Raw genomic sequence first — 120,024 nt, 5'->3', positions numbered from 1 at the left:
ATACACATTTACTGGGATTCAAGCGGAGTTGATACTTTCGGATTCGCTCGAAGAACTTTCTTAAGGCAATTGTATGCTCTGGCCGAGTCTTGCCCTTGACAATCATGTCATCTACATATACCTCGACCTCCTTATGAATCATGTCATGAAGAAGAATAGTCGCAGCTCTCTAATAAGTGGCACCAGCATTCTTAAGACCAAACGGCATCACTCTGTAGCAATGTCTCCCACTGAGTAATGAACGCTGTCTTCATCATATCCTCAGGCGCCATTTTAATTTGGTTGTACCCTGAGAATCCATCCATGAAAGATAAGAGTGCATGTCCAGCTGTATTGTCAACCATGAGCTCAATGTTCGGAAGCGGAAAATCGTCTTTCGGACTCGCCTTGTTCAGATCTCTGAAATCGACACACATCCTGACTTTCCCGTCCTTCTTGGGCACCGGTACAATATTTGCAAGGCATTCAAGGTACTCAACTACTTCGATGAATTTCACTTCCATTAGTTTCTTAACCTCATCATGAACTTTCAACTCCCATTCTGTTTTAAGTTTCTGGAGTTTTTGCTTCTTCGGCTTGATGCCAAGGATTAGAGGTAATTTGTGTTGGACAATGTCCTCACTCAATCCCGGCATATCATCGTAAGACCAAGCAAAAATCTCCTTAAACTCTTTTAGCAAGGTGATTAATTCTTCGCGCTCCTCAGGAGATAAAATTTTGCCAATCCGTATCTCTCGAATTAAGGATTCGTCACCGATATTTACGGTTTCAATTTCCTCTTCGAGTGGTTTTGCTCGGCGACTCTCCTCTTGTTGAATCATATGTTTGATTTCAAGGGGAGTTTCGTCGGCTTCCTCATTAGAGGGGGAGTCTTGATTATCATTATTAGTTACTTGATCAGGTTTAGAAGCAGAATCAGTAGAAGAGACAAGTACAGGAATATACACAAAAGAGTCTTTTATTTCATCGGAATCAATGATTACATCAGATGACTCGCCCACATCAGGCTTTACAGACTCTGAAACTGAATGAAAAGACAAGTCGACATCAGTATCGACACAATTAGAAATATGTACAGGCATAGATCAATGAGAACGTCCTTAGACTTGGACTCGACGCCACCAGAGACAGACTCGTCACCCACTCCAGAAGTAAACCCAACCTCTACAGTACCTGCATCAAAAGAAAAGTTAGAAATGACAGACTCTGGGACGGACGAGGAAACTGACACAAATTTTGAAATGACTGACTCTTTTGAAGGGACTGGACTATGCTGAAAGACTACTTGGGGTATAACATGTGAGGTCCAGTTATCCAAAGGTCCCTCGGCTGGGGTGATACAGTTCTTTGGGTTTACGAAGTGTGTATCTCCTCCAATCATCGCAATGACTGCTGCCTCAACTTAGAACAAGGAGTCTAGGAGTTCTGATTCGAAGTTCTCAACACAATCTGTCTCTGGCTCAACTGTCTCTGCAATCTGCTCAAAGAAAAAGTCCTCTGGCATCTCATCAGCGAAGAATATCTCAAGACCTGGCAATTTTGTCCCCTTCTCATCATACCATGGCTCAGGGAAACAGTAATAAGGGCAATCAGCTCCCTCTTTTCGGAATCTGCCATTCATGACCATACTGTATGGTCCCATTGGAAACTCTAAGCCTCTGAGGCGGCGTTCGGCCCATTTTAGCATGTAAGCTCTCATTTCTTGCACCTCCTTGCGAGTTGACTTGTATCCCAACCCAAACAATCCATCAACTGCTTTTAACTCTGGCCGCTCAGTCGGACCTTGCATATTCTTTCCCAGACCAGCTCCTGAGATATACCCATACCGTCTCATCATCTTGATCACTTGAGTGTTGGTGCTTGACAAAAACATAATATGCTCATTCATAGCCTCCTCTAAAGTGATAGAAGAGACCTCTAGTGAAAACCCTGTCAAGCTGACATCTCTAGAATTTCCAGTTACCGGCTCGGAGGTAATTTGTCCAATTTCAGGTTCAGGATCCCCTCGAACTGTGATGACTCTGTTGTTTCGAATGAATTTTAGTTTTTTGTGAAGTGTGGAAGGAATAACTCCAACCTTATGCAGCCAAGGTCGGCCAAGCAAAAGACAGAAGGAAGTTTTAATGTCCAACACCTGAAATTCGATGTGAAAGGTCTCTCCTCCAGTCACAATCTCAGTAGCCAATGTTCCGATTACATCCCTCCTGGTACCATCATATGCCAATATGCCTTGCTCAGACGGTATGAAGTTTTCAGGCCCAAACCCTAAAGTAGTGGCAGTGTTCAAAGGACATACGTTCAGGGCTGACCCATTGTCTACCAACACTTTGGAAACTTTTTTTTTGTTGCACAGTAGGGTAATTTTGAGCGAACGAGTATGGTCCTTTCCTTCTGGAGGCAAATCCTCGTCTGAGAAAGATAAAGATTTTGAAGCCCTAGCCATGGCCACCACGTTGACCAATTCGCCTGGAGTGATTTCAACTTATACCTGAGACTCATTCAGCTCACGAAGTACAACTTGTTTGTGTTTCGGCGACGCCATTAATAACCCCTAGATAGAAACATTAGCTTGTGTCTTTCTGAGCTGATTCAACAGGTTATCTTCCTCTTCATCAAATCTCTGCTTTTGTTTCTGATGGTCAACTGCTCTTACAACCTCAGCGGGATTCTCGACTCTGAGCTCGGCCAATTTGAAAACTCCCCCACCACGTGTGATGTGGCGGAGTTCATCGCACTGATCATTCAAGAGCAGCAGATCTTCATCTTCTATCTTAAGGATGTATAGGGTTTTTATCTCTTCTTCCTCATCATCACTCACCCTTAAGAACATGGAGTTCATCGTACAAAGCTTCAGTTTCTTTCTTCTCATCCTCACACTGGAGAACATATGATCGGCTTGATGACCCAGCTACATCAGGGTTATTCCATGATAAGACATATGGCTCTTCCGTTTCTGTCCATTCATCTTCTTCCTCAAATTTCCAAACATAGGTTCCTTCAGATTCAATAGCGCATATGAAAGAAGAAGGATCAATAACAGACGCTTCAGTGCAAATGACATTGACCGATGGTGGAGGTGGCATTGCATGTGTCGGAAGGGGGTTTCTGGTTACATTTGGTAATTCGATTGCAAGCTCCTTCCTATCGGTCATGTTCTGTATTTGGTGTTTCAAAGCTAAACACCTATCAGTAATATGACCTGTATTGCGATGATAATCAGAGAACTGATCCTCTCTCCAGGACCTTGGCAATGGATTGGGCAGAGGCTTAATGTCAGGCAGTTTGATCTTCCTGTCCTTTAACAACTTCTTCAAAGCCACGGACAAAGAATATGGGAGGGGATCAAAGTGACGAGGAGGCTTCTGCTCCATCGGCGGCCTTCTCACTTCAGTGATTGCCCTGGGTGGTGGTCTGACATAATTGACATTATGTACTTCTTTTGGTGTCATCACAGGTCGCTTCCCCTCTCTGACATCAGATGAAATTCTTGATCTTAGGCCTTTAGCCAATGCATCTTCTATCTGGGTTCTCGTCTTGATAAGATGATTAAAATAATGATCGAGGGAAAAGGAGAGCAACCTGCTCTGGAGATAAGCCGTGCTGTTGCAAAAGTGGAAGAACTGACATCAAATGGCTTCTAGGACATCCTGTCCCATCATATTTATCCATGTCTGGTACTTCAAATCTTGGAGGCAGTGTGACTCCCGGATAAATCATGAAATCAGCCAGGTTCAACTTTTTCGGGCCTTGGAATTTTATGTTTTCCATCTCCTCGGTCAGCCTGTCCAGTCTGTCTGTTATCACTTTGCCCTTATCAGATTTCTCCAGATGAGGGAGACAATTTTCTTCTGCATACTAATCTTCAAAGTCATCCTCAACAGTGAACACTGCCGGTCTAGTCATCATAGGAGGTGGAGGAGGTATGACCGGGGGTTGCCGAGGTGCATGCTCTTTGGAAGTAGACTCTCTGTCATTTTTCAGCCTGACTATCTCTTCATTCATATTATACATTTGCTGGAGCATAGCTTTTATCATTCGCTCATTTCAGCCAGAGCGGTTCCAGCCTCAGCCATTTGTTCAGGTGTGGGTTGAACTGGTGAAAGTATTTCCTGGAAGTTCGAAATAGGTAACAAAGGAGAGGTAAAAGAAGTAGGTGAGGAAGAATATCAACTCAGCCTTGAATCAGTAGACTGACGGGACCAGGTTGGTTTTGAAATGAGGGTTTTCTTAGGAGCAATGGCTGCTCAATCAAGAATCCTATAATGGAAATATAAACACTAGATTAAAAATTTGATAATCAAGATAAAATATTCTGATCAAATAGTGACAAGAGAAACATAAACACACTTTCATTTAATGAAATTCAAATTGTGATTACAACGGATGAAAATACTAATCTCTTATCACAACTGGATAAGCAGACTGACAATAATGGGAAATGCAGAAATCAAGATAACAAAACATAATATAGATCATCAAGGCTCCTCAATCTGAGCTCTCCTGCTTGCAGGCTCTTCCGATATTTCTCCACGTCGAATTTTAGATACTAAAGAAAATCTCCTCTCCATATTTTTGTTTCCCCAAGCAGCCACAATGGATCTGATAAGATCAGGAGTGAGATCTCACAAAGAGGAGGGACTATGGCTCCGGGAGGACATGGAATTCCCGTAACCTGATGGAGAAATCGCATGGGTGCATAAAAAGAAGATTTCTCGGTACCCATGAGGTAAACGAATGGATGTGGGTAGGTGCTAGTGAAAACTTGGAAGCATGAATGACTCACCCAACGAAACTGGCTCTCCTCTACATGATGCAACCAAAAGGTTGATTAGCCATTGGTTGCCATGCACGAAAATTCTTCAGGGTATACGGATTTTGGTTTTGTCGCTGAAGAACCTGAAGTTTTTCACCAAGCCAGACATACAGCAATTTTACACATCCACAGAAATTGTCTTTGATCTCTTGGGAAGCAATAAGATCTAATCCCAAGAAGGTCTCTGCTAACATGGTGGGGATTGGATTCCTCCCTTCATTAATTTGGTCCACCACGGCTAACAAGGTTAACGGGGCAACACGAGGGTTTTTTCGAATGACATATCGGGCAAAGACACCAAAAATCAAAGCATTACGTCAACAACTTTGAAAATGGGAGTTAGTAGGATCGACGTTTTCGGAAAAAAGTGTAATGAGATTTTGAATTTGCACACACGTATCCGTTAAGCATGGAAGAGCATCAACGGTTTGATTTTTGAATAGCTTGCAAAAAAGAGAATGAGAGGAATCTATATTCGAAGATCGTATCCAAAGTCCCTCTATTGGGGGCTCTAATAAAGCACACCAATCTTCGAATATAGGACAAAGCTCGAAGGATCTAAATCGAAAAATATGAACATTAGGATCCCAGAATCCAGCGGCTGCTAGGAGAAACTTCCAATTTATATCAGATACACTCAAATGATTGAAGGCACAGATGAACTGATCAGTCATACTCCTTTCTGAAGACTCCCGTGGAAGGGCCCTAATAGTCTCACTTATCCAGCCTTTCAACACTTTTTTTGCCATGATTTAACCTAAACACAAAGATAGGATGGGATAATCAAGGAATGAAGATAATCTGGAATAAACAAAGAATAAGGATAAACTTAGCAATTAATCACAAGAAGGATATAATTGGCGACACCGAATGTTCCATTGATGATCAAAGATAATCAGAAACTCAGAAGAGAGACCACAGTCACAAGATGACGAAAGTAGATCATAGACCGGAAGTAAACGAAAATAAAATAGAAATGAGGGGGAGAGAGGTTGATTCGAGGCAACCGGACCTCCTAATGGCTCGATTCGAGAGGAACCATGACTCTCGTAGAACAAAGTCTCCTTTGTGCTGTAAAATTCTTCTCTTTCATTTTCATTAACATAAACTTCCTAAATACAAGAATGAAGGTAGTGCCACATAACTGCCCCATTAACCCACTTACATAACACATAACAAGTAACCAACACCCACTAACAAGACACATCTACAACAACTAACTCCCTCTATCCTAAACCCATACACCATAGCTAACACCCATAGCTCTAAAACACATCCCCATAACTAGACAACAATCAGATAATAACTACCCATATGCACATTAGTTATATGCACATAACAACACACAAGGACATATTATCAGTTAAAATAAATTACCTCGTAAGATCCTTTAACTCCATTTGGTGCAACGATTGTAAGAGATTGAAATCTAACTTTGCAATCTCTAGAAGCACATCATTTTGTTTATTCTCTGGTTGGTATATTGAGATGTAATGCCTATGCTCTAGCCTTGGTAAACTCTTCCATAAGGGCATCTCTAAGGCATGCTCTATTTGTGTTGCAAATTTAGAATCGTGATCGCTTATACCAGATTTAAGGTGTTTCCGTGTAAATGTAATGGCCTCATCTAATACATCCTCTCCTTGTGTACTGAGATATGCCACTTCATACAAGCTTAATAGGCCCCTCTTACCACTAATTAAGGTTAAGTTGAAGTTTCCCTGCTCATCTTTGAACTTTTTAAATACATCTATTTCAAAATCCAGCAATGTCATGTTATAAAGGATGTGAATGACAAAACTAGTGAAAGTAGCACAAGTTGTGCAATGAAAAATAGAAACAAAAAAAGGATTTACCAGAAGAAACATTAAACACATGCTGTCTTAGTAGTCGAAATCGGAGAGCAACAACATATAGATCATCGTCAGCAGCATAGGTATGGGATTCGTATAGTTGATGTAGTGCCTCGTTAATCTCCATTTCAAAATGATATGCCACTCAAGACGTTTTAGCACATCGATCAAATCTATTTCTTGTTGTGACCCCTTGGCACTGCTTAGCATTCTCTTCACTTCTTCCTTCAACTCTTCAATCTGCTTAGTCCATCCATGTAATTTCTGCATTGTACCATTCAGAAACAAATGTACATTAGCTACTATTACAACGAAACGTTGTAATTCAAAATAAATAAACGCTATAATTCAAAATAAAAGAGCGCTCTCTCTCTCTCATGTAGTTCTCTATTGAATACATAAATCCACAATTTTGTTTTCTTCTAAATTTCATACAATCATCCTTTTTCTCCGTTTTTAATCCTAACTACATAAATAGATATAAGAGAAGACAAAAGAGATCATATCTAAAAACCCAGATCCGGGTCAAAATGCAGCCAAGAAAAATCCTTGTCGACTCCGCACAGACGTGGCAAAAAATGCAGTTGACGAGGTCATAGCTCAAGAGAGTGAAAGGAGTTTTTATTAACTCTATAGGGCAAAATGCGAAACGTGGCCAAGGGGAAAGAGAGTTTACTCAGGGGAGTCCTCAATGACCCGGGGAAGTTTTAGATGCTTCAGATGACCTAAAAATAAACCGTTGAAGAGAGCATCCCCTAACATCACGAATGAGATCCCACATCGGAAAGGGTGGAAAAGTTGTTGGGCTATATATGTAGATCTCCCCTCTCCCCCTGTAGATGAGTTTTCACCATCTCTAAGGGGCAGGCCCCGCGGAGTGGGTCGGGCACGGTTAGTAATGCTGGAAAACAAAATCGGGGAGGGCGGAAGACCCAGAACCAGACAATATTTACACAGTCAGGCTGGGGCGTGACATAACGTTGTCAGATCGGGACCTCCAATCCAGTACGGTGTGCCAGGGAGGACGTTGGGCTTCAATGGGGTGGATTGTGAGACCCCACATCGGAAATGGAGGAAAATTTGTTGGGCTATATATGTGGATCTCCCCTGTAGACGCATTTTCAGCATCTCCAAGGGGTGGGTGCCCTGCGGATTGGGTCGGTCACGGTTAGTACTGTTGGAAAACATAACCGGGGAGGGTGGATCTTTCACAAGATTTGGACACCAATTTGGGGAATTAAAAAATACTCACTGTTGGAACTCCAAGGCATGTGATAACAACAACAAGGAGAAATCATGAACCTCCAGATGCAATCTTGTTCCACCACCAACTTTCAATGGTATCAGTGCTGATAGTTACTTAGATTGGTCAATTTCCAATCAATGATACAGCATGGTTTTTACCGGTGCGCTCGGAGCCCATTCTCGGCTATCGGAGATTGAATATTGTTTATGTTTCCTATTTTAAATTGAAATTGTGCTCAAAGAATTTTGGTTTTTGGCGACAAAATTTCAAGCGATCCATTGGGAATATTGGATTCCTTGCGTTGATTGAAATCAAACGAGTAAAAATCCAATAGTTGGATCAAAGGTTACGGTGAAAACAAGAAAAAACCGAAAAAGAAACAAAACTAAGTTTTTTGGACTCGGTCGACCGAGGGGACCTTCGACTGACCTAAGATGGATTCGGTCGACCGAAGCCCAGGCTCTGGGTTTTTTTAATATTTTGTCTGAAAAGGACTGCACTCTCATAACCTCCTTTTCTTTTCATGGACCCCTTTTCGAACGTCTTGTTGAAGATTTATGTAGATCTTTCTTTTCTTCACACTCCATTCCTTGAAGGATTGAATACACCCCAACTATAATTTTGCTTCTCTCTTTCGTTCCTTATTTCCGCTCTTTCTAAATAGGCAGTAGCAAAAACTAACCCACATGGCTCTTTTTTATGGTTTGGATCAGTGTGTGATTTGTTTTGCCACTAAATGTAGGGGTGTTGCAAGTTGGGAAAGAAAAGGAACTGGAAGTTCAGCAAGAGTGATGGGCTGTTGCATGTATCATTTCTCTCTCTATCTCTCTTTGGAATGTATGCTCTAGTTCGGCAAAGCTATTGCATCCTTGATCGGTTATTTTCTAGTTGGAAAATCGCATGAGCAGAGGCCACTTCTGCTAGGATGTTAATCATACGTTTTTATCAGCCAAGTAGTGTTGACGGGGATTCTAGCCAATGCCAGCCGGAATCCTTTCTCGGCGAAGTCACCGTCATTGCCGTATTGATATTTTTTTGCCATTAGCAGCTCGTCGGAAAGCCAAAGCCGATCGGTGCAAACTTGCCGCTGCAATCGGCTGTAGCTGAACATGAACATGGGCTGTTTTTTTAGTTGCCAGAAGAGAGAGGGCACTTTTGGGGAGAAAATGTGAACCATTTGTTTTTGCCGGCAATATTGGTTATAATTTTTTTTATCGCGGAAAAACATACTTAATTTTTTTTTGAAAAATAATAAATATTAAGGAAGAATTTTTTTCCATGGCTAAAAATTAAATGTTTTTTTTTAATTTTTTTTAATTTTATAAGAGCAGGTTGGTTGAAGTGGACGCTTGCCTAAGGAGTTCTGTGTGACCGTAAAATCCCTACCAAGTTGAAGGGAAAGTTTTATAAGATAGCTGTGAGGCCAGCCATGCTGTACGGCTCAGAATGTTGGGCCACCAAAAAGCAGCATGTGCATAAGATGAATGTAGCGGAGATGCGAATGCTTAGATGGATGTGAAGCCACACAAGGTTAGATAGAATTAAAAATGAAGACATTCGTAAAAATGTGGGGGTGGCTCCAATCGAGGAGAAGATGAGAGAGCACCGCTTAAGATGCTTTGGACATATCCAACGTAGGCCTTTGGATGCTCAGGTGAGAAGAGGTGACTCGTGCCAAATTGAGGGAGTAAAAAGAGGTAGGGGTAGACCGAAAATAACATGGGTAGAAAGAGTGAGGAAAGACTTGATAGCTAGGAACTTAACAGAGAACATAACCTTGGATAGGATAGAATGGAAGAAAATGATCCAGGTAGAATAACCCAACTAGAACCAGGATTAGAGCCGGGTAGATCCCTTTTACCTTCTTCATGAATTTTGTTTTTCTAAAGGATTGATTTAGCTGACCCCAACTAGCTTGGGACAAAGGCTTTGTTGAGTTGAGTTGAGTTATTAAAAAATACTTATTAGTGACTTTTTTTTTCCATTTCCATTTCCTTGAATTTCCATTGCAATTTATGGGACAGATTTTGTGCGCCACCAAAAAAGGGGTTTTCTTGTACTAAGAGTATTTTTGCTAGTGTGACCTATTAGAATAATTGTGATTTTATACTTAATATCTCTATTAGTGTAAAGATAATCTATGATAACCCAAATCAAGTATGTTATCACAGTACTCATTTGTTCTCTTCACAGTGAACTTTGCTTTAGACATGTTTCGTAGGTCACTCTGTATTCAGTTTGGGACAAAACATACAATACATACTGTCATTCAGAGGAGATATTAAACACGTACAAAATATTAGTACGCCTATTACATAATATATATCCAACAATTTAGACAACATAGTAAACACAAAGTACTATTAACGCTCGAGGAATGATAGATGCAAGGTGCCTCTTTATGCAAGGGCTAGAGAAGAGCCCTAGACTACATCCACGTCATTAAGAGCAACCGAATTCAGTTTCTCAACCGAATTTAAAAATGATGTGGATCTATTCAAGGGCCCTTCTCCAGCCCTTGCATAAAGAAGGCCCTTGCATCTATCATTCCTCTTAACGCTATTACATGTTACATACAACAGTAATAAGATAATCAATATTGCTTTATTCAAGTACATCTAAACCATAAAAATAAGTAAACCGCATCTATTCTTAAAGGGCAATCGGATCAACAAACAGCAAGGTGATACGCTCTTTGGTCTTGCCGTTTGAGAAGGTGTATCCATCTTCATCTTTGTATAGTACTTCCATAACACGTGCGAGATTGACGATTCGCATAAGAAGAGTAAGGGAGACAGGGCGGTCGAGGCATGCTTTATTTATGTCTTTCCATGCAATCACTATCAATTCTCGAAGCTTAGCGCACGCCTCCTGCTCTGAGATGCCATGCTCCTTGACATAACATTGGATTGATGATGCAACATGCCCTCGTTCTTGTTTAAACTTCAAATATCAATAAAACATAAAAATAATGTTAAAATCAATCAAAAAGTAATTGCATATTTTATCATCCTATCTCATGTAACTTCATTAGTTGATGCTTGTATTATGATTTTTCCTTCTTTTTTTTGGGTAAAAAGGCTGTCTTTAAATGATAACCTAATGGCTGGACATAAAACACCTTCTGACTAAGACAACAAACTAAGTTTTTTTATTAGTTGGATTAGTTTTTTAACTTTAGTAGGTTTAGCAATCTCTTAAGAAATGAGTGGTAGTTAGTTGGTTAGGAACTTAGAATAAGTAAGTTATTTTATTGAGAAAGTTGTTAGTTATTAAAATCGTCATGATACATGACATGAATATGAAAGTCATTCTAAGGTTTTATCATATCATTACGTCCACTTAGCATCCTACCTTATTTTCTCAATATTATTATTTTTCATCTCTATGTTTTCACGTAAATCAGCATCCAACCTTGTTTCCCACGATGTCATCTTGCAGTCGGTTAACTAGTGATGCATCCATAACAACCTTAGGTCTTTTGCTTGCCCAATCAAATGCCTCCTTTGTTTCAATTTCACCCATCCCGACAAAAGTAAGGATAGTAAGCATTGGGTAACCACAACTGATCAATGAGATGCTTAAATGCTCATTGAATAGAGGTACATATCCCGTGTTAAACCATTCAGCTTCAGTAAAGTATGCTCTTGTTAAACCTCTAATCTGCGATAATAACAAGCCATTCAACCATAATATTAGAAAATAGCAATTATCATTGAAATGGAAAGACATGGTTATCTTCCTGTAACAAATCTAGGATGCTGATATTGGCACTTCCATGTTTTAATAATTGCATAAGGGTAATGATAAATTCACACACCATGTAGGATAATTCACTCCCCTGTAACGTGAATTGATGTTAAAAACGTTGAAGTCTGCCACGTACCCTCCTTTAAAGGGGTGCGAACTATCCTATAGGGGGTGTGAATGTATCATCACCCTTGCATAAAAATCAGGTTGTCTTTTCTTTTTTAATTGCTTTTGAGAAATTTTGAGAAACATTTAAATAATAAAAGACAAGATGAGTTTGTGCAATTATCAAAACATGGTATTGCCAATATCAGTAGCCCAATTCATATGTTCATAATATGTGTCAAACTTTATGTATACTCAGATGTCATACTCCTTCTATTAAGTATGGTACACGATAGGACTTTCCTTCAGCTGCAAGTTCCTCTTCTATTTCCTTGACATTATCCAAGAGAGCAAGATAACACACTTTCATATATTTTGGAAGCTGATCTATGGACTCAATAGCCCACCTGAAATTAATTAACCATTCACATTATCAGTACTTGACTAGTTAATGATTCTCACATTAAAAGAATGTGAAGCGTCGTTGATTAAAGCATCAATTTCGTGAGTTAAAAATAAGATTACCTCTAGATATGGTGAGTGATATTTTTCCATCACCATTCTAGCAGAGTATCAGCAGTATAATACCTTTGGTAATATTCTGCTCTTCTAAAGAAGAGAGAGAGAGAGAGAGAGAGAGAGAGAGAGAGCATCGGGAGGTTATAGGATCCTATTATTATATGAGATGAGAATTCAAAGGATGACTAAGGGCATGATTGGAACCCACAAAAATATATTTCATGGATATTTTTTTGTGAGGAGGTTGTGAGTGAGGAGAGCACGATTTGGTAACGAAAAACGGATGAAAAAAAATATTATTTAAAACAGGAAACTTTTTTCCCTATCTTTTCATGCATCATCGCACCCTTTCATCATTCACCACCTTATCAAGTCTCTCTCTCACCGTCCTCTTTACTGTTCTTTTACGTTGGTTAAAGAAATATTCCATGAATGTTATTTTCATGGTTTCCAAAGATACCCCAATTTTAAGTGTGGTGGCAACATTTAGCGTTGTATTGTAATTTGGGACGAGTGTCTCAAATAAGTTACGATGTAGCCTCAGTTCTTTCTTTGATGTGTCATTCATCATAGTAGTCCTTTGACATATTAACTAAAGGGATATGATATCAACACCACCACGTTTTGATATACGAGCTCACCAATCTTGTCTTCTAAAGGTCATTACGGTTCCCAAAAAACTAAAAACAAAAATACAAAAAGTTGGTGTGCTGATATCATTTCCCTAACTAAAATGATATAATATAGTAGTTTCTAATCAAAGCAATATAAATAAAAGATAAATGTAAATCGAGTACCTATCGAGTGCATCTGTGAATAGTTTTAGTTCCTCGAATTTACCATACACATCATAAATGTCATCAATCACTGATATTATGGATAATATTTTGGCAGTCATTATTCTAGCTCGAGAGTATTGTGGTTCAAAATACACTCCATTCGCCCAAAAAAAGTATAATTCCACGATTCGGTCCCTTGGAAAAGGCATGTTTCCTGTAAGATCCATCTCTTTCCACCACCTGTAAGAGATATCAATATATATAGTCCATTATAATCGTAGGGAATCAAATGTGGCATGTTTGATTTCATGTAATACAAAGAAAACCCTATAATCCCCTCAAAGACTCTAGAGTTCCTCTCCTTCCATATAGACCACCATGTAGCAAGTAAACAAAAATTCCACAAGGTTTTTCCTTTTTCCTTCCAAGGAACCCCTCCCCATTGGTGCAATAGTGACGGAATAGATTTTGGAAAAACCCAACAAATCCCAAATCTCATGAAGATGAATTGCCATATGAACCTAGTGAACGAACAATGCATAAACAAGTGATCCACAGATTCCCCATCATGCAGACATAGTGGGCAATGATCAATAAGCCACATACCACGGTTTCTCAGAAAATTAATAGTTTGTATTCTATCACGACAAACCGCCCAACCAAAGATACAAACTCTAGGTGGGCAATGAAATTTCCATACCTTTGCCGAACATGAAGGGTTAGAAATGGGCATAATACTTTTATAGAAAGATTTAACCGAGAAAGTCCCAGAAGGTTCCTCAATCCAAAGCCTTTTATCCTCCTCATTCCTTTTAATGTAACAACCCTCAAGAAGAGCCCACAGGCTAGAGATCAATTCCACCTCCCACTCAAAAAATGATCTTCTAAACCCAGGGTTCCACACAAGAACACCATCATTCCACTCAAAGCAATCGCTAACAAAAGCCTCCCTATTTGAAGCCATATTGAATAATCTCGGAAAACGACACTTAAAGGACACATCACCACACCACACATCCTGCCAGAAAGATATTCTATCACCCCTATACACTCTAAATCTAACCTTTGACTTGAAAAGAGAAGAGATTTTTAGAATGTCTCTCCAAACCGACAACCCTTTTTTTTCAAACAAGTCCAAGGATTCCCATCTCCCCATATCACATCCATACTTACTTCTAATGACCTTGACCCACCAACGATCATGCTCATCCCCAAATCTCCATAACCATTTACCCAAGAGTGCATGATTAAAATCTTTAATTCTCCTGATACCCAAACCACCCAACTTAATGGGGACACAAACCTCCTCCCATTTGACCAAAGCAATTCCTCTCTTATCCTCATTCCCACCCCACAAAAATCTCCTCTGGATCTGTTCAATCCTAAGGGAGACACTAACAGGGCATTTAAATAAAGACATGAAGTATATAGGTATATTGGACAATACCGCCTTAACCAGCACAAGCCTACCACCACGAGAAACAAGATTCCTTTTCCATGAACCTAATCTTCTCTCGATCCTCTCAACTATAGGAACCCACAGATCTTTATTCGGTCTACCAACCCCTAACGGAAGGCCCAAATATGAGGAAGGAAACGCGTCCAGCTGACATCCCAGAATCACAGCAAATTCCAGAGCCCTCTCCTCAGGAATATTCAAAGCAAAAATTTTAGACTTGTGAGGTGGTGATAGGGGTGATAGACTTGGAGGGGAGAGCTCGTACAAATCAACAGCGGAGATTGATCGGGAAGAGGAGGATGATGTTCAGAGTGAATTCAAAGGTGGTTTGGTTTCTATGGGATCATTGGAAGAATCTCTTCCCATCAAGTGGGTTCTCTTTTTTTCTCTTATATTTTGAAAAAAAATCACTTTTGTAGGAATATGAATTTGGTTGGATTTGTTTCAAATATTTTGTTTTTGGGTTTTTTGGTAAATGGACTAAAACCAAAAAATAAAAATTATATCGCAGCCAATGGGGGAGCCCTTTCACCTCTTTTTTGCAAGGGCTCCCTTCAGTTCAGACTTCCTCCTGATTTTAAGGCACTGTTTTGCTAAAAGAGCAAAAATTATAATATGGCAATACTTGAAACATGAGGAATTCTAGACTGAAGGGAGCCCTTGCAAAAAAGAGATGAAAGGGCTCTCCTATTGGCTACACATAACCATCATGCATTAATAACCGCTGAAAAGTCAAACATGATGGTGATGTGCAGCCAATGGGGGAGCCCTTTCACCTTTTTTCTGCAAGGGCTAACTTCAGTTTAGACTTCCTCTTGAAACATATAGGTTTTTACTAGGAACATTTAAATCATCTTGGAAACATCAATTTACACATGTTTTCAGATTTGTGCACTATTATTTAATTTTAACTTGTGAGGTTTTGACAATTATTAGTTTCTAATTATTTTGTTTGAGTTAATGTGAGTTCTCACATGATCAAATTAGTATGTTTTTTTTCTCTTCCTTATATTCTTTTGTTGAAATCTTAACTAAGTTGCATTGTATATTTCTCCAAATTCAAATTGATTATTGAATCCATCTTTTATTTATTTTTCAGAAGTGGTTTGTTGAATTTCTTTGCTGGGAAATCAAAATCTTTTGCTAACCTAGCAGAAGTGACTTGTGTGAAAGATCTTGTAAAGGCAGAGAATCCCTTCAACAAGAGAAGAAGAATACTCATGGCTATTAAGTCCTCAAGAACAACTCCTTACAATACTCTCAATACTTCTCTTCCTCTCATAGGCCCTGACTCTTTGGAAGAAACACAAGAAGAAGAAGAAGAAGAAAAGAAGAAGAGCACTAAGAGTCCCCATTGGCACCTTTGCCACTCCATGAAAAGAAATTCCAGTCCTTCAAATCACCAAGGTCTTCCTCCCTCTATGAATTGAGAGATCCTTAATTATCCTAAACAAATAACTAATTTTAAATTTCCTTTTATCTCTGTTAACAGACCCAATATCAGTTTCTTTTGAATTATATTGATTTCTTGTTCTTGTTTTCTCTCTTATCTATTTTATTTTTATTTTTTTGGGTTACTATATTTGGTTTAATGTCTGTTGGGAAAGAGACAAGGCTTTTCTCCTTTCCCTATTTAAATAATTGGGATAGAAACAAATTTGGAGATTTATTTATTAAGTAATTGATTACCTTGTTTGTGTAACGCCAAAATGGTAATTGGGAGTTTGGGACATGAAATCTTCTACTGAATATGGACAATGAAATTGTTTTCTTGGAAGCTAAGCAAAAAAAGGGTTGTGCTAAATACACTATAGGGGGGTGGCCCAGGGAAGAAAAGGGGTGATATATATCACTTCCCATTATAGAAACTAGAAAGGTTGCATTCTTTAACCATTTTCAATAATAACTTCTTCTATATTAAGGCCATGTTCGTTGTGATCTGTTTTTCTAAGTTGATTTCTTCCTCAATCTCATGAGGTGAGTTATTTGTTGTCTAACCCGATAAAAGTATTGACGCGTGCTTAAATATGCAAATGATGATTCACAAACGCCGTGGACTGCCAAAAATTACCTTGTAAAAGGACCAAAATAGCCATGACATTCAATGATAAGTTCCCATTTAAGGATTTGGGAATATCATTTCTATTTACTAGTAAGTAAGGAACAATTTTCAAAGATTTTAGAAAATCGTTTTGGAGAAGATGCCAAAAAGGACACCCCCTCCCATTGCTCTCAAATATATCCATTACATCTATATTTGAGATGCACATTAAGAACCTCTATAGATCGGAGGGCTAGGATCATCCTATAGAAATGTATTTTTTTTTTGGCACAACCTATTTACGTTGTAGCCCATCACATGGACGGTTTGTACTGGAGCGCTTTTTCTATTATTTGTTTCTGTCATATCCTTAATAGCGGGTTGGCTACACCTAGGATCATCCTATAGTATGATCTGTACAATACTTTTGGAAAAATAAGGAACTATAAGGGCTTACACCATATAAAAACTCCGCGCGAGAAACTTGAAAAAGTGCATGGAAAAATTTCCTTTTCACCTTTTGACAACCTCGGATTTGTTGCATGAGAGTACACTACAATCATTCTCTCTGGAGCCTCGCTTTCCAATAGTTTACTATTTCTTATTATTTCTTTCCGCTTGTATTTAATACATTTCGCGTCCCACATAAATGCATGAGACTCTTGTTGTTTGCAAACAACAATCTTGCCTTTGAATGCTTTTCTTTTAAAGCCAAAAATAAATGAAATGACACTGTCGTTTATAAATAGATGTCACCATTATTTAAGAACGACAATATTATTTAAAAACGACAGTGTTATTTAAGATAGTCGATTGGTTCCGTAGTATTCCAGTAGTTTAAGAGTAGCAATGTTATTTACAATACCGGCATTGCGACCTAGGTTGAATAGGTGATTCGGTTCCTTCAAATAGGCCCATTAATGGAAACCCTAGCAAGATCCAAAATGACAAAATTTCCTAATCTAGCCGTTATTACTCCTGATCGATCCGTTTGTTGATTAAGGTAGTCGACCCGTTCCTTAAAATAATTAAAAAGTACATTTTCCGCTTTAAGTGGGGCGTATTTTGCGTATTTACACCTTGCTTCTCTCTCAGCCCTAATGTGGAACAAGAGAAGAGGAGGTGTCCTTATATAATAATCCTAAGGGTAGTGATATCTACACCCTTTTTTTTCATTTTCACGATTTCTGCTTATTGGGTGGAGGTATAATATTGAGCTTTTGCAAAAAAGTCATATACTTTGCTTTATTTGGAAGTGGTTGCAGTTACGAGATCCATAGGAATGGAAAGGGTGGGAAAGGAAGACAAGGGTGGTATTGTATTTTGTGGTGGAGGAGTCACATGAATCGTTATTTATAGGCATCAAAAGGAGGCCTGCTATATTTAAACATAAAAATGGTAGAGAAATAAGATAATGACATCGAATATACACATGAACTAATAAAATAAGAGAAGAAGGTGAGAGGGTGAGAAAGAGTAACGTGACCAGCAAATAAATGTTTTCTACTTGTTTTAGTGCCTTAGATTTTTATTTTTTTTAAAGTATTCCACCCACATTTTCCCCATACAACCGAATAAGTACAAATCAAATATAAATATTGAAAAACGTGTTTGTTGTCCATAATACACAGGACACAGGACAATTACCATTCATTTTTGTTGTCCACATTATACATAGGCAGTAGGAGAAAAAATGTGGATCATATGAGTATCTAACCCTCTAAGTCAAAGACGTGTGCTTACATATGTATTAATGCTGATAAATTAACAACCCCCCTCTTACTCTCTCCAACTTGAACACTTGGCGGGGCCAACAATTGATTTGTTTAAATCTTTGGGCAAGGTAGGCCCTTTGATGGACTGTGTACCACCCACACCATGGGATGATCCAAACCGTCCATTTGATGGGCTGCAATGTAAATAGGTTGTGCCCCAAAAAAATCATTCCCATAGCATGATACAAGCCCTCGATCTATAGAGAAACTGCATAATATGGAAACCACTATAGATCGGAGAATTGTGATCATCCTATGGAAATGATTTTTGGGGCATAACCAATTTACATTGTGGCCCATCAAATGGACGTTTTGGATCATCCTATGGTGTGGGACGTAAAGCCCATTTTGAAAACACATGACTATACGGGCTAACACAATATAAAAACTTGATTGTCACAACCATAGTTAGCAAAATGACGTTTTAAACTGCATTTTTCATAAAAACATGTTTTAATGGTTTACCATTTCTTACTCTGTTTAAAACTTTTACTGTCCGGCTTTTTAGGAAAACACCATAAACACGTTGAAAATGTATGTTGTTGTGTTTCCATTTTGTTTACCACTTTTTTCTTTTTCTTTTTTTTGAACCAATACTACATTAAAATCAAACCTTCACCATCCTTTTTTTTGGCCGAATCGTCTTTTTGCTAATTACTCTCTCTCTCTCTCTCTCTCTCTCTCTCTCTCTCTCTCTCTCTCTCTCTCTCTCTCAACATGAAACCTTAGTGGGGCCCAACAATGAATGGTTTAGATCATATCTTTGAAGAAGTTTGACGCCATAAACATGTATTTCTACTAAAAAAAACCACTTGGGCTTACTTTGTTCGAAGATCCAAACCATTCATTTGTTCCGACCCAATGTCAATAGGCCATATCCCAAAAAAATCTCCCTAGGATGATCCTAAAACTTCAATCCAAGGAGATACATACATACGTATGGTGTCGTCGTATTAGATTGGAGGGCTATGATCATCGAGATGAGTTTTGGGGCACATGCTATTTACATTGAAGCACAACAAATGAATGGTTCGGAACTTCGAACAAAGTTGCTCAATGAATTTTCTAAAAAAATAGCGAGGTGGGCCCAGTGTCTACTGCGTCTGTTTGTAGGTGAGGATATATTTCAAAAAATACAATGAAGCCTACCTTATTCGAAGATCAAAAACATTGTTGTTGTGCCTTAATGTTTCTAGAATGTACCTCAAAAATCAGCTCGATCATGATCCTACCCCTTTTAATATTTACATAAACAACACCATATAGAAAAATCTATACATCGAAGAGCTTGGATCATCCAAAGGAGATGATTTTCATGGTACGGTGCATTTAATTTGGGGCCTACCAACTAAATGGTTTAGATCTTTGTACAAGGTGGAGCCCACTTTATTTTAAAAAAATAAAATAATTGTGTGCACCTCCGTATATACCCCATACAATGCATACTTATTAGAAAATTCATTAATACCCTTGTTCCAATATCCAAACTCTACATTTGATGGGGCCCAACGTAAATAGGACTTTCCCTGAAGGGATATTTACATTTACACCCCCTCAACTATGGCCAAATTCCACTTCTGACCCCGTGGTATCGACTTCACCAAAGACACCCCCTCATCTTTCAATAATACTTGTTACATGACGGGGTGGACGGGAACGAAGAAATTGTCAGGGGGTGTTTTTGATGAATTTGGAACTGTAGGGTGTAAAGTCAGGGGTCTACTTAAAAATGTTAGAAAGTTGATCGAGGGGTGTCTTTGGTACCTTCGATACCACGGGGTTAGAAGTGGACTTTGGCCATAGTTGAGGGGGTGTATCTGTATTTTTCCCTTCCCTGAAAATCATTTCCATATGATGATTCTAACTCAAAGTTATGTAGAGGCTGATCGAAGGGTTTTGCTCATCCTATGGAGTTGATTTTATGGGCAAGACCTATTGGGGCCCAACAAATGAATGGTTTCGATCTTTGAATAAGCTGGCCCCACGCGAATGTAAGGATTGTGTCTGTGTGGCCAAATGGACCACATTAATCGATAATCTACTGCTAGCATTAGGCTACATTAATAAATTAGGAGAGATCAACAAAGCGTTTGGAATGATCCAGTACTCCTTAGGTAGTTTTCAGCTTTCTACAACCTGATTGCATACATTTTTCTATCATCACTAGCGGTTATAGGGTGTGGAATATCCCAGCTCCTCCTAGTGTTTGTACTTTTTCTTGGTCGGCAGCTCCGGATGAAATCCTCACAATGGACCCCCCTCCACGATAGAAATATGTGGAACATTAATGACTACCCATTATGTGTGGTGGCAGCTGAATCAATTGACCACATTCATAGAGTTGCATACTTGTTAGATATGGTATTTATTTTGTTTTTTCTACAGAATTTTCTTAAGAGAAGAGTACGGAATGCCGGCACATGTTTCGAGGAATTACGGATCTCAGGTACCTTTTAAAACAAGAATGAAACACGGGCAATTCTTCAAAATCGGGTGGTAAAAAGACCTGATACCTTTCTGACATTGACAGAGTCCTCCTTTTTCATTACTCCCTATTAAATTGGCACACTTCACGAGGCTTCTATTGGTTCGTTTGACTGTGTATTTGAACTGACAGAACCTTGGGTTCGTTCCTATCTTGGCCGTCGGAAATAACTAGAGATTGATGGATGCTTGACACGTGTTGGAAAACTTTTCGGAATGCTGACAATCCATATTTAATCATTATCTTTGCTCACTTCTCTTTTGGCATAGAACGGTAACGTTATTGAATACGTCTCTTTCGGCTTAGAATTTTTTCACTTCTCTTTTGGTCCTCACTCTTTTGCCTTATAACGGTAATGTTATTGAATATGTCTCTTTTGGCTGAGAATGCCACCGGATTACGCCGGCGTACCCATTTACGCCGGCATACCCATTATTTACGCCGGCATACCCCTGAATTCCGCCAGCGTAAACCCTGTTTCCGCTTACACCCTATTTACGCCGGCATACCTCTTAATATTCTGGCGGCGTACTCTAAAATCGACGGCGTACTCGATACGTTTGAAACACACGTTTGAACCCAGAAAATCTGGCAGCGTACTTGAAATTCCGACGGCGTACTGTAGAATCCGGCGGCGTTCTCAGCCAAAAGAGACGAGAAATAATAAAGTATTCCATAACGTCGCCGTTTTAAGCCAAAAGAGACGTTTTCAATAACGTTACTGTTATAAGCCAAAAGAGAAGTGAGAACCAAAAGAGAAGTGAAAAGATTCTAAGCCAAAAGAAACATATTCAATAATGTTACCATTCTAAGCCAAAAGAGAAGTTATAAAAGATAATGATTGACTTTGGGTTGTCAACGTTCCAAAAAGTTTTCCATCAAGTGTCAAGCATATCCATCTGTCTCTAGTTACTTCTGACGGCCAAGATAGAAATGAACCCAAGGTTCTGTCGGTTCAAATATGCATTCAAATGAACCAAAAGAAGCCTCGTGAAGCGCGCCAATGTAATAGGCAGTAATGAAAAAGGACTATGTTGATGTCACAAGGGTATCAGGGTCTTTTTACCACCCGATTTTGAAGAATCACCCGTCTTTGATTCTTGTTTTAAAAGGTACCCGAAATCCATAATTTCTCGAGACTTGTGTCCACATTCCGTACTTTTTCTAAAATTTCAGCAGGGGTTCGGTGTATATAAGAAAAGCGGAGTGAAATAACCACAAAAGGGGAGAGAGAAAGAGAGAAAAGATCAACAAAAAAACTCTCTTTCAAAGCCTTACCCCCCCCTCCTCTATTTATAGTTTCGCCGGGGGGGGGGGGGGGGTATGCCTGGTCATACCCCAGCAGATTTGGTCATTCGGCATCGCAACGGATTGCGTTCTCATTGTCGGCTCTGCCCTTGTGCTCGGCACCCGACGCCCCTTATCTCGATTCATCCGAAGAAGGTATTTTCTTGCAGCCTCTCATGTTTCCATTTATGAGAGTCCTTACGTTCGGTTCCTCACCCGAGGTTGTCTCAATTTATGGCCCAGTAGCTAGAATTGCCTTTTCCTGTGTCTGTGTGGATTTTAATTTTAGCATGGTCTTTCGAATGGTGTTGTAGATGGGGTATTGGATCTGCAGGTTTTAATTTTTCTTTGTTTGTTGTCTTTTATTGTCATAGTTTTGAAAATTTTGAGGGAGGATTTGTTTTGATTTCAATATCCATTTTAATTTTGGGGTTTGAATTCGATATCCTCGGGGAGCAGTGACTGAAACTGGATCTGTTAATTTTGAGGTCTCCTTTATAATTTGTCTATTGATTAATTTCTCTAATTTCGAAAACCCATGATTTCATTTCTTTCTACTCTATGTTGATTCCCAATTTTAAAGCAAAACTGGAAATAACTTGTTCAAGTGTTTTAGCATTTCCCTGACCTGATGTATTAGAGATAGCATGTTGAAAGGCTTACTTCATTTGTCATCTTGTTATGCTTTGTATTTGGATAATTCTCAAAAGGTGAATTATGTGCCTACTTATTTGTCCTTCGTTTAATACGGTTTTCGTGATACCAAAGACTCAGATCTTCTTTTGGGAATAGCCAATTCATCTTTTCCATTTTGAATTTATGTGAAATCATCCTTGAATGTGAATGGATTTTGATGTCAATTTATAAGTAACGATTTCTATTAATTCCATATCTCCTTATCATCAATGAATTTCGGTCGAAGCCCACCTTGGTGCCCTGAGTTAATCCAGATGATTTATTGCAAAGCATAAGGATAACAAGTTAGGGCATCTGCTTATACTTTCATTTCACTCATGGGCTCTCATTTTGGTATTTGGAATTCTCGAGGTTATGGATTTGTTCTTCATCTCGTTTAGACCATAAACTAGATCTGTTTCTTTGGTTCTTCCAATGATTGGTCATGGTTATTGTAGTTTCGTTGAGTTGTTTAGGATAGAGATTTCTCAGACCTTTGTAATGGCGACAATGGAACATTTTCTTGAGCCAGCCTCTTCCGTTCCTGCCTTAGAGTTTTCGCAGGTTAAGGGGTTCTCTCCTCTTAGAGTGTTTAGCCAGTTAGGACCATTTCTAAGTGACTGATCGTTTAATAGTTTTTCTTATAGAGTTTTTGTCGGTCCATTTTTGTTTAGGAAGCTTTTCATCTATCGTTTGTTTAGGGTTTTCCCTCGCGGGTTAGATATCGTTTCCTTTGGATATTGATTAGGACTCGTTAGTTTTGTTTTTGTCTCTTTGAGATTGTTCTTTTCTTTGGGGATTTTAGTCCCCTCTGTTTTGATTTCTTTCCCCGTAGGCTTTAGGGATCCCGTTTCCTTCTAAAATTACTCTACCGCGATATGGTGGGTAAGGAGGCTCTTCTATCGGATCCCCTTTAGCTGAAGGGTGTTAACACACCTTTTTAAACGTCAAAAATATAAAAGCACTTCAAAAACATTTGAAAACATCAAAAACCTTTAAAAAAATCTAAAGTGTTGAGTTTCGCGTATTAGGAGAGTTCGATTTTCGAACTACGTTGGCTTGATCCTCTTCCACGAGGTACGTAGTGCAGCTTGGGATTCTTATCCCAGGTCCAGCCAAACCTTTGTAAATAAATGCTTTAACCATTTTTCTTCAAAACCTTGTTTTCAACAAGATCTTCCTCTAGAGTTAGGAGTTTGTCCTAGATAGAGAGTTTTAGAGTTAGGAGTTTATCTTTTGTTGTGTGCTTGTTGTGTGTTTGTGTTAGAGTTAGGAGTTTGTCCTAGCTAGGAGCGCCTCCGTCCGGTCAGTTGGCGATTTACATCGCCGACTGATGACTAGGTCTAAGATGCGTTAGTCAACCATTTGTTTTCCTTAGGAAATACAGCCTAGTTACACATAGGTTGTAGGAACCACCTGCATTAGCTTAGGGCTAACCTGCATTTAGTTAGGGCATATAGGGTGTCCTAAAATCTACAATTCACTGGAATCTAAATAATCGTTCAAGAAGCTTTAATAATTAGTCCAGTCTTTTAGATCGAGTCTAAGATAGAGGTCTAGGTGTCTTAGGCATCCTAGCTTAGAATAGGTGCGAAGAACTACGTTGCCTTGATTCTCTTGGAGGCGGGGATACGTAGGCTCCTTTGGATGAATACCAGACCATCCGAGGACTCGGGCTAAATCGTTTAGAGTCTTAGGATTTGTTGTTTTGTTATGTTGTGTGTTTTGCTATGTTTTCTTACTTTCATGCGCAGACCTTATACCTGTAGCTGTAGCATGCATGTGTTTGTCCACTAGAACTTAGACACCTATTAGTATGTCACTCATAACCTAGTCATCATTAGGTGACATTTATTTCGGGTCTTATGTGTGTGCTTATTTTCATCTCCGAGACATGCATGATTAGATAGACGTTTTCTCGGAGATGCGTGTTCCCATTTCATATGATTTTCGCTTGAAACTCTTCAAGGTTAATAATAAATGGCATTAGAGACCAAGTGTTCGCACTCTTGCGAATTGGGGGCGCTCTTCGGACCTTCTCCATTCGTCATCAGGCACGGACCTTTAGTATCTCTAGTTATCCATTGCAAACAGAGCATTTGTTTTGGTTCCATGACGTGTCCATGGATGGCGACTCTGAGTTATTTTTAGATATATCTTGGTTTCGAGCCCTGGCTCCGGATCAGGATGTATCTCTTTCTTTTTATATCGCCACTCATGCTATGCTGTGATGGTGGCATCCATTTTGAGAGTTCCTTGGTAGAGTTCTCCTTCACGTTGTGGATGATCCAGAGGATGATGTCAGGGACCCGTTCCCTCGCCGTCCTCGGATCGGGGTCCACAACCGCCCTTGCGGGTTTTCAGTCTAGCGGGTCTAAGACTCCATCATTTTTTTTTCTTTATGTTTCTCTACAAACCTGGGCCTAAATACACCAGAAGGACTTTAGGTAGGCTTGGGTTCAAACAGGTTTTGACTTTGGAAAGCTTTCTTGTATTTTGACCGAATCTGGCCCTCCAGATTGCCTACGTATCCCCAAAGAAATGGGAATTAGGTCTCCGTAGTTCGCCCAGATTGCCTACGTATCCCCAAAAAGAAGATGCCATTCTGTGTGTTGTGTGAACTGATTTGGGAAATATTTACAAAACAGCAATTTTAGAAAGTGGTCACGTTAGAATTTTGAGAAATCATGTTAGGTGTTGAAATAAGAGGAAAGAAAGTGACGTGTGGAATTTTTGGGATTCTCTTTCCATGCCAAATTCCCATTCCTAAATTGCTAATAATTATATTCTATTAAGTGGGTGAGTGTCTTTATCAGAAATACAGGTCCTTAAAAACAGCAACTTCTTAATTTCCACAACATGGCAGGAGCTACCGTATATATATATATATATATATATATATATATATAGCAATTGTAATTGTTGCCATCCAACGATTAAAAAAGAAAACAAGCAAGAGGGATGATGCTGTTGGAAATTTTCTATGTTCAATTTGCCACAAGGAAGGAAATTGTATGGGTGATTGTTGGCTGGGAATACAAATTATGGAAGGTTGGGATGTCACGAAGGTATTCTTTTTCTTTTGCTCCAATATTGGATGAGAATGGCAATCCGTTTGGGAATCTTACCTATCTTGCACGATCTTGTGGTGGTGGTTCAATTTAGCCCATCACTTTCTTGCTCTTTACCTTAAAAAGCTCTCTTGGCTCTCATTCCTTTCTCTCTAACATACTCTCTTTCTACTCTCTTTTCATTCTCTCTTTTCTCTCTACCACTCTCAAGCTCTCTCACTCTTTCATATTTTTTTGGTTCTGTAGTTTGTAATACTTGGAATTTTCATCAACAAAGATCTCTCCCACTTGGAAATTTGGTTCAACACTATTCTTCTTCAAGTTTATGTTTCGGCACCGTCATATCTCTCGGCCAAGGATTCAATCATTGCGAAAAGACTAAGTGTTCTTTTTGTTTTGTTCTTTCTTCCAAGAATTAGTTCAATGTATTTTTGTTTCAAATTCAATTAAAGTAGAGCTTTCTTTGTTTATTTAATGGCAATTCCAATTCCCCTCTCTATTTTCTGTGTTTCTTTTTTCTTCTCCATGAGTAGCTAAACCCACTATACTTAGGGTTTAGATGAAGCCATGGGGAAGGAGAAAGAGAAGTAATTAAAACAAATAGATTATATAACAAATTATGTAGGGTTTTGTTTTTGTACAAATCCCAATCATCCATGCCATTGGCTTTCCCCTTTCGTATGGATGATTGATGAGTAACGAAGATTAAATTTTATATAATTAATATAAATTAGAGGGTTAATTCGATTAAATACTCATAAATAATGACAACTTTTAGATCTTATTATTTATTTACTGTTTAGTTAGATTTTCAACCTAATTCAAAGGATTGTTTTAATTAATCAATTTTATCAAAACCCATGGTGGATTCTAACCCTAAGTACTCTTTTATATTGAATGAAGGATTTTACACTATTCCAAATTACTTTTGCAATTTTTCAATTCACTTAAGCCCTTAAAATTTGGTTTTTTAATTAAAGTAGATAAGTAGTTAATAGAGATCATTAAAATTTGGTACACTTTGCCTAAATTAGGATTTTAAATAAAAAAAAGATCTTAGTTGAATTTGATTCTTAGATTGAATAGAATATACGCTTATATATAGTGTTGGCTCCGAGGTCTAAGTCCACGAAAATCCTGAGTCCATTCCAGGCAACATTATATCATAGTTAGTATTCTAATCGGTAAAAGAATAGAATTGACAACTAGATTTCTCTTCCCTGAGTTCGACCCGTATTTACACGATCCGTGCACTTGCCGTTATTTAATTTCTCAATCAGATATCCTTGGATGTGATACAAGGCTCTCAGCCTCTTTTCATCTATCATATGTAATTCCTGATGTCTGGCTCTGGCCCACTCAGACTCTGGCAGATTTGCTTCCATCATTACTCTTAACGAAGGGATTCTCAGTTCAACAGGCAAGACTGCTTCCATTCCATACACCAGAGAGTACGGAGTTACCCATGTAGATGACCTGATCGATGTCCTGTAAGCCCATAAAGCAAAAGGAAGTTTGTTCGACCAGTCCTTATAAGTCTCGGTCATCTTACTGATTATGACCTTGATGTTCTTATTTGCTGCCTCTACAGCATCATTGGTCTGAGGCCTGTAAGGAGATGACTTGTGATGCTTTATCTTGAACTCTTCACACAGGTGCACTACCTCTTTCTTGAAATGAGATCCATTGTCAGAAATCAGTTCATGAGGTACTCCATATCTGCAAATGATATTCGCACGAATGAACTTCGCAACTGTATTGGAAGTTATGGAAGCATATGAAACAGCTTATATCCATTTCGTGAAATAGTCAATGGCCACCAAGATGTACTCGTGTCCACTTGACAATTTGGGATAGACTTTGCCAATGATATCAATCCCCCATACTGAGAATGGCCATGGTGAGGTCATAGAGTGTAACTCTGACGGAGGCACATGAATAAGATTCGCATAGACTTGGTATTTATGACACTTCTTCACGAATGCGAAGCAGTCTGCTTCCATTGTAGGCCAATAGAATCCAAGTCTTAGGATTTTCCTTGACAGCATCTTACCATTCATGTAAGGGCCACAAACACCTTCATGTGTTTGCTTTATGAGCTCTGCAGCCTGATCTTCATCAACACACAGAAGCTATATCCCGTCAAATGACATTCTGTACAATTCTTCACCACAAATGATGAAATTGGCAGCGAACCTATGAAGAGTTTTTCTCTCTTTGCTGGAAGCCTCAGGCGGATGCCCCTTGCCTGAAATGAGATTTCTAATGTCTGCGTACCACGACTTTCCGTCTGGACATGTAGCAGATATCTCTATCGCATTCACATGTGCTGGAGCCCATTGCAATCTGACAGCTAAAGGTTGAACCTCCATTGTCGCAGAAATGTCTAACATTGAAGCCAGAGTAGCCAGAGCGTCGGCAAAGTGATTCCTTGTCCTCGACAGATGAGTGAAGGTGACACTCTTGAACTTCTTGACCAGAGATTCGAGATAAGTGTGATATGAGATAAACCTCACCTCTTTTATTTTCCAATCTCCATTTATTTGACAAATGATCAAGATTGAATCCCCGAACACATTTATATCTTGAATTCGCAAAGCCAAAGATGCCTCAAGTCCTGCGATGCATGCTTCATATTCTGCCATATTATTGGTGCATTCAAACTGCAACTTGATGGATATAGGGATATACTCCTTCTTCGGAGATACCAAAACTGCCCCTATTCCTTGACCATGATTATTGACGGCTCCGTCAAAGTACATTAACCACCTGGTACTCAAATTCTCTTCTTCAATGTTCATGATCTCTTCATCAGGAAAGTCTGCCTTCAGAAAAGCATTCTCCTCAACAGGAGCATCAGCCAACTGCTCAGCGATGACCCGTCCCTTAATTGACTTATGAGTGACATAAGTGATGTCAAACTCAGACAACAATAACAGCCATCTAGCTGTTCTTCCTGTAAGAGCGGGTTTCTCGAACAAATACTTCAACGGATCCATCCGTGAGAGCAAAAGTATCTTATTCGACAGCAAGTAATGTCTTAGCCTTTGAGTCACCCAAACTAATGCTAGACACGTCTTTTCTAAGATAGTGTACTTGATTTCATACTCGAGCATTTTCTTGCTGATATAGTAGATAGGCTTTTCTTTCTTACATCCTGCATCCTGCTGAGCAAGCATACAACCCATTGCCGTATCCGTGATGAATAAGTATAACAGCAGCGATTGACCAAGAATAACTGGGATAGGACAGGAGGCAAAGATAAGCACTGCTTGACCTTTTCAAATGCTTCCTGACATTCTTCATTCCACTTCTTAGGAGAATTCTTCTTTAATAATTTGAAGATGGGTTCACACGTCATAGTTAAATGAGATATGAATCTCCTCAAGTACTGCACTTTGCCAAGGAATCCGCGAATTTGCTTTTCCGTCTCTGGTGGTTGCATTTCTTGGATAGCCTTGATCTTCTGAGGGTCCACTTCAATTCCTCTCTCACTGACCATGAATCCAAGCAATTTTCCTGATGTGACCCCAAATACACATTTACTGGGATTCAAGCGGAGTTGATACTTTCGGATTCGCTCGAAGAACTTTCTTAAGGCAATTGTATGCTCTGGCCGAGTCTTGCCCTTGACAATCATGTCATCTACATATACCTCGACCTCCTTATGAATCATGTCATGAAGAATAATAGTCGCAGCTCTCTAATAAGTGGCACCAGCATTCTTAAGACCAAACGGCATCACTCTGTAGCAATGTCTCCCACTGAGTAATGAACGCTGTCTTCATCATATCCTCAGGCACCATTTTAATTTGGTTGTACCCTGAGAATCCATCCATGAAAGATAAGAGTGCATGTCCAGCTGTATTGTCAACCATGAGCTCAATGTTCGGAAGCGGAAAATCGTCTTTCGGACTCGCCTTGTTCAGATCTCTGAAATCGACACACATCCTGACTTTCCCGTCCTTCTTGGGCACCGGTACAATATTTGCAAGGCATTCAAGGTACTCAACTACTTCGATGAATTTCACTTCCATTAGTTTCTTAACCTCATCATGAACTTTCAACTCCCATTCTGTTTTAAGTTTCTGGAGTTTTTGCTTCTTCGGCTTGATGCCAAGGATTAGAGGTAATTTGTGTTGGACAATGTCCTCACTCAATCTCGGCATATCATCGTAAGACCAAGCAAAAATCTCCTTAAACTCTTTTAGCAAGGTGATTAATTCTTCGCGCTCCTCAGGAGATAAAATTTTGCCAATCCGTATCTCTCGAATTAAGGATTCGTCACCGATATTTACGGTTTCAATTTCCTCTTCGAGTGGTTTTGCTAGGCGACTCTCCTCTTGTTGAATCATATGTTTGATTTCAAGGGGAGTTTCGTCGGCTTCCTCATTAGAGGGGGAGTCTTGATTATCATTATTAGTTACTTGATCAGGTTTAGAAGCAGAATCAGTAGAAGAGACAAGTACAGGAATATACACAAAAGAGTCTTTTATTTCATCGGAATCAATGATTACATCAGATGACTCGCCCACATCAGGCTTTACAGACTCTGAAACTGAATGAAAAGACAAGTCGACATCAGTATCGACACAATTAGAAATATGTACAGGCATAGATCAATGAGAACGTCCTTAGACTTGGACTCGACGCCACCAGAGACAGACTCGTCACCCACTCCAGAAGTAAACCCAACCTCTACAGTACCTGCATCAAAAGAAAAGTTAGAAATGACAGACTCTGGGACGGACGAGGAAACTGACACAAATTTTGAAATGACTGACTCTTTTGAAGGGACTGGACTATGCTGAAAGACTACTTGGGGTATAACATGTGAGGTCCAGTTATCCAAAGGTCCCTCGGCTGGGGTGATACAGTTCTTTGGGTTTACGAAGTGTGTATCTCCTCCAATCATCGCAATGACTGCTGCCTCAACTTAGAACAAGGAGTCTAGGAGTTCTGATTCGAAGTTCTCAACACAATCTGTCTCTGGCTCAACTGTCTCTGCAATCTGCTCAAAGAAAAAGTCCTCTGGCATCTCATCAGCGAAGAATATCTCAAGACCTGGCAATTTTGTCCCCTTCTCATCATACCATGGCTCAGGGAAACAGTAATAAGGGCAATCAGCTCCCTCTTTTCGGAATCTGCCATTCATGACCATACTGTATGGTCCCATTGGAAACTCTAAGCCTCTGCGGCGGCGTTCGGCCCATTTTAGCATGTAAGCTCTCATTTCTTGCACCTCCTTGCGAGTTGACTTGTATCCCAACCCAAACAATCCATCAACTGCTTTTAACTCTGGCCGCTCAGTCGGACCTTGCATATTCTTTCCCAGACCAGCTCCTGAGATATACCCATACCGTCTCATCATCTTGATCACTTGAGTGTTGGTGCTTGACAAAACAATAATATGCTCATTCATAGCCTCCTCTAAAGTGATAGAAGAGACCTCTAGTGAAAACCCTGTCAAGCTGACATCTCTAGAATTTCCAGTTACCGGCTCGGAGGTAATTTGTCCAATTTCAGGTTCAGGATCCCCTCGAACTGTGATGACTCTGTTGTTTCGAATGAATTTTAGTTTTTTGTGAAGTGTGGAAGGAATAACTCCAACCTTATGCAGCCAAGGTCGGCCAAGCAAAAGACAGAAGGAAGTTTTAATGTCCAACACCTGAAATTCGATGTCAAAGGTCTCTCCTCCAGTCACAATCTCAGTAGCCAATGTTCCGATTACATCCCTCCTGGTACCATCATATGCCAATATGCCTTGCTCAGACGGTATGAAGTTTTCAGGCCCAAACCCTAAAGTAGTGGCAGTGTTCAAAGGACATACGTTCAGGGCTGACCCATTGTCTACCAACACTTTGGAAACTCTTTTTTTGTTGCACAGTAGGGTAATTTTGAGCGAACGAGTATGGTCCTTTCCTTCTGGAGGCAAATCCTCGTCTGAGAAAGATAAAGATTTTGAAGCCCTAGCCATGGCCACCACGTTGACCAATTCGCCTGGAGTGATTTCAACTTATACCTGAGACGCATTCAGCTCACGAAGTACAACTTGTTTGTGTTTCGGCGACGCCATTAATAACCCCTAGATAGAAACATTAGCTTGTGTCTTTCTGAGCTGATTCAACAGGTTATCTTCCTCTTCATCAAATCTCTGCTTTTGTTTCTGATGGTCAACTGCTCTTACAACCTCAGCGGGATTCTCGACTCTGAGCTCGGCCGATTTGAAAACTCCCCCACCACGTGTGATGTGGCGGAGTTCATCGCACTGATCATTCAAGAGCAGCAGATCTTCATCTTCTATCTTAAGGATGTATGGGGTTTTTATCTCTTCTTCCTCATCATCACTCACCCTTAAGAACATGGAGTTCATCGTACAAAGCTTCGGTTTCTTTCTTCTCATCCTCACACTGGAGAACATATGATCGGCTTGATGACCCAGCTACATCAGGGTTATTCCATGATAAGACATATGGCTCTTCCGTTTCTGTCCATTCATCTTCTTCCTCAAATTTCCAAACATAGGTTCCTTCAGATTCAATAGCGCATATGAAAGAAGAAGGATCAATAACAGACGCTTCAGTGCAAATGACATTGACCGATGGTGGAGGTGGCATTGCATGTGTCGGAAGGGGGTTTCTGGTTACATTTGGTAATTCGATTGCAAGCTCCTTCCTATCGATCATGTTCTGTATTTGGTGTTTCAAAGCTAAACACCTATCAGTAATATGACCTGTATTGCGATGATAATCACAGAACTGATCCTCTCTCCAGGACCTTGGCAATGGATTGGGCAGAGGCTTAATGTCAGGCAGTTTGATCTTCCTGTCCTTTAACAACTTCTTCAAAGCCACGGACAAAGAATATGGGAGGGGATCAAAGTGACGAGGAGGCTTCTGCTCCATCGGCGGCCTTCTCACTTCAGTGATTGCCCTGGGTGGTGGTCTGACATAATTGACATTATGTACTTCTTTTGGTGTCATCACAGGTCGCTTCCCCTCTCTGACATCAGATGAAATTCTTGATCTTAGGCCTTTAGCCAATGCATCTTCTATCTGGGTTCTCGTCTTGATAAGATGATTAAAATAATGATCGAGGGAAAAGGAGAGCAACCTGCTCTGGAGATAAGCCGTGCTGTTGCAAAAGTGGAAGAACTGACATCAAATGGCTTCTAGGACATCCTGTCCCATCATATTTATCCATGTCTGGTACTTCAAATCTTGGAGGCAGTGTGACTCCCGGATAAATCATGAAATCAGCCAGGTTCAACTTTTTCGGGCCTTGGAATTTTATGTTTTCCATCTCCTCGGTCAGCCTGTCCAGTCTGTCTGTTATCACTTTGCCCTTATCAGATTTCTCCAGATGAGGGAGACAATTATCTTCTGCATACTAATCTTCAAAGTCATCCTCAACAGTGAACACTGCCGGTCTAGTCATCATAGGAGGTGGAGGAGGTATGACCGGGGGTTGCCGAGGTGCATGCTCTTTGGAAGTAGACTCTCTGTCATTTTTCAGCCTGACTATCTCTTCATTCATATTATACATTTGCTGGAGCATAGCTTTTATCATTTCGCTCATTTCAGCCAGAGCGGTTCCAGCCTCAGCCATTTGTTCAGGTGTGGGTTGAACTGGTGAAAGTATTTCCTGGAAGTTCGAAATAGGTAACAAAGGAGAGGTAAAAGAAGTAGGTGAGGAAGAATATCAACTCAGCCTTGAATCAGTAGACTGACGGGACCAGGTTGGTTTTGAAATGAGGGTTTTCTTAGGAGCAATGGCTGCTCAATCAAGAATCCTATAATGGAAATATAAACACTAGATTAAAAATTTGATAATCAAGATAAAATATTCTGATCAAATAGTGACAAGAGAAACATAAACACACTTTCATTTAATGAAATTCAAATTGTGATTACAACGGATGAAAATACTAATCTCTTATCACAAGTGGATAAGCAGACTGACAATAATGGGAAATGCAGAAATCAAGATAACAAAACATAATATAGATCATCAAGGCTCCTCAATCTGAGCTCTCCTGCTTGCAGGCTCTTCCGATATTTCTCCACGTCGAATTTTAGATACTAAAGAAAATCTCCTCTCCATATTTTTGTTTCCCCAAGCAGCCACAATGGATCTGATAAGATCAGGAGTGAGATCTCACAAAGAGGAGGGACTATGGCTCCGGGAGGACATGGAATTCCCGTAACCTGATGGAGAAATCGCATGGGTGCATAAAAAGAAGATTTCTCGGTACCCATGAGGTAAACGAATGGATGTGGGTAGGTGCTAGTGAAAACTTGGAAGCATGAATGACTCACCCAACGAAACTGGCTCTCCTCAACATGATGCAACCAATTGCGCCATTCATCAATGGACTGAGGTTGATTAGCCATTGGTTGCCATGCACGAAAATTCTTCAGGGTATACGGATTTTGGTTTTGTCGCTGAAGAACCTGAAGTTTTTCACCAAGCCAGACATACAGCAATTTTACACATCCACAGAAATTGTCTTTGATCTCTTGGGAAGCAATAAGATCTAATCCCAAGAAGGTCTCTGCTAACATGGTGGGGATTGGATTCCTCCCTTCATTAATTTGGTCCACCACGGCTAACAAGGTTAACGGGGCAACACGAGGGTTTTTTCGAATGACATATCGGGCAAAGACACCAAAAATCAAAGCATTACGTCAACAACTTTGAAAACGGGAGTTAGTAGGATCGACGTTTTCGGAAAAAAGTGTAATGAGATTTTGAATTTGCACACACGTATCCGTTAAGCATGGAAGAGCATCAACGGTTTGATTTTTGAATAGCTTGCAAAAAAGAGAATGAGAGGAATCTATATTCGAAGATCGTATCCAAAGTTCCTCTATTGGGGGCTCTAATAAAGCACACCAATCTTCGAATATAGGACAAAGCTCGAAGGATCTAAATCGAAAAATATGAACATTAGGATCCCAGAATCCAGCGGCTGCTAGGAGAAACTTCCAATTTATATCAGATACACTCAAATGATTGAAGGCACAGATGAACTGATCAGTCATACTCCTTTCTGAAGACTCCCGTGGAAGGGCCCTAATAGTCTCACTTATCCAGCCTTTCAACACTTTTTTTGCCATGATTTAACCTAAACACAAAGATAGGATGGGATAATCAAGGAATGAAGATAATCTGGAATAAACAAAGAATAAGGATAAACTTAGCAATTAATCACAAGAAGGATATAATTGGCGACACCGAATGTTCCATTGATGATCAAAGATAATCAGAAACTCAGAAGAGAGACCACAGTCACAAGATGACGAAAGTAGATCATAGACCGGAAGTAAACGAAAATAAAATAGAAATGAGGGGGAGAGAGGTTGATTCGAGGCAACCGGACCTCCTAATGGCTCGATTCGAGAGGAACCATGACTCTCGTAGAACAAAGTCTCATTTGTGCTGTAAAATTCTTCTCTTTCATTTTCATTAACATAAACTTCCTAAATACAAGAATGAAGGTAGTGCCACATAACTGCCCCATTAACCCACTTACATAACACATAACAAGTAACCAACACCCACTAACAAGACACATCTACAACAACTAACTCCCTCTATCCTAAACCCATACACCATAGCTAACACCCATAGCTCTAAAACACATCCCCATAACTAGACAACAATCAGATAATAACTACCCATATGCACATTAGTTATATGCACATAACAACACACAAGGACATATTATCAGTTAAAATAAATTACCTCGTAAGATCCTTTAACTCCATTTGGTGCAACGATTGTAAGAGATTGAAATCTAACTTTGCAATCTCTAGAAGCACATCATTTTGTTTATTCTCTGGTTGGTATATTGAGATGTAATGCCTATGCTCTAGCCTTGGTAAACTCTTCCATAAGGGCATCTCTAAGGCATGCTCTATTTGTGTTGCAAATTTAGAATCGTGATCGCTTATACCAGATTTAAGGTGTTTCCGTGTAAATGTAATGGCCTCATCTAATACATCCTCTCCTTGTGTACTGAGATATGCCACTTCATACAAGCTTAATAGGCCCCTCTTACCACTAATTAAGGTTAAGTTGAAGTTTCCCTGCTCATCTTTGAACTTTTTAAATACATCTATTTCAAAATCCAGCAATGTCATGTTATAAAGGATGTGAATGACAAAACTAGTGAAAGTAGCACAAGTTGTGCAATGAAAAATAGAAACAAAAAAAGGATTTACCAGAAGAAACATTAAACACATGCTGTCTTAGTAGTCGAAATCGGAGAGCAACAACATATAGATCATCGTCAGCAGCATAGGTATGGGATTCGTATAGTTGATGTAGTGCCTCGTTAATCTCCATTTCAAAATGATATGCCACTCAAGACGTTTTAGCACATCGATCAAATCTATTTCTTGTTGTGACCCCTTGGCACTGCTTAGCATTCTCTTCACTTCTTCCTTCAACTCTTCAATCTGCTTAGTCCATCCATGTAATTTCTGCATTGTACCATTCAGAAACAAATGTACATTAGCTACTATTACAACGAAACGTTGTAATTCAAAATAAATAAACGCTATAATTCAAAATAAAAGAGCGCTCTCTCTCTCTCATGTAGTTCTCTATTGAATACATAAATCCACAATTTTGTTTTCTTCTAAATTTCATACAATCATCCTTTTTCTCCGTTTTTAATCCTAACTACATAAATAGATATAAGAGAAGACAAAAGAGATCATATCTAAAAACCCAGATCCGGGTCAAAATGCAGCCAAGAAAAATCCTTGTCGACTCCGCACAGACGTGGCAAAAAATGCAGTTGACGAGGTCATAACTCAAGAGAGTGAAAGGAGTTTTTATTAACTCTATAGGGCAAAATGCGAAACGTGGCCAAGGGGAAAGAGAGTTTACTCAGGGGAGTCCTCAATGACCCGGGGAAGTTTTAGATGCTTCAGATGACCTAAAAATAAACCGTTGAAGAGAGCATCCCCTAACATCACGAATGAGATCCCACATCGGAAAGGGTGGAAAAGTTGTTGGGCTATATATGTAGATCTCCCCTCTCCCCCTGTAGATGAGTTTTCACCATCTCTAAGGGGCAGGCCCCGCGGAGTGGGTCGGGCACGGTTAGTAATGCTGGAAAACAAAATCGGGGAGGGCGGAAGACCCAGAACCAGACAATATTTACACAGTCAGGCTGGGGCGTGACATAACGTTGTCAGATCGGGACCTCCAATCCAGTACGGTGTGCCAGGGAGGACGTTGGGCTTCAATGGGGTGGATTGTGAGACCCCACATCGGAAATGGAGGAAAATTTGTTGGGCTATATATGTGGATCTCCCCTGTAGACGCATTTTCAGCATCTCCAAGGGGTGGGTGCCCTGCGGATTGGGTCGGTCACGGTTAGTACTGTTGGAAAACATAACCGGGGAGGGTGGATCTTTCACAAGATTTGGACACCAATTTGGGGAATTAAAAAATACTCACTGTTGGAACTCCAAGGCATGTGATAACAACAACAAGGAGAAATCATGAACCTCCAGATGCAATCTTGTTCCACCACCAACTTTCAATGGTATCAGTGCTGATAGTTACTTAGATTGGTCAATTTCCAATCAATGATACAGCATGGTTTTTACCGGTGCGCTCGGAGCCCATTCTCGGCTATCGGAGATTGAATATTGTTTATGTTTCCTATTTTAAATTGAAATTGTGCTCAAAGAATTTTGGTTTTTGGCGACAAAATTTCAAGCGATCCATTGGGAATATTGGATTCCTTGCGTTGATTGAAATCAAACGAGTAAAAATCCAATAGTTGGATCAAAGGTTACGGTGAAAACAAGAAAAAACCGAAAAAGAAACAAAACTAAGTTTTTTGGACTCGGTCGACCGAGGGGACCTTCGACTGACCTAAGATGGATTCGGTCGACCGAAGCCCAGGCTCTGGGTTTTTTTAATATTTTGTCTGAAAAGGACTGCACTCTCATAACCTCCTTTTCTTTTCATGGACCCCTTTTCGAACGTCTTGTTGAAGATTTATGTAGATCTTTCTTTTCTTCACACTCCATTCCTTGAAGGATTGAATACACCCCAACTATAATTTTGCTTCTCTCTTTCGTTCCTTATTTCCGCTCTTTCTAAATAGGCAGTAGCAAAAACTAACCCACATGGCTCTTTTTTATGGTTTGGATCAGTGTGTGATTTGTTTTGCCACTAAATGTAGGGGTGTTGCAAGTTGGGAAAGAAAAGGAACTGGAAGTTCAGCAAGAGTGATGGGCTGTTGCATGTATCATTTCTCTCTCTATCTCTCTTTGGAATGTATGCTCTAGTTCGGCAAAGCTATTGCATCCTTGATCGGTTATTTTCTAGTTGGAAAATCGCATGAGCAGAGGCCACTTCTGCTAGGATGTTAATCATACGTTTTTATCAGCCAAGTAGTGTTGACGGGGATTCTAGCCAATGCCAGCCGGAATCCTTTCTCGGCGAAGTCACCGTCATTGCCGTATTGATATTTTTTTGCCATTAGCAGCTCGTCGGAAAGCCAAAGCCGATCGGTGCAAACTTGCCGCTGCAATCGGCTGTAGCTGAACATGAACATGGGCTGTTTTTTTAGTTGCCAGAAGAGAGAGGGCACTTTTGGGGAGAAAATGTGAACCATTTGTTTTTGCCGGCAATATTGGTTATAATTTTTTTTATCGCGGAAAAACATACTTAATTTTTTTTTGAAAAATAATAAATATTAAGGAAGAATTTTTTTCCATGGCTAAAAATTAAATGTTTTTTTTTAATTTTTTTTAATTTTATAAGAGCAGGTTGGTTGAAGTGGACGCTTGCCTAAGGAGTTCTGTGTGACCGTAAAATCCCTACCAAGTTGAAGGGAAAGTTTTATAAGATAGCTGTGAGGCCAGCCATGCTGTACGGCTCAGAATGTTGGGCCACCAAAAAGCAGCATGTGCATAAGATGAATGTAGCGGAGATGCGAATGCTTAGATGGATGTGAAGCCACACAAGGTTAGATAGAATTAAAAATGAAGACATTCGTAAAAATGTGGGGGTGGCTCCAATCGAGGAGAAGATGAGAGAGCACCGCTTAAGATGCTTTGGACATATCCAACGTAGGCCTTTGGATGCTCAGGTGAGAAGAGGTGACTCGTGCCAAATTGAGGGAGTAAAAAGAGGTAGGGGTAGACCGAAAATAACATGGGTAGAAAGAGTGAGGAAAGACTTGATAGCTAGGAACTTAACAGAGAACATAACCTTGGATAGGATAGAATGGAAGAAAATGATCCAGGTAGAATAACCCAACTAGAACCAGGATTAGAGCCGGGTAGATCCCTTTTACCTTCTTCATGAATTTTGTTTTTCTAAAGGATTCATTTAGCTGACCCCAACTAGCTTGGGACAAAGGCTTTGTTGAGTTGAGTTGAGTTATTAAAAAATACTTATTAGTGACTTTTTTTTTCCATTTCCATTTCCTTGAATTTCCATTGCAATTTATGGGACAGATTTTGTGCGCCACCAAAAAAGGGGTTTTCTTGTACTAAGAGTATTTTTGCTAGTGTGACCTATTAGAATAATTGTGATTTTATACTTAATATCTCTATTAGTGTAAAGATAATCTATGATAACCCAAATCAAGTATGTTATCACAGTACTCATTTGTTCTCTTCACAGTGAACTTTGCTTTAGACATGTTTCGTAGGTCACTCTGTATTCAGTTTGGGACAAAACATACAATACATACTGTCATTCAGAGGAGATATTAAACACGTACAAAATATTAGTACGCCTATTACATAATATATATCCAACAATTTAGACAACATAGTAAACACAAAGTACTATTAACGCTCGAGGAATGATAGATGCAAGGTGCCTCTTTATGCAAGGGCTAGAGAAGAGCCCTAGACTACATCCACGTCATTAAGAGCAACCGAATTCAGTTTCTCAACCGAATTTAAAAATGATGTGGATCTATTCAAGGGCCCTTCTCCAGCCCTTGCATAAAGAAGGCCCTTGCATCTATCATTCCTCTTAACGCTATTACATGTTACATACAACAGTAATAAGATAATCAATATTGCTTTATTCAAGTACATCTAAACCATAAAAATAAGTAAACCGCATCTATTCTTAAAGGGCAATCGGATCAACAAACAGCAAGGTGATACGCTCTTTGGTCTTGCCGTTTGAGAAGGTGTATCCATCTTCATCTTTGTATAGTACTTCCATAACACGTGCGAGATTGACGATTCGCATAAGAAGAGTAAGGGAGACAGGGCGGTCGAGGCATGCTTTATTTATGTCTTTCCATGCAATCACTATCAATTCTCGAAGCTTAGCGCACGCCTCCTGCTCTGAGATGCCATGCTCCTTGACATAACATTGGATTGATGATGCAACATGCCCTCGTTCTTGTTCAAACTTCAAATATCAATAAAACATAAAAATAATGTTAAAATCAATCAAAAAGTAATTGCATATTTTATCATCCTATCTCATGTAACTTCATTAGTTGATGCTTGTATTATGATTTTTCCTTCTTTTTTTTGGGTAAAAAGGCTGTCTTTAAATGATAACCTAATGGCTGGACATAAAACACCTTCTGACTAAGACAACAAACTAAGTTTTTTTATTAGTTGGATTAGTTTTTTAACTTTAGTAGGTTTAGCAATCTCTTAAGAAATGAGTGGTAGTTAGTTGGTTAGGAACTTAGAATAAGTAAGTTATTTTATTGAGAAAGTTGTTAGTTATTAAAATCGTCATGATACATGACATGAATATGAAAGTCATTTTAAGGTTTTATCATATCATTACGTCCACTTAGCATCCTACCTTATTTTCTCAATATTATTATTTTTCATCTCTATGTTTTCACGTAAATCAGCATCCAACCTTGTTTCCCACGATGTCATCTTGCAGTCGGTTAACTAGTGATGCATCCATAACAACCTTAGGTCTTTTGCTTGCCCAATCAAATGCCTCCTTTGTTTCAATTTCACCCATCCCGACAAAAGTAAGGATAGTAAGCATTGGGTAACCACAACTGATCAATGAGATGCTTAAATGCTCATTGAATAGAGGTACATATCCCGTGTTAAACCATTCAGCTTCAGTAAAGTATGCTCTTGTTAAACCTCTAATCTGCGATAATAACAAGCCATTCAACCATAATATTAGAAAATAGCAATTATCATTGAAATGGAAAGACATGGTTATCTTCCTGTAACAAATCTAGGATGCTGATATTGGCACTTCCATGTTTTAATAATTGCATAAGGGTAATGATAAATTCACACACCATGTAGGATAATTCACTCCCCTGTAACGTGAATTGATGTTAAAAACGTTGAAGTCTGCCACGTACCCTCCTTTAAAGGGGTGCGAACTATCCTATAGGGGGTGTGAATGTATCATCACCCTTGCATAAAAATCAGGTTGTCTTTTCTTTTTTAATTGCTTTTGAGAAATTTTGAGAAACATTTAAATAATAAAAGACAAGATGAGTTTGTGCAATTATCAAAACATGGTATTGCCAATATCAGTAGCCCAATTCATATGTTCATAATATGTGTCAAACTTTATGTATACTCAGATGTCATACTCCTTCTATTAAGTATGGTACACGATAGGACTTTCCTTCAGCTGCAAGTTCCTCTTCTATTTCCTTGACATTATCCAAGAGAGCAAGATAACACACTTTCATATATTTTGGAAGCTGATCTATGGACTCAATAGCCCACCTGAAATTAATTAACCATTCACATTATCAGTACTTGACTAGTTAATGATTCTCACATTAAAAGAATGTGAAGCGTCGTTGATTAAAGCATCAATTTCGTGAGTTAAAAATAAGATTACCTCTAGATATGGTGAGTGATATTTTTCCATCACCATTCTAGCAGAGTATCAGCAGTATAATACCTTTGGTAATATTCTGCTCTTCTAAAGAAGAGAGAGAGAGAGAGAGAGAGAGAGAGAGAGAGAGAGAGCATCGGGAGGTTATAGGATCCTATTATTATATGAGATGAGAATTCAAAGGATGACTAAGGGCATGATTGGAACCCACAAAAATATATTTCATGGATATTTTTTTGTGAGGAGGTTGTGAGTGAGGAGAGCACGATTTGGTAACGAAAAACGGATGAAAAAAAATATTATTTAAAACAGGAAACTTTTTTCCCTATCTTTTCATGCATCATCGCACCCTTTCATCATTCACCACCTTATCAAGTCTCTCTCTCACCGTCCTCTTTACTGTTCTTTTACGTTGGTTAAAGAAATATTCCATGAATGTTATTTTCATGGTTTCCAAAGATACCCCAATTTTAAGTGTGGTGGCAACATTTAGCGTTGTATTGTAATTTGGGACGAGTGTCTCAAATAAGTTACGATGTAGCCTCAGTTCTTTCTTTGATGTGTCATTCATCATAGTAGTCCTTTGACATATTAACTAAAGGGATATGATATCAACACCACCACGTTTTGATATACGAGCTCACCAATCTTGTCTTCTAAAGGTCATTACGGTTCCCAAAAAACTAAAAACAAAAATACAAAAAGTTGGTGTGCTGATATCATTTCCCTAACTAAAATGATATAATATAGTAGTTTCTAATCAAAGCAATATAAATAAAAGATAAATGTAAATCGAGTACCTATCGAGTGCATCTGTGAATAGTTTTAGTTCCTCGAATTTACCATACACATCATAAATGTCATCAATCACTGATATTATGGATAATATTTTGGCAGTCATTATTCTAGCTCGAGAGTATTGTGGTTCAAAATACACTCCATTCGCCCAAAAAAAGTATAATTCCACGATTCGGTCCCTTGGAAAAGGCATGTTTCCTGTAAGATCCATCTCTTTCCACCACCTGTAAGAGATATCAATATATATAGTCCATTATAATCGTAGGGAATCAAATGTGGCATGTTTGATTTCATGTAATACAAAGAAAACCCTATAATCCCCTCAAAGACTCTAGAGTTCCTCTCCTTCCATATAGACCACCATGTAGCAAGTAAACAAAAATTCCACAAGGTTTTTCCTTTTTCCTTCCAAGGAACCCCTCCCCATTGGTGCAATAGTGACGGAATAGATTTTGGAAAAACCCAACAAATCCCAAATCTCATGAAGATGAATTGCCATATGAACCTAGTGAACGAACAATGCATAAACAAGTGATCCACAGATTCCCCATCATGCAGACATAGTGGGCAATGATCAATAAGCCACATACCACGGTTTCTCAGAAAATTAATAGTTTGTATTCTATCACGACAAACCGCCCAACCAAAGATACAAACTCTAGGTGGGCAATGAAATTTCCATACCTTTGCCGAACATGAAGGGTTAGAAATGGGCATAATACTTTTATAGAAAGATTTAACCGAGAAAGTCCCAGAAGGTTCCTCAATCCAAAGCCTTTTATCCTCCTCATTCCTTTTAATGTAACAACCCTCAAGAAGAGCCCACAGGCTAGAGATCAATTCCACCTCCCACTCAAAAAATGATCTTCTAAACCCAGGGTTCCACACAAGAACACCATCATTCCACTCAAAGCAATCGCTAACAAAAGCCTCCCTATTTGAAGCCATATTGAATAATCTCGGAAAACGACACTTAAAGGACACATCACCACACCACACATCCTGCCAGAAAGATATTCTATCACCCCTATACACTCTAAATCTAACCTTTGACTTGAAAAGAGAAGAGATTTTTAGAATGTCTCTCCAAACCGACAACCCTTTTTTTTCAAACAAGTCCAAGGATTCCCATCTCCCCATATCACATCCATACTTACTTCTAATGACCTTGACCCACCAACGATCATGCTCATCCCCAAATCTCCATAACCATTTACCCAAGAGTGCATGATTAAAATCTTTAATTCTCCTGATACCCAAACCACCCAACTTAATGGGGACACAAACCTCCTCCCATTTGACCAAAGCAATTCCTCTCTTATCCTCATTCCCACCCCACAAAAATCTCCTCTGGATCTGTTCAATCCTAAGGGAGACACTAACAGGGCATTTAAATAAAGACATGAAGTATATAGGTATATTGGACAATACCGCCTTAACCAGCACAAGCCTACCACCACGAGAAACAAGATTCCTTTTCCATGAACCTAATCTTCTCTCGATCCTCTCAACTATAGGAACCCACAGATCTTTATTCGGTCTACCAACCCCTAACGGAAGGCCCAAATATGAGGAAGGAAACGCGTCCAGCTGACATCCCAGAATCACAGCAAATTCCAGAGCCCTCTCCTCAGGAATATTCAAAGCAAAAATTTTAGACTTGTGAGGTGGTGATAGGGGTGATAGACTTGGAGGGGAGAGCTCGTGCAAATCAACAGCGGAGATTGATCGGGAAGAGGAGGATGATGTTCAGAGTGAATTCAAAGGTGGTTTGGTTTCTATGGGATCATTGGAAGAATCTCTTCCCATCAAGTGGGTTCTCTTTTTTTCTCTTATATTTTGAAAAAAAATCACTTTTGTAGGAATATGAATTTGGTTGGATTTGTTTCAAATATTTTGTTTTTGGGTTTTTTGGTAAATGGACTAAAACCAAAAAATAAAAATTATATCGCAGCCAATGGGGGAGCCCTTTCACCTCTTTTTTGCAAGGGCTCCCTTCAGTTCAGACTTCCTCCTGATTTTAAGGCACTGTTTTGCTAAAAGAGCAAAAATTATAATATGGCAATACTTGAAACATGAGGAATTCTAGACTGAAGGGAGCCCTTGCAAAAAAGAGATGAAAGGGCTCTCCTATTGGCTACACATAACCATCATGCATTAATAACCGCTGAAAAGTCAAACATGATGGTGATGTGCACCCAATGGGGGAGCCCTTTCACCTTTTTTCTGCAAGGGCTAACTTCAGTTTAGACTTCCTCTTGAAACATATAGGTTTTTACTAGGAACATTTAAATCATCTTGGAAACATCAATTTACACATGTTTTCAGATTTGTGCACTATTATTTAATTTTAACTTGTGAGGTTTTGACAATTATTAGTTTCTAATTATTTTGTTTGAGTTAATGTGAGTTCTCACATGATCAAATTAGTATGTTTTTTTTCTCTTCCTTATATTCTTTTGTTGAAATCTTAACTAAGTTGCATTGTATATTTCTCCAAATTCAAATTGATTATTGAATCCATCTTTTATTTATTTTTCAGAAGTGGTTTGTTGAATTTCTTTGCTGGGAAATCAAAATCTTTTGCTAACCTAGCAGAAGTGACTTGTGTGAAAGATCTTGTAAAGGCAGAGAATCCCTTCAACAAGAGAAGAAGAATACTCATGGCTATTAAGTCCTCAAGAACAACTCCTTACAATACTCTCAATACTTCTCTTCCTCTCATAGGCCCTGACTCTTTGGAAGAAACACAAGAAGAAGAAGAAGAAGAAAAGAAGAAGAGCACTAAGAGTCCCCATTGGCACCTTTGCCACTCCATGAAAAGAAATTCCAGTCCTTCAAATCACCAAGGTCTTCCTCCCTCTATGAATTGAGAGATCCTTAATTATCCTAAACAAATAACTAATTTTAAATTTCCTTTTATCTCTGTTAACAGACCCAATATCAGTTTCTTTTGAATTATATTGATTTCTTGTTCTTGTTTTCTCTCTTATCTATTTTATTTTTATTTTTTTGGGTTACTATATTTGGTTTAATGTCTGTTGGGAAAGAGACAAGGCTTTTCTCCTTTCCCTATTTAAATAATTGGGATAGAAACAAATTTGGAGATTTATTTATTAAGTAATTGATTACCTTGTTTGTGTAACGCCAAAATGGTAATTGGGAGTTTGGGACATGAAATCTTCTACTGAATATGGACAATGAAATTGTTTTCTTGGAAGCTAAGCAAAAAAAGGGTTGTGCTAAATACACTATAGGGGGGTGGCCCAGGGAAGAAAAGGGGTGATATATATCACTTCCCATTATAGAAACTAGAAAGGTTGCATTCTTTAACCATTTTCAATAATAACTTCTTCTATATTAAGGCCATGTTCGTTGTGATCTGTTTTTCTAAGTTGATTTCTTCCTCAATCTCATGAGGTGAGTTATTTGTTGTCTAACCCGATAAAAGTATTGACGCGTGCTTAAATATGCAAATGATGATTCACAAACGCCGTGGACTGCCAAAAATTACCTTGTAAAAGGACCAAAATAGCCATGACATTCAATGATAAGTTCCCATTTAAGGATTTGGGAATATCATTTCTATTTACTAGTAAGTAAGGAACAATTTTCAAAGATTTTAGAAAATCGTTTTGGAGAAGATGCCAAAAAGGACACCCCCTCCCATTGCTCTCAAATATATCCATTACATCTATATTTGAGATGCACATTAAGAACCTCTATAGATCGGAGGGCTAGGATCATCCTATAGAAATGTATTTTTTTTTTGGCACAACCTATTTACGTTGTAGCCCATCACATGGACGGTTTGTACTGGAGCGCTTTTTCTATTATTTGTTTCTGTCATATCCTTAATAGCGGGTTGGCTACACCTAGGATCATCCTATAGTATGATCTGTACAATACTTTTGGAAAAATAAGGAACTATAAGGGCTTACACCATATAAAAACTCCGCGCGAGAAACTTGAAAAAGTGCATGGAAAAATTTCCTTTTCACCTTTTGACAACCTCGGATTTGTTGCATGAGAGTACACTACAATCATTCTCTCTGGAGCCTCGCTTTCCAATAGTTTACTATTTCTTATTATTTCTTTCCGCTTGTATTTAATACATTTCGCGTCCCACATAAATGCATGAGACTCTTGTTGTTTGCAAACAACAATCTTGCCTTTGAATGCTTTTCTTTTAAAGCCAAAAATAAATGAAATGACACTGTCGTTTATAAATAGATGTCACCATTATTTAAGAACGACAATATTATTTAAAAACGACAGTGTTATTTAAGATAGTCGATTGGTTCCGTAGTATTCCAGTAGTTTAAGAGTAGCAATGTTATTTACAATACCGGCATTGCGACCTAGGTTGAATAGGTGATTCGGTTCCTTCAAATAGGCCCATTAATGGAAACCCTAGCAAGATCCAAAATGACAAAATTTCCTAATCTAGCCGTTATTACTCCTGATCGATCCGTTTGTTGATTAAGGTAGTCGACCCGTTCCTTAAAATAATTAAAAAGTACATTTTCCGCTTTAAGTGGGGCGTATTTTGCGTATTTACACCTTGCTTCTCTCTCAGCCCTAATGTGGAACAAGAGAAGAGGAGGTGTCCTTATATAATAATCCTAAGGGTAGTGATATCTACACCCTTTTTTTTCATTTTCACGATTTCTGCTTATTGGGTGGAGGTATAATATTGAGCTTTTGCAAAAAAGTCATATACTTTGCTTTATTTGGAAGTGGTTGCAGTTACGAGATCCATAGGAATGGAAAGGGTGGGAAAGGAAGACAAGGGTGGTATTGTATTTTGTGGTGGAGGAGTCACATGAATCGTTATTTATAGGCATCAAAAGGAGGCCTACTATATTTAAACATAAAAATGGTAGAGAAATAAGATAATGACATCGAATATACACATGAACTAATAAAATAAGAGAAGAAGGTGAGAGGGTGAGAAAGAGTAACGTGACCAGCAAATAAATGTTTTCTACTTGTTTTAGTGCCTTAGATTTTTATTTTTTTTAAAGTATTCCACCCACATTTTCCCCATACAACCGAATAAGTACAAATCAAATATAAATATTGAAAAACGTGTTTGTTGTCCATAATACACAGGACACAGGACAATTACCATTCATTTTTGTTGTCCACATTATACATAGGCAGTAGGAGAAAAAATGTGGATCATATGAGTATCTAACCCTCTAAGTCAAAGACGTGTGCTTACATATGTATTAATGCTGATAAATTAACAACCCCCCTCTTACTCTCTCCAACTTGAACACTTGGCGGGGCCAACAATTGATTTGTTTAAATCTTTGGGCAAGGTAGGCCCTTTGATGGACTGTGTACCACCCACACCATGGGATGATCCAAACCGTCCATTTGATGGGCTGCAATGTAAATAGGTTGTGCCCCAAAAAAATCATTCCCATAGCATGATACAAGCCCTCGATCTATAGAGAAACTGCATAATATGGAAACCACTATAGATCGGAGAATTGTGATCATCCTATGGAAATGATTTTTGGGGCATAACCAATTTACATTGTGGCCCATCAAATGGACGTTTTGGATCATCCTATGGTGTGGGACGTAAAGCCCATTTTGAAAACACATGACTATACGGGCTAACACAATATAAAAACTTGATTGTCACAACCATAGTTAGCAAAATGACGTTTTAAACTGCATTTTTCATAAAAACATGTTTTAATGGTTTACCATTTCTTACTCTGTTTAAAACTTTTACTGTCCGGCTTTTTAGGAAAACACCATAAACACGTTGAAAATGTATGTTGTTGTGTTTCCATTTTGTTTACCACTTTTTTCTTTTTCTTTTTTTTGAACCAATACTACATTAAAATCAAACCTTCACCATCCTTTTTTTTGGCCGAATCGTCTTTTTGCTAATTACTCTCTCTCTCTCTCTCTCTCTCTCTCTCTCTCTCTCTCTCTCTCTCTCTCTCAACATGAAACCTTAGTGGGGCCCAACAATGAATGGTTTAGATCATATCTTTGAAGAAGTTTGACGCCATAAACATGTATTTCTACTAAAAAAAACCACTTGGGCTTACTTTGTTCGAAGATCCAAACCATTCATTTGTTCCGACCCAATGTCAATAGGCCATATCCCAAAAAAATCTCCCTAGGATGATCCTAAAACTTCAATCCAAGGAGATACATACATACGTATGGTGTCGTCGTATTAGATTGGAGGGCTATGATCATCGAGATGAGTTTTGGGGCACATGCTATTTACATTGAAGCACAACAAATGAATGGTTCGGAACTTCGAACAAAGTTGCTCAATGAATTTTCTAAAAAAATAGCGAGGTGGGCCCAGTGTCTACTGCGTCTGTTTGTAGGTGAGGATATATTTCAAAAAATACAATGAAGCCTACCTTATTCGAAGATCAAAAACATTGTTGTTGTGCCTTAATGTTTCTAGAATGTACCTCAAAAATCAGCTCGATCATGATCCTACCCCTTTTAATATTTACATAAACAACACCATATAGAAAAATCTATACATCGAAGAGCTTGGATCATCCAAAGGAGATGATTTTCATGGTACGGTGCATTTAATTTGGGGCCTACCAACTAAATGGTTTAGATCTTTGTACAAGGTGGAGCCCACTTTATTTTAAAAAAATAAAATAATTGTGTGCACCTCCGTATATACCCCATACAATGCATACTTATTAGAAAATTCATTAATACCCTTGTTCCAATATCCAAACTCTACATTTGATGGGGCCCAACGTAAATAGGACTTTCCCTGAAGGGATATTTACATTTACACCCCCTCAACTATGGCCAAATTCCACTTCTGACCCCGTGGTATCGACTTCACCAAAGACACCCCCTCATCTTTCAATAATACTTGTTACATGACGGGGTGGACGGGAACGAAGAAATTGTCAGGGGGTGTTTTTGATGAATTTGGAACTGTAGGGTGTAAAGTCAGGGGTCTACTTAAAAATGTTAGAAAGTTGATCGAGGGGTGTCTTTGGTACCTTCGATACCACGGGGTTAGAAGTGGACTTTGGCCATAGTTGAGGGGGTGTATCTGTATTTTTCCCTTCCCTGAAAATCATTTCCATATGATGATTCTAACTCAAAGTTATGTAGAGGCTGATCGAAGGGTTTTGCTCATCCTATGGAGTTGATTTTATGGGCAAGACCTATTGGGGCCCAACAAATGAATGGTTTCGATCTTTGAATAAGCTGGCCCCACGCGAATGTAAGGATTGTGTCTGTGTGGCCAAATGGACCACATTAATCGATAATCTACTGCTAGCATTAGGCTACATTAATAAATTAGGAGAGATCAACAAAGCGTTTGGAATGATCCAGTACTCCTTAGGTAGTTTTCAGCTTTCTACAACCTGATTGCATACATTTTTCTATCATCACTAGCGGTTATAGGGTGTGGAATATCCCAGCTCCTCCTAGTGTTTGTACTTTTTCTTGGTCGGCAGCTCCGGATGAAATCCTCACAATGGACCCCCCTCCACGATAGAAATATGTGGAACATTAATGACTACCCATTATGTGTGGTGGCAGCTGAATCAATTGACCACATTCATAGAGTTGCATACTTGTTAGATATGGTATTTATTTTGTTTTTTCTACAGAATTTTCTTAAGAGAAGAGTACGGAATGCCGGCACATGTTTCGAGGAATTACGGATCTCAGGTACCTTTTAAAACAAGAATGAAACACGGGCAATTCTTCAAAATCGGGTGGTAAAAAGACCTGATACCTTTCTGACATTGACAGAGTCCTCCTTTTTCATTACTCCCTATTAAATTGGCACACTTCACGAGGCTTCTATTGGTTCGTTTGACTGTGTATTTGAACTGACAGAACCTTGGGTTCGTTCCTATCTTGGCCGTCGGAAATAACTAGAGATTGATGGATGCTTGACACGTGTTGGAAAACTTTTCGGAATGCTGACAATCCATATTTAATCATTATCTTTGCTCACTTCTCTTTTGGCATAGAACGGTAACGTTATTGAATACGTCTCTTTCGGCTTAGAATTTTTTCACTTCTCTTTTGGTCCTCACTCTTTTGCCTTATAACGGTAATGTTATTGAATATGTCTCTTTTGGCTGAGAATGCCACCGGATTACGCCGGCGTACCCATTTACGCCGGCATACCCATTATTTACGCCGGCATACCCCTGAATTCCGCCAGCGTAAACCCTGTTTCCGCTTACACCCTATTTACGCCGGCATACCTCTTAATATTCTGGCGGCGTACTCTAAAATCGACGGCGTACTCGATACGTTTGAAACACACGTTTGAACCCAGAAAATCTGGCAGCGTACTTGAAATTCCGACGGCGTACTGTAGAATCCGGCGGCGTTCTCAGCCAAAAGAGACGAGAAATAATAAAGTATTCCATAACGTCGCCGTTTTAAGCCAAAAGAGACGTTTTCAATAACGTTACTGTTATAAGCCAAAAGAGAAGTGAGAACCAAAAGAGAAGTGAAAAGATTCTAAGCCAAAAGAAACATATTCAATAATGTTACCATTCTAAGCCAAAAGAGAAGTTATAAAAGATAATGATTGACTTTGGGTTGTCAACGTTCCAAAAAGTTTTCCATCAAGTGTCAAGCATATCCATCTGTCTCTAGTTACTTCCGACGGCCAAGATAGAAATGAACCCAAGGTTCTGTCGGTTCAAATATGCATTCAAATGAACCAAAAGAAGCCTCGTGAAGCGCGCCAATGTAATAGGCAGTAATGAAAAAGGACTATGTTGATGTCACAAGGGTATCAGGGTCTTTTTACCACCCGATTTTGAAGAATCACCCGTCTTTGATTCTTGTTTTAAAAGGTACCCGAAATCCATAATTTCTCGAGACTTGTGTCCACATTCCGTACTTTTTCTAAAATTTCAGCAGGGGTTCGGTGTATATAAGAAAAGCGGAGTGAAATAACCACAAAAGGGGAGAGAGAAAGAGAGAAAAGATCAACAAAAAAACTCTCTTTCAAAGCCTTACCCCCCCCTCCTCTATTTATAGTTTCGCCGGGGGGGGGGGGGGTATGCCTGGTCATACCCCAGCAGATTTGGTCATTCGGCATCGCAACGGATTGCGTTCTCATTGTCGGCTCTGCCCTTGTGCTCGGCACCCGACGCCCCTTATCTCGATTCATCCGAAGAAGGTATTTTCTTGCAGCCTCTCATGTTTCCATTTATGAGAGTCCTTACGTTCGGTTCCTCACCCGAGGTTGTCTCAATTTATGGCCCAGTAGCTAGAATTGCCTTTTCCTGTGTCTGTGTGGATTTTAATTTTAGCATGGTCTTTCGAATGGTGTTGTAGATGGGGTATTGGATCTGCAGGTTTTAATTTTTCTTTGTTTGTTGTCTTTTATTGTCATAGTTTTGAAAATTTTGAGGGAGGATTTGTTTTGATTTCAATATCCATTTTAATTTTGGGGTTTGAATTCGATATCCTCGGGGAGCAGTGACTGAAACTGGATCTGTTAATTTTGAGGTCTCCTTTATAATTTGTCTATTGATTAATTTCTCTAATTTCGAAAACCCATGATTTCATTTCTTTCTACTCTATGTTGATTCCCAATTTTAAAGCAAAACTGGAAATAACTTGTTCAAGTGTTTTAGCATTTCCCTGACCTGATGTATTAGAGATAGCATGTTGAAAGGCTTACTTCATTTGTCATCTTGTTATGCTTTGTATTTGGATAATTCTCAAAAGGTGAATTATGTGCCTACTTATTTGTCCTTCGTTTAATACGGTTTTCGTGATACCAAAGACTCAGATCTTCTTTTGGGAATAGCCAATTCATCTTTTCCATTTTGAATTTATGTGAAATCATCCTTGAATGTGAATGGATTTTGATGTCAATTTATAAGTAACGATTTCTATTAATTCCATATCTCCTTATCATCAATGAATTTCGGTCGAAGCCCACCTTGGTGCCCTGAGTTAATCCAGATGATTTATTGCAAAGCATAAGGATAACAAGTTAGGGCATCTGCTTATACTTTCATTTCACTCATGGGCTCTCATTTTGGTATTTGGAATTCTCGAGGTTATGGATTTGTTCTTCATCTCGTTTAGACCATAAACTAGATCTGTTTCTTTGGTTCTTCCAATGATTGGTCATGGTTATTGTAGTTTCGTTGAGTTGTTTAGGATAGAGATTTCTCAGACCTTTGTAATGGCGACAATGGAACATTTTCTTGAGCCAGCCTCTTCCGTTCCTGCCTTAGAGTTTTCGCAGGTTAAGGGGTTCTCTCCTCTTAGAGTGTTTAGCCAGTTAGGACCATTTCTAAGTGACTGATCGTTTAATAGTTTTTCTTATAGAGTTTTTGTCGGTCCATTTTTGTTTAGGAAGCTTTTCATCTATCGTTTGTTTAGGGTTTTCCCTCGCGGGTTAGATATCGTTTCCTTTGGATATTGATTAGGACTCGTTAGTTTTGTTTTTGTCTCTTTGAGATTGTTCTTTTCTTTGGGGATTTTAGTCCCCTCTGTTTTGATTTCTTTCCCCGTAGGCTTTAGGGATCCCGTTTCCTTCTAAAATTACTCTACCGCGATATGGTGGGTAAGGAGGCTCTTCTATCGGATCCCCTTTAGCTGAAGGGTGTTAACACACCTTTTTAAACGTCAAAAATATAAAAGCACTTCAAAAACATTTGAAAACATCAAAAACCTTTAAAAAAATCTAAAGTGTTGAGTTTCGCGTATTAGGAGAGTTCGATTTTCGAACTACGTTGGCTTGATCCTCTTCCACGAGGTACGTAGTGCAGCTTGGGATTCTTATCCCAGGTCCAGCCAAACCTTTGTAAATAAATGCTTTAACCATTTTTCTTCAAAACCTTGTTTTCAACAAGATCTTCCTCTAGAGTTAGGAGTTTGTCCTAGATAGAGAGTTTTAGAGTTAGGAGTTTATCTTTTGTTGTGTGCTTGTTGTGTGTTTGTGTTAGAGTTAGGAGTTTGTCCTAGCTAGGAGCGCCTCCGTCCGGTCAGTTGGCGATTTACATCGCCGACTGATGACTAGGTCTAAGATGCGTTAGTCAACCATTTGTTTTCCTTAGGAAATACAGCCTAGTTACACATAGGTTGTAGGAACCACCTGCATTAGCTTAGGGCTAACCTGCATTTAGTTAGGGCATATAGGGTGTCCTAAAATCTACAATTCACTGGAATCTAAATAATCGTTCAAGAAGCTTTAATAATTAGTCCAGTCTTTTAGATCGAGTCTAAGATAGAGGTCTAGGTGTCTTAGGCATCCTAGCTTAGAATAGGTGCGAAGAACTACGTTGCCTTGATTCTCTTGGAGGCGGGGATACGTAGGCTCCTTTGGATGAATACCAGACCATCCGAGGACTCGGGCTAAATCGTTTAGAGTCTTAGGATTTGTTGTTTTGTTATGTTGTGTGTTTTGCTATGTTTTCTTACTTTCATGCGCAGACCTTATACCTGTAGCTGTAGCATGCATGTGTTTGTCCACTAGAACTTAGACACCTATTAGTATGTCACTCATAACCTAGTCATCATTAGGTGACATTTATTTCGGGTCTTATGTGTGTGCTTATTTTCATCTCCGAGACATGCATGATTAGATAGACGTTTTCTCGGAGATGCGTGTTCCCATTTCATATGATTTTCGCTTGAAACTCTTCAAGGTTAATAATAAATGGCATTAGAGACCAAGTGTTCGCACTCTTGCGAATTGGGGGCGCTCTTCGGACCTTCTCCATTCGTCATCAGGCACGGACCTTTAGTATCTCTAGTTATCCATTGCAAACAGAGCATTTGTTTTGGTTCCATGACGTGTCCATGGATGGCGACTCTGAGTTATTTTTAGATATATCTTGGTTTCGAGCCCTGGCTCCGGATCAAGATGTATCTCTTTCTTTTTATATCGCCACTCATGCTATGCTGTGATGGTGGCATCCATTTTGAGAGTTCCTTGGTAGAGTTCTCCTTCACGTTGTGGATGATCCAGAGGATGATGTCAGGGACCCGTTCCCTCGCCGTCCTCGGATCGGGGTCCACAACCGCCCTTGCGGGTTTTCAGTCTAGCGGGTCTAAGACTCCATCATTTTTTTTTCTTTATGTTTCTCTACAAACCTGGGCCTAAATACACCAGAAGGACTTTAGGTAGGCTTGGGTTCAAACAGGTTTTGACTTTGGAAAGCTTTCTTGTATTTTGACCGAATCTGGCCCTCCAGATTGCCTACGTATCCCCAAAGAAATGGGAATTAGGTCTCCGTAGTTCGCCCAGATTGCCTACGTATCCCCAAAAAGAAGATGCCATTCTGTGTGTTGTGTGAACTGATTTGGGAAATATTTACAAAACGGCAATTTTAGAAAGTGGTCACGTTAGAATTTTGAGAAATCATGTTAGGTGTTGAAATAAGAGGAAAGAAAGTGACGTGTGGAATTTTTGGGATTCTCTTTCCATGCCAAATTCCCATTCCTAAATTGCTAATAATTATATTCTATTAAGTGGGTGAGTGTCTTTATCAGAAATACAGGTCCTTAAAAACAGCAACTTCTTAATTTCCACAACATGGCAGGAGCTACCGTATATATATATATATATATATATATATATATAGCAATTGTAATTGTTGCCATCCAACGATTAAAAAAGAAAACAAGCAAGAGGGATGATGCTGTTGGAAATTTTCTATGTTCAATTTGCCACAAGGAAGGAAATTGTATGGGTGATTGTTGGCTGGGAATACAAATTATGGAAGGTTGGGATGTCACGAAGGTATTCTTTTTCTTTTGCTCCAATATTGGATGAGAATGGCAATCCGTTTGGGAATCTTACCTATCTTGCACGATCTTGTGGTGGTGGTTCAATTTAGCCCATCACTTTCTTGCTCTTTACCTTAAAAAGCTCTCTTGGCTCTCATTCCTTTCTCTCTAACATACTCTCTTTCTACTCTCTTTTCATTCTCTCTTTTCTCTCTACCACTCTCAAGCTCTCTCACTCTTTCATATTTTTTTGGTTCTGTAGTTTGTAATACTTGGAATTTTCATCAACAAAGATCTCTCCCACTTGGAAATTTGGTTCAACACTATTCTTCTTCAAGTTTATGTTTCGGCACCGTCATATCTCTCGGCCAAGGATTCAATCATTGCGAAAAGACTAAGTGTTCTTTTTGTTTTGTTCTTTCTTCCAAGAATTAGTTCAATGTATTTTTGTTTCAAATTCAATTAAAGTAGAGCTTTCTTTGTTTATTTAATGGCAATTCCAATTCCCCTCTCTATTTTCTGTGTTTCTTTTTTCTTCTCCATGAGTAGCTAAACCCACTATACTTAGGGTTTAGATGAAGCCATGGGGAAGGAGAAAGAGAAGTAATTAAAACAAATAGATTATATAACAAATTATGTAGGGTTTTGTTTTTGTACAAATCCCAATCATCCATGCCATTGGCTTTCCCCTTTCGTATGGATGATTGATGAGTAACGAAGATTAAATTTTATATAATTAATATAAATTAGAGGGTTAATTCGATTAAATACTCATAAATAATGACAACTTTTAGATCTTATTATTTATTTACTGTTTAGTTAGATTTTCAACCTAATTCAAAGGATTGTTTTAATTAATCAATTTTATCAAAACCCATGGTGGATTCTAACCCTAAGTACTCTTTTATATTGAATGAAGGATTTTACACTATTCCAAATTACTTTTGCAATTTTTCAATTCACTTAAGCCCTTAAAATTTGGTTTTTTAATTAAAGTAGATAAGTAGTTAATAGAGATCATTAAAATTTGGTACACTTTGCCTAAATTAGGATTTTAAATAAAAAAAAGATCTTAGTTGAATTTGATTCTTAGATTGAATAGAATATACGCTTATATATAGTGTTGGCTCCGAGGTCTAAGTCCACGAAAATCCTGAGTCCATTCCAGGCAACATTATATCATAGTTAGTATTCTAATCGGTAAAAGAATAGAATTGACAACTAGATTTCTCTTCCCTGAGTTCGACCCGTATTTACACGATCCGTGCACTTGCCGTTATTTAATTTCTCAATCAGATATCCTTGGATGTGATACAAGGCTCTCAGCCTCTTTTCATCTATCATATGTAATTCCTGATGTCTGGCTCTGGCCCACTCAGACTCTGGCAGATTTGCTTCCATCATTACTCTTAACGAAGGGATTCTCAGTTCAACAGGCAAGACTGCTTCCATTCCATACACCAGAGAGTACGGAGTTACCCATGTAGATGACCTGATCGATGTCCTGTAAGCCCATAAAGCAAAAGGAAGTTTGTTCGACCAGTCCTTATAAGTCTCGGTCATCTTACTGATTATGACCTTGATGTTCTTATTTGCTGCCTCTACAGCATCATTGGTCTGAGGCCTGTAAGGAGATGACTTGTGATGCTTTATCTTGAACTCTTCACACAGGTGCACTACCTCTTTCTTGAAATGAGATCCATTGTCAGAAATCAGTTCATGAGGTACTCCATATCTGCAAATGATATTCGCACGAATGAACTTCGCAACTGTATTGGAAGTTATGGAAGCATATGAAACAGCTTATATCCATTTCGTGAAATAGTCAATGGCCACCAAGATGTACTCGTGTCCACTTGACAATTTGGGATAGACTTTGCCAATGATATCAATCCCCCATACTGAGAATGGCCATGGTGAGGTCATAGAGTGTAACTCTGACGGAGGCACATGAATAAGATTCGCATAGACTTGGTATTTATGACACTTCTTCACGAATGCGAAGCAGTCTGCTTCCATTGTAGGCCAATAGAATCCAAGTCTTAGGATTTTCCTTGACAGCATCTTACCATTCATGTAAGGGCCACAAACACCTTCATGTGTTTGCTTTATGAGCTCTGCAGCCTGATCTTCATCAACACACAGAAGCTGTATCCCGTCAAATGACATTCTGTACAATTCTTCACCACAAATGATGAAATTGGCAGCGAACCTATGAAGAGTTTTTCTCTCTTTGCTGGAAGCCTCAGGCGGATGCCCCTTGCCTGAAATGAGATTTCTAATGTCTGCGTACCACGACTTTCCGTCTGGACATGTAGCAGATATCTCTATCGCATTCACATGTGCTGGAGCCCATTGCAATCTGACAGCTAAAGGTTGAACCTCCATTGTCGCAGAAATGTCTAACATTGAAGCCAGAGTAGCCAGAGCGTCGGCAAAGTGATTCCTTGTCCTCGACAGATGAGTGAAGGTGACACTCTTGAACTTCTTGACCAGAGATTCGAGATAAGTGTGATATGAGATAAACCTCACCTCTTTTATTTTCGAATCTCCATTTATTTGACAAATGATCAAGATTGAATCCCCGAACACATCTATATCTTGAATTCGCAAAGCCAAAGATGCCTCAAGTCCTGCGATGCATGCTTCATATTCTGCCATATTATTGGTGCATTCAAACTGCAACTTGATGGATATAGGGATATACTCCTTCTTCGGAGATACCAAAACTGCCCCTATTCCTTGACCATGATTATTGACGGCTCCGTCAAAGTACATTAACCACCTGGTACTCAAATTCTCTTCTTCAATGTTCATGATCTCTTCATCAGGAAAGTCTGCCTTCAGAAAAGCATTCTCCTCAACAGGAGCATCAGCCAATTGCTCAGCGATGACCCGTCCCTTAATTGACTTCTAAGTGACATAAGTGATGTCAAACTCAGACAACAATAACAGCCATCTAGCTGTTCTTCCTGTAAGAGCGGGTTTCTCGAACAAAAACTTCAACGGATCCATCCGTGAGAGCAAAAGTATCTTATTCGACAGCAAGTAATGTCTTAGCCTTTGAGTCACCCAAACTAATGCTAGACACGTCTTTTCTAAGATAGTGTACTTGATTTCATACTCGAGCATTTTCTTGCTGATATAGTAGATAGGCTTTTCTTTCTTACATCCTGCATCCTGCTGAGCAAGCATACAACCCATTGCCGTATCCGTGATGAATAAGTATAACAGCAGCGATTGACCAAGAATAACTGGGATAGGACAGGAGGCAAAGATAAGCACTGCTTGACCTTTTCAAATGCTTCCTGACATTCTTCATTCCACTTCTTAGGAGAATTCTTCTTTAATAATTTGAAGATGGGTTCACACGTCATAGTTAAATGAGATATGAATCTCCTCAAGTACTGCACTTTGCCAAGGAATCCGCGAATTTGCTTTTCCGTCTCTGGTGGTTGCATTTCTTGGATAGCCTTGATCTTCTGAGGGTCCACTTCAATTCCTCTCTCACTGACCATGAATCCAAGCAATTTTCCTGATGTGACCCCAAATACACATTTACTGGGATTCAAGCGGAGTTGATACTTTCGGATTCGCTCGAAGAACTTTCTTAAGGCAATTGTATGCTCTGGCCGAGTCTTGCCCTTGACAATCATGTCATCTACATATACCTCGACCTCCTTATGAATCATGTCATGAAGAATAATAGTCGCAGCTCTCTAATAAGTGGCACCAGCATTCTTAAGACCAAACGGCATCACTCTGTAGCAATGTCTCCCACTGAGTAATGAACGCTGTCTTCATCATATCCTCAGGCACCATTTTAATTTGGTTGTACCCTGAGAATCCATCCATGAAAGATAAGAGTGCATGTCCAGCTGTATTGTCAACCATGAGCTCAATGTTCGGAAGCGGAAAATCGTCTTTCGGACTCGCCTTGTTCAGATCTCTGAAATCGACACACATCCTGACTTTCCCGTCCTTCTTGGGCACCGGTACAATATTTGCAAGGCATTCAAGGTACTCAACTACTTCGATGAATTTCACTTCCATTAGTTTCTTAACCTCATCATGAACTTTCAACTCCCATTCTGTTTTAAGTTTCTGGAGTTTTTGCTTCTTCGGCTTGATGCCAAGGATTAGAGGTAATTTGTGTTGGACAATGTCCTCACTCAATCTCGGCATATCATCGTAAGACCAAGCAAAAATCTCCTTAAACTCTTTTAGCAAGGTGATTAATTCTTCGCGCTCCTCAGGAGATAAAATTTTGCCAATCCGTATCTCTCGAATTAAGGATTCGTCACCGATATTTACGGTTTCAATTTCCTCTTCGAGTGGTTTTGCTAGGCGACTCTCCTCTTGTTGAATCATATGTTTGATTTCAAGGGGAGTTTCGTCGGCTTCCTCATTAGAGGGGGAGTCTTGATTATCATTATTAGTTACTTGATCAGGTTTAGAAGCAGAATCAGTAGAAGAGACAAGTACAGGAATATACACAAAAGAGTCTTTTATTTCATCGGAATCAATGATTACATCAGATGACTCGCCCACATCAGGCTTTACAGACTCTGAAACTGAATGAAAAGACAAGTCGACATCAGTATCGACACAATTAGAAATATGTACAGGCATAGATCAATGAGAACGTCCTTAGACTTGGACTCGACGCCACCAGAGACAGACTCGTCACCCACTCCAGAAGTAAACCCAACCTCTACAGTACCTGCATCAAAAGAAAAGTTAGAAATGACAGACTCTGGGACGGACGAGGAAACTGACACAAATTTTGAAATGACTGACTCTTTTGAAGGGACTGGACTATGCTGAAAGACTACTTGGGGTATAACATGTGAGGTCCAGTTATCCAAAGGTCCCTCGGCTGGGGTGATACAGTTCTTTGGGTTTACGAAGTGTGTATCTCCTCCAATCATCGCAATGACTGCTGCCTCAACTTAGAACAAGGAGTCTAGGAGTTCTGATTCGAAGTTCTCAACACAATCTGTCTCTGGCTCAACTGTCTCTGCAATCTGCTCAAAGAAAAAGTCCTCTGGCATCTCATCAGCGAAGAATATCTCAAGACCTGGCAATTTTGTCCCCTTCTCATCATACCATGGCTCAGGGAAACAGTAATAAGGGCAATCAGTTCCCTCTTTTCGGAATCTGCCATTCATGACCATACTGTATGGTCCCATTGGAAACTCTAAGCCTCTGCGGCGGCGTTCGGCCCATTTTAGCATGTAAGCTCTCATTTCTTGCACCTCCTTGCGAGTTGACTTGTATCCCAACCCAAACAATCCATCAACTGCTTTTAACTCTGGCCGCTCAGTCGGACCTTGCATATTCTTTCCCAGACCAGCTCCTGAGATATACCCATACCGTCTCATCATCTTGATCACTTGAGTGTTGGTGCTTGACAAAAACATAATATGCTCATTCATAGCCTCCTCTAAAGTGATAGAAGAGACCTCTAGTGAAAACCCTGTCAAGCTGACATCTCTAGAATTTCCAGTTACCGGCTCGGAGGTAATTTGTCCAATTTCAGGTTCAGGATCCCCTCGAACTGTGATGACTCTATTGTTTCGAATGAATTTTAGTTTTTTGTGAAGTGTGGAAGGAATAACTCCAACCTTATGCAGCCAAGGTCGGCCAAGCAAAAGACAGAAGGAAGTTTTAATGTCCAACACCTGAAATTCGATGTCAAAGGTCTCTCCTCCAGTCACAATCTCAGTAGCCAATGTTCCGATTACATCCCTCCTGGTACCATCATATGCCAATATGCCTTGCTCAGACGGTATGAAGTTTTCAGGCCCAAACCCTAAAGTAGTGGCAGTGTTCAAAGGACATACGTTCAGGGCTGACCCATTGTCTACCAACACTTTGGAAACTCTTTTTTTGTTGCACAGTAGGGTAATTTTGAGCGAACGAGTATGGTCCTTTCCTTCTGGAGGCAAATCCTCGTCTGAGAAAGATAAAGATTTTGAAGCCCTAGCCATGGCCACCACGTTGACCAATTCGCCTGGAGTGATTTCAACTTATACCTGAGACGCATTCAGCTCACGAAGTACAACTTGTTTGTGTTTCGGCGACGCCATTAATAACCCCTAGATAGAAACATTAGCTTGTGTCTTTCTGAGCTGATTCAACAGGTTATCTTCCTCTTCATCAAATCTCTGCTTTTGTTTCTGATGGTCAACTGCTCTTACAACCTCAGCGGGATTCTCGACTCTGAGCTCGGCCGATTTGAAAACTCCCCCACCACGTGTGATGTGGCGGAGTTCATCGCACTGATCATTCAAGAGCAGCAGATCTTCATCTTCTATCTTAAGGATGTATGGGGTTTTTATCTCTTCTTCCTCATCATCACTCACCCTTAAGAACATGGAGTTCATCGTACAAAGCTTCGGTTTCTTTCTTCTCATCCTCACACTGGAGAACATATGATCGGCTTGATGACCCAGCTACATCAGGGTTATTCCATGATAAGACATATGGCTCTTCCGTTTCTGTCCATTCATCTTCTTCCTCAAATTTCCAAACATAGGTTCCTTCAGATTCAATAGCGCATATGAAAGAAGAAGGATCAATAACAGACGCTTCAGTGCAAATGACATTGACCGATGGTGGAGGTGGCATTGCATGTGTCGGAAGGGGGTTTCTGGTTACATTTGGTAATTCGATTGCAAGCTCCTTCCTATCGATCATGTTCTGTATTTGGTGTTTCAAAGCTAAACACCTATCAGTAATATGACCTGTATTGCGATGATAATCACAGAACTGATCCTCTCTCCAGGACCTTGGCAATGGATTGGGCAGAGGCTTAATGTCAGGCAGTTTGATCTTCCTGTCCTTTAACAACTTCTTCAAAGCCACGGACAAAGAATATGGGAGGGGATCAAAGTGACGAGGAGGCTTCTGCTCCATCGGCGGCCTTCTCACTTCAGTGATTGCCCTGGGTGGTGGTCTGACATAATTGACATTATGTACTTCTTTTGGTGTCATCACAGGTCGCTTCCCCTCTCTGACATCAGATGAAATTCTTGATCTTAGGCCTTTAGCCAATGCATCTTCTATCTGGGTTCTCGTCTTGATAAGATGATTAAAATAATGATCGAGGGAAAAGGAGAGCAACCTGCTCTGGAGATAAGCCGTGCTGTTGCAAAAGTGGAAGAACTGACATCAAATGGCTTCTAGGACATCCTGTCCCATCATATTTATCCATGTCTGGTACTTCAAATCTTGGAGGCAGTGTGACTCCCGGATAAATCATGAAATCAGCCAGGTTCAACTTTTTCGGGCCTTGGAATTTTATGTTTTCCATCTCCTCGGTCAGCCTGTCCAGTCTGTCTGTTATCACTTTGCCCTTATCAGATTTCTCCAGATGAGGGAGACAATTATCTTCTGCATACTAATCTTCAAAGTCATCCTCAACAGTGAACACTGCCGGTCTAGTCATCATAGGAGGTGGAGGAGGTATGACCGGGGGTTGCCGAGGTGCATGCTCTTTGGAAGTAGACTCTCTGTCATTTTTCAGCCTGACTATCTCTTCATTCATATTATACATTTGCTGGAGCATAGCTTTTATCATTTCGCTCATTTCAGCCAGAGCGGTTCCAGCCTCAGCCATTTGTTCAGGTGTGGGTTGAACTGGTGAAAGTATTTCCTGGAAGTTCGAAATAGGTAACAAAGGAGAGGTAAAAGAAGTAGGTGAGGAAGAATATCAACTCAGCCTTGAATCAGTAGACTGACGGGACCAGGTTGGTTTTGAAATGAGGGTTTTCTTAGGAGCAATGGCTGCTCAATCAAGAATCCTATAATGGAAATATAAACACTAGATTAAAAATTTGATAATCAAGATAAAATATTCTGATCAAATAGTGACAAGAGAAACATAAACACACTTTCATTTAATGAAATTCAAATTGTGATTACAACGGATGAAAATACTAATCTCTTATCACAAGTGGATAAGCAGACTGACAATAATGGGAAATGCAGAAATCAAGATAACAAAACATAATATAGATCATCAAGGCTCCTCAATCTGAGCTCTCCTGCTTGCAGGCTCTTCCGATATTTCTCCACGTCGAATTTTAGATACTAAAGAAAATCTCCTCTCCATATTTTTGTTTCCCCAAGCAGCCACAATGGATCTGATAAGATCAGGAGTGAGATCTCACAAAGAGGAGGGACTATGGCTCCGGGAGGACATGGAATTCCCGTAACCTGATGGAGAAATCGCATGGGTGCATAAAAAGAAGATTTCTCGGTACCCATGAGGTAAACGAATGGATGTGGGTAGGTGCTAGTGAAAACTTGGAAGCATGAATGACTCACCCAACGAAACTGGCTCTCCTCAACATGATGCAACCAATTGCGCCATTCATCAATGGACTGAGGTTGATTAGCCATTGGTTGCCATGCACGAAAATTCTTCAGGGTATACGGATTTTGGTTTTGTCGCTGAAGAACCTGAAGTTTTTCACCAAGCCAGACATACAGCAATTTTACACATCCACAGAAATTGTCTTTGATCTCTTGGGAAGCAATAAGATCTAATCCCAAGAAGGTCTCTGCTAACATGGTGGGGATTGGATTCCTCCCTTCATTAATTTGGTCCACCACGGCTAACAAGGTTAACGGGGCAACACGAGGGTTTTTTCGAATGACATATCGGGCAAAGACACCAAAAATCAAAGCATTACGTCAACAACTTTGAAAACGGGAGTTAGTAGGATCGACGTTTTCGGAAAAAAGTGTAATGAGATTTTGAATTTGCACACACGTATCCGTTAAGCATGGAAGAGCATCAACGGTTTGATTTTTGAATAGCTTGCAAAAAAGAGAATGAGAGGAATCTATATTCGAAGATCGTATCCAAAGTTCCTCTATTGGGGGCTCTAATAAAGCACACCAATCTTCGAATATAGGACAAAGCTCGAAGGATCTAAATCGAAAAATATGAACATTAGGATCCCAGAATCCAGCGGCTGCTAGGAGAAACTTCCAATTTATATCAGATACACTCAAATGATTGAAGGCACAGATGAACTGATCAGTCATACTCCTTTCTGAAGACTCCCGTGGAAGGGCCCTAATAGTCTCACTTATCCAGCCTTTCAACACTTTTTTTGCCATGATTTAACCTAAACACAAAGATAGGATGGGATAATCAAGGAATGAAGATAATCTGGAATAAACAAAGAATAAGGATAAACTTAGCAATTAATCACAAGAAGGATATAATTGGCGACACCGAATGTTCCATTGATGATCAAAGATAATCAGAAACTCAGAAGAGAGACCACAGTCACAAGATGACGAAAGTAGATCATAGACCGGAAGTAAACGAAAATAAAATAGAAATGAGGGGGAGAGAGGTTGATTCGAGGCAACCGGACCTCCTAATGGCTCGATTCGAGAGGAACCATGACTCTCGTAGAACAAAGTCTCATTTGTGCTGTAAAATTCTTCTCTTTCATTTTCATTAACATAAACTTCCTAAATACAAGAATGAAGGTAGTGCCACATAACTGCCCCATTAACCCACTTACATAACACATAACAAGTAACCAACACCCACTAACAAGACACATCTACAACAACTGACTCCCTCTATCCTAAACCCATACACCATAGCTAACACCCATAGCTCTAAAACACATCCCCATAACTAGACAACAATCAGATAATAACTACCCATATGCACATTAGTTATATGCACATAACAACACACAAGGACATATTATCAGTTAAAATAAATTACCTCGTAAGATCCTTTAACTCCATTTGGTGCAACGATTGTAAGAGATTGAAATCTAACTTTGCAATCTCTAGAAGCACATCATTTTGTTTATTCTCTGGTTGGTATATTGAGATGTAATGCCTATGCTCTAGCCTTGGTAAACTCTTCCATAAGGGCATCTCTAAGGCATGCTCTATTTGTGTTGCAAATTTAGAATCGTGATCGCTTATACCAGATTTAAGGTGTTTCCGTGTAAATGTAATGGCCTCATCTAATACATCCTCTCCTTGTGTACTGAGATATGCCACTTCATACAAGCTTAATAGGCCCCTCTTACCACTAATTAAGGTTAAGTTGAAGTTTCCCTGCTCATCTTTGAACTTTTTAAATACATCTATTTCAAAATCCAGCAATGTCATGTTATAAAGGATGTGAATGACAAAACTAGTGAAAGTAGCACAAGTTGTGCAATGAAAAATAGAAACAAAAAAAGGATTTACCAGAAGAAACATTAAACACATGCTGTCTTAGTAGTCGAAATCAGAGAGCAACAACATATAGATCATCGTCAGCAGCATAGGTATGGGATTCGTATAGTTGATGTAGTGCCTCGTTAATCTCCATTTCAAAATGATATGCCACTCAAGACGTTTTAGCACATCGATCAAATCTATTTCTTGTTGTGACCCCTTGGCACTGCTTAGCATTCTCTTCACTTCTTCCTTCAACTCTTCAATCCGCTTAGTCCATCCATGTAATTTCTGCATTGTACCATTCAGAAACAAATGTACATTAGCTACTATTACAACGAAACGTTGTAATTCAAAATAAATAAACGCTATAATTCAAAATAAAAGAGCGCTCTCTCTCTCTCATGTAGTTCTCTATTGAATACATAAATCCACAATTTTGTTTTCTTCTAAATTTCATACAATCATCCTTTTTCTCTGTTTTTAATCCTAACTACATAAATAGATATAATAGAAGACAAAAGAGATCATATCTAAAAACCCAGATCCGGGTCAAAATGCAGCCAAGAAAAATCCTTGTCGACTCCGCACAGACGTGGCAAAAAATGCAGTTGACGAGGTCATAACTCAAGAGAGTGAAAGGAGTTTTTATTAACTCTATAGGGCAAAATGCGAAACGTGGCCAAGGGGAAAGAGAGTTTACTCAGGGGAGTCCTCAATGACCCGGGGAAGTTTTAGATGCTTCAGATGACCTAAAAATAAACCGTTGAAGAGAGCATCCCCTAACATCACGAATGAGATCCCACATCGGAAAGGGTGGAAAAGTTGTTGGGCTATATATGTAGATCTCCCCTCTCCCCCTGTAGATGCGTTTTCACCATCTCTAAGGGGCAGGCCCCGCGGAGTGGGTCGGGCACGGTTAGTAATGCTGGAAAACAAAATCGGGGAGGGCGGAAGACCCAGAACCAGACAATATTTACACAGTCAGGCTGGGGCGTGACATAACGTTGTCAGATCGGGACCTCCAATCCAGTACGGTGTGCCAGGGAGGACGTTGGGCTTCAATGGGGTGGATTGTGAGACCCCACATCGGAAATGGAGGAAAATTTGTTGGGCTATATATGTGGATCTCCCCTGTAGACGCATTTTCAGCATCTTCAAGGGGTGGGTGCCCTGCGGATTGGGTCGGTCACGGTTAGTACTGTTGGAAAACATAACCGGGGAGGGTGGATCTTTCACAAGATTTGGACACCAATTTGGGGAATTAAAAAATACTCACTGTTGGAACTCCAAGGCATGTGATAACAACAACAAGGAGAAATCATGAACCTCCAGATGCAATCTTGTTCCACCACCAACTTTCAATGGTATCAGTGCTGATAGTTACTTAGATTGGTCAATTTCCAATCAATGATACAGCATGGTTTTTACCGGTGCGCTCGGAGCCCATTCTCGGCTATCGGAGATTGAATATTGTTTATGTTTCCTATTTTAAATTGAAATTGTGCTCAAAGAATTTTGGTTTTTGGCGACAAAATTTCAAGCGATCCATTGGGAATATTGGATTCCTTGCGTTGATTGAAATCAAACGAGTAAAAATCCAATAGTTGGATCAAAGGTTACGGTGAAAACAAGAAAAAACCGAAAAAGAAACAAAACTAAGTTTTTTGGACTCGGTCGACCGAGGGGACCTTCGACTGACCTAAGATGGATTCGGTCGACCGAAGCCCAGGCTCTGGGTTTTTTTAATATTTTGTCTGAAAAGGACTGCACTCTCATAACCTCCTTTTCTTTTCATGGACCCCTTTTCGAACGTCTTGTTGAAGATTTATGTAGATCTTTCTTTTCTTCACACTCCATTCCTTGAAGGATTGAATACACCCCAACTATAATTTTGCTTCTCTCTTTCGTTCCTTATTTCCGCTCTTTCTAAATAGGCAGTAGCAAAAACTAACCCACATGGCTCTTTTTTATGGTTTGGATCAGTGTGTGATTTGTTTTGCCACTAAATGTAGGGGTGTTGCAAGTTGGGAAAGAAAAGGAACTGGAAGTTCAGCAAGAGTGATGGGCTGTTGCATGTATCATTTCTCTCTCTATCTCTCTTTGGAATGTATGCTCTAGTTCGGCAAAGCTATTGCATCCTTGATCGGTTATTTTCTAGTTGGAAAATCGCATGAGCAGAGGCCACTTCTGCTAGGATGTTAATCATACGTTTTTATCAGCCAAGTAGTGTTGACGGGGATTCTAGCCAATGCCAGCCGGAATCCTTTCTCGGCGTAGTCACCGTCATTGCCGTATTGATATTTTTTTGCCATTAGCAGCTCGTCGGAAAGCCAAAGCCGATCGGTGCAAACTTGCCGCTGCAATCGGCTGTAGCTGAACATGAACATGGGCTGTTTTTTTAGTTGCCAGAAGAGAGAGGGCACTTTTGGGGAGAAAATGTGAACCATTTGTTTTTGCCGGCAATATTGGTTATAATTTTTTTTATCGCGGAAAAACATACTTAATTTTTTTTTGAAAAATAATAAATATTAAGGAAGAATTTTTTTCCATGGCTAAAAATTAAATGTTTTTTTTAAATTTTTTTAAATTTTATAAGAGCAGGTTGGTTGAAGTGGACGCTTGCCTAAGGAGTTCTGTGTGACCGTAAAATCCCTACCAAGTTGAAGGGAAAGTTTTATAAGATAGCTGTGAGGCCAGCCATGCTGTACGGCTCAGAATGTTGGGCCACCAAAAAGCAGCATGTGCATAAGATGAATGTAGCGGAGATGCGAATGCTTAGATGGATGTGAAGCCACACAAGGTTAGATAGAATTAAAAATGAAGACATTCGTAAAAAGGTGGGGGTGGCTCCAATAAAGGAGAAGATGAGAGAGCACCGCTTAAGATGGTTTGGACATATCCAACGTAGGCCTTTGGATGCTCAGGTGAGAAGAGGTGACTCGTGCCAAATTGAGGGAGTAAAAAGAGGTAGGGGTAGACCGAAAATAACATGGGTAGAAAGAGTGAGGAAAGACTTGATAGCTAGGAACTTAACAGAGAACATAACCTTGGATAGGATAGAATGGAAGAAAATGATCCAGGTAGAATAACCCAACTAGAACCAGGATTAGAGCCGGGTAGATCCCTTTTACCTTCTTCATGAATTTTGTTTTTCTAAAGGATTGATTTAGCTGACCCCAACTAGCTTGGGACAAAGGCTTTGTTGAGTTGAGTTGAGTTATTAAAAAATACTTATTAGTGACTTTTTTTTTCCATTTCCATTTCCTTGAATTTCCATTGCAATTTATGGGACAGATTTTGTGCGCCACCAAAAAAGGGGTTTTCTTGTAATAAGAGTATTTGTGCTAGTGTGACCTATTAGAATAATTGTGATTTTATACTTAATATCTCTATTAGTGTAAAGATAATCTATGATAACCCAAATCAAGTATGTTATCACAGTACTCATTTGTTCTCCTCACAGTGAACTTTGCTTTAGACATGTTTCGTAGGTCACTCTGTATTCAGTTTGGGACAAAACATACAATACATACTGTCATTCAGAGGAGATATTAAACACGTACAAAATATTAGTACGCCTATTACATAATATATATCCAACAATTTAGACAACATAGTAAACACAAAGTACTATTAACGCTCGAGGAATGATAGATGCAAGGTGCCTCTTTATGCAAGGGCTAGAGAAGAGCCCTAGACTACATCCACGTCATTAAGAGCAACCGAATTCAGTTTCTCAACCGAATTTAAAAATGATGTGGATCTATTCAAGGGCCCTTCTCCAGCCCTTGCATAAAGAAGGCCCTTGCATCTATCATTCCTCTTAACGCTATTACATGTTACATACAACAGTAATAAGATAATCAATATTGCTTTATTCAAGTACATCTAAACCATAAAAATAAGTAAACCGCATCTATTCTTAAAGGGCAATCGGATCAACAAACAGCAAGGTGATACGCTCTTTGGTCTTGCCGTTTGAGAAGGTGTATCCATCTTCATCTTTGTATAGTACTTCCATAACACGTGCGAGATTGACGATTCGCATAAGAAGAGTAAGGGAGACAGGGCGGTCGAGGCATGCTTTATTTATGTCTTTCCATGCAATCACTATCAATTCTCGAAGCTTAGCGCACGCCTCCTGCTCTGAGATGCCATGCTCCTTGACATAACATTGGATTGATGATGCAACATGCCCTCGTTCTTGTTCAAACTTCAAATATCAATAAAACATAAAAATAATGTTAAAATCAATCAAAAAGTAATTGCATATTTTATCATCCTATCTCATGTAACTTCATTAGTTGATGCTTGTATTATGATTTTTCCTTCTTTTTTTTGGGTAAAAAGGCTGTCTTTAAATGATAACCTAATGGCTGGACATAAAACACCTTCTGACTAAGACAACAAACTAAGTTTTTTTATTAGTTGGATTAGTTTTTTAACTTTAGTAGGTTTAGCAATCTCTTAAGAAATGAGTGGTAGTTAGTTGGTTAGGAACTTAGAATAAGTAAGTTATTTTATTGAGAAAGTTGTTAGTTATTAAAATCGTCATGATACATGACATGAATATGAAAGTCATTTTAAGGTTTTATCATATCATTACGTCCACTTAGCATCCTACCTTATTTTCTCAATATTATTATTTTTCATCTCTATGTTTTCACGTAAATCAGCATCCAACCTTGTTTCCCACGATGTCATCTTGCAGTCGGTTAACTAGTGATGCATCCATAACAACCTTAGGTCTTTTGCTTGCCCAATCAAATGCCTCCTTTGTTTCAATTTCACCCATCCCGACAAAAGTAAGGATAGTAAGCATTGGGTAACCACAACTGATCAATGAGATGCTTAAATGCTCATTGAATAGAGGTACATATCCCGTGTTAAACCATTCAGCTTCAGTAAAGTATGCTCTTGTTAAACCTCTAATCTGCGATAATAACAAGCCATTCAACCATAATATTAGAAAATAGCAATTATCATTGAAATGGAAAGACATGGTTATCTTCCTGTAACAAATCTAGGATGCTGATATTGGCACTTCCATGTTTTAATAATTGCATAAGGGTAATGATAAATTCACACACCATGTAGGATAATTCACTCCCCTGTAACGTGAATTGATGTTAAAAACGTTGAAGTCTGCCACGTACCCTCCTTTAAAGGGGTGCGAACTATCCTATAGGGGGTGTGAATGTATCATCACCCTTGCATAAAAATCAGGTTGTCTTTTCTTTTTTAATTGCTTTTGAGAAATTTTGAGAAACATTTAAATAATAAAAGACAAGATGAGTTTGTGCAATTATCAAAACATGGTATTGCCAATATCAGTAGCCCAATTCATATGTTCATAATATGTGTCAAACTTTATGTATACTCAGATGTCATACTCCTTCTATTAAGTATGGTACACGATAGGACTTTCCTTCAGCTGCAAGTTCCTCTTCTATTTCCTTGACATTATCCAAGAGAGCAAGATAACACACTTTCATATATTTTGGAAGCTGATCTATGGACTCAATAGCCCACCTGAAATTAATTAACCATTCACATTATCAGTACTTGACTAGTTAATGATTCTCACATTAAAAGAATGTGAAGCGTCGTTGATTAAAGCATCAATTTCGTGAGTTAAAAATAAGATTACCTCTAGATATGGTGAGTGATATTTTTCCATCACCATTCTAGCAGAGTATCAGCAGTATAATACCTTTGGTAATATTCTGCTCTTCTAAAGAAGAGAGAGAGAGAGAGAGAGAGAGAGAGAGAGAGAGAGAGAGAGCATCGGGAGGTTATAGGATCCTATTATTATATGAGATGAGAATTCAAAGGATGACTAAGGGCATGATTGGAACCCACAAAAATATATTTCATGGATATTTTTTTGTGAGGAGGTTGTGAGTGAGGAGAGCACGATTTGGTAACGAAAAACGGATGAAAAAAAATATTATTTAAAACAGGAAACTTTTTTCCCTATCTTTTCATGCATCATCGCACCCTTTCATCATTCACCACCTTATCAAGTCTCTCTCTCACCGTCCTCTTTACTGTTCTTTTACGTTGGTTAAAGAAATATTCCATGAATGTTATTTTCATGGTTTCCAAAGATACCCCAATTTTAAGTGTGGTGGCAACATTTAGCGTTGTATTGTAATTTGGGACGAGTGTCTCAAATAAGTTACGATGTAGCCTCAGTTCTTTCTTTGATGTGTCATTCATCATAGTAGTCCTTTGACATATTAACTAAAGGGATATGATATCAACACCACCACGTTTTGATATACGAGCTCACCAATCTTGTCTTCTAAAGGTCATTACGGTTCCCAAAAAACTAAAAACAAAAATACAAAAAGTTGGTGTGCTGATATCATTTCCCTAACTAAAATGATATAATATAGTAGTTTCTAATCAAAGCAATATAAATAAAAGATAAATGTAAATCGAGTACCTATCGAGTGCATCTGTGAATAGTTTTAGTTCCTCGAATTTACCATACACATCATAAATGTCATCAATCACTGATATTATGGATAATATTTTGGCAGTCATTATTCTAGCTCGAGAGTATTGTGGTTCAAAATACACTCCATTCGCCCAAAAAAAGTATAATTCCACGATTCGGTCCCTTGGAAAAGGCATGTTTCCTGTAAGATCCATCTCTTTCCACCACCTGTAAGAGATATCAATATATATAGTCCATTATAATCGTAGGGAATCAAATGTGGCATGTTTGATTTCATGTAATACAAAGAAAACCCTATAGTTTTGAAATTATATGATGAGTGGATAATATGATTATGATGAAAGAGACCGAAATCAAGAGCGCTACCCGCCTTGATGGTTTCTCTATAGCTCGATAGTGGAAATATTATCAGTTAAAATAAATTACCTCGTAAGATCCTTTAACTCCATTTGGTGCAACGATTGTAAGAGATTGAAATCTAACTTTGCAAGCTCTAGAAGCACATCATTTTGTTTATTCTCTGGTTGGTATATTGAGATGTAATGCCTATGCTCCAGCCTTGGTAAACTCTTCCATAAGGGCATCTCTAAGGCATGCTCTATCTGTGTTGCAAGTTTAGAATCGAGATGGCTTATATCAGATTTAAGGTGTTTCCGTGTAAATGTAATGGCCTCATCTAATACATCCTCTCCTTGTGTACTGAGATATGCCGCTTCATACAAGCTTAATAGGCCCCTCTTATCACTAATTATGGTTGAGTTGAAGTTTCCCTGCTCATCTTTGCACTTTTTAAATACATCTGTTTCAAAATCCAGCAATGTCATGTTATAAAGAATGTGAATGACAAAAGTAGTGAAAGTAGCACAAGTTGTGGCAATGAAAAAGAGAAACAAAAAAAGGATTTACCAGAAGAAACATTAAACCCATGCTGTCTTAGTAGTCGAAATCGGAGAGCAACAACATATAGATCATCGTCAGCAGCATATGTATGGGATTCGTATAGTTGATATAGTGCCTCGTTAATCTCCATTTCAAAATGATATGCCACTCCAAGACGTTGAAGCACATCGATCAAATCTATTTCTTGTTGTGACCCCTTGGCACTGCTTAGCATTCTCTTCACTTCTTCCTTCAACTCTTCAATCCGCTTAGTCCATTCATCTAATTTCTGCATGGTACCATTCAGAAACAAATGTACATTAGCTACTATTACAACGAAACGATGTAATTCAAAATAAATAAATGCTATAACTCAAAATAAATGAGCTCTCTCTCTCTCTCTCTCTCTCTCTCTCTCTCTCTCTCTCTCTCTCCTGTAGTTCTCTATTGAATACATAAATCCACAATTTTGTTTTCTTCTAAATTTTATACAATCGTCCTTTTTCTCCGTTTTTAATCCTAACTACATAAATAGATATAATAGAAGACAAAAGAGATCATATCAATGTTTAAAAACCCAGATGCGGGTCAAAATGCAGCCAAGAAAAGTCCTTGTCGACTCCGCACAGACGTGGCCAAAAACGCAGTTGACGAGGTCATATCTCAAGAGAGTAAAAGGAGTTTTTATTAACTCTATAGGGCAAAATACGAAACGTGGCCAAGGGAAAAGGAGTTGACTCGGGGAAGTCCTCGATGACACGGGGGAGTTTTAGATGCTTCAGATGACCTAAAATAAACCGTTGAAGAGAGCATCTCCTAATATCATGAGTGAGATCCCACATCGGAAATGGAGGAAAAGTTATTGGGTTATATATGTGGATCTCCCCTCTCCCAGTGTAGACGCGTTTTCAACATCTCCAAGGGGCGGGCCCCGCGGAGTGGGTCGGGCACTATTAGTAATGCTATAAAACAAAATCGGGAGGGTGGAAGACCCAGAACCGGACAATATTTACACAGTCAGGCTAGGGCGTGACATAATGGTATCAGATCAGGACCTCCAATCCAATACGGTGTGCCAGCAAGGACGTTGGGCTTCAATGGGGTGGATTGTGAGATCCCACATCGGAAATTGAGGAAAAGTTGTTCGGCTGTATATGTGGATCTCCCCTGTAGACGCATTTTCAGCATCTCCAAGGGGTGGGCGCCCCGCGGAATGGGTCGGTCACGGTTAGTACTGCTGGAAAACAAAACCGGGGAGGGTGGAAGACCTAGAACCTGACAATATTTACAAAGTTGGGTTGGGGCGTGACATCATGGGTTGAATCAAAAGAGCAGGAGATACACATGAACCATCGTAATTAAAGGTGATAATTGAATTTCTGTCTACCATTTGATCATGTGTGTAGGTGAGGAAGTGATCACCCCAAACGCTTGGGTGATACACTTCTGATTTAGGATTGAGTTGTGGCTTCTCATCTTCCTGTGGATTGAAGTAAGAACCAAAATAAGTGGTTGCAGTTACGAGATCCATAGGAATGGAAAGGGTGGGAAAGGAAGACAAGGGTGGTATTGTATTTTGTGGTGGAGGAGTCACATGAATCGTTATTTATAGGCATCAAAAGGAGGCCTGCTATATTTAAACATAAAAATGGTAGAGAAATAAGATAATGACATCGAATATACACATGAACTAATAAAATAAGAGAAGAAGGTGAGAGGGTGAGAGGGTGAGAAAGAGTAACGTGACCAGCAAATAAATGTTTTCTACTTGTTTTATTGCCTTAGATTTTTATTTTTTTTAAAGTATTCCACCCACATTTTACCCATACAACCGAATAAGTACAAATCAAATATAAATATTGAAAAACGTGTTTGTTGTCCATAATACACAGGACACAGGACAATTACCATTCATTTTTGTTGTCCACATTATACATAGGCAGTAGGAGAAAAAATGTGGATCATATGAGTATCTAACCCTCTAAGTCAAAGACGTGTGCTTACATATGTATTAATGCTGATAAATTAACAACCCCCCTCTTACTCTCTCCAACTTGAACACTTGGCGGGGCCAACAATTGATTTGTTTAAATCTTTGGGCAAGGTAGGCCCTTTGATGGACTGTGTACCACCCACACCATGGGATGATCCAAACCGTCCATTTGATGGGCTGCAATGTAAATAGGTTGTGCCCCAAAAAAATCATTCCCATAGCATGATACAAGCCCTCGATCTATAGAGAAACTGCATAATATGGAAACCACTATAGATCGGAGAATTGTGATCATCCTATGGAAATGATTTTTGGGGCATAACCAATTTACATTGTGGCCCATCAAATGGACGTTTTGGATCATCCTATGGTGTGGGACGTAAAGCCCATTTTGAAAACACATGACTATACGGGCTAACACAATATAAAAACTTGATTGTCACAACCATAGTTAGCAAAATGACGTTTTAAACTGCATTTTTCATAAAAACATGTTTTAATGGTTTACCATTTCTTACTCTGTTTAAAACTTTTACTGTCCGGCTTTTTAGGAAAACACCATAAACACGTTGAAAATGTATGTTGTTGTGTTTCCATTTTGTTTACCACTTTTTTCTTTTTCTTTTTTTTGAACCAATACTACATTAAAATCAAACCTTCACCATCCTTTTTTTTGGCCGAATCGTCTTTTTGCTAATTACTCTCTCTCTCTCTCTCTCTCTCTCTCTCTCTCTCTCTCTCTCTCTCTCTCTCTCTCTCTCTCTCTCTCTCTCTCTCTCAACATGAAACCTTAGTGGGGCCCAACAATGAATGGTTTAGATCATATCTTTGAAGAAGTTTGACGCCATAAACATGTATTTCTACTAAACAAAACCACTTGGGCTTACTTTGTTCGAAGATCCAAACCATTCATTTGTTCCGACCCAATGTCAATAGGCCATATCCCAAAAAAATCTCCCTAGGATGATCCTAAAACTTCAATCCAAGGAGATACATACATACGTATGGTGTCGTCGTATTAGATTGGAGGGCTATGATCATCGAGATGAGTTTTGGGGCACATGCTATTTACATTGAAGCACAACAAATGAATGGTTCGGAACTTCGAACAAAGTTGCTCAATGAATTTTCTAAAAAAATAGCGAGGTGGGCCCAGTGTCTACTGCGTCTGTTTGTAGGTGAGGATATATTTCAAAAAATACAATGAAGCCTACCTTATTCGAAGATCAAAAACATTGTTGTTGTGCCTTAATGTTTCTAGAATGTACCTCAAAAATCAGCTCGATCATGATCCTACCCCTTTTAATATTTACATAAACAACACCATATAGAAAAATCTATACATCGAAGAGCTTGGATCATCCAAAGGAGATGATTTTCATGGTACGGTGCATTTAATTTGGGGCCTACCAACTAAATGGTTTAGATCTTTGTACAAGGTGGAGCCCACTTTATTTTAAAAAAATAAAATAATTGTGTGCACCTCCGTATATACCCCATACAATGCATACTTATTAGAAAATTCATTAATACCCTTGTTCCAATATCCAAACTCTACATTTGATGGGGCCCAACGTAAATAGGACTTTCCCTGAAGGGATATTTACATTTACACCCCCTCAACTATGGCCAAATTCCACTTCTGACCCCGTGGTATCGACTTCACCAAAGACACCCCCTCATCTTTCAATAATACTTGTTACATGACGGGGTGGACGGGAACGAAGAAATTGTCAGGGGGTGTTTTTGATGAATTTGGAACTGTAGGGTGTAAAGTCAGGGGTCTACTTAAAAATGTTAGAAAGTTGATCGAGGGGTGTCTTTGGTACCTTCGATACCACGGGGTTAGAAGTGGACTTTGGCCATAGTTGAGGGGGTGTATCTGTATTTTTCCCTTCCCTGAAAATCATTTCCATATGATGATTCTAACTCAAAGTTATGTAGAGGCTGATCGAAGGGTTTTGCTCATCCTATGGAGTTGATTTTATGGGCAAGACCTATTGGGGCCCAACAAATGAATGGTTTCGATCTTTGAATAAGCTGGCCCCACGCGAATGTAAGGATTGTGTCTGTGTGGCCAAATGGACCACATTAATCGATAATCTACTGCTAGCATTAGGCTACATTAATAAATTAGGAGAGATCAACAAAGCGTTTGGAATGATCCAGTACTCCTTAGGTAGTTTTCAGCTTTCTACAACCTGATTGCATACATTTTTCTATCATCACTAGCGGTTATAGGGTGTGGAATATCCCAGCTCCTCCTAGTGTTTGTACTTTTTCTTGGTCGGCAGCTCCGGATGAAATCCTCACAATGGACCCCCCTCCACGATAGAAATATGTGGAACATTAATGACTACCCATTATGTGTGGTGGCAGCTGAATCAATTGACCACATTCATAGAGTTGCATACTTGTTAGATATGGTATTTATTTTGTTTTTTCTACAGAATTTTCTTAAGAGAAGAGTACGGAATGCCGGCACATGTTTCGAGGAATTACGGATCTCAGGTACCTTTTAAAACAAGAATGAAACACGGGCAATTCTTCAAAATCAGGTGGTAAAAAGACCTGATACCTTTCTGACATTGACAGAGTCCTCCTTTTTCATTACTCCCTATTAAATTGGCACACTTCACGAGGCTTCTATTGGTTCGTTTGACTGTGTATTTGAACTGACAGAACCTTGGGTTCGTTCCTATCTTGGCCGTCGGAAATAACTAGAGATTGATGGATGCTTGACACGTGTTGGAAAACTTTTCGGAATGCTGACAATCCATATTTAATCATTATCTTTGCTCACTTCTCTTTTGGCATAGAACGGTAACGTTATTGAATACGTCTCTTTCGGCTTAGAATTTTTTCACTTCTCTTTTGGTCCTCACTCTTTTGCCTTATAACGGTAATGTTATTGAATATGTCTCTTTTGGCTGAGAATGCCACCGGATTACGCCGGCGTACCCATTTACGCCGGCATACCCATTATTTATGCCGGCATACCCCTGAATTCCGCCAGCGTAAACCCTGTTTCCGCTTACACCCTATTTACGCCGGCATACCTCTTAATATTCTGGCGGCGTACTCTAAAATCGACGGCGTACTCGATACGTTTGAAACACACGTTTGAACCCAGAAAATCTGGCAGCGTACTTGAAATTCCGACGGCGTACTGTAGAATCCGGCGGCGTTCTCAGCCAAAAGAGACGAGAAATAATAAAGTATTCCATAACGTCGCCGTTTTAAGCCAAAAGAGACGTTTTCCAATAACGTTACTGTTATAAGCCAAAAGAGAAGTGAGAACCAAAAGAGAAGTGAAAAGATTCTAAGCCAAAAGAAACATATTCAATAATGTTACCATTCTAAGCCAAAAGAGAAGTTATAAAAGATAATGATTGACTTTGGGTTGTCAACGTTCCAAAAAGTTTTCCATCAAGTGTCAAGCATATCCATCTGTCTCTAGTTACTTCCGACGGCCAAGATAGAAATGAACCCAAGGTTCTGTCGGTTCAAATATGCATTCAAATGAACCAAAAGAAGCCTCGTGAAGCGCGCCAATGTAATAGGCAGTAATGAAAAAGGACTATGTTGATGTCACAAGGGTATCAGGGTCTTTTTACCACCCGATTTTGAAGAATCACCCGTCTTTGATTCTTGTTTTAAAAGGTACCCGAAATCCATAATTTCTCGAGACTTGTGTCCACATTCCGTACTTTTTCTAAAATTTCAGCAGGGGTTCGGTGTATATAAGAAAAGCGGAGTGAAATAACCACAAAAGGGGAGAGAGAAAGAGCGAAAAGATCAACAAAAAACCTCTCTTTCAAAGCCTTACCCCCCCCCTCCTCTATTTATAGTTTCGCCGGGGGGGCGGGGGGGGTATGCCTGGTCATACCCCAGCAGATTTGGTCATTCGGCATCGCAACGGATTGCGTTCTCATTGTCGGCTCTGCCCTTGTGCTCGGCACCCGACGCCCCTTATCTCGATTCATCCGAAGAAGGTATTTTCTTGCAGCCTCTCATGTTTCCATTTATGAGAGTCGTTACGTTCGGTTCCTCACCCGAGGTTGTCTCAATTTATGGCCCAGTAGCTAGAATTGCCTTTTCCTGTGTCTGTGTGGATTTTAATTTTAGCATGGTCTTTCGAATGGTGTTGTAGATGGGGTATTGGATCTGCAGGTTTTAATTTTTCTTTGTTTGTTGTCTTTTATTGTCATAGTTTTGAAAATTTTGTGGGAGGATTTGTTTTGATTTCAATATCCATTTTAATTTTGGGGTTTGAATTCGATATCCTAGGGGAGCAGTGACTGAAACTGGATCTGTTAATTTTGAGGTCTCCTTTATAATTTGTCTATTGATTAATTTCTCTAATTTCGAAAACCCATGATTTCATTTCTTTCTACTCTATGTTGATTCCCAATTTTAAAGCAAAACTGGAAATAACTTGTTCAAGTGTTTTAGCATTTCCCTGACCTGATGTATTAGAGATAGCATGTTGAAAGGCTTACTTCATTTGTCATCTTGTTATGCTTTGTATTTGGATAATTCTCAAAAGGTGAATTATGTGCCTACTTATTTGTCCTTCGTTTAATACGGTTTTCGTGATACCAAAGACTCAGATCTTCTTTTGGGAATAGCCAATTCATCTTTTCCATTTTGAATTTATGTGAAATCATCCTTGAATGTGAATGGATTTTGATGTCAATTTATAAGTAAGGATTTCTATTAATTCCATATCTCCTTATCATCAATGAATTTCGGTCGAAGCCCACCTTGGTGCCCTGAGTTAATCCAGATGATTTATTGCAAAGCATAAGGATAACAAGTTAGGGCATCTGCTTATAATTTCATTTCACTCATGGGCTCTCATTTTGGTATTTGGAATACTCGAGGTTATGGATTTGTTCTTCATCTCGTTTAGACCATAAACTAGATCTGTTTCTTTGGTTCTTCCAATGATTGGTCATGGTTATTGTAGTTTCGTTGAGTTGTTTAGGATAGTGATTTCTCAGACCTTTGTAATGGCGACGATGGAACATTTTCTTGAGCCAGCCTCTTCCGTTCCTGCCTTAGAGTTTTCGCAGGTTAAGGGGTTCTCTCCTCTTAGAGTGTTTAGCCAGTTAAGACCATTTCTAAGTGACTGATCGTTTAATAGTTTTTCTTATAGAGTTTTTGTCGGTCCATTTTTGTTTAGGAAGCTTTTCATCTATCGTTTGTTTAGGGTTTTCCCTCGCGGGTTAGATATCGTTTCCTTTGGAGATTGATTAGGACTCGTTAGTTTTGTTTTTGTCTCTTTGAGATTGTTCTTTTCTTTGGGGATTTTAGTCCCCTCTGTTTTGATTTCTTTCCCCGTAGGCTTTAGGGATCCCGTTTCCTTCTAAAATTACTCTACCGCGATATGGTGGGTAAGGAGGCTCTTCTATCGGATCCCCTTTAGCTGAAGGGTGTTAACACACCTTTTTAAACGTCAAAAATATATAAGCACTTCAAAAACATTTGAAAACATCAAAAACCTTTAAAAAAATCTAAAGTGTTGAGTTTCGCGTATTAGGAGAGTTTGATTTTCGAACTACGTTGGCTTGATCCTCTTCCACGAGGTACGTAGTGCAGCTTGGGATTCTTATCCCAGGTCCAGCCAAACCTTTGTAAATAAATGCTTTAACAATTTTTCTTCAAAACCTTGTTTTCAACAAGATCTTCCTCTAGAGTTAGGAGTTTGTCCTAGATAGAGAGTTTCAGAGTTAGGAGTTTATCTTTTGTTGTGTGTTTGTGTTAGAGTTAGGAGTTTGTCCTAGCAAGGAGCGCCTCCGTCCGGTCAGTTGGCGATTTACATCGCCGACTGATGACTAGGTCTAAGATGCGTTAGTCAACCATTTGTTTTCCTTAGGAAATACAGCCTAGTTACACATAGGTTGTAGGAACCACCTGCATTAGCTTAGGGCTAACCTGCATTTAGTTAGGGCATATAGGGTGTCCTAAAATCTACAATTCACTGGAATCTAAATAATCGTTCAAGAAGCTTTAATAATTAGTCCAGTCTTTTAGATCGAGTCTAAGATAGAGGTCTAGGTGTCTTAGGCATCCTAGCTTAGAATAGGTGCGAAGAACTACGTTGCCTTGATTCTCGTGGAGGCGGGGATACGTAGGCTCCTTTGGATGAATACCAGACCATCCGAGGACTCGGGCTAAATCGTTTAGAGTCTTAGGATTTGTTGTTTTGTTATGTTGTGTGTTTTGCTATGTTTTCTTACTTTCATGCGCAGACCTTATACCTGTAGCTGTAGCATGCATGTGTTTGTCCACCAGAACTTAGACACCTATTAGTATGTCACTCATAACCTAGTCATCATTAGGTGACATTTATTTCGGGTCTTATGTGTGTGCTTATTTTCATCTCCGAGACATGCATGATTAGATAGACATTTTCTCGGAGATGCGTGTTCCCATTTCATATGATTTTCGCTTGAAACTCTTCAAGGTTAATAATAAATGGCATAAGAGACCAAGTGTTCGCACTCTTGCGAATTGGGGGCGCTCTTCGGACCTTCTCCATTCGTCATCAGGCACGGATCTTTAGTATCTCTAGTTATCCATTGCAAACAGAGCATTTGTTTTGGTTCCATGGCGTGTCCATGGATGGCGACTCTGAGTTATTTTTAGATATATCTTGGTTTCGAGCCCTGGCTCCGGATCAGGATGTATCTCTTTCTTTTTATATCGCCACTCATGCTATGCTGTGATGGTGGCATCCATTTTGAGAGTTCCTTGGTAGAGTTCTCCTTCACGTTGTGGATGATCCAGAGGATGATGTCAGGGACCCATTCCCTCGCCGTCCTCGGATCGGGGTCCACAACCGCCCTTGCGGGTTTTCAGTCTAGCGGGTCTAAGACTCCATCATTTTTTTTTCTTTATGTTTCTCTACAAACCTGGGCCTAAATACACCAGAAGGACTTTAGGTAGGCTTGGGTTCAAACAGGTTTTGACTTTGGAAAGCTTTCTTGTATTTTGACCGAATCTGGCCCTCCAGATTGCCTACGTATCCCCAAAGAAATGGGAATTAGGTCTCCCTAGTTCGCCCATTTGGGGTTTCAAAGATTGTTTGTTTTGTTTCTTTCCTTCTTTTAAGGATTTGAAAGATTTGAAGGATTTGACCGAACCCGAATTGATCAGGCTACCTATGTACCCTGTAAAGAGGGATCAGGTCATGACGTAGTTCAGGTTTAATATCTTTTATGACGAAAGTCATAAAAGATGTCCCTGGTTTGAGTTTATCAAAGAAAGAAGATTTTTTTTTAGGCTCAAAGGGTTTGCAAACGTTTTTTGACTTTGAGGTTGTTGGCTTTTAAGCTTTGATTGACCAAAGACGGCCTCTTGGTGTATCTAAGCATAGTATTTCTTTAGTTGGTCCAGGTTTGTAGGTTCTGTTAATTTTTCTCCATTTTCATCGAGTAGTCTTACGGCTTTTTCAGGCAGGACTTCATCGACGATGTAAGGACCAAACCAGTTTGGTCTGAACTTCCCTCTGGGATCAAATACCGGTGCCCTGTAGGACTTCAAGACAAGATATCCTGGCTTTAGATCTCTGACTCGGACTTTCTTGTTGAAGGCCCTCTCAATTCTTCTCTGATATTGATGAGCACATTTATCTGTGAATTATAGGTAGGAAAAGCACGCATTTCTCTCATTTAAAGCGGTGCTACTAAGGTATTTTTTGTGCTTTTGGTGTTTCAGGTTGTTTTCTGGATTTTCACAGAAAATAGAGCTAAGAGATGGAATTGCAAAGAAAATTCAAGGATCTATATGGTTTGCAAAGATGAAGTGTGTGTGATTTGGATCTCTACCTTCTCACTGCTGGTTACAAATTTGGGAAGGCAAATTGGGAAAACAACTGATTCGTATTTTAGTATTAAAATGAATGGTTCGGATTACACCACACTGAAATTCCATGTTGCTGGAATCGAATTAAAGCTGCTGGAATGAAAGGTGACTGGAATCAAGTTGCTGGAATCAGTTGCTGGAAACACAAAATTGCTGGAATCGAATTAAAGCTGCTGGAATTAAAGGTGACTGGAATCGAATTAAAGCTGCTGGAATCAAGTTGCTGGAATCAGCTGCTGGAGACACAAAATTGCTGGAATCAGAAGTTGGAAATGGAATAAAGTTGCTGGAATTGGAATTATATAGTTGCTGGAATGGGAATTATGGCTGGAATTGAAAATTGCTGACTTGTGGGACCCACCAATAGAAATAATATTTTGATACAACTTCTGTGAATTCAACAATTCAACAGTTAGGATCAGCCATGAAAATAATATTGGGGACACAACTAATTAAGATTGCAGCCCACAAAACGAATGGTTCCAATCATCCATTTGATGGCTCACCAAATGAACTGTTTAGATCATCTCATGCCGAAAATTATGGCTTATCAATTGGATGGTGTGAATCAGCCCTATGGACATAATTTAAGGGGTGCAACCCGTCTACACTGTAGCCCCATCAAATGAACGGCTCGGATTAGCATATGGAAATGATTTCGATGGAGCGGTCACTTGCCAATGTGTCCCAACAAAATAAGAGGTTTAGATCAATTAATTGGACAGTTTATATTATTTTATGGGGTTTAATAATGGGAAGGGTTGGTGGATTAAAAGTGGGATGATTTTCCCTTGATATAAATTTTGGCCATTTAACATGCGGCCCATTTATATTATCCAAACCCATTAGACTTGTGCAATTGGGTCCCATGTTCGGTTGTTGATGGAGCCACACATGAACATCACACACGTGAAAAGCATACGTGTGGGGGCAAACTAAATTAGTAGCTAAATTGGAAAAGTAGCTATATTCTAATTGAAAATAGTTGTGAAAGTTGTTGTGAAGCTTCTAAGAAATTGGGAACGTGGGAATGGAAGAAGGACATGCATGTCATTATGAAATTAGCATGCATAATAAAAGACAAAAAGAAGATGCCATTCTGTGTGTTGTGTGAACTGATTTGGGAAATATTTACAAAACGGCAATTTTAGAAAGTGGTCACGTTAGAATTTTGAGAAATCATGTTAGGTGTTGAAATAAGAGGGAAGAAAGTGACGTATGGAATTTTTGGGATTCTCTTTCCATGCCAAATTCCCATTCCTAAATTGCTAATAATTATATTCTATTAAGTGGGTGAGTGTCTTTATCAGAAATACAAGTCCTTAAAAACAGCAACTTCTTAATTTCCACAACATGGCAGGAGCTACCGTATATATATATATATATATATATATATAGCAATTGTAATTGTTGCCATCCAACGATTAAAAAAGAAAACAAGCAAGAGGGATGATGCTGTTGGAAATTTTCTATGTTCAATTTGCCACAAGGAAGGAAATTGTATGGGTGATTGTTGGCTGGGAATACAAATTATGGAAGGTTGGGATGTCACGAAGGTATTCTTTTTCTTTTGCTCCAATATTGGATGAGAATGGCAATCCGTTTGGGAATCTTACCTATCTTGCACGATCTTGTGGTGGTGGTTCAATTTAGCCCATCACTTTCTTGCTCTTTACCTTAAAAAGCTCTCTTGGCTCTCATTCCTTTCTCTCTAACATACTCTCTTTCTACTCTCTTTTCATTCTCTCTTTTCTCTCTACCACTCTCAAGCTCTCTCACTCTTTCATATTTTTTTGGTTCTCTAGTTTGTAATACTTGGAATTTTCATCAACAAAGATCTCTCCCACTTGGAAATTTGGTTCAACATTATTCTTCTTCAAGTTTATGTTTCGGCACCGTCATATCTCTCGGCCAAGGATTCAATCATTGCGAAAAGACTAAGTGTTCTTTTATTTTTGTTCTTTCTTCCAAGAATTAGTTCAATGTATTTTTGTTTCAAATTCAATTAAAGTAGAGCTTTCTTTGTTTATTTAATGGCAATTCCAATTCCCCTCTCTATTTTCTCTGTTTCTTTTTTCTTCTCCATGAGTAGCTAAACCCACTATACTTAGGGTTTAGATGAAGCCATGGGGAAGGAGAAAGAGAAGTAATTAAAACAAATAGATTATATAACAAATTATGTAGGGTTTTGTTTTTGTACAAATCCCAATCATCCATGCCATTGGCTTTCCCCTTTTGTATGGATGATTGATGAGTAACGAAGATTAAATTTTATATAATTAATATAAATTAGAGGGTTAATTCGATTAAATACTCATAAATAATGACATCTTTTAGATCTTATTATTTATTGACTGTTTAGTTAGATTTTCAACCTAATTCAAAGGATTGTTTTAATTAATCAATTTTATCAAAACCCATGGTGGATTCTAACCCTAAGTACTCTTTTATATTGAATGAAGGATTTTACACTATTCCAAATTACTTTTGCAATTTTCCAATTCACTTAAGCCCTTAGAATTTGGTTTTCTAATTAAAGTAGATAAGTAGTTAATAGAGATCATTAAAATTTGGTACACTTTGCCTAAATTAGGATTTTAAATAAAAAAAAGATCTTAGTTGAATTTGATTCTTTGATTGAATAGAATATACGCTTATATATAGTATTGGCTCCGAGGTCTAAGTCCACGAAAATCCTGAGTCCATTCCAGGCAACATTATATCATAGTTAGTATTCTAATCGGTAAAAGAATAGAATTGACAACTAGATTTCTCTTCCCTGAGTTCGACCCGTATTTACACGATCCGTGCACTTGCCGTTATTTAATTTCTCAATCAGATATCCTTGGATGTGATACAAGGCTCTCGGCCTCTTTTCATCTATCATATGTAATTCCTGATGTCTGGCTCTGGCCCACTCAGACTCTGGCAGATTTGCTTCCATCATTACTCTTAACGAAGGGATTCTCAGCTCAACAGGCAAGACTGCTTCCATTCCATACACCAGAGAGTACGGAGTTACCCCTGTAGATGACCTGATCGATGTCCTGTAAGCTCATAAAGCAAAAGGAAGTTTGTTCGACCAGTCCTTATAAGTCTCGGTCATCTTACTGATTATGACCTTGATGTTCTTATTTGCTGCCTCTACAGCATCATTGGTCTGAGGCCTGTAAGGAGATGACTTGTGATGCTTTATCTTGAACTCTTCACACAGGTGCACTACCTCTTTCTTGAAATGAGATCCATTGTCAGAAATCAGTTCATGAGGTACTCCATATCTGCAAATGATATTCGCACGGATGAACTTCGCAACTGTATTGGAAGTTATGGAAGCATATGAAACAGCTTATATCCATTTCGTGAAATAGTCAATGGCCACCAAGATGTACTCGTGTCCACTTGACAATTTGGGATAGACTTTGCCAATGATATCAATCCCCCATACTGAGAATGGCCATGGTGAGGTCATAGAGTGTAACTCTGACGGAGGCACATGAATAAGATTCGCATAGACTTGGTATTTATGACACTTCTTCACGAATGCGAAGCAGTCTGCTTCCATTGTAGGCCAATAGAATCCAAGTCTTAGGATTTTCCTTGACAGCATCTTACCATTCATGTAAGGGCCACAAACACCTTCATGTGTTTGCTTTATGAGCTCTGCAGCCTGATCTTCATCAACACACAGAAGCTATATCCCGTCAAATGACATTCTGTACAATTCTTCACCACAAATGATGAAATTGGCAGCGAACCTATGAAGAGTTTTTCTCTCTTTGCTGGAAGCCTCAGGCGAATGCCCCTTGCCTGAAATGAGATTTCTAATGTCTGCGTACCACGACTTTCCGTCTGGACATCTAGCAAATATCTCTATCGCATTCACATGTGCTGGAGCCCATTGCAATCTGACAGCTAAAGGTTGAACCTCCATTGTCGCAGAAATGTCTAACATTGAAGCCAGAGTAGCCAGAGCGTCGACAAAGTGATTCCTTGTCCTCGACAGATGAGTGAAGGTGACACTCTTGAACTTCTTGACCAGAGATTCGAGATAAGTGTGATATGAGATAAACCTCGCCTCTTTTATTTTCCAATCTCCATTTATTTGACAAATGATCAAGATTGAATCCCCGAACACATCTATATCTTGAATTCGCAAAGCCAAAGATGCCTCAAGTCCTGCGATGCATGCTTCATATTCTGCCATATTATTGGTGCATTCAAACTGCAACTTGATGGATATAGGGATATACTCCTTCTTCGGAGATACCAAAACTGCCCCTATTCCTTGACCATGATTATTGACGGCTCCGTCAAAGTACATTAACCACCTGATACTCAAATTCTCTTCTTCAATGTTCATGATCTCTTCATCAGGAAAGTCTGCCTTCAGAAAAGCATTCTCCTCAACAGGAGCATCAGCCAACTGCTCAGCGATGACCCGTCCCTTAATTGACTTCTGATTGACATAAGTGATGTCAAACTCAGACAACAATAACAGCCATCTAGCTGTTCTTCCTGTAAGAGCGGGTTTCTCGAACAAATACTTCAACGGATCCATCCGTGAGAGCAAAAGTATCTTATTCGACAGCAAGTAATGTCTTAGCCTTTGAGTCACCCAAACTAATGCTAGACACGTCTTTTCTAAGATAGTGTACTTGATTTCATACTCGAGCATTTTCTTGCTGATATAGTAGATAGGCTTTTCTTTCTTACATCCTGCATCCTGCTGAGCAAGCATACAACCCATTGCCGTATCCGTGATGAATAAGTATAACAGCAGCGATTGACCAAGAATAACTGGGATAGGACAGGAGGCAAAGATAAGCACTGCTTGACCTTTTCAAATGCTTCCTGACATTCTTCATTCCACTTCTTAGGAGAATTCTTCTTTAATAATTTGAAGATGGGTTCACACGTCATAGTTAAATGAGATATGAATCTCCTCAAGTACTGCACTTTGCCAAGGAATCCGCGAATCTGTTTTTCCGTCTTTGGTGGTTTCATTTCTTGGATAGCCTTGATCTTCTGAGGGTCCACTTCAATTCCTCTCTCACTGACCATGAATCCAAGCAATTTTCCTGATGTGACCCCAAATACACATTTATTGGGGTTCAAGCGGAGTTGATACTTTCGGATTCGCTCGAAGAACTTTCTTAAGGCAATTGTATGCTCTGGCCGAGTCTTGCCCTTGACAATCATGTCATCTACATAGACCTCGACCTCCTTATGAATCATGTCATGAAGAAGAATAGTCGCAGCTCTCTAATAAGTGGCACCAGCATTCTTAAGACCAAACGGCATCACTCTGTAGTAATGTCTCCCACTGAGTAATGAACGCTGTCTTCATCATATCCTCAGGCGCCATTTTAATTTGGTTGTACCCTGAGAATCCATCCATGAAAGATAAGATTTCATGTCCAGCTGTATTGTCAACCATGAGCTCAATGTTCAGAAGCGGAAAATCGTCTTTCGGACTCGCCTTGTTCAGATCTCTGAAATCGACACACATCCTGACTTTCCCGTCCTTCTTGGGCACCGGTACAATATTTGCAAGGCATTCAAGGTACTCAACTACTTCGATGAATTTCACTTCCATTAGTTTCTTAACCTCATCATGAACTTTCAACTCCCATTCTGTTTTAAGTTTCTAGAGTTTTTGCTTCTTCGGCTTGATGCCAAGGATTAGAGGTAATTTGTGTTGGACAATGTCCTCACTCAATCTCGGCATATCATCGTAAGACCAAGCAAAAATCTCCTTAAACTCTTTTAGCAAGGTGATTAATTCTTCGCGCTCCTCAGGAGATAAAATTTTGCCAATCCGTATCTCTCGAATTAAGGATTCGTCACCGATATTTACGGTTTCAATTTCCTCTTCGAGTGGTTTTGCTCGGCGACTCTCCTCTTGTTGAATCATATGTTTGATTTCAAGGGGAGTTTCGTCGGCTTCCTCATTAGAGGGGGAGTCTTGATTATCATTATTAGTTACTTGATCAGGTTTAGAAGCAGAATCAGTAGAAGAGACAAGTACAGGAATATACACAAAAGAGTCTTTTATTTCATCGGAATCAATGATTACATCAGATGACTCGCCCACATCAGGCTTTACAGACTCTGAAACTGAATGAAAAGACAAGTCGACATCAGTATCGACACAATTAGAAATATGTACAGGCATAGATCAATGAGAACGTCCTTAGACTTGGACTCGACGCCACCAGAGACAGACTCGTCACCCACTCCAGAAGTAAACCCAACCTCTACAGTACCTGCATCAAAAGAAAAGTTAGAAATGACAGACTCTGGGACGGACGAGGAAACTGACACAAATTTTGAAATGACTGACTCTTTTGAAGGGACTGGACTATGCTGAAAGACTACTTGGGGTATAACATGTGAGGTCCAGTTATCCAAAGGTCCCTCGGCTGGGGTGATACAGTTCTTTGGGTTTACGAAGTGTGTATCTCCTCCAATCATCGCAATGACTGCTGCCTCAACTTGGAACAAGGAGTCTAGGAGTTCTGATTCGAAGTTCTCAACACAATCTGTCTCTGGCTCAACTGTCTCTGCAATCTGCTCAAAGAAAAAGTCCTCTGGCATCTCATCAGCGAAGAATATCTCAAGACCTGGCAATTTTGTCCCCTTCTCATCATACCATGGCTCAGGGAAACAGTAATAAGGGCAATCAGCTCCCTCTTTTCGGAATCTGCCATTCATGACCATACTGTATGGTCCCATTGGAAACTCTAAGCCTCTGCGGCGGCGTTCGGCCCATTTTAGCATGTAAGCTCTCATTTCTTGCACCTCCTTGCGAGTTGACTTGTATCCCAACCCAAACAATCCATCAACTGCTTTTAACTCTGGCCGCTCAGTCGGACCTTGCATATTCTTTCCCAGACCAGCTCCTGAGATATACCCATACCGTCTCATCATCTTGATCACTTGAGTGTTGGTGCTTGACAAAAACATAATATGCTCATTCATAGCCTCCTCTAAAGTGATAGAAGAGACCTCTAGTGAAAACCCTGTCAAGCTGACATCTCTAGAATTTCCAGTTACCGGCTCGGAGGTAATTTGTCCAATTTCAGGTTCAGGATCCCCTCGAACTGTGATGACTCTGTTGTTTCGAATGAATTTTAGTTTTTTGTGACGTGTGGAAGGAATAACTCCAACCTTATGCAGCCAAGGTCGGCCAAGCAAAAGACAGAAGGAAGTTTTAATATCCAACACCTGATATTCGATGTCAAAGGCCTCTCCTCCAGTCACAATCTCAGTAGCCAATGTTCCGATTACATCCCTCCTGGTACCATCATATGCCAATATGCCTTGCTCAGACGGTATGAAGTTTTCAGGCCCAAACCCTAAAGTAGTGGCAGTGTTCAAAGGACATACGTTCAGGGCTGACCCATTGTCTACCAACACTTTGGAAACTTTTTTTTTGTTGCACAGTAGGGTAATTTTGAGCGAACGAGTATGGTCCTTTCCTTCTGGAGGCAAATCCTCGTCTGAGAAAGATAAAGATTTTGAAGCCCTAGCCATGGCCACCACGTTGACCAATTCGCCTGGAGTGATTTCAACTTATACCTGAGACGCATTCAGCTCACGAAGTACAACTTGTTTGTGTTTCGGCGACGCCATTAATAACCCCTAGATAGAAACATTAGCTTGTGTCTTTCTGAGCTGATTCAACAGGTTATCTTCCTCTTCATCAAATCTCTGCTTTTGTTTCTGATGGTCAACTGCTCTTACAACCTCAGCGGGATTCTCGACTCTGAGCTCGGCCGATTTGAAAACTCCCCCACCACGTGTGATGTGGCGGAGTTCATCGCACTGATCATTCAAGAGCAGCAGATCTTCATCTTCTATCTTAAGGATGTATGGGGTTTTTATCTCTTCTTCCTCATCATCACTCACCCTTAAGAACATGGAGTTCATCGTACAAAGCTTCGGTTTCTTTCTTCTCATCCTCACACTGGAGAACATATGATCGGCTTGATGACCCAGCTACATCAGGGTTATTCCATGATAAGACATATGGCTCTTCCATTTCTGTCCATTCATCTTCTTCCTCAAATTTCCAAACATAGGTTCCTTCAGATTCAATAGCGCATATGAAAGAAGAAGGATCAATAACAGACGCTTCAGTGCAAATGACATTGACCGATGGTGGAGGTGGCATTGCATGTGTCGGAAGGGGGTTTCTGGTTACATTTGGTAATTCGATTGCAAGCTCCTTCCTATCGATCATGTTCTGTATTTGGTGTTTCAAAGCTAAACACCTATCAGTAATATGACCTGTATTGCGATGATAATCACAGAACTGATCCTCTCTCCAGGACCTTGGCAATGGATTGGGCAGAGGCTTAATGTCAGGCAGTTTGATCTTCCTGTCCTTTAACAACTTCTTCAAAGCCACGGACAAAGAATATGGGAGGGGATCAAAGTGACGAGGAGGCTTCTGCTCCATCGGCGGCCTTCTCACTTCAGTGATTGCCCTGGGTGGTGGTCTGACATAATTGACATTATGTACTTCTTTTGGTGTCATCACAGGTCGCTTCCCCTCTCTGACATCAGATGAAATTCTTGATCTTAGGCCTTTAGCCAATGCATCTTCTATCTGGGTTCTCGTCTTGATAAGATGATTAAAATAATGATCGAGGGAAAAGGAGAGCAACCTGCTCTGGAGATAAGCCGTGCTGTTGCAGAAGTGGAAGAACTGACATCAAATGGCTTCTAGGACATCCTGTCCCATCATATTTATCCGTGTCTGGTACTTCAAATCTTGGAGGCAGTGTGACTCCCGGATAAATCATGAAATCAGCCAGGTTCAACTTTTTCGGGCCTTGGAATTTTATGTTTTCCATCTCCTCGGTCAGCCTGTCCAGTCTGTCTGTTATCACTTTGCCCTTATCAGATTTCTCCAGATGAGGGAGACAATTATCTTCTGCATACTACTCATCTTCAAAGTCATCCTCAACAGTGAACACTGCCGGTCTAGTCATCATAGGAGGTGGAGGAGGTATGACCGGGGGTTGCCGAGGTGCATGCTCTTTGGAAGTAGACTCTCTGTCATTTTTCAGCCTGACTATCTCTTCATTCATATTATTCATTTGCTGGAGCATAGCTTTTATCATTTCGCTCATTTCAGCCAGAGCGGTTCCAGCCTCAGCCATTTGTTCAAGTGTGGGTTGAACTGGTGAAAGTATTTCCTGGAAGTTCGAAATAGGTAACAAAGGAGAGGTAAAAGAAGTAGGTGAGGAAGAATATCAACTCAGCCTTGAATCAGTAGACTGACGGGACCAGGTTGGTTTTGAAATGAGGGTTTTCTTAGGAGCAATGGCTGCTCAATCAAGAATCCTATAATGGAAATATAAACACTAGATTAAAATTTTGATAATCAAGATAAAATATTCTGATCAAATAGTGACAAGAGAAACAGAAACACACTTTCATTTAATGAAATTCAAATTGTGATTACAACGGATGAAAATACTAATCTCTTATCACAACTGGATAAGCAGACTGACAATAATGGGAAATGCAGAAATCAAGATAACAAAACATAATATAGATCATCAAGGCTCCTCAATCCGAGCTCTCCTGCTTGCAGGCTCTTCCGATATTTCTCCACGTCGGATTTTAGATACTAAAGAAAATCTCCTCTCCATATTTTTGTTTCCCCAAGCAGCCACAATGGATCTGATAAGATCAGGAGTGAGATCTCACAAAGAGGAGGGACTATGGCTCCGGGAGGACATGGAATTCCCGTAACCTGATGGAGAAATCGCATGGGTGCATAAAAAGAAGATTTCTCGGTACCCATGAGGTAAACGAATGGATGTGGGTAGGTGCTAGTGAAAACTTGGAAGCATGAATGACTCACCCAACGAAACTGGCTCTCCTCAACATGATGCAACCAATTGCGCCATTCATCAATGGACTGAGGTTGATTAGCCATTGGTTGCCATGCACGAAAATTCTTCAGGGTATACGGATTTTGGTTTTGTCGCTGAAGAACCTGAAGTTTTTCACCAAGCCAGACATACAGCAATTTTACACATCCACAGAAATTGTCTTTGATCTCTTGGGAAGCAATAAGATCTAGTCCCAAGAAGGTCTCTGCTAACATGGTGGGGATTGGATTCCTCCCTTCATTAATTTGGTCCACCACGGCTAACAAGGTTAACGGGGCAACACGAGGGTTTTTTCGAATGACATATCGGGCAAAGACACCAAAAATCAAAGCATTACGTCAACAACTTTGAAAACGGGAGTTAGTAGGATCGACGTTTTCGGAAAAAAGTGTAATGAGATTTTGAATTTGCACACACGTATCCGTTAAGCATGGAAGAGCATCAACGGTTTGATTTTTGAATAGCTTGCAAAAAAGAGAATGAGAGGAATCTATATTCGAAGATCGTATCCAAAGTTCCTCTATTGGGGGCTCTAATAAAGCACACCAATCTTCGAATATAGGACAAAGCTCGAAGGATCTAAATCGAAAAATATGAACATTAGGATCCCAGAATCCAGCGGCTGCTAGGAGAAACTTCCAATTTATATCAGATACACTCAAATGATTGAAGGCACAGATGAACTGATCAGTCATACTCCTTTCTGAAGACTCCCGTGGAAGGGCCCTAATAGTCTCACTTATCCAGCCTTTCAACACTTTTTTTGCCATGATTTAACCTAAACACAAAGATAGGATGGGATAATCAAGGAATGAAGATAATCTGGAATAAACAAAGAATAAGGATAAAGTTAGCAATTAATCACAAGAAGGATATAATTGGCGACACCGAATGTTCCATTGATGATCAAAGATAATCAGAAACTCAGAAGAGAGACCACAGTCACAAGATGACGAAAGTAGATCATAGACCGGGTCTAAATCTGAAAGATTGACATAAAAATGTATGATCAAAAGATAGATAATGATAAACTAGAGACAGCGGACAAGCTATCAACCATATCTAAGACAAGACAAACAAAATAGAAGTATATGCAATAAGAATCTACGACACAACAAAAGAATGGATAAATGAGGTTTGAATCTGAAGGATAACAACAAGCAGAATTTATCATCACTGAATCAAGGAATAAACCACAGCTATGAGTGTGACAAGTGGAAGTCACCAACTGGGTTTAAAGTTGAAGGATGAGTTTAAACGATTGATTGATTCAGACTAGGAATCCCCACTAGAAAGTTGGTCCTGGTCTTATAATCAAGGAAGGATACAAACAGATTTTCTAAGAATAAATCAAAAATATAAACCACGACCATGAGAGGGGCAAGTAAAGCCACTGATCGGGTCTAAATCTCAGAGATGGATTGATGGAATTGATTAGATTAGATAAGGAAGCCTCACTAATGAGTAGGCCATAATCTGATAATCAATATATACATATATATACATATATATCCTAACCAGGGGCACCAGCCCTAAATATAATTCCGCAGAGTCAAGAAGCTTGACTCAAGACAGACATGTGAGTGTACTAGGACCGCGTTGTAGCCACATAAAGTGAACTACAATAATCTATAGACAGGACAAGGCTCCTAAATCTAGGCTCCACATGTGTAAGCAACACATGTTCGTCCCTATATGAATGTAATACATATATAAGCACATGCGACTCCTATTGGGTTTTACTAAATCGACAAATATATCCATGTACATAATATATGTAAAATGAAAGTAGAGCTCCGGACTCAATATATCGGGCACTATGCATATGATCCATACTTTAAGTGTATAACACAAGTACACCGACTGTTATATACAGTATGCTTCATTGCTCACCGGCTGCTGTAAACACAACTACATCGAGTGTTTACGACTGCAGCACTGGCGCATAGCTTGGAAATAGATACAACAGCACCATCAGGGTAATGACATCCCATGTGGCACGCATTGTATCTATCCCGTGGAACCAATAATAATAAAATCAATAAAAGAAAATAAAAACATGATGATGTATGATGTGCAGTGTGTGAATCCCTTGTTTTAAACACCTATTTGGTGCCCCTGGATTCTAAGCGATTAAATTCTCATTTCCCATGATTTCAGCCCATATTTCTTCGAAATTAGTAAAGAATGACATTTTAACAGAGTTAGGCAATGTTCCAAGAACTCCCCAGCAAAGTCGCCAGCCTATGGACCCCGATCCGAGAGAGGCGGGGGACGAGCCCCCGAGAGAAAGTCTTTGGAATCATCCACGTGAATGGAGAGCTCTACCAAGGAACTCTCGAAAGAAGTGCCTCTCACATAGCACCCATAAAAGAAATGAAATAACTGTCACCTGAGAATAACTAGGTTATGAATGTCATACCTAATTGGTGTCTAAGTTCTGGTGTGCAAACACATGCATGCTATAGCTAAAAGTATAGGATCTGTACATGAAAGTAAGAAAACACAACAAAATACACAACACAGTTCAACTCTATACACGACTCGACAAAACGAATCCAAAAACTCTAATGCAATACTTGACTCGGACCAGAATGGCCATCCACCCTGGCTACTCTACGTATCTCGGCCTCGGAAAGAATCAGAATCAACGTAGTTCGATGACCTATTCTAAACTACGATGCCTAACCGTCTAGAAAACCGCTATCCTAGACTCGATCCACTAGACTCGACTGATTTTTAAAGCTTTTTGTACCATTGCTTAAGTTCATGTGAATTGTAATTTTTAGGACTCTCTATATCCCTAGCTAATGCAAGTTGACTAGCCTTAAGCTAATGCGGGTGGGCCTAACATCTTATGTGTAACTAGGCTGTGCATCCTAAAGAAAATCATGGGGTGACTATATGTTTCCTAGTCTAGCCATCGGTTCGACTAAATGTCTAACCGACCAGGAATCGAGGCCTCCTAACTCTACGGACACTCACACGACAAGACACACCATATCAATACAAACAAGACAGCCTCCTAACTCTAAAACACCCCAAATATCTAGGACAGACTCCTAACTTTAGGGGAAGATCTTTTTGAAAAGATTTTGAAGAATTTTTGTATTTTTGGAAAGTTTCTAATGCTTATTTTGAAAGGTTTGGCTGGACTTGGGATGTGGATCCCGAGCTGCACTACGTACCCTTTGGAAAGGGATCAACCCAACGTATTTTGGAACAGAATTCCTAACTACACTCCTAATGACTCAAGATTATTGAGATTTTTAGTTTTTCAGATGTTTTTGATGTGCTTTTGCTGTTTTGAAATGTTTTCTAGTGTTTTTGAATTTTTAAAGGATTCTCCCTTCTAGCCAAAGGGGAAATAAAAAGACAATCAGAAGGAGATGAACACTCCTGTGATCCATAGCCTGGAGAAGTGTTAGATGAAAAGACAGAACCCTTTTAGCCTAAGGGTTGTCTCAAAAAAGTAAATTTGTGCCTCAAATGAATGATAGAATGGAAGGAATCCATAGAAGGTGTGAAAAACCTAAGAAGATTGAGTTAAACCCTAAGAGAAAGGAGAGGAACTAAATCAGAAATGAATTCCTTCACTGCTGTTCTCCAAAAGAGTGTGCAGATGAGACAAGGCATGTCTCTCAAATGAAAATGATCATTAAGATCAATGAGACATAGCCTGTCTCCTAAAAGAGAAGAATCGACTAAAGAATGAGACTGGGCGAGTCTCTTGAAAGGAAATGATGAGACTGAGCGAGTTTCCTTAAAACAAAGAGATAACTGGGGCAAATGAGACAAAGCTTGTCTCCAAAAGATATGACTCTTCTACTGAGACATAGCTTGTCTCCTACATGGGGGCTCTAAATAACTCTTTCATTACCCGTGCAATGAAAAGGGACCTAAAGTTCAAGGGATGTCTAAAAAGACTAAATAAGTCTTCTAAAGAAAGAGGGGAGTGCTACTTGGACCAAACAAGTCCTCTGAGGATGGGCTTAGGCTAACGTCTTCATCGCCCTAGCAATGACAAGGTATATGATGACTAAGGGTCGTCTAAACGACTATGAAAGTTTTCTAAAAAAGAAGGGGAAAGGAGAAAATTGCTATATGGACTAAGCCAGTCCTCTAAATGATGGGCTTGGGCTAACGCCTTCATCGCCCTAATCTAAAAGATACTTTTAAGAATCAAAGAGGACATTTATTCCTAAATTCAACGAAGATCCCCTCAACAAGACAAAATTATAAAATTCTAAACATGAAGTATAGATATCCATAGGACCCAAGAAAATGATTTCCGTCCCAACCATATTCTCTTCATTACCAAACTACAGATAAAAGAAAACGAATTCTATCATTATTTTCATCAAAAGATTTATTTGAGTTATCAGCATCATGACACAATTCCTAAAATAACATTTCTATCTTATTCCTTCATGTTGAAATACCCATTAGGCCCTTATAAATCATAATGGATACTCTCAATAGCCAAAAATTAAAAAAAACTGAATATAGTTGTTAAAGCATTTTTTTTATACTATCTTCATAACAACAATAGATTCTTTCTATAATGCACCATGGAGAGCAGAAATCAAATAAAGATTATGAATAACTATCCAAATCAACAAATGCTCATGAACAGGTTAGCAACTATCATAGCCTATATCTACCCTCACAAGAGTACTACTAAGAACCAAGCTAGGAAAAGAGGTAACTTGCACTGCTGGGGTAGTAGAACCTGATAATACTTATTTCTTAAAAACATATGAACAACAGACCTATAAAAATATTTTACCAATAACAGTTGCCTAGAAATCCCTTTTTCCAGGTTATGCTTCTCATGAGAAAAATACACTGGCATATAACGCAAGACGAATTAGCAAGCGAAGCCAAATAAAGGAATTTATGAATAGTTACCATCTGCCACTTAATTCATGGGTTCTCAACTGATATTATTAAGTAATCTCTCTAATGGCCTCACATCAACCAAGAACAATGAAACACCAGTCTGTAAAATCAAATAGGACACCCTCAAGGTAAGGAATCTATGGCTTTGTCAAAAGGATAATCATAGATATTAATCCTTTCCTTTGCCAGACTCAGAGATCTTTTCTTTTCCCTCTAGTATCCATGGGAAATGTTTTCCAAAATGAGTTATTGAGATTTGGAGCAAGAGATGATATATGCTATTAGAGGTGAAGAACCTGCACATATTATTGGGCTGTAAGAGACTCTAGGAGTATAATCAAATGTGAGAGGATGAAATAGGGAATGGATATGAGTGGTTCAACCAGTTTTAGAAGGCCTGGAAATAGAACTGGATAGTATATAAAGAAGATAGAGTAGAGATAACACTATTATCAATATATGGTTTAGTCAGATAAAGAAATATCAATAACATCACCATGTTTGGATATTGGCTCTCCCCCAAGTACAACATCAGCACACATATCAAAATATGATTAGGCTAGAAATAGCACCATCACTGCCATATTAGAACATAAGCAACTCCCATGCTTCAGCGTCAACACCACTGATCAGAACATTATTTTAATCCTAAAAAAAATGCATTCAATAAAATATATAAAAAATCAAACTATGTATGCATTTCCTTTAAATGAAATTGACAGTTGGGTGAACAGAACTAATGGAAATTTAATTCTGCCTAGAATAAGGTTGCATTGTGTTTACACTTGAAATACACACACAAAAAAATGAATTGAACATAACAGGTCAAATTTGTCAAATATTCAACAGCTCATTTGACCAACTGGAAAACTTCCATTTTAGCATTATGGGTTATGCTTTGTTCAAATAATCACATCCAACTCATCTTGTTCTCTTGTAAAGAAGGGCATAAGAACGACTACATCATAAGGATGGTATCTTATTAAAGTAAGATTAATCAAATCTACGCAACAAGAGAAGTGAACCATATGTGACTATTATAATCAGTGTGCCAAAAGACAAGGAATGAAAGAGGACATTTGAATTCCCATTTCAAGGAAGTAAAATTGTGTCCAAGTAATGACCAAATAAACTGGTTGTCGGAGATTGGGGACAAAGAAATTCTGAATTAGCAAGATTGTTGAGGCAATAAGAACGTAAACGGATGGGAATAGAGATAGTGGTAGCATAAATTAAATTAGAAACAAAAATATGGGAAAGATTTTATAGTGACTAGAAGAAGGTTCTAAAATTTGTGAAGAGGATTGTAGATAAAGATGATGGAGGTTAATAGTGGGGGGGGGGGGGGATGGCTGAAAAGCATGAAAACAAAAATAAATTTAAGAGGTTCAGGGCCTGAAAATGATGAAAAAGATCATCAGAAATAATGAACAGCCTTGAGTCTTTTCCTCTCTATTGCTTTTTTTTTTAATATTTTTATGACGGCAAAACTTTTCCCTATTATCTTTATAAACAGAATCATATCTTTGCAGACTAAGTTTCATTTTTGCCATACAAATAATTCAGAATAAACTATTTTTTTTTAAATAATAATAAATAAATAAATAAAATAATGCTCTTTTGGTGCTAATAATCTTTATTTTCTTATCCAAATGATTCTTGAAGATGATAACTCCTAAACACTATGAAAAATTATCTTTTATAGAAAACAGATAAGAAAAAGAAACTTTTTATTTTATTCTCTGTTTTCTTTTTTAGCATGACCTTGTCAACAAACCTAATGATATGATAAAGGAATTATCCTTCTAACAAGTTATCATGACAATCCATAAGAGGAACCAAAAGGAAATCAAGATTAATATTATAACACCTCCACAAATTTTTTTCAAACTTTACTCAGATCAGCACAGAATATAAAATCTTACACACACAATGATAAATTCTAAAATAAATGATGAAATACACAAAACTGTTTAATCAATTAATATAAATACCAAAACGTCCACAGTTGTAAGCATTCCATATTGCTCAGAACAATTTAACAAGTTTAAAGAAGAAAAAACTATATGACCTGACTCTTATAAATTAATGTATGAAAAGGAAATCATACACTAATAAGGTTGTTTAGAGAGAAAATTCCAAGACAAAAATAATCAAAATAACAATTTCAGCCTTAAAACTTTTCAATGGAATCAATTGAGTAATCTATTGTAAATGACAGAAAATTCCGGTCTTAAAACTCACTAAATCTAGCATCTAATTTACTATGACTTTCACGAGATCAAACCCCTCATCATCGACAGAAATCATATCGCAGAATCATAAGAACTAAATTTAATAAAAAAAAATAGAGAAACATGTACTTGTAATCGAGTTTTCTTCCTTGAATCCAAAATATTTTCTTCAAACTTCTTCAATTATACAAATGACTAGACTTCAGCTATGATTCCAAGCTCATGCCAGGGTTGACATGACAGATAAGGTAGAGATGTGATGAGAGAGATTGCCGCCGGTAAAGGATGACCGGAAAAGTAACCGGAGCTTGTCGGAGAAGAAGATATTAGGGTTTAAGTGATGAGATCCAGTTTCTCTCTCTGGATTTCCCTTCTCTTTCTCTCTATCTACTTACTTTCTAGATTACAAAGCCATAGAATAAATCATAGCCTGTACAAAATGTCTAGATTTGAGGCTGAATATCTCAGGTATTTAAGATAAGAATAGATCAGATCTAAAAGATCATGGATCTAGGGTTTCAAGGTTTTTTTTTAGCTAAAAAAAACTGAAAAAGGGTTTGAAATAAGAATGAAGGAAGAAATGAAGCTAGATGAATAAGATGACCGGAGCAGGCTAGGCCGAAGATTGACCAAAATATGGCCAAAGTATAGCCGGAGAAGATGATGATGATCGGAGTTAGGGTTTTAGTGAGAAGGATTTGGGGAAAAACTCTCTCTTTCTCTCTAATTAGGCTTAGAAAAATCTTTGGTTTTTTTCAAAATGAAGGCTTAGATGGGTATTTATAGGCATTTTTGTAAATCGATATCAGCACCCTATTTTGATAAAGCGCGCTGTTTTTTGATAAGGCGCGCAGAAATTGATGGCAGCACGCCCGAATCGTGTCCTATTCGGACCACTATATGCACCGCTCAGGATAAATTCACCCCCCTTTCAGGATGAACTCACCCTCCTTCTGCACTTGTACCACGATACCATCTCGACTCGTTCGCTAGGCAAATGTACTCGGATCTCGACGAAATTTTGCGGGGACCTCGGTGGAACCCTAACCTAGCTTAGGGTGGAGTTTGGGACCCTAATGAACTAATTTGGCTAGGTTTTGCACAGAATTAGAAGGTTTAGGGCACGGTCAAAATGTTGTGTCTACAATGGTATTATAGCCATTCAGTATGTTAAATCAAGATTAAATTTGGTGGATCCTTTGTCAAAGGGTTTGGGCAGAGACCTTGTGTCTGATACATCGAAGGGGATGGGTTTAAAGCCTATTGAAATGTAAGTTGTACATTATGGATACCCAACCCAGTTGATATTCTTCTGGGTTTTCAATAGGAAGAACGAAATAATGTTATAGCTATTGGTGCACATGAATAAGATTTCTTATTTTCCCTCCCTATGATGTGTATGTGCATGATCCTGTTTGAGATAGAGGATGAGAATTTAATTCTCTTAATGAATCTATAGACCAATGGTTTGGTTAGAGTTGACAGGACAACTCTTGATAGATTCACAGAATGAAACTTGCATGTGAGAGGTAGAGAATATAGTTCTCTTAATGAAATACCCATAGCTGTATGGCGGGGTGTGCAAGTTAACCCTTGATGGATTCACCGATCTGAGTGTGGAAGTGTAGACACCTCATTTTGACCTTCCCCAAAACCTTCCATGTTTGTTCCAAACCCCATCAAATGAAAGAATTAGGATCCCAAGCTTCATCCTAAGCTAGGTTAGGGTCTCACCAAGGTCCCTGCAAAATTTTCTCGAAATCCGAGTGTGTTTTCCTAGCGAACAAACCAAAGAAGTATCCGTAGTGTAAACCAGAAAGGGGGGTGAATGTATCCTGAAAGAGGGGCGAATTTATCCTGGAAGGCTCATGGCCTGGGGCAGAAAGGACACTATTCGGGCGTGCGCCCATCAATTTTTTTTTGCACAATTTGTGCGCCCATCAAAATGTAGTGCCTATATTGAACCCCAAAATTCCTTGTAAATGCAGCTTTAAGCCCTCATTTGTAAAAAAAAAATTAGGGTTTTCCTAATCAAGAGAGAGAGAGAGAGAGAACAAGCAAAAACCCAATCCCTAGATCTGTGATCGTTGTAGCCTTCTTCTCCGATTGAAACCTTGCCGGATTCCGGTTGATTTCCGGTTGACTTTATCTTCCTCACTATCCTACCTCAGTTATCTTTTTCTTGTTACTTGTTAAAACATTGCAAAGCCCTAGTTTCTTCATAAACCATACATCAAGCTTATTTCTTGAGAGATCCGATCCTGATTTTTATTGACTCTGATCCGATGAATCTCTAGTGAAGCCTTTTCTTCTCGGATCTATACATTGTATAGCACGATTCAGCCCATGGTTATGCTCCCTGTTTTTGGTATAATGCAGCCCACGGTTTTTGCTCCCTGTTAGCACAAAACAGCCCCTGTTTTTGGCATAATGAAGCACATGGTTTTTGCTCCCTGTTAGCACAAAGCAGCCCCTGTTTTTGGCATAATACAGCCCATAGTTTTTGCTCCCTGTTAGCACAAAACAGCCCCTGATTCAGCCCAGTTTTTTTACACCATTCAGCCCTTGATTAGCACAGTTTTTTGCATAATTCACCCCATGATTCAGCACAATTTTTGCACAATTCAGCCCCTGATTCAGCCCAGTTTTTTTACACCATTCAGCCCCTGATTAGCACAGTTTTTTGCATAATTCAGCCCCTGATTCAGCACATTTTTTTGCACTGTATGGACTCCTGAGTAGAATTTCTTTTACAGAGGGAAAAACCTCACTGTGTGATGGTTCTTTGGCTGATAATTTGATATTTGTATGTAACCCTTCTTTTTATTTCTTTTGGGATTAATGTCAGCATAACCATACTTTGCCATATACATGATTCTTGCTTATCTTAATATCTTTAGGGAATCATTCTTTGTGTTTGTTCTTATGTTTTGCTAAAAATGGAGCATTCAAGATTTATGTTTTTCTTTGCTTTAGTTAGTGATGCTTAGAAAATCTGACTTTGAAATTAGTTCCTTTATTCTAGACATCTAAAAATTGGAACTGAGGGTGACTTGCAGGTAGAGCATTTTAAAAAGATGTGTAAAGTATTAATGAGAGGTATAGAAAAGTTTTTTTTTTTATCATGTACATTGCTCCAAATTATGATGTTTTTTTGTGTTGATTAAGAAAATGGAGATAAATTAGGATGATCATTAGAAAAAAATTTTAGCCCAATCATGTTTTTAATATTTCCAAATGAGACCTCGAAGACCCTTATCATCATGATATTTCCCTGTCATTCTGCCCTTCTTTCTCACCTGATCATTTTCATAGTGATGAAATTTAAACAATCAGTTAGAGCAAGTTTTGTGGCCACCTCCAAGTTTTGGTGTACTGCTGTTCTACCAAGCACCTGTGTAAAAGTTGACTCATAGTTAGGAGAGAATTTCAGTTTGTATCATAGGGTTATTGCATCAGGAGAGTGTGGAAAATTTATATGTGAAATGTATTCCTATATCCTTATTCATCATTGCAAGGGCAATGAAAGAGTCATCTAGAGCCCAACCCCCTTTAGGGAGACAAGCTATGTCTCAACAAACAGAATCAAATCCTTTGGAGACAAGCTTTGTCTCATTAGCGAGTCATACATAGGAGATTATCCAAGTCTCAAATAGAACACCTCCTTTAGGTTAAGGACCGACTTGGTCTGTTAAATACCGTACCCTTCTTATCATTGCAAGGACAATGGAGCCCATCTCTGTGTTTAGGAGACTTGCACAGTCTCACTAGCACCTTTTTTATCTCCTCTTCTTTTAGGAGACGAGCCCAGTCTCATTGGCATTCCCCTCTTAGGGTTGTGCACTAGGAGTCAGTCCTTTCGTATAGGAGTCAGTCATTTAGCATAGGACGTCTGTCCTTAGCTAGAGAGTCCTTCTTTCAAGAGTCTGTCCTATCATCATGGGAGTTAGGATTCTGTCCAACCTCTCATCAAGTCATGTGATTTTTATCCACTCCTGCAAGGTATAGGATGATGTTCAACCCTTGCAGAGATGTGATTCTATCCAGTCCTCCCCGCAAAGCATAGGATGATGTCCAACCTTTGCGGGATATCAGGAATCCGTCCTACCTTTATGATAATAGGATTCTGTCCTCTTGTGTCAAAAGCATTCAGAAACAACAAAAACACTCAAAAACATCTGAAATTTCCAAAAATCACAAAAATCTTGAGTCATTAGGAGTAGTTAAGAAAATCTGTTCCGAACTACGTTGGCTCGATCCCTTTACACAGGGTACGTAGTGCAGCTTGGGATCTATATCCCAAGTCCAGCCAAACATTTAAAAATAAACATTTCAAACCTTCCAAAAATACAAAACTTCTTCAAAACCTTTTCAAAAAGATCTTCCCCTAGAGTTAGGAGTCTGTCCTAGATATTTGGGGTGTTTTAGAGTTAGGAGGCTGTCCTGTTTGTGTTGGTATGGTTTGTCTTGTCGTGTGAGTGTCCCTAGAGTTAGGAGGCCTCGAGTCATGGTCGGTTAGACATTTAGTCGAACCGATGGTTAGACTAGGAAGCATTTAGTCAGCCCATGGTTTTTCTTAGGATGCACAGCCTAGTTACACATAGGATGTAGGGCCCACCTACATTAGCTTAAGGCTAACCAACTTGCATTAGTTAGAGCATATAGAGAGTCCTAAAAAATTACAATTCACTTGAACTTAAGCAATCGTACAAAAAGCTTTTAAAATCAGTCGAGTCTAGTTGATCGAGTCTAGGATAGCGGTTCTAGATGGTTAGGAATCGTACTTTAGAATAGGTCATCGAACTACGTTGATTCTGATTCTTCCCGAGGCCATGATACGTAGAGCAGCCAGGATGGATGGCCATCTTGGTCCGAGTCAAGTATTGCATTAGAGTTTTAGGGTTTGTTGTGTCGAGTCGAGTGTAGAGTCAAGTCGTGATGTGTGTTTTGTTGTGTTTTCTTACTTTCATGTATAGACCCTATACCTTTAGCTGTAGCATGCATGTGTTTGCAGACCAGAATTTAGACACCAATTAGGTATGACACTCATAACCTAGTTATTCTTAGGTGACACTTATTTTATTTCTTTTGTGTGTGCTTATTAATCATCTCCGAGACATGCATGATTAGGTAGACGTCTTCTTGGAGATATATGTTCCCATTTCACATGATTTTCGCCCAAAACTCTTCAAAATCAATAAGTAAATGGCATAAGAGACCAGGTGCTTGCACTTGGGCGGACGAGGTGCTCTTCGTTTCTTCCAAATTCGTAATCAGGAACTAACCTTCTTTTATATCTCTGGTTATCCATTGGAACAGAGCATAGTATGGGATCCAGGGCCCACTTCCTTGGATGGCGACTCTTCTTTTGTTTAAGGTACGTCTCGAATCCGGGCTGGTCCCCGAATCGAGAGGTATCTCACCTTTCATCGCCACTCATGCTGTGAGAGACACTTCTTTTGAGAGTTCCTTGGTAGAGCTCTTCATTCACGTGGATGATCTAGAGACTTCTGGGGGCTCGTCCCTCGCCTCTATCGGATCGGGGTCCATAGGCTGGCGACTCTGCTGGGGAATCTTTCGAGATATTGCCTAACTCTGTTAAAATGCCATTTTTTACTAATTTTGAAGAAATTTGGGCAAAAAACATTTGAAATGAGAATTTAATCGCTTAGAATCGAGGGGTACCAAATAGATGTTTAAAACGAGGGATTCACACACTGCACAACATACATCATCATGTTTTTTGTTTTCTTTTATTGATTTTATTATTATTAGCTCCACGGGATAGATACAGTGCGTGCCAGATGGGATATCGTTACTCTGATGGTGCTGTTGTATCTATTTCCAAACTATGCGCCAGTGCTGCAGTCGTAAACACTCGGTGTACTTGTGTTTACAGCAGCCGGTGAACAATGAAGCATACTGTGTATAACACTCGGTGTACTTGTGTTATACACTTAAAGTATGGATCATATGCATAGTGGTCGATATATTGAGTCCGGAGCTCTACTTTCATTTTACATATATTATGTACATGAATATATTTGTTGATTTAGTTAAACCCAATTAGGAGTCGTATGTGCTTATATATGTATTACATTCATATAGGGACGAACATGTGTTGCTTACACATGTGGAGCCTAGATTTAGGAGCCTTGTCCTGTCTATAGATTATTGTAGTTCACCTTATGTGGCTACAACGCAGTCCTAGTATACTCACATGTCTGTCTTGAGTCAAGTGTCTTGACTCTGCGGGATTATATTTAGGACTGGTAGCCCTAGTTAGGATATATATGTATATATATATATCTATATCTATTAATTATTAGATTAGGGCCTTCTTATTTAGTGGAGATTCCCTATCTAATTCAATCAATTATATCAATTCATATTTCCGATATAAATCTGGTTAATGGCTTTTACTTACCACCATTATGACCATAGTCTATTCCATGATCCGTTGATCATAAAACTTGATTATACCTTGTATCATTGATTCATATACTACATATACATTATTAGATTAAGACTTCTTAGTTAGGTTCTTTTTCCTAATCTATCAATTCTTTCTATTTATCCATTCTGTGGATAATCCTTAGATTATTGGCTCTTTATCCATAATATATCCCTTGATCTATTGTTCATAATGTCGATCCATGTTTTCCATCGTGTATTTACATTATTAGATTAGGATTTACTTCTTAGTTAGGTTTTCCTTCGTAATCTAATCAATTATCCTTATCCATTCATCTTTTGGAATATGATTAGATCGATGACTTTTCATCACCATTCTTATTGCCATGATCTATCCTTCGGTCTTTTTGTGGCAAATCCAACCCATGGCCAAGCGTCATCATTCATGGTCAGTCCTTCATTTGATTACATCTCTTCAATGACCATATTCCTTCTATCGATTGTTTGCTTATCTTGCATCTTGCCACCATATTTAAGTGCAAGTATCCTTGCTGGGAGTCCTATACTACCGAGTTTATCCATATACCCTTATGATGACTTGTGGGGTCCCTTTATGTGGCTGTCATGCTGTCGAATTTTACCCAACACATTTTCAGTGTGATTGCGATCCTTTAGCGATATTGATAAATCATGTGTTTATCTTACCATGACCCTTCTTACAATTGTTAGGCTGTTGGTTCTTACCCAAGGGAGAGATGTGTTTGTATTATCTCTTGTTTCAACTTGTGTACAACATTCAACGAGATTGTCTCATACTAAAGTTAGTGTTTATCACTTCCATGACAGGAGTCAGACCTAATTGACCTCACTCATCTGCTGCGCCGGTTTCCTTTTATTTTACCCAGATAAAATGGATGTACCTATGGACATCCTAGCGGGAGTGGTAGAAGTTCTGAAGGAAGTATCTAGAGAAATGTCAAGTGTGAAGGAAGAAGTGGCCCTTTTGAAAACAAACGATGATGGACAATCCGTGATTTCTGAAGTGGTAGAATTACTGAATGAAGTATCTAGAGAAATATCAAGTGTGAAGGAGGAAGTGGCCTTTTTGAAAACAAAAGATGATGAAAAATCTGTGATTTCTGAGGACTCTGTAGTCCAAAATCATCCTCCTGTGACCCTTGATCCTACCAAGGCCATGATAGCACATATCGGTGATTCTGAAGAAGAACAACTTACTGAAGAGAAGTGTTTTACTCCTCCTACTGTCGTAGGAAAGGAGAAAGAATTTGCTGACGAGGTTGAGAAGCTATCTCCTATGATCCCTATTCCTGTCTCAGTCACGGTATCACATATTGATAATTCCAAGGGCAAGCAGCATGTCGAAGAGAAGTGTGTCCCATCTCTCATTTCAGTAGGAAAGGTGAAGGGGCGTTTAAAGAGATAGACAAGTTGACCATTGATCACCAAAGCGTGAAAAATTTAAAGAATGACAGCAAACCAGTTGTCCATTCTAGAAAGATCAGTGGTATTGAGTCATCCCATCGAGCACCTCAACCTGTCATGCAGAAGTCTGGTAAAGAAGATGAGAAACCAGCATAGAAGCCTAAGAAGAAATTCACTCCATTACTGAAACCTCCAGTGGTCATTCTCTGAAAACTTGTTAAGGATGGGCAATTGAAACTCATGGCTCAGAAGCCACCTCCTAAGGTTCTTCCAAGGTTCTACAACAAGGATGAATACTGTGAATATCACCAAGGCCCTGGTCACATCACCAATCGTTGCCGCTCCCTCAGATTTGCAATCCAGGACCTCATAGATAGGGACCGTCCCACTTGGCCCTGGTTTAATGCTACTCAGAATCCTTCACCTAGACGTGTTGATATTCCTCCAGCTGTTGCTAAGGCTAACTCGACGGTTGAGCCTTTTGAAGATCCCTCAGTCATCATTCATCCCATATTTGAACTAGGAAGTACTTCGGCTGCAAATTTGGGAATGTCAGAGCTAGAAATGTCAGGAGGTAGTTATATGCAAGCGAGATCGCTACTGATGCCAGTTATTGAAGATCAGCTGAAGCCAGGTCAACAGGACCTACACTACGGTTGAACCCTTAGTTATGGACATCATGGAGGAAGGAGTGCCACCCATAACCTTTCAGTGCCAGTTCATTTACCATCGAAAAAGTGTCATGTGTTGTTTGTCTTTCATTGAGTGTATACCAACCTTCTTCTCTCAAAGTTGGTAAGTCTTATTGTGTCAATGTCAAAAAAAAATGTGTGTCATGTTTGTCAGTCGTGTTCATTCATAGTCTGTTGTTTCCATCCTTTGTCAAGTTCAATGTAGAGCCCATTGAGGCGCATCGAAAAAAAAAGAATTATTGATGTACTTAAGAGTCCTCAATTCAATAAAGTTGTTCATTTTGTATTTTTGATGTTCTATGATTCACTCTTAGATCTGATGTTTAAATAACTAAAGACACCCTTCTCATATGAGAATTGTTTGATAAATAAAATAACCGCAAGTGCACGGATCGTGTAAATACGGGTCGAACTCAAGGAAGAGAAATCTAGTTGTCAATCCTATTCTTATACTGATTAGAATACTAGCTATGATATAATGTTGCCTGGCAAAATCTCAGGATTTCCGTGGACTTGACCTCGGAGCCAACACTATATATAAGCGTGCATTCTATTCAATCTAAGAATCGAATTCAACTAAGATCTTTTTGATTTAAAATCCTAATTTAGGCAAAGTGTACCAAAATTCTAATGATCTTTATTAACTACTTATCTAATCTAATTAGAAAACCAAATTCTAAGGGCTTAAGAAAATTGCAAAAGTAATTTGGAATAGTATAAAAACTTTAATTTAATATGAGAGAATACTTAGGGTTAGAATCCACCATGGGTTTGGATAAAATTGATTAATTAAAACAATCATTTGAATTAGGTTGAAAATCCAACTAAACAGTCAATAAATAATAAGATCTAAAATATGTCATTATTTATGAGTACTTAATCAAATTAACCCTCTAATTTATATTAATTATATAGAATTTAATCTTTGTTAATCAACAATCATCCATACGAAAGGGGAAAGCCAATGGCATGGATGATTGGGATTTGTTCAAAAACAAAACCCTACATAATTTGTTATATGAGCCACTTGTTTTAATTACTTCTCTTTCTCCTTCCCCATGGCTTCATCTAAACCCTAAGTATAGTGGGTTTAGCTACTCATGGAGAAGAGGAAAGAAACACAGAAATAGAGAGGGGAATTGGAATTACCATTAACTTAATTTGAAAGGAAAAAGACAAATCAAATTAACTTCTTCTTTAAAGAATACCAAAATTACATTGAGTAGAAATTAAAACTAAAGAACAAAAAATAAGAAAAACTTATTCGTTTTCTCCTTCGTCAATGACAGTGTCTTCCTCCTTTGAACCCCGATGCCACCTCAGGTTGAACCTTGGATGGTTGAATCGCACCTCCACCAATTGAAAAAGAACACAAACAAGAAAGTAATGGACAAAAAGAAAACTAAGAACAAGGGAGAGAAAGCTACCAAAGGACAAGAGAGAGAGAGAGAGAGTATAGAGGCGTGAGAGGAGCCAGCCGTTTTCAAAATTCAAGAGAAGGAAAAAAAAAAAGTAGTTCCCTTTGGAAAAGGAGCTTAAAAATATATATGAAAACAAGGGGGGATAGTTGGGTGAGAATTCAAGAGAGGCTAAGAAAATCCTCCGAATATGGCAACATGCACTTTTCGTCCCTGGAGTTAGTCATCATTTGGGTAAGTTTTCTCCACGCCATTTAGTGCATATAATCCCTGCCATTTATTTCAGCCACATAAATGGTAAGTGGTGACAAAGATTGAATGACTAGTCAACTTTCCTCTTTCATATCCGGGTATTGCTAATCGTTTCCAACTTTCTTTTATAATTATCAATGAACCTTGCAAACGGAAAGGGTGCCGAATAATAAATCAAGATAAGTAAAATAATTAAGCTCACATGGAATAGCAACATTGCTCCGGCCATTTTTCTCATTACAGTAACATGCCCAACATACCTCCCCATGTGCACTTTTGAACACCACTCTCTTGAAATATCTAAAACATTACCATTTTATATGGAGCTCACTTCTTAAAATATGAAAGAGAGAGTGTCGGTTGTTTAAGGAATTCTAAAAATATACCATGTAGCCCTCTTTATCCATGAAGCTACGCATGCAACGTTATATTCTTGGAAATTACCATATCATGGCATAAATGGCATCTTTAGAATATATATAATTTTACCTTTTCTAAAGTAACCAACCATATCAGCTTGTGGACCCCACTTCTATAGGAGACGAAAGAGAGAATGTGGGAAATACAACTAAGTCGGTGGAGGTGTGGAAAAGAAATCCGTTTAGAGTTCTTTCCTCATTATTTTCGTTTGCTTGATCTTTTTTAAATGGCCAAACTACCCTTAATTCCACAATCAACCATGGCTCAACATTGGAATTCTCTAGATGATCCGAACCCTTCATTCGATAGCCCACCATGTAAAACAATTGCACTCCTAAAACATTCTCGTAGGATAATCCGAGCCGTCCATAGGATAGGTCACAATCTAAATGGGTTGTACCCTATAAATTATTTCCATAGGCTGATCTTAACCATCCATTTTAGTGTCCACCATTTAAAGTGCTTCCAATTCCATCCCATGAAATGATCGTAACCGTCCGTTTTATGAGCCATCATGTACTTACTCACGCCATTAAATCATTTCAAGCAGTTGATCTGAGCCTTTCACTTTTTGTGCCAAGATATAAATGGTGTCTCCAATCGGATCCATATCACAATCCAGACCGTCAATTGATTGAACCCCTATAAGATGATCTGAACCGTTCAATGAATAAACCACAAATGTCATTCCTCTATGCTTCAATGTTTTGGGAATACATGCTGTCCATTCTGTGGGTCACATCATAAATTGGTTTCACCCACCCGAATCATTCATTTGTTGGGCCAATAAAATCCTCACACTAGTTCCATTTTCCGTGAAAATTCAGAAATATCCTGAAACACCAAAAACAAGCAAATACCTTAGTAGTACCGCTTAAAATGATAAAAATATGCATGTTTCCTACCACTACCATTCACACATAAATGTGTTCATCATGGAGGAAGGAGTGCCACCCATAACCTTTCAGTGCCAGTTCATTTACCATCGAAAAAGTGTCATGTGTTGTTTGTCTTTCATTGAGTGTATACCAACCTTCTTCTCTCAAAGTTGGTAAGTCTTATTGTGTCAATGTCAAAAAAAAATGTGTGTCATGTTTGTCAGTCGTGTTCATTCATAGTCTGTTGTTTCCATCCTTTGTCAAGTTCAATGTAGAGCCCATTGAGGCGCATCGAAAAAAAAGAATTATTGATGTACTTAAGAGTCCTCAATTCAATAAAGTTGTTCATTTTGTATTTTTGATGTTCTATGATTCACTCTTAGATCTGATGTTTAAATAACTAAAGACACCCTTCTCATATGAGAATGCAGACGAAATTCCCCTCAAGATCTAAAAGATGGTCAAACGAGAGGAAGAGTGTCGAGCATAGCCACTCAAAGAAGAAATCGAATATGTTGATAGTGGTATTGAAATCCGAAACTCGAAAAAGATGGATTGGCAAAACTTAATTTCCTGAGGAGAGCGAGGAATTGATAAACCTGTTTATAGGGGTTTGAGGTGGTCTTGCTGATCCTATGAGGATAAACTAGGGAAATGCCTTGTTGTGATGAAAAGCAAGACTCCATCGGCTTTAGACATTCAGTCAAAAGTAAAGAATTCAAGAGAGTGGAGCATCAGACATCAAGTGAAGCTGATAAGAACATTGAGAGTAGAGTTTTAGATGCAAAGTCGTATTCATAGAACTTGATCCCCAAAAAGAATACACGGGTTGTACATCTTGGTGGGATTTCAAGTCATCGTATTCAGAGAGTAGGGACAATTCTTATGTCCAAAAGAAAGAGCACATCCAAAAGAAAAGTGAGCAGAAAAAAAATAAAAAATAAATAAAAGAGAAGGAGAAGGGAATGTGCCTCTAAGACAACATCTTAGAAAAATCAAAGACCCAAGTGATGGAGTTTATGAGGCAGATTGAATATCAGAATTGTCTCCAACATTTGGAAACTATCGAGAGCTGTTTAACCTTGAGCATAAATTCAAGATATTCGAGAAGCGCACAAGTTCAAATGGAGCACCGTGGTTGAAGTCTTGCTTACAAATACCGCCAAACTCCTCGACAAAAATATTCAAAGCCATTGAACCTTATTCTTCAAAAGCTTGCACGTCAAAACACCAGGAGGCAATCCTTGAACGTTTGAGCCTTTAAATGCCAAAATCCCAACGTCTGAAAGACCATTTGCAAACCTTTGAGCTGTTAAAGCCAAACATTTCTTTCAAACACATTATAAACCCGGGGCATTTATGCACCCGAACTACGTGGACCTGATCCCCAGCTCTTCAGGGGTACGTAGGCAACCTGATCAACTCAGGTTCGGTCAACCTTTGGGATAAAAGCTAAATCATCCCCCTTTCAAAATTTTGAAGCTAAAAAGCTAAACCATTCTTTGATAAACCCCAAAGCGAACTACGCGGACCTGATCCTCCATTTTTTGGGTACGTAGGTAGTCTGGCAAGACCAGATTCGGTCCAAATCGTTTGAACTTTTGATATCTAACCATTTTGAACCCGAGCCCAACTAGAAAGTCCTTATGGTAAAACAAGCAAAGGTTCAAGGCAAATGAAAATAAAAATAGAAAGAAAAGAGAAAAATGAGAGTCTGAAGACCCACTAGGTTGAAAACCCGAAAGGGCGGCCTAGATAAAGTCATGTACTTGCTAAGTCGATAACCAAAGGAGCCGGCTTATGCAAAATGAGGGTAGCGATCTACTGGATTGAAAACTTGAAGAGGCAATCCAGTCAGGGGCAAAGACTTCCCAAAAAAGTGAGCTGATAAGACATGGAAGGAGTTCCTCGGTTATGAAGAACTCTGACGTTTGAATAGTGTGAGAATTCCAGGCAAAAGCTGAGGCAAATGGTTTGCTAGACCAGAAACCTGGAATACAATAATCATGAGTTCCTACCAGAGGAGATTCGAAGAGATGGAGAAACAATCACTACACAAGGTAAGATCTTGGAATCCAAGTAGTGTCAGTGAGATTAACTTTGACACTTTTCTAAACTAGGGGCATTGAAATTGAGCAATCCAAAGGGGTAATAACCATGACAGAAATCATGATGGAGGAAATTAGAACTTCTTGACATGGTTTTCGAAATTATTTAGAGTGGCTAACCTTACCATAAAAAAAAACACATTAGGCCTAAGGGTGAATCAAAAGTGAGTTAATTTCCTTGAATAATGTACGTCTTCTTTGATATAGTCCTTGAAAGTCTGTTCCTTATTCATATTCGTTTTCCTTCAAGGTCCAAGTCGTCTAGCACTTAAAGAATGGGTGTATACCTTCTAAAAAAAATTGAATAGACTCTGGTTTAGGTATCAGAAAAAGGCAAGAAACATCTTATTCTGACATGATGAAGATGACAAATTTCAAGCAGTAAGTAGTGGAAAGAGTGAACCTCAAATTATGGTCAATGGAATAAGAAATTTTTCTGGCTCAGCCATCATCCTATCTTTATTCCAAAGAAAGAACCCATGCAAACCCAAATTGTCCTACCTACCCTGTTCTACTTTCCTTAGGACTTGTCATGGAAGTACAATACACTGGGGGCATCTTTTATGACTTTCGTCATAAAAGATATCAAACACATAAAGGTAATCAGTGCCAATGTTTACAACAAATTGAGTTAAGAGAGATGCGAGCACATCTCAAGCCAAATCCCTAAACTCCTCAAATGAACCCTCTTTCTAAAAGAGTCAACTTCCAAAGAAAATCAATTTCCCCAGCGGAGTCTAGAATTTGCTCCCACAACCTTCAAACCTCAGCAGAATGCCTTTCACCTGTCAAAGAAGGGTCAATACCCGAAAACCCTCATTACGTTACCCAAGTCCAGTTCTCAGCAAGGAACTCATACTTCTAATTTTCTCGGCAAGGGAAAGCTAATCCCAGAATTCCTCCAAATCTAAAAATCTAAAAATTGATTCTCCAATCAACAAATAAGTCATCCGTGCAAGTCTTGTACATTCTTGGCTCTTCATGGCTTACCATTTGGGTACACCATGGACCCTTGTTCCCCGAGCGGCTCTTCATGATCTGTCCTTGAGGCTGTATTATGGACCCACTATCCTTATTCATTCTTGGCTCTTCGTGGTTTGCCAGGCAGGCACATCATGGACCTTTGCTTCCTGAGTGGCTCTTCGTGATCTATCATTTAGGATATATCATGGACCCACTATCCATGCTCATTTCATTCATCTCCATTACTTATTATTCTTGTTGGGCTCTTCGTGGCTTATTACCACGGACCCCAAATTTTGTACTAGGCTCTTCGTGGCTTATTGCTATGGACCTTAGATTCATTGAGTGGCTCTTCATGGCTTGTTGCCGTGAACCCTCGATTACTTCTTGACTCTTCATGGTTTACCATTTGGGTACACCATGGACCCTAGCTCCCCGAGTGGCTCTTCATGATATGTCCTTTCAGATATATCATGGACCCACTATTCATAGTCATTCCATTCATATCTTTTACATGTCATTGTTTCTGCATGCTGGGCTCTTCGTGCCTTATTGCGATGGACCCCAGATTCAATGCTTGGCTCTTCACGGAGTATTGCCGTGGACCCTTAATTCCTTTCTACTGGGCTCTTCATGGTTTATTGCCATGGACCCTAGATTCATTGCGTGGTTCTTCACGGCTTGTCACCGTGGACCCTCGATTACTTCTTGGCTCTTCATAGCCTATGGCTATGGACCCTTGATTCCCAGTTTTCTAACCTACCAACCACCCCATATCTTTCTAGCGAGGCTCTTCGTGGTTTATTACCATGGACCCTCTACTCCTGTTTGCTTGGCTCTTCACGGTTTGTCACCGTGAACCCTTGAATATTTCTTGGCTCTTCATAGCTTACAGCTACGGACCCTTCGATTTCCGTCTTCCTAAATATATATATATATATATATATATATATCGTTCTCGCGAGGCTCTTCGTGACTTATAGCTATGGACCCTCGATTCCTGCTTACGAGGCTCTTCGTGGTTTATTACCACGGACCCTCGATTCTCGTTTGCCTGGCTCTTCACGGTTTACCACCGTGGACCCTCATTCTCTGCAAGGCTCTTTGTGGCTTATCGCCATAGATCCTTGATCAAAAATTTTCATTCAACTGTTGTTCTTTCTTATTTAATTTGGTGAAAAGCTGGACCGCAGCTCTATCTAGTTATTTTGTTGCTATTAATGAAAAGTCAAGTCACGGTCCGTCGTTCCACAGTGTACCGCCACCCAAGTGCGGAGTCAGGAATACCTGTGTGACCAATGTGTTACTCGAGTTATATGTCTGGTGGGAGGCTATCTCACCAATATGTTTTGAATGCTGAGTTATGTGTCCAGCCTTTCACCAAATTACGCATAAGCCATGTTGAATGTTGAAATTTTAAAACCAAATTCTGCTTGATAGCGTTCGCCCCGAGCATAGAAAGAACCGAAGTCTCTCTGAGTGCACCAAGCAAATAACCAAAATTCTTTCCATTCACGACCCCTGAGGCATCAATTCCATTCAAGACCCCTGAGGCATCAATTCCATTCAAGACCCCCGAGGCATCACTTCCTTCCAATAATTCGATCTTTTCAAAATCATTTTCTTTATTCCTTTCTTCCATCATGGGTCAGTCAAAATGTGTTGTCTGTTCAGCTTTGACATTCGAGCGACAAGCACGCTCTGCCAAAGAGGGGCATCTGTAGACACCCCGTTTTGACTGTGCCCTAAACCTTCTATGTTTGTTTAAAACCCCATCAAATGAAAGAATTAGGGTCTCAAACTTCACCCTAAGCTAGATTAGGGTCTCACCAAGGTCTCTGGAAAATTTCGTCGAAATCCGAGTCCGTTTGCCTAGCGAACGAACCAAAGAAGTGTCCGTAGTGTAAACCAGAAAGGGGGGTGAATGTATCCTGAAAGGGGGGCGAATTTATCCTGGAAGGCTCACGGCCTGGGGCAGAAAGGACACGATCGAGCCTGCGCCCATCAATTTTTTTCGCGCAATTTGTGCGCCCATCAAAATGTACTGCCTATATTGAACCCCAAAATTGCTTATAAATGCAGCTTTAAGCCCTCATTTGTAAAAAAAAATTAGGGTTTTCCTAATCTAGAGAGAGAGAACAAGCAAAAACCCAAACCCTATATCTGTGATCGTTGTAGCCTTCTTCTCCGATTGAATCCTTGCCGGATTCCGGTTGATTTCCGGTTGAATTTCTCTTCCTCACTATCCTACCTCAGTTATCTTTTTCTTGTTACTTGCTAAAACATTGCAAAGCCCTAGTTTCTTCATAAACCATACATCAAGCTTATTTCTTGAGAAATCCGATCCTGATTTTTATTGACTCTGATCCGATGGATCTCTAGTGAAGCCTTTTCTTCTCGGATCTAGACATTGTATAGCCGGATTCTCCTAATTCTGCAAATTCCAGTCATATTTTCTCTTTTAGGATTTGTAACGCTGCCATTAAAGGGCTTAGGAAGAAGAGGTTGCCAAGTAAAGATCAGATTCATGAGTTTCGCTGCAATTCCGTTCTCGAATTTTTTCATCAAGGTTAGTTCAAGAGTAATCGTTCAGGGATGTTTTTAGGATAGATATAAAAGGGGATTTGAAAGTTAGAGGGAGATTAAGATAATCAGAGATGATATCTTTGTCTAAGAAGCAGAGAGTAGAAGAAAAAGGGGATCGGTTCTTAGAAATGGCAATCTGGATCAAATTTTACCTCCTAGCAACAGCCATTACCATTATCATCTTATATTCAAACCCTCAACAACATTCTCCCTTTCTTTAGTCCAGCTAGTTGAGCTCAATTGCCTCCACGACCATCCTCATTAATTTGTTTTCCGGCAATACCTGCCCCTGATTCTGACTAAACCAAATCTGCAGAAAATGGCAAAGTAGCATAGATTTCATCATCAGATTTTTCTTTTAGAGAAGAGTCAATTGATCATTCATTGTAGCTGGAGGTTCAGCATTGGAATAAATGCCTGAAGAAGAGCAAATTGTTTGTTTAATTTGTCCATATATTTTGGGTTTATTAGACGCAAGGTGTAGTTAGGGAGATTGATCTAAGAAGAAGAAGAAAAGAGTTTCTAGGATTTTGAAAAAAAAATTAGAGGGAGCTGCTCCTTACTGTTTCAGAAATATAATGCAAGAGAGTAAAGTTTTAGAGTTGAAAGAGAGGCTGGAAACCTGTAAAAATATGAGAGATTGAGTACAAAGAGAGCAACAAAAGAGGAGCAAGCAAAGGAGATCATTAGATAACAAAAGAAAAAGCTCAAATTCAGGTAAGTCCCATATGCCTTGCCCTTTTAATTTCACTATAACTGAAGTCATTTCTGTTTCTATTCATTGCTTGCCATTGATCATCTATGATTACTTTGACATTCACCTCAAACTTTCATGTTCTAATTCAATTTCCATGTCTAAATTACAACAGACTTTACTTTGAAGGTGCTAAGTGAAATTTCTAAGAATAAATGATCAATAGCAGCCCCATCACACCTTTAATTTTTGGCAGCCATTTCCACTTTCATATTTGCAGCCCACTCATTTCACTTTTATATTTTCAGCCCTACACATGTAAATCAGTCCTTGCTTTTGGCACAATTCAGCCCATGGTTATACTCCCTGTTAGCACAATTCAGCCCATAGTTATGCTCCCTGTTTTTGGTATAATGCAGCCCATGGTTTTTGCTCCATGTTAGCACAAAACAACCCCTATTTTTGCATAATGCAGCCCATAGTTTTTGCTCCCTGTTAGCACAAAACAGCCCTTGATTCAGCCCAGTTTTTTTACACCATTCAGCCCTTGATTAGCACAGTTTTTTGCATAATTCAGCCCATGATTCAGTACAATTTTTGCACAACTCAGCCCCTGATTCAGCCTAGTTTTTTTACACCATTCAGCCCCTGATTAGCACAATTTTTTGCAAAATTCAGCCCATGATTCAGCACATTTTTTTGCACTGTATGAAATCCTGAGTAGAGTATCTTTTACAGAGGGAAAAACCTCACTGTGTGATGGTTCCTTGGCTGAGAATTTGATATTTGTATGTAACCCTTCTTTTTATTTCTTTTGGGATTAATGTCAGCATAACCATACTTTGCCATATACATGGTTCTTGCTTATCTTAATATCTTTAGGAATCATTCTTTGTGTTTGTTCTTATGTTTTGCTAAAAATGGAGCATTCAAGATTTATGTTTTTCTTTGCTTTAGTTAGTGATGTTTAGAAAATCTGATTTTGAAATTAGTTCATTTATTCTAAGACATCTAAAAATTGGAACTGAGGGTGACTTGCAGGTAGAGTATTTTAAAAAGATGTGTAAAATATTAATGAGAGGTATAGAAATGTTTTTTTTTTATCATGTACATTGCTCCAAATTATGATGTTTTTTTGTGTTGATTAAGAAAATGGAGATAAATTAGGATAATCATTAGAATTTTTTTTTAGCCCAATCATGTTTTTAATATTTCTAAATGAGACCTGAAAGACCCTTATCATCATGATATTTCCCTGTCATTCTGCCCTTCTTTCTCACCTGATCATTTTCATAGTGATGTAATTTAAACCATCAGTTAGAGCAACTTTTGTGACAACCTCCAAGTTTTGGTATACTGCTGTTCTACCAAGCACCTGTGTAAAAGTTGACTCATAGTTAGGAGAGAATTTCAGTTTGTATCATAGGGATATTGCATCAGGAGAGTGTGGAAAACTTATATGTGAAATGTATTCCTATATCCTTATTCATCATTGCAAGGGCAATGAAAGAGTCATCTAGAGCCCAACCTCCTTTAGGGAGACAAGCTATGTCTCAACATACAGAATCAAATCCTTTGGAGACAAGCTTTGTCTCATTAGCGAGTCATACATAGGATATTATCCAAGTCTCAAATTGAACACCTCCTTTAGGTTAAGGACCGACTTGGTCTGTTAAATACCGTACCCTTCTTATCATTGCAAGGACAATGGAGCCCATCTCTGTGTTTAGGAGACTTGCCCAGTCTCATTAGCACATTTTTTATCTCCTCTTCTTTAAGGAGACTAGCAGAGTCTCATTGGCATTCCCCTCTTAGTGTTGTGCACTAGGAGTCAGTCCTTTCGTATAGGAGTCAGTCATTTAGCATAGGACGTATGTCCTTAGCTAGAGAGTCATTCTTTCAAGAGTCTGTCCTATCATCATGGAAGTTAGGATTCTGTCCAACTTCTCATCAAGTCATATGATTTTTATCCACTCTTGCAAGGTATAGGATGTTGTCCAACCCTTGCAGAGACGTGATTCTATCCAGTCCTCCCCGCAAAGCATAGGAAGCTGTCCAACCTTTGCGGGATATCAGGAATCCGTCTTACCTCTATGATGATATGATTCTGTCATCTTGTGTCAAAAGCATTCAGAAACAACAAAAACACTCAAAAACATCTGAAATTTTAAAAAATCTCAAAAATCTTGAGTCATTAGGAGTAGTTAAGAAAATATGTTACGAACTACGTTGGCTTGATCCCTTTCCACAGGGTACGTAGTGCAGCTTGGGATCTATTTCCCAAGTCCATCCAAACCTTTAAAAATAAACATTTCAAACCTTCCAAAAATACAAAACTTCTTCAAAACCTTTTCAAAAAGATCTTCCACTAGAGTTAGGAGTCTGTCCTAGATATTTTGGGTGTTTTAGAGTTAGGAGGCTGTCCTGTT

At 39.1% G+C, this 120,024-nt stretch overlaps 1 protein-coding gene, 1 long non-coding RNA gene and 3 pseudogenes across 2 annotated transcripts in view; 1 reads left to right on the top strand and 4 right to left on the bottom strand.

The window, feature by feature from the left end:
• Window positions 1–6,138: 6,138 nt before the first annotated feature.
• LOC143891687 ((-)-germacrene D synthase-like) lies at window positions 6,139–6,936 on the bottom strand (annotated as a pseudogene).
• Window positions 6,937–11,238: 4,302 nt separating this feature from the next.
• On the bottom strand, window positions 11,239–36,351 carry LOC143891680 (putative terpene synthase 2; annotated as a pseudogene).
• Window positions 36,352–39,606: 3,255 nt separating this feature from the next.
• LOC143891676 ((-)-germacrene D synthase-like) lies at window positions 39,607–65,764 on the bottom strand (annotated as a pseudogene).
• Window positions 65,765–69,019: 3,255 nt separating this feature from the next.
• Window positions 69,020–74,408, bottom strand: LOC143872438 (beta-cubebene synthase-like). The gene is made up of 7 exons (XM_077376737.1): window positions 74,203–74,408; window positions 72,843–73,104; window positions 72,363–72,735; window positions 71,922–72,143; window positions 70,864–71,002; window positions 70,155–70,403; window positions 69,020–69,683 (listed from the first exon to the last, which is right to left on the bottom strand). Exons 1-7 carry the CDS (start codon window positions 74,344–74,346, stop codon window positions 69,393–69,395), a joined length of 1,680 nt encoding a protein of 559 aa, XP_077232852.1. The 5' UTR covers window positions 74,347–74,408; the 3' UTR covers window positions 69,020–69,392.
• Window positions 74,409–116,416: 42,008 nt separating this feature from the next.
• The window catches only part of LOC143872426 (uncharacterized), a 7,342-nt gene continuing 3,734 nt past the window's right edge, over window positions 116,417–120,024 (top strand). The window contains exon 1 of the long non-coding RNA XR_013247181.1: window positions 116,417–117,618. This is a non-coding gene — a long non-coding RNA (uncharacterized LOC143872426). The remainder of the gene's footprint in view (window positions 117,619–120,024) is intronic.

This window comes from Tasmannia lanceolata, unplaced genomic scaffold (genome assembly GCF_043159265.1).
Source record: "Tasmannia lanceolata isolate RefF3 unplaced genomic scaffold, GAP_Taslan_0.1 ptg000002l, whole genome shotgun sequence".
NCBI lineage: Eukaryota > Viridiplantae > Streptophyta > Magnoliopsida > Canellales > Winteraceae > Tasmannia > Tasmannia lanceolata.
This window is presented reverse-complemented; position numbering and strand designations above follow the sequence as displayed.

What these genes read in the sequence shown, in the direction of transcription:
- LOC143872438 (XM_077376737.1), bottom strand. Translation starts at nt 74,346, where the DNA reads ATGGATCTCGTAACTGCAACCACTTATTTTGGTTCTTACTTCAATCCA. An exon ending in TGGGTTTAATGTTTCTTCTG is followed by an intron (nt 72,736 to 72,842) that starts GTAAATCCTTTT and finishes ATTTTGAAACAG; the next exon opens with ATGTATTTAAAAAGTGCAAA. An exon ending in GAGTTAAAGGATCTTACGAG is followed by an intron (nt 72,144 to 72,362) that starts GTAATTTATTTT and finishes TATCTCTTACAG; the next exon opens with GTGGTGGAAAGAGATGGATC.